The sequence below is a fragment of the Aplidium turbinatum genome, chromosome 2 (genome assembly GCF_918807975.1).
Source record: "Aplidium turbinatum chromosome 2, kaAplTurb1.1, whole genome shotgun sequence".
NCBI classification, from domain to species: Eukaryota; Metazoa; Chordata; class Ascidiacea; order Aplousobranchia; family Polyclinidae; genus Aplidium; species Aplidium turbinatum.
The window spans coordinates 48119509-48240018 of record NC_137473.1 but is presented as its reverse complement, the minus strand read 5'-3'; the positions used below and the strand labels follow the sequence as shown (position 1 = coordinate 48240018).

At 38.4% G+C, this 120510-nt stretch overlaps 5 protein-coding genes across 10 annotated transcripts in view; 2 read left to right on the top strand and 3 right to left on the bottom strand.

Moving 5' to 3' along the window:
• Nucleotides 1-33810: 33810 nt before the first annotated feature.
• LOC145764694 (uncharacterized) lies at nucleotides 33811-63229 on the bottom strand. 3 transcript variants are annotated; one of them, XM_082576344.1, is made up of 13 exons: nucleotides 63147-63229; nucleotides 59761-59880; nucleotides 51088-51166; nucleotides 49530-49637; nucleotides 48250-48346; nucleotides 47874-47961; nucleotides 46627-46751; nucleotides 45717-45867; nucleotides 44339-44490; nucleotides 43680-43787; nucleotides 38957-39057; nucleotides 36344-36611; nucleotides 33811-36151 (listed from the first exon to the last, which is right to left on the bottom strand). In XM_082576344.1, the coding sequence occupies exons 1-13, from the start codon at nucleotides 63148-63150 to the stop codon at nucleotides 35105-35107; spliced, it is 2448 nt and encodes an 815-aa protein (XP_082432470.1). In that variant the 5' UTR covers nucleotides 63151-63229; the 3' UTR covers nucleotides 33811-35104. The 3 variants fall into 3 exon arrangements, with proteins under 3 accessions (XP_082432470.1, XP_082432471.1, XP_082432472.1); XM_082576345.1 differs by having other exon boundaries at nucleotides 44339-44484; XM_082576346.1 differs by lacking the exon at nucleotides 49530-49637.
• A 6379-nt stretch (nucleotides 63230-69608) lies between these two features.
• LOC145764493 (Golgi reassembly-stacking protein 2-like) lies at nucleotides 69609-80605 on the bottom strand. 3 transcript variants are annotated; one of them, XM_082576109.1, is made up of 12 exons: nucleotides 80544-80605; nucleotides 79567-79619; nucleotides 76282-76362; nucleotides 75923-76012; nucleotides 75009-75122; nucleotides 74653-74739; nucleotides 74103-74233; nucleotides 72927-73083; nucleotides 72329-72542; nucleotides 72107-72193; nucleotides 71762-71920; nucleotides 69609-71291 (listed from the first exon to the last, which is right to left on the bottom strand). In XM_082576109.1, exons 3-12 carry the CDS (start codon nucleotides 76300-76302, stop codon nucleotides 71185-71187), a joined length of 1167 nt encoding a protein of 388 aa, XP_082432235.1. In that variant the 5' UTR covers nucleotides 76303-76362; nucleotides 79567-79619; nucleotides 80544-80605; the 3' UTR covers nucleotides 69609-71184. The 3 variants fall into 3 exon arrangements, with proteins under 3 accessions (XP_082432235.1, XP_082432233.1, XP_082432234.1); XM_082576107.1 differs by lacking the exon at nucleotides 80544-80605 and having other exon boundaries at nucleotides 79567-79703; XM_082576108.1 differs by lacking the exon at nucleotides 80544-80605 and having other exon boundaries at nucleotides 74103-74230; nucleotides 79567-79703.
• Nucleotides 80606-84159: 3554 nt separating this feature from the next.
• On the top strand, nucleotides 84160-93481 carry LOC145764356 (uncharacterized). The gene is made up of 4 exons (XM_082575972.1): nucleotides 84160-84366; nucleotides 84566-85240; nucleotides 92122-92334; nucleotides 93407-93481. The coding sequence occupies exons 1-4, from the start codon at nucleotides 84160-84162 to the stop codon at nucleotides 93479-93481; spliced, it is 1170 nt and encodes a 389-aa protein (XP_082432098.1).
• A 9642-nt stretch (nucleotides 93482-103123) lies between these two features.
• LOC145764355 (uncharacterized) lies at nucleotides 103124-104035 on the top strand. The gene has a single exon (XM_082575971.1). It carries the CDS (start codon nucleotides 103124-103126, stop codon nucleotides 104033-104035), a length of 912 nt encoding a protein of 303 aa, XP_082432097.1.
• Nucleotides 104036-118286: 14251 nt separating this feature from the next.
• The window catches only part of LOC145765232 (protein FRA10AC1 homolog), an 8578-nt gene continuing 6354 nt past the window's right edge, over nucleotides 118287-120510 (bottom strand). Inside the window, exons 7-9 of one of the 2 annotated variants that reach the window (XM_082577017.1) lie at nucleotides 120364-120449; nucleotides 119785-119903; nucleotides 118287-118730 (exon numbers count right to left, since the gene is read on the bottom strand). In XM_082577017.1, coding sequence (XP_082433143.1) covers nucleotides 118653-118730; nucleotides 119785-119903; nucleotides 120364-120449 — 283 coding nt within the window. In that variant the 3' untranslated portion in view covers nucleotides 118287-118652. Of the gene's footprint in view, nucleotides 118736-119784; nucleotides 119904-120363; nucleotides 120450-120510 lie in introns of both variants that reach the window. The other variant, XM_082577018.1, reaches the window with a different exon arrangement.

Sequence of the window (120510 nt, the reverse complement as noted above, 5' to 3'; positions counted from 1 at the left end):
CTACAATGCCTACAATCATGAGATATGCTATTTTAACGTAACTCTAATGAAACATATTTTCGTACGCCACCGGAAAGGTCGACCAAATGAGTTAACGCTCTTGCAGATCTAATCATTTGCGCAATTACAGACTTACATTTTGTGACCTGTCGCAGGCCTATGCTTGCTTCTGGCCTGTAGAAGTAAGTTACGTAACCTAATGCAAGTTTTTTTCAAACCTCTCCCACTAAGAAAGTTTTCTTCGTACAATACTGGCTTCCAACCTCTAAATTTCCAAACTGATTATACATGAATGAAGCAAGACTTCATGTCAGTTACAGATAGCACAATGCATGCATCTTTTGCAAATATGCGCATCAAGGACCATATTAAATGCTTGCTTTCAGCTTGTAAATCGTCAAAACGGGAAATAATATGCAAATATGATTAAGCAGTCTCTCTTGCAATAAAACTTTTCAAAGGGCTTTTGCAATAATTAAACCCCAGACGATGAAGCGCTCATTAATAATATTGACTCCATCAACTCGCATTGAATGTCCACTGTCCAGGTGACCACACTTTAGTTTCTTCCGTCTTTGGGATCAGTACTCGCTTGTTTGGTTGTCTCACAAGAATGGGCTTATTTGGTTGGTTGGTTGGTTTTGAATCTTTATCCTCGGACTGACAAAGCCTTGATTGGTTATTCCTGGTAGTTTCGCATACTTGTAGAGGCTCTTGACGCAGGGCTGGTTACCGAGATTGACAGAGTGAAATTTCCGATTGCTGAAGTGTTGTTGCCCGGGAATTATTTCATCCATTAGGTGCCGCTGAATGGAGAGCTGTACTTGCTCAAGCGCACACCCCGAAAGTTGAACTGTTAACTGTTAGTTTGCTGTTAACGCTTTAGTTAGTGGCTAAACAAAAGTTACAAAACACTTCTTATTTGTTTGTTATTGTAAATGGACACAATTATTATTGGTGAAAGTCATCGTCTAGTTTTTGCAGGCTAATAGCCTACGGTTTTAAAGTTATGCGCTACTCTTCCTCGAGGCGATTGGTGGAAGTGCATGGTCTATCCAACATAATGCACATTTTTAAACTTCTTTTTGAACTGTATATATAAGGTTAGTTAAGCTTGGGCTCTGTAGTCTGCTTTATACATACACATTTAGAAGAAGTCTTTAGGGTAGCCTACAACTTTTTGTTAGCTAAACTAAGGAAACATTTGCTCTTTTTTCATATAATTAAGTCTCAATTTCAAGGTAGATTTTGTCTTCAAGGCAGAATATTTTCTACAGCTACTTTGGACACTAGACAGGTTACTGACTGATCACCCAATTTTTTCAGCTTGCATCAATTCAAAATTAATGAACTACGGGTCTACGGTACTTTTTTTAGACAATCTTGGATAGGTTCCATTGAAATGTTATTATAAATCAACCAAACTCAGGCACAAGTAGGCTCTTCTTTGCTTTGAGCCACACTGCACCCAGCAACTTCTAAAACATGCGCGAGCAGGCCAATTGTGACCATTTTTCTTGTGACAACTCTTTTGAGTACCGTACACAGCAGAAATAGCATTCATTGAAACGACATTACGGCTTTTTATAAAACTTTGACACACAATAAGCACACCAAACTAAGGAATTTAAGCCTATCGTTCACTCTCTCAAATCTTTTACCCATTCTTTGAAGACAAATGAGATGTCCATATCTTACCGTGGCGTCACTTTCAAACACGTGAGAAATATTTATTAAAATTTACAATATCAGTAATAATTTTCCTTTATTCATTGAGAATTTAGTTTCCTACACAATGTACAAATTTCTAGTCTACAGATTCACGATAGTAAAACCTAACCGTGTCATAATTCTTTAAATAACCCTGAAGCTATACAGCCACGTTCCAGACAACTAGACAACGCTTACATAATTTAATTTTCTATTTTCTCATCAATAAGTAATTTCCTCCCATATCCTAATTTTAAAAACTAAATTCTTATCCAGTTTTCTTTCACAAAACATATGTGTTAATCACCTAAGTAATGGTTTACCGGTACACAAAACACAGGCCTACATAGGCTACAAAGGTAAACTGTAGGCTCGCATGGGTGGTCTGAGCTGCTTCATGCACGAGCCACATAAGCCCTATCGTACAAAGTAGTTTTATAATAGCCGCAACACAAGCAAAAATCAACAACTAGAATTTACTCATAGTGAAGTGTAGGCTATGGAAAAACATAATATTAATATTGCTTGGTGACACTGCGAGGCTCTACCTACGCTGCAAAATGTTTGAAATTAGGTTGATATGATATCATAGCAGCTTGGAGCAGTTGGTGTTTTGACTTTACAAATTTGTGCTGAAAATAGAAATCAGCCGGATATCCGTTTACTTTAGGTTGTGGTATTGTGGAAGTGATATCTTGTTAATATAGTGAGGCCTGTGTTCACTGAGGTAATGAGATATCACTGTATATATTAAATGTTTTAGAATTATTGTAACTGGGAGATCCCATGGTTTTTTTTCTATTTGTACTTTCGCGCCCTTGCAAATCTTAAAGTCTACCTTGACATGGTAGTGGTGAAAGCTTTCAGACATGGATCTTATTTAATTGTACATTTCTGACTTTAATCATCAAGTAGTTAATTATAAAATAGTGACCTGGTGTAGCAAGAATTGACTGCGATAGACACGTGTTCCGCCCACGAAGCTGGGCTCTCTTTTTTTCTCGCACTACGCTCAGAGTTCAAGATGGATAGGGGAGACCGGGGCTAAAAAGTAACAGGGGTAAGTTGTAACACTATCATTTTCTCCCCAACTAAACAGAAAAATATATTTCTCTATTGCGCCATCTATCAAGTGCATTGTAGCTAAGTTACAGAGAAATCCTCGTTTCAATATCTTTCCGTACAGTTGAGTTATAACGAAAAGCATTTTTTGCCTACTGAAAGTAAAATTTTAGAAAAATAAACTTGTAGTTACTACGACAAGAAAAAGTAAGTTAGAGGGCTGGTCTTTTTTTTTGATATAACCATTTACTTAGGTATTAAAAAAATTAAAGTTGACCAAAAATATGTGGCATTTTATTGGTGAAATTTCGAACAGTTTATGGCTAACTGCTATTGGGGCAAAATGTAACAAGAGCTGTGTTATGTTCGTTGGCAGTAAATGAACTAGATTACTTGGCAACTGTTACAATTATGCGTAATTATATAGCAAAGGCAACAAGCTTTAATAAACACAAAGTTCAGTTGTATTTCAACAAACTTGGTGAAGTTTTGAATCGTTACAAATTTAAAGCCTCTGACATTTGGATGAGACAGGGGTCACAACTGTGCAAAAGCCCCGCAAAGTTGTGGCTCGAAAAGGCAGCAGACAAGTTGGTGCTATTATTTCAAGGGAAAGGGGAGAATTGGTGACTGTTTGTCAAGCAGTTAATGCCACCGGCAATAATGTGCCGCCAATATTGATTTTTCCTAGAAAAATGTGTAGGGACTGGTTTATTCGTGGGGGACCACTTGGCTGCATTGGTGTAGCAAATGGTTCACGATGGATGCAGGAAGCTCAATTCTTGGAGTTTATGCATCACTTTATTAAGCATGTGCGACCCAGTAAAGAAGCCCCTGTTTTGCTACTGTTAGACAACTATTCTTCACATTTGTCTATTTCTGTACTGAACTTAGCCAAAGAAAATGGGATTGTGTTTCTGTCTTTTCCTCCGCACACTACCCATAAACTCCAGCCTCTGGATGTTTCAGTTTATGGGCCTCTTAAGAAATATCTTGCTAGTGCACAGGATAATTGGATGAAAAATCTTCTTGGTGAAGTAATGTCAATTTATCATCTGCCAGCCATTCTTAATGAAGCTCTACCAAGAGCCAACACCCCAATCAATATCATGAATGGGTTTAAGAAAACTGGCATTATGCCTTTTAATCCAAATATCTTTGAAGATCATGAGTTTGCTCCTGCTTCTGTTACTGATAGAGATGACCCTATCCATGGCAATGCTGCCCCTGCTCTACCTATCATCAGAGATGAAAATACTTCCACTGAGATAACAAGTCATGAACAATCCTGTATCACTCCAAGTAAGGATGTTTCTACTGATCAACCTTCAGTTGCAACACCTTCTACTTCTCTTCGTTCAAGTGAAACACCAAGTCCTTCTGTTTCTTTCAGTGCTGGTTCAGCAGTGTTTTCTCCTATCCAAGTAATGGGAGGATTGCCTAAGGCTGCACCTAGAAAAGTTGGGGCAAAGAAACGCAAAACTAAGCTGTCTGCAATCTTGACAGACACACCAGAAAAAGAGAAGCTTGAAGAAGAGCAACATGCTTCCAAATCCAAGCACACAAAGAAGCGAAAGCTTACTTTTGAAAAGAAAAAGAAACAAGGCTGCTCGAAGAAAACCGAATGGTATTGTTTGGTGTGCTCCGAAGCGTATTCGAACAGTAGACCGGGAGAAAACTGGGTCAGGTGCGAAAAGTGCCATGGTTGGTCGCATTCTTAATGTACCGAGGGATTGCCAAAGTATTATTGTCATCTTTGTGAGGAGTAAAGGAAAAATGTGAATTTTTGAAATGCCTATTATATTGTGTGCAGTTTTGCTTCAGTGTGTACCTTCTGGTGAACATTTTCTGACCTTGAGGAGTGAATAAACCTTTCTTGAGCAAAAGTGAATGTTCAGTAAAGTGTTTGCTATTTATTAGCAGCAAAAATATTCTGTTACAACTTGCCCTTGTCTGTGTTGCAACTTGCCCCAGATCCGGGGCAAGTTGTAACGCCCGATTGAAGTTTTTCTAGGCCAATTTTCTCAAAATCCTTAATACATATTACAGGGCTTTAGGTGGAATAATATGCGTAAATAGTCTACCTATACAACTAATCTCCAAAAAATTCGCTCAGACTTGTTTTTACAGACATATAATAAATAATTCAAAAAATGTTACAACTAGCCCCGGTCTCCCCTAACACTAGACCTTGCAGGCTTACAACTTTCCATACAAAATGGATTTGTTACCTGACTTATTATTAATTGCCTTAATTGTTTAACCACTGCTTTTCTCAGTCAATTGAATCGTTACCTTTGTGGAAAGAAAACAACTAACTAACTGTCGCCAAGGATATGCACAGTTGAGAAGGAGCGATCTTCCTGGCGTCAGCACTACCTGACTACTCACTATAAAACAGCGAGCATTGTGTTGATTGACAAATTGACTGACAAAAACATCGGTTAAGAATTTTGATGTGGCATGAATTAGTGGTGAGATACTGACATAGCCATACGAGCCAGGTGGCAGGGGGGGAAGCTGCCCCTCTTGTTGTTCAAAACGTCGCGAATTCAGGCAAAATCTTGCAATTATTAGGGCAAAAATTGCTATATGAAAAGCTTCAAAAGTGCATGAATTAAGAAAAACTACAAATTAATATCTTTTACCTATCAAACTAAGTACAGCCTCTCATTTGCACAAGAAATATGCCGCTAAATTTTCATTTGGTACACCCGTATTGATGTATTGTATGGTGATCAAACTGTAGTACGAAATGCATCCAACTGCATCATGCCAATTGGGCAGCCACCAAAATATGTCTCTAATACTTTTGTGAATCTTCCCAAATCAAAACACAAAAATTTGCTATATAAGTTAGCTAATTTTATTAATTTTCACAAACGCATCGTGTTGATTTGGGCAGCTGAAAACATGACATTATATGATTAGTCTGTTTATGCAAAAACAAATTCATTAATTTTTCCCATTTACATAACTGTATAGTTTAGATTTGGGCAACATTGGGATGATGGAGAATTTTGTGAGTTAAAAAAATATGAAATTATCTGATCATAGCCTATTTATAAAACTGCCCAAATTGGCATGATGCAGTTGCCTCGGCATCAAAATTTACAAAGTCTTTAATTTTTTTCATAGGCCTAATATCCATAAATGCATCATCTTGATTTTGGCAACTACAAAATATGAATTTATATAAATCTGGTGAATACTTTTATAAAACAATTCGGGTGGAGAGGTTACAGTACCTTTTCAACCATAAACGGACATAGCTAAGCAACACCACAACATTTAACGAAAAAGTGTTATACTGTACCTGTTAAATGTAGGCTACCGGTAATGTTAATGTTGTGGTGTTGCTTAGCTTTGTTGGGTTACTTTTATAAAACTACCCAAATTAAAATGATGCAGTTGCGCCCCAAATCAAATATTTAGTTTGTTTATGCAACTGTGTCATGTTAATTTCACCAACATTTAAAATGCTACTGCTGAAGTATATAATACTCCTAAATGTTACTCCTACCTACTATGCCAAAGTGCAGAAGCATCGAGCAATGCACAAGCAAGGTATATTCAAAGATGAATTCAGTTGTTCTATCTTGATTACTTGAGTAAGAAATTCTAGCTAGCTGGTGATCTTGTTATGTTAGCTTTTCACTGTTATCATGCACCGTATACATTATATTTTGGCAATTTCTATAAAAGCGTGCAGATTTGGGCAAATTTACGTTCTGCCCCCTCAAAATGGTTTGGTCTCGTACGGCTATGGATACTGATGAACCCAGCCTCACGGGCGAAACACGTGTGTATCGCTGAATTCTTGCTACACTCAACTGCCGAGAAACACAAGTTCTTGGAAAAATTCTTGATGGCTAGACAGAGTGTGGACTATGGAGGCTACACCGGTATGGTTGGCGAAACACAATGCTCGCTGTTCTATAGTGAGTAATCAGGTAGTGCTCACGCCAGGAAGATCGCTGCTTCGCAACTACTGCAGAGTAGTTGAGGTGCTTTGCCCAGCTATGTTAAACTATATTACCAGTTTCCAAACTGAGGTAACATGTACTTGCACCAATGAAAATTGTATATTTGTATGCATGTTAAGTTTATTATCTTATTATCATTTTTTAATATGAAAAAGAATACAACACTTTAAGTTCGGGTATTTTGCTTCCGGGACGTGAACTTCTGAGACTTTTTTTTTAGGTTCCGGTATTTTACTTCTGGGACTTATTTCCAACACCAGGGCCGTGTGAGTACCTTCTCGCCCCCCCTGCGAAACCCACTAGTTGGTGCTGGGCCCTTATGTGTTTAGTGACGGTGCTTTAAATGTTACCCAATCATGAGCTGTGTAATCGGATCACAAACATCAGAATTTGACATCACAACAATGCAATGCAAGTACATTGTTGTACAATTCTGTTTAACTGCAAAAAAAGTAATAGAAGAGCTTTGTTTGTCACGAGCTCGCCAAAATTTTTTCGAGTAAGAGGTAGCAAATTACGGAGATGTGCATGGCATTGGGATGATGGAGAATTTTGTGAGTTTTAAGTTTAATAGATAGGCTAAATTTAGTTCTTCTTTAGTTCTTTACCATGGTCATACATTCGATTACGAGTAGACCACAGTAGGCTACTTGGACAATGAGTTGGATTTTGATTGGTTACTCGCCTCAGTGGTTACTCGCCTGGCTCAAGATTACGCGGCGCAAGTTCGACTCTCGGGGTGTGCGCTTGAGCAACGCACTTTCAGGACTGCTCTCCGTTCAGCGGCACCTAGTGAATGGAATAATTCCCCGGCAACAACACTTCAACAATCGGAAAATTTCACTCTGCCAATCTCGGTAACCGGCCTTATGTCAAGAGCCTCTACAAGTAGCCTATGCGAAACTACCAGGAATAACCTATCAAGGCTTTGTCAGTCCGAGGATAAAGATTCAAAAACCAACCAACCAACTTCAATAACAGCCATTAAAGGCAAAAGATGTGATAGATGGATCTAGAAAAGCAACAATTCTGAATATTGTGAAGAAGAGAGCGTTCTTTCTGGCAATTAGTAGCCTACTCACTACTCACTAGCAATTGCGATTCGCTAACCATAACGGTATAGCTTCCACACTAGACATTTAGACCATCCAATGAACTATATGTTTCTAGGCAGCCGATTGTAGCAAGAATTGACAGCTTTAGACGCTGTGTTTCGGCCATGATGCTGAGTTCGATACTGTGGCATAGACGCAGCCATGGGGGAGGGGGCGAAAGGGGCCATGGTCCCCCAAAATTTTCAAAGTTTAGATTCCGAAGTTAAACCCTTTGTTCAAAATATAATATAATTTGTATAAATTTTTATCGTTTTCCAAGACATCTGGTTATTAACACCCCCAGGACTTGTTTTAGACATACAGAAAGACACCAATAAATTTTGCAAATCGTAAATCGCGCAAAGTTTATGCGATTTGCGCTTCTTTTAACTAATCTGTGGAAGCAATTTCAGAATCGCTTACTCTGTTGGGTTTTTGTGTAGCTGAGTTTTTTGTGTTCTCTGATTTTAGCCGCAGTTTTTGCCCGTTTGTGTGTAACAGCTACCTTTAATTAGTTATTAGCTGTTTATCTGCAAATAAATTTTATACAAATATTACCCTGAAAATGTTTCCAGAAAGCGCTATAATCCATTATTTGCAATTAATTTTGCAAAAAAAAAAACACCAGTTTTATTGCTTCCCTTGCTTAACCCACCAGGATACGCCACTGCACAACAAGTGGCGATGTCTTAAATCAAACACTTTTCCGTTCTCTTTGATTCATCAAATATTTGGCTCCCCCCCAATTTTTTTTTCTGGCTACGCCACTGTACTGTGATGTTGGAGATGTAAAAAAACGTTTTTTTTTATTTTAAAAAGAAAGTTAAAGGATCTGTGTTTTTCTTTTTACGAATAAATCGAGTTGATTTACAGTGTCCCATTGATGGGCAAGACCTGCTGTCCCATTGTAAGATGCCATCCACAAATGCAAAAAAATCAGCTAATTTCCTAAAGACTACCTCACTGACAACAACGTTTTGTCCTAAAAACTGCCAGACAATTAGACTATGCTACCATGTTTTTTCAACCTGCTTCGCCAAGTATGTACAAAAATATCTTCAAGACAAGTGACCTATCTTTTTTTACTTTGGGAATCAAAAAACACACTTTCTTTTACAAATCAGCCATGCATGCAAATTGAAGGATCCCACTGTTGATGCAAGCTGTGTAGACTACATGGCGAGTTGAAATTCGTCATATAGGGGAGACTGGGGTAAAGTGTGCAATGGGTAAGATGAGCAGCCCCTGTTTTTGGAAAAACGAGTCGGCGGAATTTTTTTTTTTATTCTGGACATATCACTCATAATGCCACTTCATTTAATGTATTTGTTATGTCCACTGCGAATTGCATTTTACAATGGCACGCAATTATATTGTTTATGTCAAAAATTCGAAATTTTTATTTTTTTGCCAAAAACTGAATAACTTTATTGTTACACTATGTAAATCAAATCTGTTTTTTTGTATTGGTAGGTATAAAGTGTGAGGATATTCAATAAAACGTTCAGGTTGGTTAGTCTTGTAGTTTTTTAAATATTTGTAATTTTGTCACAAAAATCAGGATGGGGTAAAATGTGCAATGCTAGTTGAAGTAACTTGGAGCAGTTGCTCAACTTACCCCAAAAGAAATAGCCTTAGCTTATTTAATGTTTGAACTGTTAAATTTGTGTCTTTTTAGGTTCGTATTGGATAAAAAAATAGTGTTGTGTTGTAAAGCATAATGCCTCCCAATTATACAAACAAACTGACAGAGGATGCTTCAACTTAATCGAATTGCTCAACTTACCCCAGGTCATTGCTCAATTTACCCCATACAGGTTATGCCGGGGTAAGTTGAGCAACACGCGAATAAGTATCAACATAAAAAAATATAAAAATCGCAAGGTGATAAAACTCAATCTAAAATGTAGCTGATTCACTAGTGCTTTAAGTTAATTCTATTAAAACTTTTCAAAACAAACCGTTGTTTTGTAAAAGCGACTTAAGCAAAAAGGTGCTCATCTTACCCCACCTTCCCCTACGTTGTGCTCGCTTGATCAACCAAGCGTGAAAGACTAAGTGTCCTATTGTAGAATGGTCCCAATGATGGAGGTTCTCCTTTACCTCTTTGTCAGGTCAGAACATTCTTTGCACCCCCAAAAAAATTCTGATTGAATTTTTCAGATATACATTACTAAATTAAATTGCTTTTATAGCTCAATTAAACGTTAAATCGGTATTTCACACAAAAATGCAAAAAATCTAATAATAAATTAAATAAAAACAGAGAGAGACTGTTCACCAGGCATTTGGTAATAAAATTAATTTGCGTTCTTCTGGTGACTATTTACTAGGTTACCTCGTGATGTTAAAGATGATAACTAGCTTTTTTTTCCGACGTTTCGTCAGTCCTGTTTTAGCCACCTTGATAAAGTCAGTCGTGCTGACTGACAAAACGTCAGAAAAAAAAGCTAGTTATCATCTTTAACATCACGAGGTAACCTAGTAAATAGTCACCAGAAGAACGCAAATTAATTTTATTAATAAATTAAATGTCAGTTATTTTGTTTGTCACTTCTCAGTGAGATATTTGTTGCTGCTTCATTGACAAATTCACTCAAACAATGGTTCGATTTTAGTCAAGGCAACACGTAAATCATCTTCCAGTTGCAAACGATTTCTGTTGAAGGCTACTTATTCTTGATATACATCATGGTCGTGTTCCAGACGGTTGTTCGCCTGGTCAAACGTCATATAAAAACCGTTCAAGTCTACTGAATATTACGTCATGGAAATTCCTAAAACATGAGCCAAAATTGCGCCATCGTTTGTAAGACCTGTGTCAAACCTGTTGAAACCTGTTTAAACATGAAATGTTGCGTCGCGCGAACTGCTCACGTGCCTTTGAGTTATCACAAATTTTTCTGATTCATTCTCGAAGTTGTTTGTTGGAAGTCGGTCGCACATTTAACTGGTTTATTTGGTGCTTGCTAGCTGGACAAATTCTCCGTGTTTTATCCAAGTAATCTGTATCGTAGTGACAGTTTTTTAGAGGTGTAAGGCATTGCATCTCGATTTCGATAGCCGCGGGCTAATTTTACAGGAATACACTTTAAGAATAGACGTTTCAAGAAGTGTTTCTTTCTCGGTCGATACATACAGACGAACGGATTCGAGAATCTTATGTTACAATTTTCCCACGAAGAGATTATGGTTTACCGCTGTGACCATAAAAAATAAAAGACGAGTTCTTGTCAGTTGGTAGGTCAAGAAGCACTAGAAGCAAAAAAAAATAAATAAATAAAAGAAGATTTTTGTTAGCTGGTAGGCCAAGAAGCACTTGAAGGCATAAAAATAAACGACGTGTTTGTTGTCAGCTAGTGCAGAAGAACTACTTAGAAGTACAAGAAATAATAAAAGAAGATTTGTTGGTTGGTAGTCTACACTCTTACAGAAGCAAAGAAAAGTAAAGACATTTCTTCTCAGTTTGGTACAGAAGAAAAATAACTTTGACATTCATTGGCAAGAAAGAAGATTAAAAGACAGTCCATCTGTGCTTGTAGATTCAAGTGGAAGAATCCAAGCAAGTTTTGTGGACTTTAGGACTTCATACCCGTACAGCTACGGTATCGTGCATTTAAATTCTATTTTGTATTTTTACGGTCTTTGCAGTTAAGTTTTTTATAACTACTGTAGCCTAATAATTTTGTGTGTTTGTGTAACTTAATTTTTTTAATTGTTAATTTAGCCCCAACATTTAATATGTCTACACTCGGTGGCGACAAGGACTCGACCGCCGTAGAATCGACTGAGTTTAAGCCTGATGATGTTCTTTGCGGTCGGGCAGGCCATTCTGGGGAGGGACCCAGTAACGATGAGGATAAGTCAGTTCGAGAGGCCCGGCATCTTAGAAGGGATATTTTGACTGAAATTGGGGAACTTTCTGTAGCCCTAGGTTCTTTGAGTGATAAGCAGGAACTGTTAATTTTTAGATCTAAGTTATCTACTTTAGAAGAGGAATTACGGCATTTCCATGCTCTTTTGACTAAAATCTTTAACTCTGCAATCTTGGCAGAACTTCGTGATAGGGTAGATCCCGAATTTAAGTCGTTAAAAAATAACTTTGAACAAAAAGAAAGTGAGTTCTCAGATATGTTGGATGCTGACATACATCCTGAGGATAGCGCCTCAAATGTAAGCACTAGGATGTCTAGGACTTCGTCACGGATAGTTGCACAAATTAACCTACAGCTAAGACGAGAGGAGCTCCAGATCCAAGCTGAGGCCGAAGCAAGAGCTGCTGAGGCCATCGCGAGAGCTGAGGCCATACGAGCTGAGGCTGCCGTGAGAGCTGCTGAGGCTGTACGAGCAGAGGCCGCCGCGAGAGCTGAGGCCGAAGCGAGAGCAGCTGAGGCCGCCGCGAGAGCCGAAGCTAGAGCTGCTGAGTTCGCACTCAAAGACGCTCAGTTGAGGGCTGAACAACGTAAAGAGGTAGTTTTAGCTGAATATCGATCAGAGGCGGGCTCCCGGCGTAGCTCTAAGAAGAGCTCTTCTAGGCATTCCAGAAATGAACATCAATCGCAGTTTAATTTACATAACCTTTTCCAAACGCCCGTTCAACCTGTGAGTGGACCAGGGCAATCCACACGTTTTCCAGCTGTTTCAGGAGGTCTCGGGGCCGCGGCCCGCGGCTAAGGGTCTTCCGAATGCTGTAGAGCCAAGGTCTGCGAATTACAACCGAACTCCTCCCCCAGAGCGTACAGGTCACGGGGCCGCCATTAGTAGTAATGCTTTGCCCCCTTCACAGTTTTCTGCGCCGCTAGGTTTTGATCGCCCAGCTACACGTAATTTGGGTGGTTGTGAGAGGCGTATCGCGTCTCCTGATTTTAACGTGTGTGAGGATCGTGATCGTGCTGTGCATGTGACTGAGCCCACTCAGCCCCTTAAGGGATATAGCTTGTCTTCTCCCGCTAAATCGAGTTCTCAGCAGCAGGATTGCTTTTTTGAATACCAAAATAGTAGGACGTTTTTCGATAAGGCGGCCTTGATTGGTTACGATGGTAATAATATGCCATTTATCTTCTTTAAAAATCGTGTTACGGCTTTAATGGCAGCTTCGCCCTTTAAGGGGACTTGTTTGACTTTGTTACAAGCAGCTTGTGTTAGAACAGCTGCGCAAACGATTGCTAATTTGGTTTCTGACACCCCTGGCTTGTCAGAGGAAGACAGGATAGAAATGTCGTTAGCTCGCTTGTCCCAGCGTTTTGGGGTTCGTGAAGGTCTTTTCGCAGAACCAGAAATTAGAAAGTATCGCTATGGTAGCAAATTGACTTCTATCTCTTCCAGTGATTTGAAAGAGTTTAAAGATGAATTGTCGCAGTGTTTGCTTTACGCGCAAGCTTATGGTCAGCGTGACAAATTAGAAGGACGTTTTGTTTTGGATTTGGCTAAGCGACTCCCGTTTGACGCTAAGCAGCGTTATCTTGACTTTTTAGGTGATCAGTATGGTGGCACTGATGAGCCTACTTTTCAGAGTTTGTTTGAATTTGTAGTACGGGAGGAAACGCGTAAGTCGACTGATTTTAGCATTATGCTAATGGGCGATTCTGGTGAGTCGCAGCAATTTAAAAAGTTTGGCAAAGGAAAATTGCCTTCATGTCCGGTTAGGCAGACGTCCGTAAAACCCCATGATGATGTGATGTCAGGGAGTTCGCAGTACTCGACTGTTGTTGGCGCACCGCGCGGTGGTGAGGCTAGACGTAAAGACCTGCCGGCATGCATTTGTTGTTCGTCACGTGGTCAAGTTGAATATCATTTTTTGTCTAATTGTAAAGAATTTTTGCGCTTGACACCTAAAGATCGGAGAGATGTCATTGTGAAAGCTGGCAAATGCTTGAATTGTTTACGCCAGCATATGGTTAGGGATTGCGTTCATGCAAATAACTGTCGTAAGTGTGGGCCTAACAACGATAGGAAACACTATTTTCTTCTGCATGATTTTTATGTGACGTCACATGATTCTCTGGATTCTGTTGGGAAAGATGATGCTCGTGCCAGAGTTCCTGTGCGTAATGTTAAGATTGGAAATGTTAAAGCAGCTTTTAACCGCGTTACTGCTGCTCGTGTTTTGAATCCAATGACTGGCAAATCGAAGTTGGTGTATTGTCAGCATGATCCTGGTTCGCAGTTGACGTTTGTTTCGAGTGATTTAGTGTGTGAACTTGATCTTAAACCGTACGATAAAGCGTCGTTTAAAATGGATACCCTGGCTGGTCAGAAAGCTACTTGTGCTGACCTTGTCAAACTCAACATCCAGTCGTTAGAGACAGATGAACTGTTTTGTGATATAACTTCGGTGGTCAACCCAGCTTGGGCTGACGATGTTAAAACTTTACCGCATAAACAAGATTTAAATTGTTTCCGTCATTTTCATGACGTGAATATGTTTCATTTGAATGATTGTAGTACTGTAGATGTACTGATTGGCAACGACAACGCTTATTTGATGTGTGCAAAAAAAGAGCGTGTTGGTGAAAATCGTAGTGAACCACATGCTTTGCTCACTCCTCTCGGTTGGTTGGCTTGTGGTGGTAAGTCACCCTTAGATGAAAGCGTTGCTAAAGTGTGCAGAGTGCAGACGTCTTCAGAGTCGGATGTCATCTCTGGCTTTCAGCGTAAAATTGAGTCTCGTGATATGGAAATAGCAGGCCTGAATAAAGTCATTCAAGATTTGACCTTGCAAAATGAAACCTGTGAATTGTCTCGCAATGACAATTTGGCTAGCGAACTTGTTGAACCGAATATTGAGTTGAAAGATGGTCGATTTGAGATACCTGTTCCGTTGAAGGAAGATATTGATCTACCTAACAACTTTGTGTTGGCGTCAGATAGAGTTGCTGCTTTAAGGAAGAAGGCTTTAAAACAACCTGAACTTCGTGATTTCCTTACTGACACCATGGAAGATCTTAAATCAAATGGCTATATTGAGCGTACTGGTGAAGCAGGAAATGTCAAGGGATTTGAATGGTATTTACCATACTTTGTTACGTCACAATTAAAAAAGCGCATTGTTTACGATGGCAAGTCTGAATTTCGAGGAACTTGTGTTAATGGTGTAATGTTTTCGGGTCCTGACTTGTTAAACCCTCTGATAGATGTCTTGGCTAGATTTCGGCTTGGCAGATTTGGTCTCATGGCTGATGTGACTAAATGCTTCTTTCAAATAAAGTTACCTGAGTCGCAAAGGGATTTGTTTCGTATATTGTGGTTTGAAGATGATGACCTTGAAAATGGTAGGATGGTACCATTTCGTTTTTGTGTACACCCTTGGGGAATAAAGAGTAGCCCGTATATCGCTTGCTTGGCTATAAAGAAAATGATCGAGCAGAATCCCAGCAGTGCTGGTGAATTGACTCTCTGCAATATTGCAAATAATATGTACATGGATGATTTTATATTTTCGGCTGATAGCTTAGAGGAAGCTCAGCAAATCACTCATGAATCAATTGCTTTGTTTGATAGCCGTGGGTTTAAACTTGGTAAGTGGAGTGCTAACAAGGAGGCTATGATTGTCTTGTCAAATTTGGATAATGAGATGCTTTCACCTTTGATTCGTGACATTGACTTTCAGACTGAAAATTTGACTTTGCCATCAGCGAAGACATTGGGTTGTGTGTGGCAAACCGAGTCTGACGAGATGCGTATCGCATGTTCCTTAAAGCCCTTAGCTAAACACACGCGCCGAAGTATGCTCAGTCAGCTTGGACAAAATTTTGATCCGCTAGGCTTTGGAGCGCCATTTTTTCTAAAAGCACGCCTTATACTTCAGCAATTGGCGATAGACAAGTTTGATTGGGACACCGAGGTCCCTGATAGCTTTGTTAAAGAGTGGGAGTCGTGGCTTCGCTCTTTGGACCTGCTTAAGGATTTTTTGTTACCGAGATGGTATTTTGCAAACTCTGGCAGTGCCGTTCGGATCGTGAACGAACGCCCTTTGGTACCTTTGAGTGACGACCCTAGGGATTTTACTGTCATCACCCCTGCCTCACTTTTGACCCCATACTTAGACCCATACTGTGCTGTTGGGCAACCACATGATCGTGACCAATTAAGAAGGGATTATCGGTTCAATTTGTCACTTTCTCAGCAGTTTTGGAGTAAATGGATCGATTTTTACTTGCCAGGTCTTCAGGGCCGAAAAAAATGGCTAAAAATGGCCGAGAATTTGGAGCCTGGTCAACTTGTAGTGGTAGGTTCTCTCCAGGACATTGGTAAACGTGGGAAGTATCAACTTGGGAGGGTGCATGAGGTAGTTCCACAAATTAGGAAAGGGAAGCCTGTGGTTCGTAGAGCTAAAGTTGCCGTCTGCAACTATGATGAGAGTACGGGGAAAGTGAAAGTAGACTATGTGTTGAGGGATATTTCGTGCCTCGCCCCCGTAAAGAACACCTAAGTGTTAGGGTTTGAGCCTGGTTTTGTCTGCGGTGGCCGACACTTGTCTGAGCCCAGAACAGTCGGTTATTATCGCAACCATTGTATATAGCGTCATTTTTTGCGTGTACCTAATACCTATGGTACCAATTTCATGTATCGTCGTGTTTGTTCTTATTGCTGTTCATTCTTTGCATGCCCTTTGTATTTGCGTATTAACTTAAACGTGAGTGATTCAAACAATTTGTGTATCATGTGTTTTTATTCATTGGCTCACAATTGTCGTCAATTCTTTTTTAGTTATGCCATGTCAGACTGTCATAACTAGGGGCCGCAATGTTCCAGACGGTTGTTCGCCTGGTCAAACGTCATATAAAAACCGTTCAAGTCTACTGAATATTACGTCATGGAAATTCCTAAAACATGAGCCAAAATTGCGCCATCGTTCGTAAGACCTGTGTCAAACCTGTTGAAACCTGTTTAAACATGAAATGTTGCGTCGCGCGAACTGCTCACGTGCCTTTGAGTTATCACAAATTTTTCTGATTCATTCTCGAAGTTGTTTGTTGGAAGTCGGTCGCACATTTAACTGGTTTATTTGGTGCTTGCTAGCTGGACAAATTCTCCGTCTTTTATCCAAGTAATCTGTATCGTAGTGACAGTTTTTTAGAGGTGTAAGGCATTGCATCTCGATTTCGATAGCCGCGGGTTAATTTTACAGGAATACACTTTAAGAATAGACGTTTCAAGAAGTGTTTCTTTCTCGGTCGATACATACAGACGAACGGATTCGGGAATCTTATGTTACAATTTTCCCACGAAGAGATTATGGTTTACCGCTGTGACCAGGTCGAAAAGCCACTTTCACAGTAATAACTTGTTGAGCAGAGAACACTGTCATGGCTTACATAGCAAGACTTGGAAAGGCTTTCATAACGACACACCAAAAATCTTCTAACTTTGGTTTGTCAAATAGCAGTTTTAATTTTTGACAGCTTTTTATTTCGATGATGTTCTTCTTCAAACTATCATCATCCGACATTTTTGTTAAATCAAAAAGAAATAGATTTATAATCCGATGCTGGAAATAATTCAAATCAACAGCAGAAAAGTAACCATCGAAAGAATGAACCAGCATCTTTAAATGGGAAATAATTTTTCATTTTTGACATTTTGCACCAAAGAGTTATTTGTAATTTTATCAAGAGAAGGAAAATCAGCAAGGTTTACATTTTCAATTCTTCGAGACCACAGGGCAGTTTTAGCTTGAAATATTGATTTTTTTTCACAAGCTGTAACCACATTTACCTGTTGACCTTGAAGTGACAGGATTAGCTCGTTCAGGAGATGCATGACATCAGCAATATAACTAAGCCACGCTTTGAACGAATTCATCACTTTCAAGTGAGGCAGCCAGATTAGAATTTCGATGTAAATACAACTTGATTGTTTCTCGAAGTTCAAAAAATCCTGACATCACTCGACCTCGAGATATCCACCTTACTTCAGTGTGGTAGTCTACAGCAGAATGTCGTGGTGATTTCCGATTTTGGCACAAAAAGGTTGAAAATTTCTGTGACTCGTGTCACTGTGAAATCTGTTTGAAAAGCTGCTTTGTGGCCCAAGGATCTTCGTACCCCTTGATGTTAAATCTCGTACCCCCAAGGGGTACGAGTACCCAGGTTGGGAACCCCTGGTTTAAGACCTTACAACACACGAAAGGAATACATCTGTTTCAACATTTATAAAGCATATACATAGTTACCAAGCTATCAGTTAAAAAACATGTTTAAACAAGCTATTGGCAATAGCTTGCATTAGTAAATTACCACAAACAAGGTAATGTGTGTTCTGAATACTGCCATCTTGTTTTTGCCAAAATTTCGTCAACCCATTGAGTGTGTACAAGAATAACCAGTAGCCTACCGGTATTTTAACATCGCAGGTTACCTTCCATAAAGGGCACTTCCATAAAAGGAAAAAGAAATTAACTCATCTACATTTTGTCATGTATTAAATTGCATTAAATCAATGTTTGTCAGGTCTACTGCCACAAACATGCCTGAGAATGAAGAAGAAAGTGAAACAACGTACGACTATGCAAAAAACATATGCTGCCAAGCAGGGGCGCCGGAACGATTTTTGACTGGGGGGGCAAGATTACGAAAAAAGGGCACTTTTGTTTACTAAAAGGCCAATTTTTTTTCAAGTTTTAAGATAAGACATAGCGATAATGCTAATCTATCAGCTCACTATGTATTGAGTAATGATAGCCTACAAGTGTCTGGTATACAAAGAAGGGCATCATGCTATTTTATAATGATGTAACCTACTGTCAAGCCTTAAAGCAGCCTGCGGCCATGGCCGCAAAGTAGTGCTTGAATGAACCGTCGGTGCTACCTCCTCAATCGGCCAAGTTTGGCCGCCGGTCTCTCCTAGCCAATTATTTAATTTCGCAATACAATGATCGTGGATTAACTGTCGAAAACATGCAGTATCAAAGAGAGACGCAAAGTTAGATCAGCGCGTCATAATCGCCACTGTTGCATTGTGTGGGGAATATTTGTTATTGATGGAATATCCATCTGCGATCGCCAGCGCTGTAAGTCTTGTTTGTAATTTCCGACGTTTATTTTAACAAAGTCTTAATCCGAATTGCTAATTTACATCGGCTGGCAATATTGTCGTTTTTATGTCGATTCGATGTTGTCGGACATTGAACCGTTGTTGAAAAGGAGAACAAAGTTAGTTGACATCAATGGGAAAACATTTTTTGATCATATTTTGCAAAAATTATGCTTCTTTTAGTAATGTACATCATTGAAATAGCTAAAACCTCAATTGCTAAGGCAACAGGATCAGATGTCAGTAGATGTAACAGAAAAAATATTTCGCACTTGCTAGTGCATCGTCAGTTCTGATAAAGGGCAGTTAAAGCCTACAAGTAATGTTTTAATCATTGAAATACTTATTTTATTACCTTGCCGTCATCGTCAACACATGTCGAACGTTGTTTTTCGTTGCTAAAAAGAATTCTAGGGGAGTTGCAAACTTTTATAAAATCAGCCACATTGGAGACACTCGTGCGAGTGTCGTTTGAATAGTACTGGATTACAATCCCGATAAAGCAGTTATTGCGTGGTGCAGCGATTCTATTGTAGGAGGTCGCCCAGGCCCAGACTTCAACAACGCTAAGTGATCATTTTAGCATTGTTGCAAGTTTAATTCTATTTACTTGTGCTATCGTTATTTTGTATTTTGGCCTCCAAACACGCAGATTTGGCCGCTGAGAAGGAGCTCCCGTTAGGCCACGATGGCTGTCGAAAAAAAAACGAGTTTTAAGGCCTGTACTGTGTTGCAAAATTTTGTGCCGTAAATATTATTTTGAGGCAAAAATGAAAGATTATAATTAGGCTAAAGGCGAATAGCAGAAATTGTTATATTGCAAAATGTGCAGTAGCTTACATGACTTTAAAAGGGCACCATTGCCCCCCCTGCCCCTCCATCTGCAGAAAATTTGAGGGCAGGGGGGCATTTGCCTCCCTGCCCCCCCGCTTCCGGCGCCCCTGCTGCCAAGCACAAAACTTAGGAATTTCAGCACACCAATAAAACCATTTTTACTAGTTAAATGTTTTTCAAGAGCACTATAATGAAACTAAGCTGCAAATTGTAAAAGATTTGCAACTTTTTCAGAAAAATCAGAAAATAAACAATAAAAACAAAAAACGCGTGTTTTTTGGCTCAAGTTTAAAAAAAAAAAAAAAACGCTTCGTTTTTTTTTTGCATTTACAACTCTAGGTGTGATACTTACGAGCCCAACCTCATGGTTGAAACACGGTGTCTATCGTTGTCAATTTTTGCTAAAATCGGTTGCGGGAAATAATTTCGGATATTTATGACTTCAAAAACTAACCTGTTTTAGGATAAATATTTTTGGAAAGTCTGGTTAGTGCTTTTAGATGAAGACAGTTTGTTTTTCGAAACATTGGCTGAACATGAGTTTAGGTTATTTACATTTAGGGTTATTTATTTTTTGATCAGGTTTAGCTGCCAGCTGCCTGTTTTTTTTTGTTGCATACATTTAAACATAGTATAATCTGTTCTCTATTGCCACACTCATTCAGGAACCTGTTTGCTAAGAAAAATCTTTTCAAGGATCTAACTTGGCGTGGTATGCAATTAGTGTTCTGCATCAAAAATTGCAAACTAATATTTATAAATAACAATGATTAACTAACTTTTTGCTTCTTCTTGCTTGCTTCTAAATAGGCTACACAAAATAGTAGTTACCTAACTCGAAAGTTTTTCATTTAAGACAACAAAACAAACACTTTAATTAGTAATTTTTTAAGACAAAGATCTTATACTATACTAAAGTTGGCTATCTACAGTAATTTAAAACGAACAGCATTCAAAATCCTTTTCACTTCAGTAGGTTTCAATACCACAGTCATTGAAATGAAACTCAAGTAACGTACGTTACATCACTTCTAATCAGTTAAGAAATAGCCTAAGGGATTTTTCACAGAACAATAGCCTTCCAAGTATTATTGAACTGTATGGTTGTTCATTTTCTTTCAACGATATCAAATAACTGTCCGCCCCGTTAGCTCAGTGGTTACGCGTCCGGCTCAAGAACACGTGGGGCAAGTTCGACTTTCGGGGTGTGCGCTTAATAAGCAATGCACGTTATAAGAACTGCTCTCCATTCAGCGGCACCTAGTGGATGGAATAATTCCCCGGCAACAACACTTCAACAATCGGACAACTTCACTCTGCCAATTTTGGTAATCGGCCCTGCGTCAAGAGCCTCTGCAAGCATGCGAAACAATCAGGAGTAACCAATCAAGGCTTTACCATTCCGAGGATAAAGATTCAAAACCAAACCAACGACCATAATTGTTCAACACAGGAACGTAGCCATGGGGGGCTTGGGGAGAGGGGGGAAACCGCCTCTACAATTTTCATCTTGCCCCTCCCCCCCCTCAAAACAAGTTTTCAATATTTACAATCTTTTAATGACATTGCATTACTGTATATGTTCAATAGTGTTTTTTTTTAACAAACTCTTTATTTCAAGCATAAAATGTTTCCCCCCTCCCCGACAGCTGTTTTTGCTCTCCAGCAAAACAAAACAAAATACTCACAAAGCAAAACAAACGCAACGAGGAAAGATCCCTAAAAATGCACATAAAAGGCTTCCAAATTTGGTGTTTTTAATCTTGTTGGGACACGCGACATTATAACAGTCTAGCTTGCCGCCTGCTTTAGCTTTGCCGTGAATTAGAAGTATATGGGCCTAATACTGTTCTAGACTACTATCAGGCTAAGGCTCGAAGAAGTATTGCACTTAACCAGCAAATAACATACCGGTACATATAGGCTGTTGTTGAGTTATATGACCACAGCGTAGTGGCAATAATGTATCACGCAAAGTCAAAACTGTTCACCTAACTCTCTTTTCATTTAACATGGATATTCCGCGGAAAATCAGTCAAAAATCAGTGTCTTAACTTTACAGAATTAAAATAAAAAAGTTTAAACTACAAAAAACCACCTTATGTTATACAGCACGCATAGTCGTATAGGCTATTATTCAACCAGAAATAAGTAGTGTTTACTAGTTTTAAAAAGCAAACCACCTCCAGCGTTAGTCAGCCGCTGATTCAACGTCCGTAGTCAGGTACTATTTCTGACTGTTTTCAGTCTAAACTAAAGTACAATAGGTCTAATAGTTAAATGACTCTTTTGGCTTTTCTAACAAAGCATCACTGGTGATAACCACCGGCTCCAAAGCCGCTGTATCTGGTCCAGATCTGGTCAGATCCGTACCCGATCGGATAAAGTTCTAGACCAGATTAAGCAGTGCCGGTCTTTGGGATGTGCAAACCGTGCGATCGCACAGGGCCCGCAAATTAGGGGGCCCGCAATTTACTCAGAAAATGCAGTAATTTTGTCATTTTCAAAGGAAAAATTCAACAAGTGAATTCAGAAAAGGAATTCGCAACAAGAAAACATAGAGACTCAACGAATTCAACCTATTTCGTCGCCTGAATATTTCGTACCCTGAAAAAATCGAGAAAAAAAAACGACATAGCCGAAATCGCTGATCGGAGTTGCCGCAAACATTTCAAAATTTCTCGATCTTTTCAGGGGACGAAATAAGTCGAAATTTAATTTTGTTACACGATTTCAGGGGACGAAATAGGTTGCATCCAGACTCAACATACTGCAGAGACATAGCTTTATTTCCGAAAAATGCCAAAGAAAGCATGATCTTATCCTTTTGCTATGCCACCGGACAGCACCATTTCACAATAATATTCATACCTAAATTTTTGTTGAACATGCTCTCAGAATGTCCCAAATTCAAAGTAATTTTTCAAAATTTTCTGGGGGAGACCCCCCAGACCCCCCGCCGCTGGTTCTCGTCTTTGGCGATCACACCGCCACCGCCGCCCCTCCCCTTTCAAAGTACCTAGTTACGCCACTGAACTGGATTATTGTCATTGGGGCCCGTAAAAGCATATTCCGCACAGGGCCCGAAAAACCCTAAGACCGGCACTGAGATTAATTAACTGTTTTTCGGACTGTACTGTAGGTTGTTTCTACTATTTCCTTCCGTTTTCGAGAGGAATAAAACCTACACCCAGTTAACAAAAGCTGCAGCGCTTGCATCGTTTCAACGTCCAGCGATGTCAAAGATATACCTTGCCTCGCACATTAACTTTTATTTTAATTCGTTATCAACAAAAAGTAGAGTTAGGCTGCAAATATTGAGAAAAAACAATTAGGCCATTGCATATCTGAACACTTTTCCATACCATCAACAAGAAATAGTCTAAAACTTCAATTTTCTAGCAGCCATTATTGGGCATTGGAATATTTTTCAATCAAGTTGGCTCTTTCTTTACGTCTTGCTTCAGGTTAAGGCTGACTTGTGTATACCAACCAAGGCCTATGAAAGGTGGGTACGGAGGGTACGGCGTACCCTTGAGGGCCCAGGCCTGTGTTTGTTGGGGGCCCGAAATTGTGGTTTTATAGTTTACGCGCAAAAATGTTTGGTTAAAACCATCCTAAACTAAACGACTGATTTCAAGCATAAAAGTTGTTATTCTTTAGTGCTAGGGGGCCCGTAATCTAGCAAAATAGCCCAGAAAGGTAATCGAGTGCTTTGCGAGCAAATTAGGGGCCCAAAGTGGTAATTTAATGCTTTAGGTGCAAAAATGTTCTGTTAAAAGCACCCTAAAATAAATCAAAAAAATTTAGTTATTCTCCTGTCCTGGGGGGAAGGGCATAGTGTAGCAAAAGCTGGTTTGAGAAAAACCCGGGCAAAAAGCCCGGGTGTTTTTTTTTTGTTTTTTTAAATTATTTGACAAAGGTAGTTTCACGCTTATTTCACTTCAAAATGAATTTCGGAGTTAGAGCAGGAGCCCGAAAATACTTTCGGAGCAGTACCGGAACGGAGTAAAAAAAAGTGATTTCTCTCGTTCACCTCTGCTAGTGCTGGGCATGTGGTGAATGCAAAAGTTAATGAAGAAAAGTTAGGATTAGTCAGATGGTTAATTGGTTAACTTGGTTATGTTTTAACAAGATGTTGTGTTTGAGCCTTGGTAGAGAGCTTGGCTTGTACCAGATGCATATAACACTCAGTAACGTTAACGGATTTAACATTAAACACACAAAAAAAAAAACATGAAAAAAACTACTAAATCCAACGTTTTCGACACTACATAGCGTCCTCATGAATAATAATTATAGGCTACATCAAGGATACATCTAAGAGAAATAAAAAAATGAATTTAAAATTTTACATTAAAGATGTAGGCCTACAAGTGACACCTCTCAACAGCACCATCAACAACTGACACACGAATTCAATGCAAGATACACAAATTGGCGAGGGACAGATCACATGATATGCGCAACACAAAATAATAGTTTTATTGCAGCCTGACACTATTATTGCGCACAGATGTCCAATTCTGCAGTAAAATGTTGTGTGGTGTGCAATACGCCAAAGCAAACATCACACTTTTTGCCCAAGACAAAGGGGGCCCGGAGTGAGAGGGGGACCCAGAATGACTCTTCGTACCCCTACTGAAAATTTTTCTCAGAGGCCCTGATACCAGCCTGCGTAACAGAACGTGTCAAGAAAACACTGACAGTGACTGAGAGTGGTAGCATGCAGGGCCGGATTAACCATTAGGCTAATAAGGCTATAGCCTTAGGCCCTGGAAAAATTCGGCCCTCAATTTTTGAAAGGCTGATAGTGATAAAGATCCAGTACCAGTACAGTGCAGCTTTTGCTTAAAAACGAATGACTGAGTTGAGTCAATTCATACGAAGAGCCCATTTCCAAAACCACGTAGGCACCACTTTTACCGAAATTGAATTTAGAGCAGGGCTTTTCAACCTGGGTCGCCGGTCGCGAGCTGTTTTTGAGAGGTTCGAGAGGCGCTTGAAATTTCAGTGTATTGTTTACAATTCTATTTTGCCAGAAAAGATTAAAAACTGTGTTTTTTTCGCAATCGCCCATTCCTCTACTTAAAGTTATTATATCGTTTAAGCCAGGGATTCCCAACCTTTTTAAGATCTCGTACCATTTGGACGCTCTGAACTGCCAAGCGTACCACTTCTTGCAGAACAACTTGTTTGATCGAATCATATGTTATTCAGAAGAATAATATTGGCGTATTAAAGTAACACTAAAGCACCACAACTAAATTTAATGAGATGTTTGTTTACTGTCCACCAATTGGTCGATGCGCGGTGTAAATTTGCTAACAGCGCAACGAAAGTCATTTCCGGGCGCACTTAGTCGGTTTTTATTTTTTTACTTGATGTTCATCATGACTGAAAATCCCTGTTCACATTCCCACGTGGAAGGGAAAATCAGTAGCTGTGGAACAGCATGGGAAGCTAGCGTTGAATATGAAGAGGCCATAGGCTACTGAGCCAGAAGTTTATTGGAGAACATTCCTTGTAACCGTCTTTGAACATTCTATTCCGATCTATTTTTAGTTTACAACCAGCATTATTCAAGGCTATTCAAGGGATCAAGGCCCACTGTCCCGCAGCGTTGTACGGCTTTTCAAAGCAACTGTGCCCCTTGTTGGCAAGTGACATGGTAACAGAATAGACCCTAGGCCCCAGACGCTCACACGACGACGACGATGACAATTGACATGACCTGTATTTTGAAGATCGTAATGTCACGAAACAACATGAGTAGTTACGTAACCATAAGAATAGGCTTCGATAATTTTTTTTGTAAACAAAACCAGATAAACAAAATATAAAGTTGTGAAAAAAACGAAAGCTACCCGCGTACCACAGGTTAAGAACCCCTGGTTTAAACTTTCAGATGTTGCAATAGACTATAGGAAAAAGACTTTAACTATAGGAAAGTGTTCGATATTTTTCACCAAGTTCTTGTACGTTGTTTTGTGCAGACTAAAGTTAACCAGTAACAACGCTATGGTAAAAAGAGCAAAATTATGTAGAATCTTATGTAAAATATACATTTCTCAGCATCGTTTTCAATGGCATTGAACAAAATTAGTGTCGGCTATTTTGTTTGAAAGTTCTTTCAGCAACAAGAGCACGCATTGACAAACTTAATAGTTAAAAATATGCAGCACCAACCATCTCACTGAAATTGATTTAAACAAATCCACAAAAGATTGCAATAAATTCAACCAGTGAAAGTGCGAAAGCGTAGATTATTCTCATTATTTTTTCTTCTATTATCTAGCAAAGATTGATAGAAAATGGAAATAACAATCGGAGGAAATGTAATAAAAGCCCAGTGTTGTACGTTGACGCCGTCAGTTTGACGGCGTCATTTGACGGCGTCAACTTTTAGTTGACGCTGAGGCTAGCGCCGTCAATTTATTTTTCAGTTGACGGAAGTGATAGCGCCGTCAACTATTTTGCCGATTTTAAGCGTCAAGCGCTAAGCGTCATTTTTTGTTTTCATGGAAAATCTCGTTTCACAATAAGAGTTTCACAATGTATTCTGGCCAGCGCGACTCATCCGAATTACCAGTTTTTGCGTTGGTTGGAATGGCTCCCTGGAATACAAGCGGAAGAAGTTCGCCAAATGGTGATCACCCATGTATTGAGAACGAGGGATCAGAGACTGAAAGCGAAAAACCCATGAATGGCATCGCGGACGTTGAATATACTTTATTTCAAGAGCTCTATGCCCCTGAAAAGAGCGATGTTGGTGCAGTGGACCTCGTTAAAAGATTTATACATGCTAAACTATCACAGCACGCTTGGAACAGTGATACCTTTCCGACTAAACGTTTTCAACTTGTTTTTGAAATACACCACACCAATACCAACCAGCGCTGCTGTGGAACGCATGTTTTCACTTGGAAAGGACAATATGCGCAGGGGCGCCGGAAGCGGGGGGAGCAGGGGAGCGGATGCCCCCTGCCCTCAAATTTCTGTGGATGGGGAGGGAAGAGGGGGCAATGGTGCCCTTTTAAGGTCATATAAGCTACTGCACACTTTGCAATATAACAATTTATGCTATTCGCTTTTAGCCTAATTATAATGTTCTATTTTTGCCTCAAAATCATATTCACGACACAAAATTCTCCATCACAGTAAGTTATATTACATCATTATAAAATAGCACGATGCCCTTCCGTGCCATTGTTCTTTGTATAGCGGACGCTTGTATCATTATTCGATAATGAGCTGATGGATGAGCATTATCGCTATATCTTATCTTAAAACTTAAAAAAAATGGCCTTTCAGCAACAAAAGTGCCCTTTTTTCATACTCCTGCCCCTCCAGTCAAAAATCGCTCCGGCGCCCCTGAATATGCGTCCCAAACGCAGCAAATTGTCAGACAAACGTTTTGAAATGCTTGTTTTTCTGCAAGGAAATAACTAAATATATAGGCTGAGCAGCTAATTACAATACAGTGTCAAAACATAATACCGTACCTGCTCTTTATTTATAGCTATTGTTAGCCTGAACTTGGTTGAAATATTTCCGTTTTATGAGACGCTGGCAAAAAATAGCGCTACAAATTAGCGCTGACGCTGACGCCGTCAATTTCTTAAGAGCTTACGCAGTCCTTTACGCCGTAAACTTTTTAGGCAATTCGCGCTGACGCTGACGCCGACGCCGTCAAATTATTTCAATGACGCGTACAACACTGTAAAAGCCATGATAACAACCCAAAAAATGTTTTTTCATTTCAGAAGTTTACGTAGGAACAGCAAAACTAAACATAACTAGATGTCGGCTTGAATCAAATTTGGTTAAATTTAGCATTAAATATGCTTTTGTAGAATACTTTTACGCGAGACTACATTGATTGCTCTGAGGGGGTCGCGGTGGAAAAAAGGTTGAAAACCCCTGGTTTGGAGTGTCATTAGGTAACGTATCACCACAGGTAGCCTACCTACTATCCATTTCTTTCTTTCCAAAATCTTTTCCATCTGCTTCAAACTTGACAATAAAAATTATGTTTGTTTTCAAAACCAATTATGCGCTATCATTAGCCATTTTTCTGTTATGTTTATGTTATTTTGCATTAAATAATTTCAATTTTTCATGTATGTATTTTTATTACTTTTTGTAGTTTTGTTTTGTAGTTTGGTTTGCAAAAATAGGCCCTTCTCTAGTAAACAGCCTAAGGCCCACAGTACCCTTAATCCGGCTCTGGTAGCATGTCACGTTTTTTTGTTTTTTAAATGTCAAAAACAATATGGCGTGAATCGTGATCATGAAGCACTCCTAAGCAGTGTTGGGTGCGATAACTCATTTTTCAGTTAAGCGATAACGATAATCGATAAACAAAAAATGCCTAAAGCGATAACGATAAACGATAAATCAAAAAAAAGTTAAGCGATAACGTTAAACGATAAATTATCGCCGATAATGTACTGTTGTACGAACATAATGTACTGTAAAGGGACAAAAATTTTTGTAAGTTATGCATGAATAGAATCGCAACAGCGGCAGTAGGTATCGAATCTTCAACCTCTTGATCCAGAATCAAACCACTGATGTAACCGTCGTGCTTATAATTATACCTTCAAATACCAGTTGGATGCTTTTACCAATTGAGTTACACTGCCGCTTACGTGCAGTAGGCAAAATAATTAAATCAAATGAAAATACCATAAAAAATTCCAAACTTTGTATTTTGCTTTCTACGGAAAATTTATCTGTTTACAGCAAAGTCAGCAATTTAAAAAATTCCAAAAAACGCAAAATGCTTGAAAATTTATCAGTAATCTTAAGCGTTATTGGTAGTAAAAATGTGCATAGGCCTACTGTGAAATCCATCAAGCTTGTCAAATTATTCGTGTTTGTTCAAGAACAATAACATAATTATCGTAATTTACTGATAATTTCAGATAAATTTTTCTGTTTTCTTTGTGAACACCATCATTAAAGCAATGGCAGAACGCTGAGTTGTTGAGATAAGAATTACAATATAGGCACTGTATTATTAGTGGGAATAAAAATATTTGATTCAGCGTTGGCTATGTCGCATAGGTAAATCGTCGTCGTATCCAGGCTTACGCCCGGTGGTTGAAGATTTAGATTAAGTGGACGGGAAGGCAAGGAAGCCAATCTTCATGTCCACCTTCAGGCATGCCTTTAAGTGTCTTGCGAAAGACAGTGTTCTGCCTTTTCGATTGCCGTTCCAGCGCTCTCACCACTCGGCTATGCAGCATAGGTAAATGAGAAAGGTTATACTGTAGGTATTAAGCATAATTTTACCACGCAACTCGATGCGCCTATTGTCATGCAAAAACTACTACAAGATGCAAAAAGTGTGATGTCGGTCTGCATGTCAAATGCTTCAAGCAATATCATATTCTGCAATGACTTGTTTCAGTGATGGTGGCGCGAAAGACCATGTTTCCGATGTAAAAGCGGCCTCGTATTGCGACACTTTCATAAACCACTTGCCAATTTCTTTCGCTTCGCTTCAAAGGAATCTGTATCGCCTGTGCGCTTACATTTTAATTGTAAAATTCACTCGCGATTGTCGATTGCAGCAAAACAACAAGAGACTTGTTGCATGCATTTCATTGCATTGCAATTTACAACTCTAAAAATTATTGTGTTGTCAGGGCCGTCGCTGCAGGGGGCGTGCCCCTCCCATGACAACGACCTGTGCACACACACTTCAGGCAATGAAGAAGAACTGTTTTTAATTTTAGTTTCATGAACTAGGTGACTAGTAAAAATATTACTTTTCATGTTCTTTTCACTTGTGTGTTGATCCGAAATAAAATTTATCGGCGATTAATTATCGGCGATAATCAAATATTGCCTTTGGCGATAACGATAAACGATAACTGAAAAACAATTAAGCGATAACGATAAGCGATAAAAATTTATCGCCGATAATTATCGCCGATAAAATATCGCCGATAATGCCCATCACTGCTCCTAAGATTGTCTTTTTAAACTCTATTATTCTATTTTAATTTGAATAATTTGAAAGCTTAAGCATGGACTCGAACTTCTTATCGTTTTGACTACAACAGTTATAAACGAGGAAGATATTTGCAAAGATGTTCTCATGTATTTGGAAGCAATAAAACATTTAAGTCTATGCTAAACTATTGCTAAAATTGTGGTAGCCTACCGTACTCTGACAATTTCGACAATAATGTAATCACACCTTTCTGGTTTTGATAATCTGTATTCTGATCTTTCATGCTCCGTTCAGATAGGCCCAACAATGTTTCCTCGATTAATGCTTTATGGGAAACTGCCAACTGGAGACAAGAAAAATACCCCCCTGGAAGACCAAATTGCGATGTAAAGAGCAACTAAAAGTCTTCCAAGCTAACCTTTCCAAACTAACCAAGCTAACCATGTCTGGAATCGTGAGAACAACTTTTCAGCGACAGGCCAATCTGGAGAAAGAAAACTAAGGATGGTACGGCTCCACAAAATGCAAAAATATAAAAGTCAAATAAACCACGTCCCCCACTTCCCATAGCCTACAACGAGACTTTTGCTCATTTCTATTCGACAGACTGGGCCTTAAAAATCGACATCATCACCCAACTTGATAACAAAACCAATGATGGAACACGAACTGGAGCTGATAATGCAAAACTCCGGTGATATTGTATTGTAGCCAGGGTCTTGTTAACCTTTCCATGTAGGCTACTCCCTGGTCGGAGAGGCCCACAGCTGATTAGGGGCCCACTCATTTTAGTTTGCTCAATTTTTTTGACTGTTTAAAAAATAAAATATCAGCTACAGAAGCTTGATAAACAAAAGCTTAAATCATGCAAGGCCGTATTTACTGCTTTCCAAATCCCGACTGGGGGCCTACCTCTGCCTAGAGGCCCACTTATATTTAGTTTGTGCAGCGTTTTTCGGCTATCTATTTTTTCTCCATTTTTGTAAAATTATTTCGCTGGTTTCGCTGGCTTCGCTGGCTTCGCTGGCTTCGCTGGCTTCGCTGGCTTCGCTGGCTTCGCTGGCTTCGCTGGCTTCGCTGGCTTCGCTGGCTTCGCTGGCTTCGCTGGCTTCGCTGGCTTCGCTGGCTTCGCTGGCTTCGCTGGCTTCGCTGGCTTCGCTGGCTCAACCACATTTTGTTCACCTTGGCGATATTGGGCATGCATAGACGCCAGACGGGGAATGAAGGAGTGAAACGTTTTTTTATATCTAACAAAAAAAATTATAATAATGCAATATTCCGAAGTAATCACTGCTCATTCAAATAACCTAGTTAATTAATCATGAAATTGATAAACTTTAAAGTTAATCGAGATAAGTTATAAAGTGAAAATGTTGTCGCTGAAGGTGGAGACTCCTCAAATAAATTTAAAAATTCTAGTCTGCTGAAAGGTTACACCACACTAAGTTATACAAACTTTCAGGAAATAAATTGTTGAAATCCTTCTGTGTTCGTGAACGAAATCTTTTGAAATGGTGGGCTAATTTAAATTTTAAACCAAAATTTCTACCCAAATCCAATTTTAATTTGATTAACTTGGTTACATATAAAGTGTGCATCTTGATAAAACAAAACATATTGCTCCTAAAAATGCCTGAAGTGACCAAAACAAGATTATATTTGTTAAAATTGTCTGGAGGCAAGCCCTCTACACCCCGGGAAGCTGATCGTGAGCTACATGTCTACAACAACGGAAAACCTCTGTCCTTCTGCCCCGAGCCAAGGTATCTTGGGGTGACACTAGACAGATCGCTCACATACCGCCACCATTTGGTGTCACTGCGCAAGAAACTGACATCCCGCGCTGCATTACTGAAGCGCCTGGCAGGCTCTAGCTGGGGGGCGAGGGCTGACACTTTGCGAATAGCAGCCTTAGCCCTTGTCTACTCTTCTGCAGAGTACTGTGCACCTGTCTGGTGCCGCAGTGCTCACTGCCACAACATCGACACTGCCATAAACAGCGCCCTGCGCACAGTGACCGGATGCCTGCGTCCCACACCATTGGACAATCTCCCCATTCTCGCTGGCATCCAACCTGCTGAGCTTCGTCGCAAAGAAGCCACTCTGTCCCTCGGTCGACGGGCACTGGAGCCTAACCATCTTCTCCACCACAAGATCTCTGCCTTCCCAAACGGGCACCCCCGCCGACTGAAATCAAGACACCCATTCGTGCCAGCCGCTCGGCTTCTGATCAACGAAGCTGATGAACAAGACATCTCTGCGGCTACTTGGGCGGACCATAAATGGAGTTCTGAATGGAGGTCAAGCACCACCAGACTCCATTCATTCATCCCCGACGCCGACACGCGCCCCATCGGCCTGACACTACAGAGACAGGCATGGGTGCGCCTCAACCGTCTCCGTACGGGCGTCTTGCTTTTCCGCTCAACCATGCATCAATGGGGAATGGCTTCTTCCTCCTCCTGTGAATGTGGTGCCGAGGAACAGACCGCAGACCACATCATCAATGACTGTACCATCTTCAAGCCACCTAACGGAGTGGAAAGTCTGCGCGTCATGGATGATGAAACTAAAGACTGGCTGCTCTCTAGCAGCCTTCCAGTGTAGTCCGGGAACATCGTGAATCTGGGGTGGTAAAAGGATAGACCCTCGGCCCCAGAAGCTCAGACGACGACGACGATTGCATTCTGTTGAAAATTTCAGTTGAAGTCTAAAGTAAGTTACAAAAGATTAGGTCTACCTAACAATAATGTCGACTGCTTGTGCTGTACTTTTATGCTTATAGATATTAACAGCAAACGCAACACTCGATAATCAACACGACACCGTCACAAAAGATGAGAGCTTCATCAACACCATCAGGACATCATCATCTTTTCTGTCAGCTCATCCATTCCACTCGATGATGCTGAGCTTGCTGGCCGTAATGCCCTCGGTGTTCAGCTGCAGTACGGTGGGTCGTCGGTACTTTTCGACAGGAGGAGCTGCCTCGAACTGAGAAGGGCGTTTCCCTATCCACCCTGCGCTGAACCCGGGCCTGGTTTGCTCGGGTGACAAGCTTCGCATATCTCTTTTCTGTCTTGAAGATGTGGTACTGACCACGAGAAGGTGTTTGTTCTTCCCCCAGCTGAGTGGCTGATGATTTCATGCCCTCCAATCTAGCCTGGAAAGATCTGCTCATACACCGATGATAATCCATTCCACCACCCACCAGGACAAGAAACAATAATATAAACTGGATCTCGAACCTCAGTAGTCGTAGGCTGCTGTGTGATGTGCACTAGTGCAGTCTGACCATAAAAAGAGCTTAATACCTTGCTCTCCTGGACCGAATCGAAACGGGGTTTTGCCTGAGGATGGGTTTCTTCTATGTCCGGTTTTCTTTATCCTATTATTATTATGATGACTGCTCATCCACATCAATATTGGAACTGGCAAATGCAATCCACAACACTTTTCATTAGGCTGTCATTTATTACTACATGTGTGCTTCTCTTTGTTTTATTTTTTACTGTTTGTTTTTTGGGTTTTGTGGCCGTGCTAACTAGTAACTACAGACATATAGACCAAACTAGTACAATCGGTTCTTGTTACCTCTTGCTGATTGGATGAGCTTTCTTTTAGAAAAAAAATTTTCTTTAAAAAAAAATTTTCCAAAAAAAAAAGGGATTTTTAAGCAAATGCGGACTGTTAACAGCAGTCTGTAAAATTTGACAAATCAGGCTGCACCTCTAGTAACCATGGCTGAACGTTACAGCCGAGACAAGCTACAAAAAAAGATAACAAAACTGTTTAGTGGGTAAATCGACACAGCATCACAGTTAGGGCCGTTGATATGATATCTTGGGCCCGAGACCAATGAGATTTTTAGGCCCCAAATCAATAAATTTTGTAAAAAAAACGCAGTGCATCCAAAGAATATGCGACGGTAATTTTATGATCCGGGGCCCCTTAAAAAAGTTCCGGGTCCAAAAGTACTCTCTGTCAACGCTACTGATCACTGTGATAAAATGTGAGAATTAAAAATGGAGTTCGTTGAACTCTTTCGCAAGCAAGCGTGTTTTTTTTTCTTCCCTCACACTCCAAAGTCAATGACGCTGAAAGCAATGTCAATCACACAAAATACTGTAATATGCTCTCTAGTCCATTTCAAGGACGGCAGAAATGTTCTGGTTCGCTTTATATTTTTAAACAAAAGAAAAGCGAATTCGCACAAAATGAATATTGACAACTTGGGACGATAGAAATATTTCTTCAACTCGCGAAATTCGTCGTTTTTGCAAAGATTCAACGTCAACAGACGAAAATGAACACAAAAAGGATACATTTTGCAAATTGGAACAATTGTGCTTTTTTTTTAAAGTTGGTCGCGCCGCGTACTCGAAGTTTGAAACTGAAGCAAGAATCCAGAAGGCAAATCAGCTCTTTTTATTCTGACGTTAAATCAGTGTAAAAAAAACAGCTGATTCGCCGTTAGGGAAGTTGGCCCTGTGGTGCAGGCAAACAAAAAAAAATTACATGTATGACAAAGGATAGGAATGAAAAAGTTGTAGATCTTAGAATTTGCAAACGATAAAATCGACTAGCATGCATTGCCCTTTTCGATTCACCATTTGGTCAGAAATGTAAATGCATAAAGACAAAGCAAGTTGCACTTAGTAAATTTGTCGTTGGGTCACCTGTAAGCAAAATTTTTAAGGCACATGAAAGCATTCAAGCCGATGAACGTTCTTTTTGCATTAAAAGGCACAAATTTTACATGTTTTAGAAATTTTAAAACAGTATTTTAGCCGTTGACAACAAAAAGGCACAACTAGTGGCACTGGGTCGTGAAATAAAGTTGAATAAAAATGAGAAAATACTTTGTTATAAATACAACAAAAACTGCCTAAAAATACGCAGAAGGGAAAGGCATGAAGTACTGATTTACACAATGCACGCGACGGTGTTTCGCTGTGGAACGGGAATCAAAATACCAGCAAGCAAAATTAAAATTGATTTAATGTCCACTGCCGTTAAACTAATATAAAAAAGTCAATTTTGATCACTGGTATTGTGGACCATACCAATACCATGAACAAAGTACTTAGTGTGGTAGATGGCGTTTTCTCACTCGTAAAAGTGTCGCTTTTTACACCTTTCCAAGGCCTGGTGAAGTCAAAACGAAGTGAGCTGTGGCTACTTCAGTTGATCGTTTTGTCCTGGGAGAAAAGTTGATGGAAACGATTATATCGACCTAAAGAGCAATGACTGATGTACATTTGGGACGGAATATGGCACACCTTCAATGGCTCACACAGCGGGGATTTCGCTTCGTTAAGACCGAAAGACCGAAAGAAAATGGAAGACGCCATACACGAGTTTCATATCATTGCACTTTTCCTGCGACAGTGTAACTTCGTCCTTTGAGAACCATATTAACCATAACATTGACCGCAATGTGCATTAGACAAAGGCAGAGACTTAGCAGTGTGATGGGAATTTGAAGTCGCTAATGGCGACCTTTGGCGAGACAGTTTTTTCCGATGTTCGGCTTCAATAATTTTATCTCGGCTTGTGCTATTATTATTGTTGTTTTCGTTGGAAGCAGCATTGGTTTGAGACATACCATCATGATTATTAACGATAGAGCGATTGGCTGAAGAACAAACAGGACCTCTGCTTGTTGATACAGATTCTGTGACAATGGGTGGGTGATCAGGACGGTGGAGTATCACTTTGGAAACGTCAGCAAGCTTGAACGTGGTTTCATCGGAAGACGAATTGAAAAAGCTCTCGCTCAAATTGGAATTTAAAGACGCAGCGTGTTCCTGTGCGACCTCACTGGACTTGGGAGTTTGCACACACGACACTGGGCTGTCACCTTTTTGAAATGTTTTTTCTTTTAATGGCTGCGGTTGTGGATTTCGCCGATTGCTATCGAAAAGATCGTCTGTGCTTTTGTAATACAAAAAACACCCGGGTCGCCGCTTTCGCACGGCAAAGCCGCCGTCATTGCGACGAACTAACGAGGACGACCGGTACAGTTCGTCCAAGCTGTCTCCAGACACCGCGCACCGATTGGCGAACTCCTTTCTACGGCGTCGCAAGTCTGACATCACGAGGCGAAATTTACCCGTTGTGGTATGGCCACTGCCAGCGCTTTCCAACCTACTTGCCGATCCATCTTCAGTCACTGGAATAACGAAACGAGCATTTGGCGATCCACCAGCGCCCTGTTTCTTGGTTTCGTATCGCAATGGAATGTACTGTGATGGTAGGGCACCAAAAGAATTCGATCGAATTTGAGAAAGAGGTCGTTTGCAGGTCTCCTTGCTTCCATTGTTGTTGTTATAGTTTGTCGTGGGAGGAGAATTCGATTTGGAAGCTTCCTTTGAGAGATACGTTTCGCCCAATGGCACATCGAAAACATAACGTGTACTAGAAGGGAGGACGGTGACCGAATTTTTATAACAGAATTTTGCCTGAAAAAGAAAAAAACATGTAAGAAAAAACACGCCAATTAATCAGAAAGACAGTTAAGCTTAATTAATAATTATAGAACTGCACAGCACATGCAGCGAAGTCTAAACTTTATACACGCGGTCCATTTAACGACATCTAGTAACGTTGAAGCGATGTAACAATAACGCGGGTGCGGCTAAAAAATGAACTACCTCAATAGACTGAACAACTGTGTGCGGTTCAATTTTCTGGCACGTGTCTTCAGCGACGGTTGTTTCGAAGTTAGATACTGAAGCCATGTTGCCGGTGTCTTCTTCATCAAACCCGCTCGACGATTCGTTGTCATCACTGCCGCGATTCGAAGCTGAACTTGCGGGAGAATTCGGGTCAGAATGCCGAAGTTGTTGCGGATCGTCATCGGGAAGGGAAACAACTCCACACCGCCGCTGTTTGGAGAAGTCGTATGAATCTTCGTTGCAGCTAAAAACAGACGTTTCAGTTAGAACCGATATGCAAGGCAACAGGTAAGCTAGCACAACCAGGTTTTACTCCAAAGATGTTATAAATAGATACTAAGGGCAACGAAACAGCAAGCTTTCCAACATGTCAGTTCAGTAAGCAGATTGAAGCTCATCAGCTCACATAAAGTAGCTAGCTTTACATGCAAAGAAATTTGTTAAGTGGGCGCACGCACGAGTCAAGACCACAATGACAAATACATTTTCGAGGCAGCAAATCAGGTGCCGCTTCGTGGATGACTACTTTCGATCACGTGACAACCAAAGCGACGTCACAACAAGGAAATCTGTGAGAACAATTTCATGCAAATCACAGCAAAGCTGGTTGATTGCCACCGGAGCTGTGTCTATAGCTTTGAATGGATTCTTTTACAGAAACATTTCCCTGATCAAAACAGCGTGGTGAAGTGAACATCACTTAAGTGCTGGTTTATTTCAAACTTAGCGTTGCCTGGTGAAAGTTTCCATATCCCTGGCAGGTTCTTTCAAGCATATCTTATTTTACATTTAGCTGTTAAAAGAACTTATTTTTAAACTGGCATTAAAACGTTTATTTTCAAATCGCATCGAGAGATAACTCAACACTCCGCCAAGCAGTTGAAAAGAGACAGATATCTCAATTTGCGTCATTGGCCAAGATATATTTACACATTCAAATCACGGCGAAATTGTTTGAATGTTAGATACCAACAAATACACATCCAACACATTAGACTAACAATTTGCGGATTTTGCAGCTGTGCTACCCAAATAACTATTCACGTGCGTTTTAAACTTAACAAAGATCCCGCATTTTCACGTTATCAGCGTTCTAAAAAAAATTGCGCATTGTTTACAGGCACAGCAGCTGGTTGAAAAGTCTCGGATGAAACAGGTCCGCCTTGGTGACTAGCTTCAACTTACGAAATCAAGCGTACTGACTCATGGAGTAGATGACGTGGGAATACGTATTACACGGAAGCCATTAGCAATTTATAACAAAGCATTTGTCGTGATTTGGTCCCACACTTATGCAGGACATTGCTTTTCGGGATTAAAAACTAAAGTTAGTTTCTTATTGTCTGTTCAGGTCTCTAGGCATTGTTGAGGCCGATTAAACATAAAGGGGTCAATCAATTAGGGTCCCAAACGAAAAAATCCACCATTTCGACATTGATTCAACGTCTGCAGACGTTGAACTAATGTAACAATGATGGATTCTGTTGTTTGGGATTCAACAATGATTATAAACAGTAAATAGAATAAGTCATATTCCATAACTTAGATCAGTGGTTCCCAACCGGGGTGCCAATTACAATGCTCAAGGGTGCCGCGAGATAATTGAGATATTGCAATACTGCGGCCAATTCTTTATTTTAACTTTAACCCGTTAAGTGCGGAATTTATTTATTTCTAACCGACTTTCAGTGCGTAGTAAGTTACGCGTCTCGCAGTTATTCCCGGCTCCTTTCTGGAGGGTCACTTAGTGGGGAAGTCGCTGGCGGTATGCCTTTGTTTTCTCGCCCAGGAAAAACAGCGTGAAGGAGATGTTAATTCGTTGCTGTTCTTTCCACAAAAACGTTTGAAACGCATGATTATTACCAGGTTTCATGATTTTATTTTGCGAAGAAATCGAGAAATCTAGTTTTACTGGACTCTCGTATTGTTTTGAATCTTAAAGAAGAATTCGTAACGATGGAAATTTTAAGCTTATGCACAAGCAGATGCCTCTCGACGACTTCTGCATAAAAATTTAAAATCAATATCCTTGCGTTGGAAAGAAAGCTATTGTGCTTTTGCTGCAGTTTTCCACGTCATAGCCTACCTATGTGAAAGTGGATTTTCCGTAACGAACTAAAAAACGAGAACGGCTGCTTATAGTCGAGGAAGAAATGCGAGTGGCTTTATCAAATGTGCCCCCAGATATTAAGGGACTTTGTGCAAGAAGTCAAGCCCAAATTTCACACTGACTTTTGAATAACAACATTTATTTACGCGCGCTATACTGTACAACTCATTCTGTGTTATTTCATACAGTTATTTGAAATACAGAAACCTCATAGAATTGATCTAGTTTTGCCAGGGTGCCGCAAACTATTTATCTCTTTGATAGGGTGCCGCAAGGTCAAAAACGTTGGAAACCACTGACTTAGATATTAAATTGAAAAACTTGTCACCGTCTCTTCAACATGTTTATTCAAATGGAAACAATAATTCTATTTGAATAAGGCACAAAGAGCACGAAACTTTGTCCAGATGAAATACGCAAGTCATGAACTTGTCTGATTTTATTTACTGTTTGTTTAAAAGCTATAGTTTAGAATTCACCTGTTTATCTCCTCCATTTCAAACGACTCCAACTGATGGGACATGAGGAGAGCGTTCTTTGCTGGCTTGTTGAGGGAAACCGCATCCAATCTTAATTCCTCCTGTGTAAGTACAGTTTATCTTTTAAGTTTATTCTTCAGTTCACAATGCAGTCAGGGATATAATATATATCTAAAAAAATGCTTACAAGTAATTGTCATGGTCAATAATTAATTAACATTTCGATGAGTCAACAACAACAATGTGCCAGTCAGTAACATTTCAGCTGACTGTGCACACAGAGCGGAGCATAACGAAATACCAATGGAACATAAAAAATCAACGGATATTTGCAACATTGTCTTTGCTACAAAGTAAAAATGAGACTTTATCTAAAGTAGAAAGAGGTTTCCCCAACGTAACTGTTAAATACTTTTAAGCTTTGTAAATAGTAGGGACCGTAACGAGGGCACTTAGCAAGTTATTTTTCTTTTCCAGCAACATGAACATATCAATGCAATTCGTAGCGCTGTTTCAAGCTGGTAGTACAACGCTGATGATTATACAGTCTATCTCTGTAGGTATCATAGCTGATACAGCCCTCGATGTACAATGATGTTCCAGTTTGATCGATCTCGTGCGTCTTGCCAAATTTTAGTAGGGTTTTTGATGTGGTTGAAAATTGTGCAAAAATGTGAATAATAATAAAGGTCGTGGTGAAAATAGCCAATTTAAGACTGCAACAGAAACGCTTTCAGGGAAATTCAACTTGAGATGACAGGTCACTTCAGTTTTTCGGATAGAAAAATTCTACATTTTTGTCATGTTTTGACGTTTAGCGTATAGTATTCTTGATAGCAAATTAACGGTACCACTTGCGGAAGCTTGTGCCTGTATTGAGCAAAGTAGAGCTTCACTAATGGAATGACAAAAACAAACTCTTGATAAGCAACGCAAAAAATGCTTTGTCATGGCCTTTGTCATTTAGAGTAATAGTATCTTGTGGTAAATACAGAGAGCTTATAACACAAAATCTATCGGGTCTTTCGTAATTCATTGATGGACTTGCAGCGAAACTGGTTCAGTTTCGCAGACACTTTAGCCCAATTTGTATAAATCATGATTTTTAACTAGTCCAAATCCTCTATGAAAAGTATGAATGTACCATCACTACCAACCTTCATGGAAAGCAGCATTTTTAATCCGCAGCACCACGATGTGCGCTATTTTCATGTAAACTCGCAGTCTACAACATTTTTGTATACAGTGTCTTACTTCTTGAAAAAGTAAAGTGACTAAAATTTAATGTCAATCAGTCCACCGAGGTTTGAACTATTCAATATTTAAGCAAGTCATTGAAGTTGGTGAAGTGGTGGGTCATGAAAAAGCTTTCACGGCCATTGTTTTTACCTAGTTCAACGTTTTTTTTTTTGTTTTTTTTTTAAAGATAAATTGCCTGAACAAGTGTACACAGCACATTCTTAATTTTTGCTGGAAGCTAGTACAGCAGTACACTGTTGCTGGACAAGCTAGCTACAAACGTTGAATCAATAATGAAGAGGTCAAATGTGCTGGATGGGGTTTCATAGCACAATAGAGAACAACGACAATATAAGTAAACGTAATGCATTTCACAAAATACAGATAAATCTGATTATAGATAGATCATGTTTTAAGCTTGTCAACATTATTATGTGTACAGTATAACCAGATCATGGGAGTCTTCAGATTCTTGACACTTAACTGCTACAAATCGGCTGCCGAGCAACATATTGACAACGAATCGTTACGAATTCACAAAGCTTATGCGATAAATCGTTTTTGTGATTATCCCGCATTATTGGTGTGTCCATCTTGGTTATACATGTGACAATAACCATGTTTGAAAGCTACCCTTAAGTTCATTTCGTTGTTACTAAAAAAAATCGCCAATTAGGAGATTTGAGCACTTTTTCTATTTTAGTTTAAACTGTGCACGATCTGGAACTCAGTGACGTATTCTTTTCTCCCAGATAGCAAAACTGCTCATTTTACAATAATTCAACGTCTACTTAATGCAAAAAAAAAAAAAACTTTTTCCCCAGCTGGGCTAGGCAAAGTTCGCAAGGTAACAAATGATTAACCAGACTAAGCGCGTAGAGAAATCCAACGTATGACATTTAGCCAACAAGAGGTATACCAAATCATCATAAGAGAAAAAAGCGTTCACGAATGAAAGGCTCAGCTACCCAGCAAAAATATCCAACAGATTACTCTCACTAGTCACACACAAAAAACTCATTCTTTCAAGGCAAATAAAACAACTAATTAAGGGGAGACTGTGTTTCCAACCACAATCCTTGTTTTTGCAACACGTTGATAGATTGACAGCAATCTCAAGTGCGATGGCTTGACAATAAGTTCATGTTTTGAATTAGCAGATTTGGCATCTGTGGAATAACAGGAAAGCTGACATCGTTTCCTGACACACGCCTTTGTTCAGCAACACATACAGCAGCAGGGCCTTCTTGTTCGATCAACAGCGGCGTTATTTACAGCAATAAATCAAATTTCAAGAGTTTCTCCCCGTGAACAAACTGGGTGATATTAAATTTCAACAAGAAAATATCGATAAACGTAAAACCGCTGTTAAAATTGCTTACTGCTTGAGCCTTCCTATAAAAGTCCAATATAAATTCAATACCTGCCAAGATAAGGGTACGCTAACTTTAACTTGTCAATGTTCATAGATTAATGCATCAGTGAGGTGGTTTTCACAAGATGAGTTACAACATAGATAAACTTGAGGATGTCTACATGATTGTTATTTTTCGTCATCCCAGGATCGGCAATTTTTTCAGGGCCATTCGACAGCAGCTAATGTTTGGGTTTAACATTCAAGAGATGCAGTTGCAGAATGCGGACGTTCTACTCCGCTTTGTGGGCGGAAGATAGTTATCGTTGATAAAAGCTGTCGTACTAACACTATGCTATATAACAACAAATATTGATTCACGGGCACCCTCTTGACAACTATGATACAGTACAATCATGTGTGAGCAAAGCTATTCAATGGTTGAATTCGTAAGCCAAGTTTGAATCATTAGTAGTGGTTTTTACGTACCACGCAATAAGCTAATATGCTGTAGACCTCGCGCAATAAAGATGAGTGCACAACGTATTTATACATGTACGTTTACCAAAAGTTCTGTTTCATATAATTTTCTTCATGTTCTCGTTTAATTTTCTCCGCGTTCAGAAAAACGGATTTCCAATATACAGAAACCAGCTGTCGTTAGGGTTTTGCACTTGATTTTGCACCCGAGGCAGAACTGATCAAACCACACCGGGCAGTCCCCAGCAATAATATGAAACGCTGGTTCAACATCTCTCACCAGACGTAAGCAAACAGAGCGACGACATCACAAGACGTATATCAAGCCTGGCATCGGCGAATGACAAATTAAAATAGGTCACGTGATCACGAGTGGCTGAAATGACCAAAACGAGAGTGTGAGGAAGGCGAACACGAAAAGCAAAGAAGTGAACAGATGCTATAAATAGAAAGCAGATATAAGAGGGAACATGTCGCTTTGCACAGTCTCACATGTGTACTGAGTTGACACGTAACGAGATAATAGAATAAAATGGATTTTATTAAGATTTGGTGACCTGCACCATAAATGTAAAAAAGAATACTTGGGGTGATTTCAAGGCTTTACATTCCTTTCAAGCAAAACAAGGCGTCATAAAACTCACAATTCGCTAACCTGCACAATGTGCTACCACGCATCGGCATGGAAACGCAAAAACAAACGTTTGAAACGCAGAATAAAGCAACAGATTTATCTGTTGTTCAAACGCATTGTCATTTAAACAAGAAATCGATATGCCGTCTCTCTTGCTTTCATTGAATTTGAAAAAGAATGCAAACCGATTGTTTAGAACAAAGCCCCTAAAAAGCAACGACTGAAACTCATTAATGGGAATTCTAGAAATGACGCAATGCTTATAGGTACCATATGCTGTCGTTAACACCGGAAGAGGTGATGGTGCTGATAAGAAACATTCTCTACTTGAGCATAATATAGCTTCGTAAAATTGCAAAAAAAAACGATTAGAGACTGAAAATATTGTAACCTAAAAAGTCCAGCAAAGCAAGCCAATGACAGCTCGATCCAGCAAGCCTCATTGTGAACAATTTGTTACTTTTTAAAAGTTGGTAAAATGTCTGCGAATGCAGTGGTATTGCACTGAAGATTTTTGTAACCTTACTTCGACTAGGTTGAACATGAACACATAAGACGATCGAAATCAGTTGAACTTACTTATGAACCAAAAAATGCTTTCTCAACGAGTAGATCAGCAATCAAACATCTATACCAAATCTTACTGAGAACTCATAAAACACACATAACATTGTCTTCGATACACAGTTTCTTTTAAAAGTTTTGCACCATCAGTGAGGAGAAAACTAAAGCAACTTTTAAAACACAGCAATAAGCATGTTTGCTCGTCTTAAAACATCTTATAATTTCTTTTTATCGTACATTCAACGTGGATTTTACTGCAAGATGCAGAGAGAAACGTGTTATCGCTGTACATTACGCTATCGATGGCTGCACAATTCCGCTTTATCACTGAAAACGGGTCTGGAGACGTTTCGTAAGGAGAATAAGGGTAGAGATAATTTATAAACCATCATTGGAGCGTTTGGAAACGTAAAAACAAAGTAAAATGCAAGTTTTATCCAAGTAGATAGTACCTTCAGTCTTCTGTTAAGGTCTTTTGACAACTGCTCCATGTTAGAATGAGTGGAAAAGATTCCAACTTGATGGTGTTGCATAGCAGCAGTTTGAGAATCAAAGTCAACCTGGCAGGAAATTTTACATTAAAATGACGTCTATTTGTGTTGTTATAACGACAGTACAGTACTTTTCCAGAGTACTGCTTAGAACCCAGACAGCATATCAGTCGTTTTTTATATTGATTCAACGTCTGCACACGTCCAATCAATATTAAAAAAACGACTGATTTGTTGTGTGGAAACTGACCAAAGTGACCATACATAGTAAACTTTTTACAAGGTATGAACAGTTGAATACAACTTCACTTTAGTGGCATATATTAAAGGAATCATTAGGCTATTAATGAATGTATATTGAAGTGACAGTTAGGTTTAATGTAGGAAATTACAATTTACATTTTCGTTTAAACATCTTATGTCAGTATACGTTTTCAATAAATTAGATAGAATTCCACTCATAAAAACATGGCAACCGAACGCAAGTAATAACTGACCGAGTGAGAATTGTTTATCGAACGGCGAACGCTTCCGGGAACAAATCGATAGCTATCGAAACTGTAACATATTTGCCAAACCATCACGATAGAACCACAATGAGAGCAACATGGTGTGCTTACCTGGGTTGTGTGTTGTTCACTGCTTAAAGCCTGGATTTCAGAAGGTGATTGGGCAACACTGTTTACACGTTCCATAGAACTCTCCCGAATAGGGGAGTATGGTCCCGTTTCAGGCCCATGCCTGTTGTTTACAGTGAGACTGTCGCCTGTAACTAACGTTGCATTATTGTAAAAATGCAACAATTTGTTATCAAAGCATCAAATCTAAGCCAAAGCCTCCTTGGAAATCAGAGCGAAATCTGAACTATGTGCCGAGACAGCAAAATGACGGATTTTGCTGTCTGGGATGTATAATGTTGTCGACACATAACGTTTCAAAACATTATTATGTGGTTAAAACAATAGTCTCTTCCAACACAATATGTAATTGAACATGACTCTTAAATCACTTCAAAGTTTTCTAAGAATTCGAGTGAAATGTCAATAAAGTAAAGTAAATAAAACAACCACAGTAAATCAAATCAAAAACATGTAGACTTCAAGAAATCAGTCAAGCAATATGGCAAACCTAGAAAAGATGAGTCGCATTTCGACGCATTAAAAGGTGAGTACTCACTGGTATAGTCTTAGACTCTTTGGAACAGTCTTAGACTGTAAAGCGATTACAATAAAACTACATATTTGAAAACGTTCGCCTTAACTCAAATTTCGTTTCGGTTTCGTTTGGAAAAAATATTTTCAATGAAGAATCCCGTGTCGTTTTATTTCGAAATACAATCAACTTCGTTTGAGTGTGAGTCCAATTCATATGAAAGTGAAGTCCACAGCGTTCGCGAAACCCAGAAACTAGGACTTGGTGTTGTCAACCAAAAAGCGCCACAGTCGCTTTAATAAAAAAAAATGCATGCGGGCTTGAATTTGCCATGTGCCTGTCTGACCATCAGTTATCACGTCTTAGATATTTTCCTTGACTAAACTACTACCCAAACTACAAATCACAAAGCATATTGAAAAAAGTTCAATTATGCAAATCTCCAAACCGAGAGCTGGAAACGTTAAGATAGGATAAATTGCAGCCAATTAAAATAACTTGTACATGGTTGGACCAAAGTTATTGCTGCGGTTTAAAGCAACCGTACAGTTATTGGAATTGTGCTCATTAAAGGTGAAAAATGAAATACACTGAAGAAGATTAACGTGTATTTCGTTTCTTTTTAATTGTTAATTGTTTAACGAAGGCAATACCAAGTCTATGCACAAATAGCCTACTTGCAGGTAGAAGAATGTAACTCACTGCAGCTTTCTCTGTACCCTCTACTATACTTGGAGCATTCTCAGAAAGCAAGTCGGTCATTTTTTACACTGATTCAACGTCTCCAGAAATTGAATTAACGTAAAAAAGGGATGATTTTGTAAACAAGTGACAAAAGATTGCTACCTTCGACGTTTTCTTCTTCTTTAAGATTAGGAAGAAGAAGTTCAAATGATGACTGTCTCGACTTGGAGAACCTCCGCCACAATTTGTTAGTTCGAGGCAGTACTGGACGTTTAATGGAAGCCAGAGCTGATTGGTCAGATATAAGCATTTGCTAAAAAAAAAGAGAAGAGATGTTATTGTGATTCGAGTTACCTTTTTGCATTTCGAATCAAGGACACATTGTTCATACATTGACCAAGCGGTGATATTTTTTCATCAAGCCTTGTGGTTGAAGATTTAGATTAAGTGGACGGGAAGGCAAGAAAACCAATCTTCATCTTTAGACATTTAGACAAGTGCCCTGTCAAAGACACAGCCGCATGTTCTTGAGCGGTGTCGAACCAGCGCCCTTTCGAGTGTCGCACCAGGGCTCTCACCACTCGGCCATACAACCGACAAACGGTAACTACTCAATGTTATTATTGTTATTATTATCTCAATGTTAAAACAATGTTATTATTGCCCTTGCCAATTTCGTGACGACAGATCTAATGCAGTGAGTGATTAGCAGCGTGAGGCAGAGCGGAAAAAGCACCTGAACGAGGTTTGAAAAGATCTCGGTTCGATTCTAACCAAGAGCACACAGCCGTGCCATTACAAGGCACATAATGGCACACTTGAACGGAGCGCAAAGATTATCCCAACCAAATAATCAAAATATTCAACCAGCAGACGTAGCCTAGTAACGATATAAATCAGCAGATCTCTAGACAAAACTGGTACTCAAACTTCTATTCGGAAAGTGTAAAACTATTTATCCAAGCGTATTTCAGCTTATATAAAATACGCAAAAGTTGCGTGATAAGAATGGTTAATAAAAAAAGTAAGGTATACTCCGCGTTGTATGCATAAAATCGTGACAATAGCTTACCTTGCCTCTGTCACTATGACCAGATGGGTTGACTGATTGCTCGTTGTGGTGAAGAGCAAGCCACTCCTTAGCTTTGCTAATACTCTCGTTAACATGCGGTTCACCAGCCTGGGAGTTAGTTTCCTCTGTGAATTTAGAATGTGACTTGATGAGATATGACGCTGGATTGAGTCTGACTTTTTAACTAGGCGATCTCAAATGTATATTTACAACTGCCAAAGATGGTTTTATAAAAAGACGTTCTGCATCCATTCTACCAGATACCTGCAAGCAGCTTCGTTTGGTGAAGGCAAATTTCAGTATAACAAGTACTCGTATGTTCAATTGATAAAGTCTGGTAGCAAGACTGAGTTAACCCAATTGCAAACATAATTCTGGACTCAGTAGTAACCAAACCAGCCAATTTCAGATGAAATTGTAAGAGAAATGCTGTAGGATTTTTCTAAGTCAGTGATTGGACACATTTCTCCCTTGTATGCATATTATCACACATTTATACAAATGTCTTTACAGCTCGTGCTATGTGCGAACACGACTAAGAGTTTTATTTACTGGAACTGATCGTAGTCTATATTTGCTCACTTCTACAAGCTGATACAAAATAGGAGCATATGCTGACCTGCACATAAGTTAATTTATAAACAATTAATACTACAAAAAGTGCTAAATGCTAAGCAAAAAAGCGAAGCAGAGCAAACTACATCAAATATAGTTACTACTTTTTATAACCTCTACAGCCTGTTTCACCCTAAAAAGGGGATCATCAGAAGGTCCTGAAAAATATGCAGAAGCAATAAATCTGTGATACCTGATAAGATATTAAATATTATAACCTTACTTTAATCTGAAAAAATCCTCAGAATTACAAAGGGCTACATCGGTTACCATAAAAGTCTCAATTAAGACGTCCAAATGGAAACCAAGTAGATGGATAACAACATTTGAGACATCTCTTTGTAATTTTGAGAATTTTTTTGCAGATTAAATTACAGGTATAATGTGTAATATCTTTTTAGGTATCACCGATTTATAGCTTTTGCATATTATTCAGGGCCTTCTGATGATCCCGCTTTTACGGTGGAACAGGCTGTAGAGGTTTTAGAAAGTATATAATCACTATATTTGATGTAAGTTAATTTACACATTACTTATTGACAGTACTTCTGTACATTACCTGCGTCCGCAGACGTTGAAGCAATGTATGAAAGGACTGGTTTCTGTCAGAGTAGCGACTCCCTTGCACTTACCATTTCGCTGATTTGGCGAAGAACTTTCCAACAATCTATTGTTGTCTTCTTCCTTTACCAGTGGTGATGGTTTAAATCGTGACAAAATCTAAAACACAGATACAAATAATAAGCTTTGTCGGCATTGTATCAATCCAAAGCCAAACATAGATTAAATAAACAAAAATAAACAAATAAATACACGAATCAAGACCAATTGCCTTCACAAGCCTAAGTAAGTGATAGCAACTCACGCGAGTTTTATTCGCACTTTTCCAAAGAAATTCAGCGTTGCTCTTACACGCAGTTAAAAACAGAAAAAAAAATTTAAAAGTAAAGTTGTAACACTGTTAGTCAAATCGCGGTAATTTTCAACAGAAAAGGTTTTGAAGCTTGCCTCTCTCTTTTTGTGGTCGTCCGTGGAACTGGCAAAGCCAAGACAAGCCAACACTTCACCGGGATCACATTCTCTTGCTTGTAACAGCTCAACCACACTAAAAACACAAATATTTTAACATATTGTGATATTAAAGTCAATGCTTGTGCTATTGTTATTTGTTAAATTGTTATTAACGTCACATCTACTCCGTAAAGCGCCCATGCTAGCGTGAAATGATGCATAGCTGATGATAGCCCATGCAAAAAATGTACAATTATGAGTGCACATCAACTTATATAACGCGCAATGAGATCAGACTCCATTCCTGAGACCAGATTCCATTTGTTCATCTCCGATGCCGACACTCGGCCTGACACTACAAAGACAAGCGTGGGTGCGCATCAACCGTCTCCGTACGGGCGTGGGGCTTTTCCGCTCAACCATGCACCAATGAGGAATGGCTTCTTTCTCTACTTGTGAATGTGGTGCTGAGGAACAGACCGCAGACCACATCATCAACGATTGCACCATATTCAAGCCACCTAATGGTGTGGAAGGTCTGCGTGTCTTGAATGATGAAATGAAAGATTGTCCGCTCTCTAGTAGCCTTCCAGTTTAGTCCGGGAACATCGTTCAATGTGGGGTTGTAAAAGGATAGACCCTCGGCCCCAGAGGCTCACACGACGCAACGAGATCAGAAAGTATTAATTAATTTCCTAAGAAAGAATAACACCTTTCAATAAAATAACTAAAAAATAACTGCACCCATGGCCACCTAAAGATACGGCCTGATTTGTCACATTTTGCAGAAATTTTCAGGTTTTTCTAACTTTGGGCGAACGTTTAAATAAATTTTTCTAAAAATTAGATTTTTACGCTTTCTTTATTCTTTTCCCCAGATGACATAATAGGTTTTAACATCCTCACATGTTGAAAAACAAAGAAAATTTGATTTTGTAAATTTTAGTCAGACTGTTAATTTTCAATAACAGTCTGATTTTGTGTTTTTCAATTTACTTTTTCTCATTTGCTATTGCTTCCCCAAGGCAACAAAAAAGTTTTTTGTCATTAGGAAACCGCAAAAAGTAAAAACATCTCAAAAAATTTCAGTCAAGCACTAGCAGTAGCTGTAACCAAAATCTGCAAAATGTGACAAATCAGGCCGCATCTCCAGGTGGCCATGCTGCACCAAACCACTAATCTGTACTTTTCCGTTTTAAAAAAAGGAAACTAAAAGCTGCATGTGTGAGAACAGAACAGTATACGGAGCTAAGAGAATAACAAACGAAAACACTCACTTAGTTATGGATGAAAAGGCTTTGAATGTATTGTTGGACTCGCCCGACGAGTATAGCTCTTTCATAGCAATGAGACTGCACTGGCTAGAGCCCCGCCTTGAACAGCAACTGAAATTATTTGGTAGTCGGATATGAATTTTTTGATTGACTTATAAACTACCGATACCTCATCAATCCACACACACAAACAATACAAGCTGGCAGCTTCACCAGCACACATTGACCAGTTGACCACCTCACCACAAGCATGCAATTAAGTGACAAAATATCTTTAAATTTTATCAACGTCCGATCCTTCAGCAAAAATATGGCATATTTTCCCAGCAAACAAACCAGTCCCTTTTACATTAAATCTTACATTCATTGATTCACCGTCTGCATAAGTTGAATCAAAAGATTTAACGTCTGCATACGTTGAATCAATGCAACAACAGGGTGGTTTGCTGACTGAGAAAGCTTACTTCAAATGGTGTTGGACATGTTAGTGTTAGTGTCAGCGTTCTTAAGCAGAATGAACAAGAAATAATTTTTGCGGGTGAAATTTCAAACTACCAAATATGTTAATCCACGGAGAACTTATGACAACCGATACACTGCTACTACGTGACAATCATAAGCAATAATGTCGCCGTCAAAAGTAGTAGCTAATTTCATGTGGCTTGTTTTAATTTAATGGTCAGAATTTTGAAGGAATAATTCTTGGAATGTCAAAACTACAAAAGCATTTAGATATATATACAATGGAAGAACAATGTCACAGCATGAATCTGTGGAGTTAAAAATTGTGCATGGTACATTAAGCTCATTGCGCTTTAGTTCAGATTTATGGCATAACAATTTGCAATTCTTCAGAATTTAACATTCTACTGATGTAGAAGACAATAAGCAGTGCAATTTGCATGCACAGAAATTTAATTGGCAACTCAGCAAGTGGGCAGTCTACAAAGTTGTTGCATTTGAAATAACTAAATGTTAAAACAAGGGCGCTGCACAATGCACTTGTAGGTTGCAGAATGAACATGTTTTAAACTGGGCTCCAATAAACACTTTGTTGGTATGAAAAATCTGGCTCATTGTTTAATGAAAACTCTGCAAAGTTAATGATTGACACTTTTGATTCAACATGCCATGACATAATCCCTAGATACCACATAAACAACATTTCTTCAATAAAGAAAATTAGCATTTCTTCAACAAATGGATAATTTAATTAACAGTACCGGTACTATGTTAAAGCATCATAATTAAAGGCTATGGTTACATTGGTTACCCGACCGGGCTTTCAAGGTATTATTCTACAGTGTACACAAATACCAATCGGTTTACTGGCACACAATACGTCTTTACAATTTATGTGCATTGCGAAATCATGCTGGTGATTTGGTGAACAGCTCATATTTGAATGAGCAACGCTGTGGTTTGATCAACCTTTTACTCTGCCTTTTGCAGACTCTTCCTTAAATTAGCACATTCTGACAAAATTAAAATGATCAACGAACAACCTATACCCTGGGTCCCTGACGGCACGCAAATTGATTGCAAGGTAAATCAAACTTACTCTTCTGAGCTGAAGGCTTGTGGGAATGACCGTTGAAGTGGTTCCTCTGTTCTGCTGAATCCGAAATCAAACGAATTGGCTGGAAAACACAATGTTTCAACTTAAAGTTAAATATTGTACCAACATTAGACTACACTTGTTCATTCGTTTTCTGTTTTACCTCCCGTTGTTAACGCACTGTAGCTCATCAGCTGAAATGAATTCAACTGCAATGAGCAAGCACCTAACGCCCTGAAACCACATGGAAGACATGAACAAATAAAGCATAAGCAGATCACAAAAGAGTTATGCGTATAAAATAAGAAAAAGTTGATCCTTTCCAGCCACACAGTCGTTTCCACTGAATACACAAAAGTGGCATTTATATTGAGGGAGTGATAACTTTAACACAATAGCATTAATTTTCATTAATGGTCACGATTAGTGGTAAGCACAGTATTGAGTCTGTTTGTAGGCCAGTATTTTATTGTTGAAAATCAGTACGTGTGGATTGTGGAATGAGCTATGTGGCACATTGTTCGTATGAGTGGAATATTAGCTAGCGTAATGGCGTTTGTACCACTTAACAAATCTAAGTCTGTGAAAACAAGAAAATGTATCTAGAGAGGTTTGGTAAACAAGAGTTTCACAACTGATGCATGGTCAGAAATACCATGAAAATATATGTACATGCAATTGCTAAACAATATTTCTTTAAAAGAAAAACGAATTTAAGCTTTAAAAATATGCATTTTCGCAAATTGCACATGGTAAAAAAATTCCATACAAAATGATATGCTTTTCAACCTATTGAAACCACACCTATGACACAACAACGTTACCTCGAGATGTAGTCACGTCAGCGCATGACTAGGCAGCTCAAGTAAATGCCAAAATAGTCATGTAAGTTTTGCTTCACAGAGCCAAGCAAAAACTGTAAGCCACTACAGATGTCAAACAGCAAAATCTGTTTGACAGTGTCTACAGATGTTGAGTCAATGTAAAAATGACGGATTTTGCTATTTCTGGGATGTTAGTGTGTCATTATAACTCACAAGAAAAACTCAAAATTCCACAGAAAACAAGTCTTTACAGTAATGATCATCAACCTAATATATCAACAGCTAAAGTTTTGAAAGTCTTAGACTTAGAATATTAATATCGCAATCGATTCTTGCTACACTCGAATGCTCCAAGAAACAGGACTGCCAATAGCCTAATATGACGAGCTACCAACTTCTAATAATACTAGGTGCAAAAATGGAAATAAATGGGTGGTAGATTGAACTTATCACCTTCCAAGATGTATAGCCTAGCAAACAGCGTCAATAGATTACTGTACTCACTAGATATATATATGTTTAAAAAAAGTAGAGAATAAATGCAATTATTACGTCACCAATTCCCCATGCCTACAAAACCAGCCTGTTATCACACATCATGTTACCCAACTCCCATTGATCTCTCACAGTGGTGCCACTCCTAGTGTTTTTCCACTAGATCTAGTGTTTTTGGGTTGCATCTAGTGTTCTAGTGTTTTTTTTGCTTTCTAGTGTTTTTTTAGCGATTTAGCGCTATGTTGGTGTGCATAAGTTTGGACAGTGTTCAAAGTAGCCCCACCTATTTTTTGTGTAGCTGCATCAATGTGTTTGTAGTGCTTTTCAAAGTGGATAGCGAGTTTTTTGTCTGGTTACACCCAATGATGACTAAATTTGAGATATGTAGCATAAAAAATACAGACAAATGACTGTGAAAAGTGTTCAAAATAGACCAGGGGTTCTTAAACTTTTTTTAATGCAAACCCCTTAAAAAAAAATTTGGGTTTGAGTGGAACCCCTTTGTGGCCTAGTCCGAGAAACTTTTTTGATTAGCATGAATTGGACATAACGCAATAAAATTAAAATGAATTGGTAACAAAATTTATGTTTTGTAAAATTTGAGAAATAGCCAATGCAGATTGTTTTTTAATATCTTCGATTTAATTTCATTAATGTGAAGGATGCTGCTGTTTGTTTTCAACAAGAACATGAAATTGTGACTTCGTCTTTGATAGGGCAACACGCATGCCATCCTTTGCATCCAACCGGTTTTAACTCTTTGTTTTGATAGTTACCAAGGATGAAAATCCTGACTCACAGTCACATAAATATGTTGTCGCAAAAGGGATTAAAGCAGCCATGGCTTTCTTTACCAAAAGAGGATATGCTTGCGTCAACGATCTCCAAAAATCGCCAATACTTTTCGAATTGAAGGACATTCTTAATGATTCCATTGCTCTTAGTTCAATGAACTCATCTTTTGCAAGGTCCTCATCACTGATAGATTCCAGTTCAACGAGGAAAGGGTAACGTATACTATCCATGCTGTATTTTTAACATCCTCTGCGGCTAAGCAGGGTTGTCGGTATTTTACCCGACCCAAAAAAACCCAAAGCATCATATTTGTACAATTTGTGTTAGAAAATCGAAAAATGAGCAAAAACACTACAAGGCACTTAAAACAAACTTCAAATTAGGGCTTAAAGATGTGATTTTGAAGTAAATTTCCAAGGATAAAGTGAAAACGCAGTGGATATTTCTGTACAGTACACAAAAATCAAGTAATGCCACTTTACAGTACACTAAAACTCATTTATGCAAGAAGGCGTCATAGCTAAACAGCCCTAGTGCATTATTTTATTAAGTTATGCCAGCATGTACTGTGAGTGAGTACTTCAATGGTAAAAAGCAGTTTTGAGGTGAAATAAGCATGAATCTACCTTTTCTGCATGTTTTTTTTTAAAAAACCCAATAAAACCCAAAAAAACCCGGGTTTTTCTCAACCCTGTGGCTAAGCAGTAACCTCTGAAAGAGTTTTGCAATGCTTCCAAATGTCTGCACATGTCTGTGTGCAGAGAAGATGGTAGAGCATTACAAACTGAAATTCCATTTTGAAGTCACAATTCTTCCAACTTTGAGAAATTAGAATAGTTGTTAGTCTCCAATCTCCTTTTGCACAGAGATAACTTGTCCTGAAAAGCTTTAAGTTTTTTAGAAGCGTCCATAGTTGTATCGGCAGGGCCTTAAATAGAACGATTTACTTCATTCATATGAGTAAAAACATCTGCCAAGTAAGCTAACCCTTGAATAAACTCTTCACTGTTAAACTGCTTTTAGAGTTCAATATTTTTGTCTCTTAGAAAAAAAGAAAAAGCGCTTCAAAACTTGTCCCCTTGACAGCCATCTAACTTCTGTATGATAGTGGAGAACTTCATGTTCCGCTCCTATTTCTTGACATAACCTCTTGAATATTTGATGGTTCAAAGCACGAGCTTTGATGAAGTTAACGATTTTCACACTACCAGACAAAATTTCTTTCAAATTTGTTGGGAGAGTTTTCGATGCTAATGCATGGCGATGTAAAAAGTAATGAGTGACGATGACCTGAGGAAATTCATCAGCGATGTTTGAACTTAATCTCTTTTCTTTTGAAAAATTTATTCCATTTACGGAATTATACACTAAGATTTCCATTGGGCCTTCATGGACCCCCTAAAACTAGTCCGCGGACCCCAGTTTAAGAACCCCTGAAATAAACTAAAGTAGGTAGCGTAGCCTACCATATGGTAGGCTAGGCTTACATTTCATGAGTGTGGAGTTATTAGACTACACTACCTCAGAGATTGTGAGTAATATTGCGTTTTTGACAATATATTTGCAAAGGCAAAATTTGGGGGAAATTTGGGAAAAATTTGTTTGCCCCCCTAAAATGTTTTACTCTCCTTCCTATAGCTATGACTTCACGGCTCTCACTTTCAAGGAAATTCAGTTATATTTTGAAATTTTAAGGACTTTTTACACTCACTAACGCCATTAGCTGTCATTTTTGTACATTGTGCATGTAAATGATCGTGTACTTATGATACTAGTGTTTTTTTTGTGAATCTAGTGTTTGTGAATCTTGGCATGTCAGAAGGCAGTAAATTCAGTTTGACAAGCGATGATCAAGCAAATCCAAAGTGAGCATGTACATTTCATTTGCTGACTTGGCAGTAGCTGAAATGTAATTGCTGAAATGAAACACTTGTTGAGTCGTCGCATGCCGAGTGGTCTGATGACCCTCTGAAAAAAGTAAATATTTTTTTCTACGAAAGATTTGAAGTTGTGCTATAAACATAAAATTGATAAATTTTAATCCAAACAATGCAGAACCATTCTACTTTCATGCAATGTTCCTAAAAAGACCAAAAAAAACAAGAGAACGAGTGTACATAATTTGAAGGCCATTATAAGAGAAGACCATAGATCATGGCAGAATACCTGGCAGATACAGCGTTGCTAGCTGAGCAATTTAATTAATGGACAATGCTTGTGCAACGTCATGACAGACAAGAAACCAAACTGATTAACTACTTTCATGGCTCCAACTGACATGGGCAACCATAACTGCCACACGTAATTTATAGAGAAAAGGTAGGCTTTAAATGGTAATTTGTATCTTCTTGGAATCTTGTGCTGCCAGGAAACCATAGTCAAACCAGAATTCATTTTCTTGGCTCAGTAACGACACGAGTGCCAACGTGGACACAAAAAATATCTAACCAGAAATTTGATGCAAATGTTATAAATATGAGGAAAGTGAAGGTTTTGACTGATCAATGATCATACTTTCCACTCAATTTGTTGGTCTTGCTTATTCGATGGTTTCTCAGACTTCAGGTGAGATATATCATTTTAAATATTTGAGAGTTTCTTGTTGAAACAAAGCGGACATTGTGCACATTAAAGATTGTTGCATTTTGTCAAAATTTTGAAGATACGGTGGGAAAGATGAGATCATAAAAATAAAACAGTTTTAACCCATGAAACTGATATTTAATGACATTAATTGTAGAAAAGTGGTTGTTTAGCAGTTCTTGATCATGTAGCCAAGAACTGAACAGAATAAAACTATCATGTTTGAAAAACAACCATTTGCAATCATCATTTATTGGCTTGGATTCTACCAAGTTTTATTTCTTCCTACACCAAACCCAAAGTTTGTTACTTCTGAGCACTTTATAGGTTGTCGTATGCTGAATTTTCATTCTACTATGAAGCTTAAGCAAAGTTTATTGCCAAAACCACTTGTTAGCTAAATAACTGTAACTACTATACTAACTAATGAGTGATGAAAAACAACATGTTTGCGTTTGCTGCCTTGAAATTTTTCACTGGCATAAAATTTCAATTCTTATTCAAAATACATTTTCACATATGATACATTTAAAAACTACACAATTTGCCTAAAAGATGAAACTTATAACCTAATAATACATATAATGCCATGTCACTGTAAAACTAATAATAACAGTCAGTATGCCAACTTCACACAAAGACTTCCTGCATAAGGCAAGGGATATTTTCTACAAAGAAAAAATTGACAAAGAAACAAAAGACGTATATACAGTAATGCAAAGTACTGGTACCGGTACTTGATTTCTGTCATCCCTACACACTTATACAACACGCTATTGGGTCATTCCATGCCAAACGTCCTGAAATTTTGAAACTTCCCAGTTTGACCCTCTCCGAATTTGCTGAAAATCGAACAAAAGGTTGTATAACATGATTGAGCTAAAAATTGAAAATTTTAACTCAAAATCTATTGTACTTTTCAAATGATGACATTTTTTAAATGGGTAACCCCGTGCGTTGATGAGCACTCAGTCATTTTCGGCCATTTTTAAAGAAGCATATATCTCTCATTACAAATTTAATCTACTTCATTTCTGGCAAAATAAGACACTTGTAGGTATATTACATTAATCCAATTTCAAAATTATATTGCCTCAAAGCATTTTGAAAATATGGGGGCCCAAAGTGTCCCGATTTTGATGCGAAAACAAATTTTGGACCATATTAAAAAAGCTGTAGCTTCCATACAAAACATAGCATTGCTCTCAAATTTATCCTGGAGGCTCCCCTCCTACTGGACTACAACTACATTGAATTTGGAAGGAAACACCGCTTTCATTAAAAAGTTATTTCACTACATTGAATTTGGAAGGAAACACCGCTTTCATTAAAAAGTTATTTCACATCAAAATATGTACCAGCAGCAAATTTTGCTAAAATACGCCATCTTGTGGTGAAAAAATGACCCCGTCAGACACAGTTTTAAAAAAAAAATTTTTTTTCATCTCAAAGAGATTTTCATAAGGAACTCATCTTCTGAGTTTCAACTTTGTTCCGCAACTATTAAGGGGTGAGATGCAGTGATGTTTAACCCCTCTTAATATCCATTTCAAGCAATGAGAAAAACATCAACATTAACTTTTAAGTTAGCCAATTGCACTTGTTGTATCGTAAATGACATAAACAACTACAGCACATTGTACAAAGGAAGCAAAGCACATTCAACCTAAAATGACTGGTTGCCTTATAGGCTACTGGAATTTGACTTTCTTGTAAATGTAAAACTTGTAAATGTTTTTGCATGTAAATTTTCCTCCCTGTTTGGGTCTCCACAACTTTTAATCTAAAGCACTTACAAAGCTGAAATTTGGTATTCTGATTAAGAAGCAGCCCTAGTTTTCATATCTACCATCAAAATTGCCAATTTCAAATTAGTTTTAGAGATAGAATGTTTCAAAAACTGAAATTTTTTACATTTGAAATTTTTTTAGCAATTTTTGATGTCCGCTATCTCCCAAACCAATAGTCACAGAACTACCATTTTGCATATCATTAATCTATACTAGTTGGTAATTAACTCCCATGAAACTGACACCAAACAAATGTGAAATTATTGAAGTTTGGAGGGTGCAAAGATGGAGCACGAGCAAAAAAACTCAAAATGCGCCATCTTGTGGTTAATATTTGACCCTGTGGACAGTCATTCAGAAAGTTGAAACTTTCAGGACAAAATCTTCTTTGTCTAAGCTATAGACAGTTCAAGTTTCAAATATCTAACCTAACTCCTTCAATAGTAAATGCAGCTGTGAAATCATGAGCTTGACCATCGCATGTAAAAGTCTCGGGGGGGGGGTAGGGTGGCTCTTATTTGGCAAAAATGAAAAATTTGCCGAGGACACCCTTTTAAATGGTGAGGATGTCTTATGGTTGAGGTAGGTTGTCGAGCGATTTTTGAGATATGCCGATGGTATTTTGGGGGAGGGCACAGAACTTTAGGGGGGGTCAATAGGGCCATCCCTAAATCAATTTCAAATTCAAAACTTTTGCAGGAGTCATTTTTTCTGACAACCTCACCATTTAAATGGGTGCCCTCAGTAAAATTTTTATTTTTTTGCAAAAAATAAGAAAACAGTGTTTGACGGGGTTATTTTTTCACCACAAGATGGCGTATTTTAGCAAAATTTGCTGCTGGTCCATATTTTGACGTGAAATAACTTTGTAATGAAAGCGGTGTTTCCTTCCAAATTCAATGTAGTTGTAGTCCAGTAGGAGGGGAGCCTCCAGGATAAATTTGAGAGCAATGCTATGTTTTGTATGGAAGCTACAGCTTTTTTAATATGGTCCAAAATTTGTCTTCGCATCAAAATCGGGACACTTTGGGCCCCCATATTTTCAAAATGCTTTGAGGCAATATAATTTTGAAACTGGATTAATGTAATATACCTACAAGTGTCTCATTTTGCCAGAAATGAAGTAGATTAAATTTGCAATGAGAGATACATGCATGTTTAAAAATGGCCAAAAATGACTGAGCGCTCCTCAGCGCAAGGGGGTACCCATTTAAAAAATGTCATAATTTGAAAAGTACAATAGATTTTGAGCTACAATTTTCAATTTTTAGCTCAATCATGTTATGCAACCTTTTGTCCGATTTTCAGCAAATTCGGAGAGGGTCAAACTGGAGGGTCCAGGACGTTTGGCATGGAATGACCCTATTGGCCAACAAGCTAAAGAACTATCTTTAAGAACTGCGTTCATTAAGCAGCTGGGTTTGAAAAAAAATTTGAAAGTATGCTTAGTTATTTAGACTCCGATCAAACAAAAATATAAGATACCACCGAGTTTCACCCTTGTTTGGGATCATCAGTGGTGCATATTAATGAATCCATGTCCATGTGACACGTGGATATGCACTATTGATAATCACAAGCAAGAGTGAAATCCAAGTATGGCATCTTCCATCTTCACTTAATCAGGATCTTAATGACTTCACAAATCCTCCCATCCCCTTCATAGAGTCTCTAGTAATTAGTATACTGGTACTAAGAAAATAAAGTGCATTCCAACTCTTTCAGAACTGTTTTTTACATTTTCCAAAATAGAAAAATGTCTTCCTTTATGCTTTTAAACATCCACAAGTACTTAGTAGTTTGCAGAACCAAATTAAACAGTATTGCTTCATGCATATCATCAGAAGCTGATATGATACCTCAATCTTTATATGGTACTGCTATTTTGCATTCATCAAATGCTTGCACAACAATCTAACCTCTTAGTGTAATTAATTTAGGATCGATTTCGCTATAGTAATAGCATCTTCAGATAGCACATGTAAAAAAGAAAATTTGAAAAATATGTAAAACAAAAAAGTAAAGCAAACTCCGATATTATCAACAAGCATAAAAATTTTGTTTTGAATAGATGGTTACATAAAATTAAAAACAAAAAGCTGCGAGCCTAAATCTTAAACTGGTGTTCCGTACGTTATACTTTTTAAAAGTACCAAGACTATTAAATAAATTTCCTTATATGTTAGTACCTTCTGCACCAAGATGTAGCTCATCTGCATCTTCGCTCACACTAACTGTAGTAGCAAGAGAGGAAGTGCAACTAGTGCTGTCATCACGATACAATTCTTCTTCCAATTGACTTAATTCATCTGTTGGCAAAACAAACATTATATGCATTTTGGTAATGACTGAACAATGTGAACATCCATGGCTGGAGTAAATTTAGTAGATTTCAATTCTAAAACTGTTTGTAGAACAATTATGAAAAGTTCAAGCATGATCAAGCAAAACACTTTTGATTCCGTACAATACTTTAAAGTCAGACTATCTTCAAGGAAACAGTTTTAAAATATTGTAAGCTGCACAAATTAATTAATCTTCTTAAAGTTTCCAAGCAATAACAAACAATTGACATGAATAACAACACTTTTACACAGAACTAATAAAGAATAAGCTCCTAAAAAGAAATAAAAACATTTCTTCACTTAACCATATTTTCTCAGAACCAGTGGCGCCGCCGGACCTTCAACAATGGGGGGGCAAAATATTGACAGTGCAAGACAGTAGCGTAGTCAAAAATTTTGAAAGGGGGGGTGTTGACAGCCGGCGGGTGAAACCCGATGGCGTGTTTGCCGAAGGCGACACTTAGCGGCGGGGGGTCTGGGGGCCTCTCCTAGAAAATTTTGAAAAATTACTTTCAGTTTGGTGCATTCTGAGAGCATTTTCAACAAAATTGTGGGTATGAACATTTCTGTAAAATGGTGATGTCCGGTGGGATAGCAAAAGGATAAGATCATGTTTTCTTCGGCATTTTTCGGAAATAAAGCTAAAGCTAAGTCTTTTCTATGTTTTCTTGTTGCTAATTCCAGACTGAGATATTTGAATATTGGCAAAACTCGCTCTTTTAATGCAGTTTCGTTTAAAATTAGGCAAACTTTGTCTTAGAGACATAGGTTGATTACTTTTTTTGCGAGTTATTACAGTTTTATTATTTATCAATTTTCTCCTTGGTTGATTCAAAAAGCGATCTTATTCCGGTAAGTCACTAACTTTTATGATCTGAAGTCAACCCAAAGTTTAGAAAATGTAACGTCATAGAGGTCATACATCTTGATGAGTGTCAAACAAAAAGCTTTGAGACAATGAAGTTACTTTAGGCTATTTCTGATATATTCAAGTTTTGTATAACGAATAGCTGTTTAGATGTTAATCTAGATCGAACAAGCGATCTCAGCAGTTGCAGATGGCTTGCATCCTTGCACAGTTTGACGAGAAATTTCATCATAGGCTGAAGCTTTTCTTGCAAACAATGTATTAACATCCGTAAATTCAATTTGAAAGGTTAAAACCCCCGATCCCCCCCCACCCTTGGCTACGCCACTGGTGCAAGACAGTGGTACATTATTTAATTTCTCTTGTTTTCTACCAGGGCTGGAAAAAATGTTTAGCTTCCCGGGAATCTGTTTTTTAGAGAAAAAATTTCCCGCGGCTTACAATCACGATAATGAGAACCTTATATTTTACTGATCTCCGGAGCTGACGTAAACCTTAAAAGTCATGTCGACATATTCTTGATGCTCCCCTTATCGAAAAATGTTCTTTGTAATACCGCTTTGAAGGAGGATTACGACTATGAACAAAAGAATAAATTTTAAACTTCATTTTGAATTGAAAATACATGACGTAATGTCTTCCAACCTTAGTTATATATTTTTTCATTACGTAACGTCTTGTAGAAATAAATTGAAAATCAGTATGATCACTCAAAATGAAAGCAATGGGAATACGAATCCTCACTAAACCAATCAATCAATGGTTTTGTTGCACCGAAGATGACAACCTTATATTTTACTGATCTCCGGAACTGACGTAAACCTTAAGGCATAGATCTGTTGACTCAATGCAAACCCTTTGAAGGTTGGGGGGGCTGTCAATTCAACTTTTTTGTATCAACAGTTGTATCTCTAAAACCACTGAGGCTGCGACTACGAGATTTCTTGACTTTTCCTAACTTTTATTCAGTATATTCACCTCTATTGAGCTGAAATTTTGAGCGAATAAAGGTTATAAATTGAAAGATGTAAGGCATTTCTCAGCACATCCTCTGAAATATTTCATATTCTATTGTGAAACATTTTCCCACCAGCTGGATGAAAGTAATTAATTTGGCCCATGTCTCGTTAATCCTAACTGTTTCACAGCGTGAAGGGCATTGGCTGTATGTAAAATAATGCAAAAAAAATTAATCACAACGTTACAATGCACGTTATTCATTACTCTACCCAAAAAATAATGTGTAAACTCACGCTACAAATTACACTCATAAGTGACCTCAACACTTCAACGTATATGAGCAGTTCTAAAATTTACATAGTTTTAATTTTCGGATTTGCTCAGGGTGAATCATTTTACAAAGTGAATCCCAAATTTTGAAACCGTGCCAACATAACAGAGATATCACTCCTAAAGCATAAGAAGAATCGACAGCCCCCCTCCCCCCAAACTGAGCAAGACTCCAGGAGCCCAACCTTCTAAGGGTTAAAAGTCATGTCGACTTATTCTTGATGCCCCCCTTATCGAAAACTGTTCTTTGTTGTACCGCTTTGAAGGTGGATTACGACTATGAACAAAAGAATAAATTTTAAACTTCAATTTTTATTGAAAATACATGACGTCATGTCTTCCAACCTTATCACATTTTTTCATTACGTAATATTTACCACCACCAAACCACTTTTGACGATCGAATTTGTTAATTTATTATTCGGTAAAATGTTTAGATGATGTCACGTCATTACGCCGATTTAGGATATCATTTCATTCATGACGTCGTATGGATGAAAAACTTTTACAAGTTTTATACTCTGCTGAGATTAAAGAAGAAACATAAATGATAAATATTGGAGAAATTGAGTCTCCTTTACAACTTAAGAATCGAACAACTCAAAACTGCTGAAACAAAACGTTTTGTTTAAGTGAAAGAATCACCGCAAGCAACCAATGCCAAAATGCGCGCAGAAGAAGTCATGGGAGTGTTTTTTTTTTTTTTGGGAGTGAGGTATCAAAAATTTAAATGGGAGTGTGAGTGTAAAAAAAAAAAATGGGAGTGTAAGGTATCAAAAATTTAACAGGTTGTTATTTTTATACATCAATGTGACGTTAGTTAAAACTTTAAAAAGTCTATATCTTTGCTTCAGTAGAAAATCTTTTTATCTACTGTACAATTTAGTCATCAAGGTTTTTCATACTTTTTTTTAAAGAGAGTGTTTTTTTTAAAGAGAGCTGCCCCGCCTGCCCCTTCCCCCCCCCTGCCGGCGCCACTGCTCAGAACTGATCAGTTTTTAATTAAAACTAGAAAGCAGGCAAAGCAGTATTCCATAGATGAAGTGAAACAACTTTTTGCTGAAATTCTTACCCATTCATTTCATATAAGTTCTTCTTTCACAACACTTGTTATTGAAAGCTATGGTATCACAGTATTATACTTCCATAAAAATATAGGCGTACACTTGAATGTAAAGCTCTATGCAAGTTCTATTTTAATATACCAATTCTAAATGCAACTGTTGAAAAAAATGTAAAAATCAATTCAGTTCAAAACACTAAAATTGCAAAAAAAGCAGGTAGACTGTTGATCATTTGATTTTAGGCTGCTCATGGACTGCACCGCCCTGGTGATTTTAACAGTTTACCAATGCAGCAATTTATTTAAAAACAGGCTAAAAGACAATGAGCTCCAAGTGCAAAAATGCTACATGAAGCTATTAGTACATTAGTCTCTATTAGTAAAGATTATTACTTCAATTTTGATAAAAAATGATGAAAGTGTTTACAGCTGCCTAATCTTAGACAAAACTTAAGAAAACTTGAGAAGCTGCTATTAGCAATAGTGCCAAACATACATGACTGTTGATAACTTTGTGCCATGACAGCCATCAAGGCTAAGCAACAGAGCTAGCATGCATAGTGTTATTGTAGGCTAATGAAAAGAGTAGTTTGATTTATGGTAGCAGTCAGACCTCATCAGAGGCAACAATAACGTTAAACGACGATTCGCATTTTCCAAAAAAAAAACATATTTCCGTACTAATGCATCAAATATAACTATGTTACACATGACTTGATGTTCACAAACAGAGAGAGAGAGAGAGAGAGAGAAAACCTTTTATTTTGTCTGTTGCGACAATAGTACGGTACAATTATACACAATACGAATCAAATAGTACCATAGCTATCTAAATACCACAACAGCCAGGAAGCAGCGAAAGACTATATCAGTCATCACTAGATTATTTGGGCGAATTGTGAATAATTCTAAATGCGTTATTGGAGGCATTGAGGCACAATACGAATGGAAGAGAACATTTTTTTAGCTTCACTGAAGCACTTACAAAATTTTGATTTTATTTGTTGGCAGAACAATAGATTGATCGGCTGATCGCACCTGTCGATTTATATCCTTTATATCACTCCTACATATATATACACCCAGATATTTGACGCTATCTACAAATTTGATCTGGCTTCCATTTAACCGTACAATTGGATTCAAATCTAACTTTAGATGATTGGTTGGAAAATGCATAGCAAACGACTTTTTAGAGTTAAAATGATGTCATTACTAAGTGCATTAGGCCTATAATCTTTACACACACGGTCACATGCAAGATAATTAATAATAGTATGACTATGGTTTTATATATTGTCACTCTATAACAGCTAAGGTTTTTTAGCAACAGGGCTTATTTTTTAAAATTTCATATCAGGTTTATATAATATGATGTTACCACATTATTCTCACTGCATTTTGCAAGAAAGAACACAATCGATACCGTTTTGAAGTCTTCAGTTTGACCCAATCTGGATCTTAAATCTACCTGAGCCGAAGGCGATAACCACTCGGCCACTGAGCTGCTAACTTACTTCTGAACTAGCCAAAAGCCAACACAACTTTTCCGAAAATTCGAGAGCTAGCCTAAAATCACAAACAAGACACCCTAAACTAGCATCCTGAACTCTTCACAAATAATTCATCAGCCTTGACTGCCCTGAGGCTGTTTATTAAGTGTAATGATGCGTGAAGTTTTTTCCATTGATTATTTTGAGCCAGGTGGAGTGGGGCTATCATCATCATCATTTTATTTTTCGTCATTAACGCGTCCGGGACAAAAAAAATACTACTAACTACCAGTGATGTACGCGCATGCAAAAAATATTGACGCCGTCAGCGTAAACGCAAACGTTCGAAAAACCATACGCCGTATGCGTCAACTTGACTTGTAAAAATAGTTGGCGGCGTCAGCGCATACAGTCAGTCAGTCAGTTTATTTATTTGTCACAAACACAAACATGAAAAGAATACAAAATATGCAATAATCTGCTGTGTGTCATATGACGAGGAGACTGCGAAAAGACCAAGCGGTCATCTAGTCAGCAGCCACCTCAAGCTAGGTGATGTAGGTCTAAATAACATACGCAAACAATCATACAAAAAAATCAAGCATTTGCTGATATAGATACACATGTTTTTATTAGGCAAAAAAAAAGAAAACTAAAAAACTAAGCAGGTTTACTACCGTGCTAGGCTACTGCATGAATTAATTGTGGAGTTTAAGAGATATCAATTGACAATTTTAATCAGTAAAAAATCAATAGTAACGTATACCAAAGAGGTGAGCATTGAGCAAATAGAATAATGTAATTATATATAGACAAAACAGTTATTATTTATACAGTGTCGTTTAAATCAAGAAGGTAGCGTTTAAATTTTCTTTAAGAAGTCGGAGAAAGACCTTTGAGACCTGGAACCTCATGCCATACTTTAGGACCCCTGATTAACATCTGCTTTTTACCCAATTCAGTACGCACCCTTGATACAAAATAGTTACTACTGGATGATTGGCGAGTATTGTGTGAGTGGAATTCCGATAGTCTGCAGAAGATATCACATTCTGTTTCTGGTAATAAATTTAAATGGACTCTGTGCATGTTTTTTGCTATCTCTAGTTTGCAGTGATGTACGCGCATGCAAAAAATATTGACGCCGTCAGCGTTAACGCAAACGTTCGAAAAACCATACGCCGTATGTGTCAACGCAACTTGTAAAAAAGTTGGCGGCGTCAGCGTCAGCGCATGCACTAGCGTAAACTCATTTTGTTTGCTAGGTGCCAAACATTCACACGGTATAAACCACTCGAAACAAACAAGTTTATTTTGACTTTTCACAAAGAAACACAAGCATCTGCAAGTGTTCATCTGACATTTTGTTGCATTTTGGTTCCAGTATGTCTTTGCCCATTGAAAACATTCTTTCAACTGCAGCGCTGGAAGGTATTAGCATGTTGTAGCGAAAAAAATACATTAAAAAGTATGCGTTGACGCTATGCGCTAAAAAACTGCGAAAACTTTACGGCGTAACCTCAAGCGCAAACTATCCAAAAAAATGTGGCCGCAAGTGTTAGCGTAAACAAAAAGTCTATGCCGCAAGTTTGCGGCGTAGAATTTGCGGCGTATACGTACATCTCTGCTAGTTTGTAAATTTCTTGTATATTTAACAGCTGTAGTTTATGAAAAAGTTGCAATGTGTGAGCTGTATAGTTGCTGAATGTCATGATTCTAACAACTCTTTTATGTAGCTTAAATAAGTGATCCAGTGCACTGTCACAGGCTCCACCCCAGCTGGATATGCAGTATTGAAGATGAGAATATATAAGACTGTAATACACAGTTTTCAGAGTGTTAGTATCCACATAATTTCTGAGTTGAAGAATGGCCCAGGAGCCTCTAGCAAGTTTTTTACAAACATTTTGAATGTGACATTTCCAGTTGAGGGAGTCATCAATTAATACACCAAGATATTTAATACACTTTTTTCTTTGCAATTCATTTCCGTTTATCGTAACGTGCATCTTTACATTAAGTTTTGTCAGGGTTGGAAGTCGTTAGTCAAAAAGCAATGACTATTTCACTATTCGATGGCGCCCAAAAAAGCAATGACTTTCCGCTATCGATACTTAAAAAAAAGCAATGAATAACGATTACTAAAAATAATTTAAAAAAAATAACAAGCAACCCACAAACTTAAAAAAATACGCAAACTTGAAAAAAAAAACAAGCTCAAACTTGCCGGAAGACCGCAAGGTTGGCAACACTGTTAACGACTCTCACTGGCATGGTTTTTCTGAACTGTATTGCCGCAAAATTTTTCTTAATCCGTTAAACTTCGAAAAACGGAAGGGGACTAGATCGGATTGTAATCCGAAAACTAAATCTCGTAAATTCGTTTTGACGAAGAAGTAAGTGAACAACAAAAAATGATTCAGCAGTTCTCCTAAATATCGATTAGTGAAAAACGAATAATGATTTCGTTGCTTGCATAAAAAAGCAGTGAATAACGGGCATTCGATATTTATTTTTGAAAGGAATGGGTATAAGCATTCGATATTCAGAAAGCAACGAATAACGCTATCGAATAGTGACAACTAGTCGTTACTTCCAACCCTGGCTTTTGTTTAGTTAGTATCATGTACTCAGTTTTGTTGTAGCCATACACTAGCCTAAACTCATTTTGTTTGCTAGGTGCCAAACATTCACACGGTATAAACCACTCGAAACAAACAAGTTTTATTTTGAATTTCTACGAAGAAACACAAGCATCTGAAAGTGTTCATCTGACATTTTGCTGCATTTTGGTTCCAATATGTCTTTGCCGATTGAAAACATTCTTTCAACTGCAGCGCTGGAAGGTATTGGCGTGTTGTAGCAAAAAAAATACATTAAAAAGTATGCGTTGACGCTATGCGCTAAAAAACTGCGAAAACTTTACGGCGTAGCCTCAAGCGCAAACTATCCAAAAAATGTGGCCGCAAGCGTTAGCGTAAACAAAAAGTCTACGCCGCAGGTCTGCGGCGTAGAATTTGCGGCGTGTACGCACATCTCTGCTAACTACAATAGTCGATATAGACCAGCTACCAGCACGTTAATGAACGGAAAAAGGTGGCAAAACCTTGAAAGGTTTAAAACATACCTAAATAGAAAATCATGTTGGCTAGTAAGCTATGTCTGTAGTTAAAGTGCCTCTGACAAGAAAATGAATTCGCTAAATTTACCTAAGATACCAAAGAGATGACACTAACAAACTTCCCTGACCAGCAAGTCGTAAAAAACATCAACAGGCTACTAAGTTACACGCTTGCAAACTTTCGTTCACTTTCGGCGAATCTGGCAATCATTCAATTGCGAAAATAAAAACGGCAACCTCGCTGTGACGTCACCATGGGTGGGAAGGATGCATTCTTTCTCTGTGGTGAGTTGATAAGGTATGGTACGACTGCTCCAAAACGGCAATGTGTGGGGCTCTATTGGTCTAAAGCATGTGCAAAATGAGAACTACCGAAATGAAAAAGTCAACTTATTATTACTATCAGGTTTAGATCAAATAGATTGAGTTTATTTTTATCAAACAGCATCTCAATTCAATTGAAATTGCAGTTTTTCTAAACTCTTGTAGGGCTACAATTTGGATAATTTTTTATTTGTCTTAATCTGGCTATAGCCATTTGCAGTGTAACAGCAGTATCTCACAGACAGTACCCTTAATTTATGGTTGAGGTAATGCCTGGAAATTGCTGTTTATGTGACAGAGTCAGTGACAAAGACGTGTGCTATCTTTTCATGCTTTCAAACAAAACAAGGTGCTGAGAAGAAAATAGTCAAAGTTTTCTTCAAGTGTTCGAAAGTGGGATGGACCATACAAAACTAGTCGTATATGTTCTCTTCATTTGAATGGAGATGATTTTGTTAACACCACCAACCCGATTTGGATCTTCTCAGCAATGAGTGGCGTGCTGGGAACTGTAGGTGGTGCGTTTGCCACAAGTGCGAGTCTATGTCCCAGCCCAATGATTGTCTATGTTGCCATGAAGTGCCACAGACGAAAGCACTTTTGAAGAAAGACGCATCTAGCTGTGTTACCAATTTGACCGATTTTGAGGCACACTTACATCCTGCAGTTCTGAGGACTTTTTTTTATGAGGAGCAGGAAGAACTGGAGAAAAAGCAATAAACCGAAAGGAGAAAACGGAGACCTATCGAAAGAGTAAGGATGCTACATTAGGCTAAAAATACTCTAAACGCTAAAGAATGCACACTAAACAAAGTGATTTTATTTCCTTGCAGGCAGTATCGGTAATTAGTCGCTTACAGGCATGTATTGGAGTGGATACTACAAGGTGGTGCTCTCGGAAGCAACATTCGGATTGTGCTGCCGTCATGCATTGTTTGGCGAATCCGAAACAACTTTAAAGTCCAGATGGCCGTTGCACCGGATTTCAATGGCCAACTGAAGGCACATTATGAGAGAGAGAACTTTTATTTACTGTATTTATGAATAGTGATGAATGATGATGAATTAAATATGAATGATGATTCGTACGATTTCTTCATTTTTCACTTCAAGTATATTTTAGGTTTTGTAGGAACGTATCCAGTACAGTTTTATTAAACTGCAAAAAACAAAAACAAAAATAATAATTTATTGCGTCACATTAACGGAACAATAGATAAGAAATTTCTCGCAATGAGCCACGTTACGTTTTAGCATAAAATGGCAAAACTGTCGGGAAAATCCGGATAAAGCGATAGAGAAAGCGCAACTTTTGTCCGGAATAGGCGAAGATCCGGATAAAATAATCCGGATAATCCGAAGCTGTTTCTCAAGAAAAAGATTACAAATCATTTGTACTTCCAGGTTTATCCGGATTAGGCGAAGACCCGGATTAACCGAATCCGGATTAACCGAGTTCTACTGTAGTTATTATTTTCAGACTGTTTACTTCTTTCAATTTTGATAACACTCCAATAAATCCATTGGTTATGACTCTGTAAACGTCCAACTGGTTTATTTGACATCATCTTATGATTGCAAAACAAAGTTGTCAAAATAAGACAGCACCGGTGAAAACAGAAATCACAAAATTGGAATCAAGTTTTGACTTACTGGAAAAACTACTAACATGGGCAAAAAATAACTAAAGTCTTCACTGAATAATATCAACACATAAAGTCACACGTCGAAAATACGAAAAGTTTGCACAACCTTGAGCTTGATCTGTGAAAAAAATTCCTCGTCACCAAACATATATTTTAGTCATGCAGGTACAATGGTACATAGTCAATTACGTAATCTCCAAGTCACGTCACGCAGCTAATCAAGATCAGTTTTCTAAAATCGACAAAATGTAACTATGACATTATGACAATCGTCAACAGAAAGTGGGACTTAGTGTTTCTGTTTCAAAAACAAGCTCCGTCCTAGTAACATTACACCAGAACAGATACTTACCTGAACAGATTGATAGACTTACTAGATAACTAGAAGTTTAAAAAATACAATATTAAATGACTTATTAATTATTATTTATGAGACATTAATCGATCAAACCGGAGTGTTTCTGCTTCCTTGAAAGTTCTTCATCAAAACGGAAAAAAAATTCATAAATTCCTCTCAAAAGACCGAAATAACGCAGTCGTATTTTTGTCGCATCCAGGCTTTAGGATATAGACGGACGGAAAGGCAAGAAAGCCAATCTTTATGTCCACCTCCGTGTATGCCATTCAGGGGAATGTCGGAAACACAGCAGCATGCTCTTGAGCGGTGTCGAACCAACGCCCCTTCGAGCGTCGTGACACGATTCACCACTCGCTAGGCAGCCGAGTAATAACGCAGTGACGTTGGTTGGAACTTCATCGACAAGGAAGGGGTATGCACATTGCTTTGAAAAAAAAAGGATCTATGTCTCTTGGTGTCACAGTTATGAAAACTGTATACCGATGCAGGGATAAATTTTGCATATAATCTCTATCTTTTATATAGCAGTTAAGCGTCGGTGGTTTTACAGTTGGACACTTTATATTAAATGTAAAACTTAACGAAAAACCATTCTCAAAATATACAATAAACTTTCTATCTTGTACATTTTGATGCTATATGATGGAAATTTGTACAGGTTATCTTACAGTTTGCATTGCTCAACGTTGAAAAGACACATTTTGAAACTGAATCTTAGTTGTTATTCTTTTAGAGATCCAGCAGCTCAGAAAAAGAATAATTAAAAAATTTATCTACGTCTATTACATTACATTTACAATATTTTTGAAGCGTAAAAATAAATGTGGGTATGATGATATTTCAAGCAAGAAAGCAATTTCCCGCAAGTTTTTTTTTTACAAACCTTTAATATCAACGTTAAGATGATCATAAACTATCTTAGATCTCAATAGATTTGAAATTGTTTCAAAAGCTTTTTAAATTACATTATCACTACCGTCAATCATGTCACTGTGCAGCGGTTCCAAACAAAAATCAACAATAATATAATAAGTCCTTGCATGCATCTTCCCAAGACAAGAAAACCATACGTTAAATACCAGTTGGAGATTGAATATGAGCTTTTCTAATTGGTGCTAGTAGTCTGGGCAGACATTGAGCCTTTAGCCGGCAACGCAGATACTAGAGCAGCAGCATTTTCAGTTGAGCCTGATGAGATCTGAGGGATTGCTCCTGCAAGGACAAAACAAGAATGAAAGAAACACTACGAAATCATGTGAACAGTCATTTGGATGATATTGTCATTATTCATTAGCTGTACTCAGGGGTGGCTCGTCCTAATAGGCTAAAAAGGCTGCTGCATGAAAGAAATACCTTGAAATTATGCCCTACATACAAGACACATCTACTATATCCAAAGTATACGCGTTGGTTTCTTCATTTCCATGCCCTTCATACGTAAATTTAACGACATAAGTTTGAAACAAAACATTCTGAGCCGGTCTGAGCATTAGCATAAAAAAATTAAAAAACAAATGACCGGAACGTTGACAACGACGAAAGTTTAAATAGAAAAATATTAATTGGCCGGATTTGCTTCGTAGTGAACAGCAAGCCTTTGAGAATTGGTCTCTCACAACAAATTTTGTTGAAAAGTAACACGCTTTATAGTCCATATCAATCACATATTTCGAATATCAAACCTGTGAGAAGGTTGGCAGGCAAGTTTGTGTTAGCCGTGGATGGTACGATAGGTGGGAGGCTGGCAGCAAGGCTGTCCAGCGAGGGTAGCGGGGGAATTCCTTCTGGTAGAGACAAAGGAGGCAGATTCAGCCCCTGCAGGGATGGCAACGGGGCGATGCCTGTCGTTTAAAGAGATACTTTTTCAAAAGTTACCACATTTCACACCTTTTTTGATGAAGTGAACATGCAGCAGACTTAAGTGTAAAAACAAGACCAAATCAATTCTACTTTAAGTGATTATCAACATTATAGATTAATGTTAAAGTAGTTGTACATAGTTGTACAATGTACATGCAAATTCCTACCTTGGGGAAGAGTTATCGGGGGAATATTGGTGGGAAGAGTGGCCGGCATTGTGAAATTAACCAGCGGAGGCATTCCAGGAACAGTAACTAAATCAAAGTTAAACAATAATTGTAGTTGGATAAACATTTAATAAAGGGAGAAACATTATGTAACTGAAGCATTTTTAAACACAGAGTTTACAAGTTAAGCTAGCTAGTCCGGTATTTGACGCTATAGCTTACCTGGCATTGTATTTCCTACACTAATCGGAGGGACAGAACTTAACGTGGTCAGAGGAACAGTGTAGGGATTGCTGAGCGTTGTTGGCAGAGTTGGCACAGTGACACCAACGTTGCCAGGCAACAAGTTAGAACTGGTTGCAGCTGGTGGCGCTGCAGTTTGTTGGGCTGGTTGAAGATTTGGTTGCAAAGAAGCTGCAGATGTTTGCAGAGTAACCTGACGACAAATAAAAATACTCAAAGAAAAAAAGCAGAAAGTATCACACTACACTGATGACAACAAGTTTAATGCTGAGCTTTCGCCACACAAGTGTGACTTTGTCAGTAAATATCTTGAATTCAAACAGAAAAAAGGTCAAGCTTGAAAAACAATTACAGACTAAGCGAAGAGGGTGGTTGTTAATTATCATAATTAAACGAATTTTAAGAAACTAGTCCTCAAAACTCAAGATTGCTTTATGAATAAAAGTAATATTAAGCATGCGTTTTATCACAATGTTGAGGTTTTACTTTCCACATTTCTAAAACTATTATAACCTCTACTATTACTATTAGCTAAAAAAGCCGATCACTAACTGTGGCACGATGTAAGAGATCTCACCTCTGCAAAACCATCACTTGGAGCGGGCTTGTTCATACTGATCACAGCATCACCTGCTGATGGGGGCACTTCGTGCTTCACAGACAAGTTTTTACCCTCAGAAAAGGAAACAGTCGGTATCCGATGCAGATACCCATATCCAATTCCACATCCCAGACTTAAAAACACAGTTAGGTTTTATTTAAGAATGAGAACAACTTTGTCGTAAGTACTCTTTATATGAATAAGATTTGATACTTCAGTGACATTGCAATCATCTATCTTCAGATTAGATATGCTTCAACTAAAGTAATCGTTAGTTTCACATGCACCTGTTCACAGAAGTTTACATTTGAAAGCTTATACCTGAACTGAAGCCATTCAGGCTAAAGCAAGAGTAGGGGGGTGCACGAGATCCTGTCGCGGAACAACCAACTGCGACCGACATGTCGCCAGGACATTTCACTACAGGGTACATCTCACCACTATACGACTTGACGCTAATTCCTTACTAATTAATTTTGACCGACAAAACTAGCCTGAGCAACTAACATCAATGTTGATGTACGTTTGATAACATACCATATTTACTCGATTGTAAATCATGCTGAATAAACTTTTTATTTCTCATCATTAGTGCGGTTTACATTTGGAGGAGGCTTTTATTTTTGCTCAATAGGAAATATTTTTTAAACATCAGCAATCAACCGGTATTGGAGTTGGAAGTTTTGATATTACTCTGTTGCTGTTTTCAAAAATACATGAACAGGTGTCCAAGATTCGAGTTAAATAAGCCAAGGGCATGCTATGATAAGAAAGCGTTAATTGGATTAGTAAGGAATTAGCGTCAAGTGGCGAGATGTACTCGGTGGTGAAATGTCCTGGCGACAGGTTTGCCGTGGTCAGTTGTCCACGACAGGATGTCCTGATCCCAGAGTAGGGGTGTCAAAAGAAATAAATGGACTTAAATTAATGTCGAACAAATGAAACCAATCTACTTCACTATCGTTGATCTAAAACTGATGAAATATTTAAAGTTATGCACATTCAACGACAACATGTACTCTTGTTCTGCTGTAGGCTACTACAATCCGCAAAGAAAAATCTCAATAAAATATGTAAAGTAAAATCTGTAAATTCGAAATTATTGACAATGAAATTCTACACCAAAGCAAAAAAGTTTTTAAAAAATCCCACCTCCCTTCGCCGCCCCAAGCACTGTTTGGAGTTATTACAACCTCTCTTGATGCATCAGTGTCGCTGTTGTATACAAATAACTTCAACTGCCTCCCATCATGAGATTCAATAAGTGTGAACAAATCGTCCTGCTGATAAAGAAAATGCATGAAGAAAAACTGTATGAGGTTAGATTTTTCGTCGATTTTTGTTCTGATGACAAATGTCCTCACTATTGCAGTGATACCAGTACCACAGAATTAGATGAAAACCACCAAGTTTATAACTTGTAAAAATATATTACCAACTAGTGTGAATGACAATCCTGCTGGCTGTCTACTACATACATAACTAGCACTTATCCCAGCTTGTAAATCAGTCTCCTTTAAAATTTATCAAACATGTGCAATTGTGCAGTTGTGCACTGTGCAGATGTACAAGAGGACTGATTGCGGGCTGTGGTACACACACACTATACAGTCAAGTGGAAAACCTTTGACTTCTTGTTGTTACAACTCGGTTAAGATTTTAATGCTATATGTAAATTGACAAAAACAAAAATTAAACTTACTTCACTGAGCAGTGAATCGGCACCTATTATGTAATCGCTAAAAGAACGCAAGCCTGCCAAGTAAGCTGGAGAGTTTGGTTCAACATCCTGAAATGAACAAAAGCAATTAAGATTCTTGTATTGAAGTGCTAAACAAAGTTTATTTACTTCAATTGATACTGTTGGAAGTGTTAATTACACTGCACATAGTATCCACAAACTGCATACAATTTATACAAAATGTATTGTTGCTGATAAATCTGAACATAAAAATTAGTTTAGATGTGTTTTAAGGTAGCCACAAAAATACACTTACTGTATATATATCTAATTTTCATAATTCTACAGCTATATATATGATTAAAACAAACACTTACCAACACATGCCAAACATTTTCATTGGCTCCTTCAAAAGAACAGAATCGAATTGAGACGCCCAAAAGTCCCTGGCCACCCCAGATACTGCTTGGGGTAATGGTTACCTCACGTAGCTGGTCATAACAAAAACAAAATTGACAAACTGAACTATGAAATATGCCATGACAAATATCATTGTAACTGATGCAATAGTAAACATATAATACAAAAATTTGCAGTTGATTTGCTATTTTTTGTATTCATGGCCAATGGCCATGTGATAGTATTCACAGCATAAATATGTGACTACTGTGAAGATATTTACACACTAACTACAAGGCTTTGCAAGGCTACAAGACTTAACCTTGCACAATATATCAAGTTAATTTCTGCCTTTAATAAATGAAAAAAATGCTACCTTAAGCAAACACCATTGAATATTAAGAATATTTACAAGTTGTACTGACCAACCACAATTTATAATAAATAGCCCCGAGCCCCAGACAGCTTATTAAATTTGACTTGACCTGATCTAAATTATTTTGAATTTATAAGTGTCTGTGGCAAAATTTTCTGCCATAAAACTCTGGCTTGATCATATCCAATTATCCATAAAGTTGATTTGTTAAGTAGAACAAATTGAAAGACTGGAAACGGTTTTATATATATATAATATATAAATGTATTACAAGCTAACACCAACCACCTCATAAAATCGATACATATACAGTAGAATTCGCCTTTAGTGACACCTGAAGGGGCCACGGAAAAAGTGTCACCATAACCGAAGTGTCACTATAGCCGAATTCTACTCAACTGTTGCGTATGCAAACAGGACTTTGCAACAAGTGTTACTATAGGCGAAGTGTCACTATAGCCAAAGTCACTATAGGCAAATTCTACTGTACAATAATTAATTCAAGTAAAAAAGTACCTGCAAAGTCTTACTGCTATATATGAACATTTTTATTGGCTTTTCAACATTCGCTCTCAGTAGATCTTTCAAACGATCGTCATCTTTATTCTAAAATAAAATGTTTTGCAACAAGTTTATTGACCAAGGATTTATTGCTCAAATAACAAATTTAAATAACAATGAAATTAATGATGAATCATTCTTCAATTCTACACAATAATAATACATAATTTGGGGCATGTAGGTTTTCAGTCGCTCGAGATTTTATGGGAAATACCGGAGAAACGTTTGCGGCTTAAGTCCTACAAAAGCCCATAATTTGCTGTGACTTTTATATCCATGATTACTAGCAGGATTCCATATTTCAAAAGTTTTACCAATCTAGTGTTGCCAATCATCACAATAAAATCAAAGAAAGGTTCCAAGCCAGCCTTGAATCCAGGAGAGTTTTCTTGGACCTGAAAATTCAAGCACAATAGTTATATACAACTTGCTCTATTCCACTAGCATATTCAGTAAAAGAGTTATATAAATGGATTTTGCTCCTAGTCAATGTGTAAATTAAAGACATATGATAAATAAAAAAACATTTAATACATGTTTAAAAAAGGTACTGTATAGTAGGGTGGTCCTTAAAAATCATTTTTTTGAAATTTACTGCTCCTAACCCTTAAAAAGTTTCGTCCTTACAAAAAATGAGGTCTTGCAAACTTTTTTTAAATTTCAAGATAATTTAGAGGGTGCACAAGACCCCTCAAGTTCTGCATCCTGCTAAATATGCAAAATTTGGATATCTCGAAAACCGCTTGAGCTAGAGATGTGCTTTTGGTGTCTAAAGATGCAGAAGACAAGGTTTTCTATATGCTTTCTGAACATTGAATATGCCTACCGGTATCTTAAGTAGAAAAGCAGTTATTTTGAAAAAACTACTTTTTAGGGGTTTTGCGTATAAGATTCTTAGTTAAACAATAGTGTAGACCAAAAACCACAATTCTACAATTTACCTTTCTAACCTGTTAAATTGTGATGTTACAAGTAAACAAATAACACTGTTTAAAGTGACCAGAAATCCAGCGACCTGCGCAGCAGATACACAATGTTCATAATCTTTAACAACCTGTAAGTACTGTTTTCATGTCCCTAAGTCCAGCTGAGTTCTGAGCTAATGTAAAACTTCATGAAATTCATGTAAAACTTAAAGCTGAGTTCCGAGCTAATGTTCCTGTGGTTGTCAACTGGGATGGAAAGCTTTTCAGAGACTTAACAACCAAACAGCATGTCCACCGCTTGCCGATTATTGTAACTGGTACCGGTAATGAGGTTTCTCAGCTGCTGCAAGTAGCAAAATTGCCAAACGGAACGGGATTAAAACAAGCAAAAGCTGCTGTAGAAGCTCTCAATGAATGGGGCCTAAAAGAACAAGTGATTGCATTATCATTTGACACTACTGCTTCCAACACAGGGCGAAAGCTTGGCTCATGTGTCCTCATTGAACAAGAGTTGCAAAAAGACCTATTATATCTAGCATGCCGCCATCATATTCATGAGCTGCTAGTACAAACAGCTTTTACCACAATCATGGGAAGCACTGCTTCACCAGATGTTCTAGTATTTAAAAGATTTCAAACACGCTGGGAGTTTATGAACAAGACGAGGTTCACCACAATAGCTGAAAACAAAGAAATAGCTGATACAGTCGTCGATGTGGATCTAATAGCTTGGGCTGAAAAAATTTTGAAGGAAAGAAAAGATTTACGTGATGATAACAGAGAATTTATAGAGCTCTCATTAATTTTTATGGGAGCTACTCCTCCGAGGGGTGTTCATTTTATGACTCCTGGCCCAATGCATAAAGAAATGTTGAAGATTTTGTACTCATTAAAAGTTTGGATGTTTTATGACCAGTTTAAACTTACAGAAAGAGAAAGGAGTGGGCTCTTGCAGATGTGTATTTTTGGTACAAAATTGTACCTTAAGGCATGGATAGAATCTCCCGCTGCAGCCCCGAATAACGATCTAAATCTTTTGAAGTCTCTTAAAGCATATTCCAGCATTAACACTGCAGTGTCAAATGCTGTATTATCCACGTTTTCCTCCCACCTGTGGTATTTGTCTGAAGAACTAGCTGCCATTGCCTTTTTTGATCGTTCTGTATCGGCCCAAACCAAAGACTCATGGTTGAAGCAATACAAGAGCGGGAAGAAACTGAGGATGCCCCTTAACAACTGACAATCAATTCTGCAATGACTGATCGACTGGATTGTCTGACCAGGTCACTAAGGGGTCATTGTCACTGATCAAAAAACTGGACATATCAACTGAGTTTATGGAACAGGATCTAGAAACCTAGTCAATCTGTGATGCCTACTGTGAGGCATCAAAGGAAGTAGACACTCTAACTGTCACAGATGACCACAATGAGAGGTGTAGCTCTCATAGAGGAATATAACCGCATCCTCACTCACAATGAAGAACAGGTTCAGTATCTGATGCAGGTGGTTGCAGTTGCAGACCTTCGGAAACGATTTCCAAACTGCAATAAAGCCACTTTAGCTGACAAGCATGTGTTTTGTGTTGGCAAACAATTAACAATGCGGACAGAAAAACTATGTGATTTTTACACCAAAGCCCAATAATTTGTCATAATGCTAAGCTTGTGCTTTGTATAGTTTATTGCTCATTGTTTTCCTATTTTTGATTACAAGAAGTGCTTTTGTAGCCTTTTTCAAAAACAAATTACCGAATCTCAGAAATTAAGCGCATTTTCTCGTAAGGACCACCTTACCCTACCCTGTTATTTGTGTAAGGACCACCCTATTACCCTACAACACATGTTTGCAATGTTCTATTTGTTTACTTGTAACATCACAATTTAACAGGTTAGAAAGGCAAATTGTAGAATTGTGTTTTTCGGTCTGCACTATTGTTTAACTAAGAATCTTATACGCAAAACCCTTAAAAGTAGTTTTTTCAAAATAACTGCTTTTCTACTCAAAATAGGCATATTCAATGTTCAGAAAGCATATAGAAAAACTTGTCTTCTGCATCTTTAGACACCAAAAGCACATCTCTAGCTCAAGCGGTTTTCGAGATATCAAAATTTTGCATTTTTAGCAGGATGCAGAACTTGAGGGGTCTTGTGCACCCTCTAAATTATCTTTAAATTTAAAACAATTTTGCAAGACCTCATTTTTTGTAAGGACGAAACTTTTAAAGGGTTACAAGGAGTAAATTTCAAAAAAATGATTTTTAAGGACCACCCTACTGCAGGCGCGGATTTATGGGGGGGGCCCGGGCCCCCTCCGAACCTTTGTGAAAAATAGTATGTTTCCGCATCAAATGGTTTAATATGCTTTTAAACAGCTGATATTAGTCCCTCGGCATCACAATTGATGAAAATGGTTGTTTTAATGTCTATTTTCTAGCATATCGTATATGTCGTAGTATCATTGTTCATATCTGTTTAGCTTTTACTTTCTTTTTAATTGATTTTCAAACTTTTTGGCCCCCCCCCGAAAAAAACTCTTAGATTCGCGCCTGCCCTACTGTATAGTGTATATAAAATGTTTTGTAAAATTGTTGATGTTTTGTCCCTTTTAATTATATACCACATATTTTAATTATACACAGAAAACTCAAACTTATCTTTACAACGAACATACCCGTAATACATGATATCCTTCTGAACCTCCGCCAGGTATTTCCACACTGTTTCCTGCACCCATTTTAAGCCAGATATTAAATGCACTAAAATAGGTTAAGAACAAAAGTTCTAATTTGCAGTTTTACCGTGTAAGCTGCAAACAAACAGCCAAAAAATAGTAACATATTTTAATATTATTGGAGCTTCATACCATTTGTCTTCATAATAGTTCCATGGGCAACAAGGGTAAATTACTGCGTTGCACAACGAGCCAAAACAACTAGCCTAGTATCCAAACATCACATGCAAAAAATAGCCTGTGCTGACAATGCCCAGAATGATAAATTGTTTCCTTAAGCAGTAGACCTAAATGTTTAATGAAAAGACTTGAAAAGCAAAACCCCAAACAAAAATTTCATGTCATGGTTTCAAATCAGAGAAGGGAAATATGCCTTGGCCCATAACAGAAATATTAACATTGTTCAAAACAGATGATGTATGAGGGAACCCACACTTGCACCAAGCAGCTTTAACTAATAATAATAATAATAATAATAATGTCATGGTTTTATTTATTGTCGCTCTACAACAGCTAAGGTCTTTTAGCGACAGGGCTCATATTTAATTTTATATCTGGTTTTACGATGTTATCACATTATTACCCGATTTATTCTCACTGCGTTACACAAGAAAGAACACAATCGGTACCGTTTTTAAAGTCTTCGGTTTGACCCGACCTGGAATCGATCTCAGATCTACCAGCACCAGAGCCGAAGGCGAAACCACTCGGCCACTGAGCTGGTTGTAGCTTTAACTAACAGTGTATGTGAAGACCAATAGGTAACCTCACCTTCACAATTAAAAACGAGCTGCCCAGGCCAGTTGTTTATGTGTAGCCTAGCCTACTGCATTCTGCTTACCGAAAAAGCATACAATCTACCTATTCAGGGCTAATCATCAACAAGCTTACAACGATAATTAATTTTCAGAAATTACCTTGCAATTTCTAATAAGTGAACTGCAACTTTGACATCTTCTTACTAAAACCTACATATTCCAGTATCCAGGCATCTTTTTATATTGCAACGCTTGGCAGCCTCCACGTCACTTGTCAAATTTGTATTTCTTATTTACACATTTATTGGATCAACACCCAACGCTGAATATATTTATGAGGACCTTGTTCAATCATTTTATTTTTCGTCATTTATCACGTCCGGGGCGAAAAAGAGGGAAAAGAAAGAAAAACCTTGATAGGTTTAAAACGTGCTTGAATAGTAGCCTATCATAAATCATGTAGTAGGCCCTATTATGTCTATAGTTAGCACGGCCGCAAAACTCCAAAAATAAAAAGGAAAAAATAAAACAAAAAGAAGCACACATGTAGGAATAAGTGACAGCCTAATTTATTACAGTTTTTCTCAATTTTTAAATCATTGCAGTTCAGTTTTATTTCCGACCACCAAAGCAAAATACAATATCACTTTGGCTACATTGCAGGGGTCTGAAAAAAAGTAAAAGTGACAAAACGAGAACATAAAACCCTACCGAGAAAAAAATTATTTGCTTAATTCAAGGACTTTGGCACGATTAAAACACTTAGTAGAGTTGAGCGGATCAATCGCTATTGAACATAATCACTGGCAGTGGCAAAAGCTGCGGGTGGAAACATAGGCGTGCCAGGGGGGCGAAAGGGGCCATGGCCCTCCCCCCAAATTTTCAAAGTTTAGATTCCAAAGTTGATCCCTTTGTTGAAAATATAATAAAATTTGTAGAAACTTACATAGTTTTCCATAAGATCTGGCTATTAACACCCCCAAGGACTTGTTTTAGACACACAGAAAGACACCAATAAATTTTGCAAATCGTAAATTGCGCAAAATTTAGGCTACGCGATTTACGTTTCTTTTAACTAATTTGTGGAAGCAATTTCAGAATAGCTTACTCTGTTGGGTTTTTGTGTAGTTATTGAGTTTTTGTGTAGCTGAGTTTTTGGTGTTCTCAAAGTTTAGCCGTAGTTTTTGCCTGTTCGTGTGTAAGAGCTGCCTTCAATAAGTTAATAGCTTTTTATCTGCTAATAAATTTCATACAAATATTACCCTAAAAGTGTTTCCAGAATGCGCTATAATCCATTATTTGAGGGTAATTTTGTAAAAATTTTCCGGGGGGGCATGCCCCCGGACCCCCCTAGAAAACGCGTGCCTTTGGCACGCTCTAATCCCCCATCAGCTTTATTGCTTCTCTTGCTCAACCCACCGGGATACGCCACTGCACATCACATGGCAATGGCTCAAATCAAACACTTTGTCGTTCTCTTCAATTCATCAAATATTTGCCCCCCCCCCCCAAACTTTTTTTCTGGCTACGCCGCTGGGTGGAATGGTTACTGGTTATTGAGTGGTAAACGATCCATCAACCACTCCTGCTCACAACAAGTGAGTTCCCCAAAGAACGCAAATATTATAAGAGAAAAACATTTTGCACAAATTAAGTTGAAAACAATGGATATTCATCCCGCCAGAGCAACGCATGGCCTACTAAGGACTTCTTTGGTAGCCACTTTAACAAGTCGAAATTCTGCCATTGAAATTGATCAGAATGAAACCGCCAACCAATCATAAGCTACGGTTTAAGTGAAGTAAAAAACGGCGAAAAGAAGATCATACAAAGCAAATTAAGTGATGGATTTTTTTGTCAGCCGGTTGGCTTAGGGGTTAAGGTTCGGGCTAGAAAGTAGTCATTTCATTGACGCGTGTTCGATTCTCACCATTGCTGTTGCTCTTTTTCTTCTGTAATTACCAAATAAAGTTCAAAACAAGCATTAACTCTCTGGATGAGTGCTAGAAGGGTCACAATTGGACGGTAGCCTCTTATAACACGTTCTGATTGGTTGGCGGTTGCATTGTAGTCAATTTCAGTGGCAGAATTTCGACTTGTTAAAGTGGCTAACGACTTCTTTCCATTCAGCGGCACTTAATGGATAGAATAGTTCCCCAGCAACAACACTTCAACAATCGGAAACGTCACTCTGTCAATCTTGGTGACCGGCCCTGCGTCAAAAACCTCTACATACAAGTATGCGAAACTACCAGGAATAATCTATAAAGGCTTTGTCAGTCTTCAGATAAAGATTCAGCTTGATATCTTCAAGACATAAGTACTTTCCTGGGTATAATTGGATTTCCGCAAGATGATGATGTTGTTTTTGCTAGTTTGTTTTATTTGTTTTTGTCATTGTTTTCATGTCGTCAAGTTATGGCCTATCTATTTTGTGATTCGTGCAAGGCATGGTGCGCTGCGCTTGAAATGGCTTTGCCCGTGGTAGGATTTCTTTGTGGGGTTTTCTTTGCCTGCCTTGCTCTTATTTGCTATGAGCTAAACGCATCAAGACGTGTTCCCCTTACGACCATCAGCACTCTTGATAACGCACCATGGCCGATCTTCATAGCAACTGTCCATACAAATCTTAAATATATCAGATAAAGCTATGTGGGCTAATAAAGCTATAGGCTAGCCTAAATTTATGTTTTTTATTTTATTTTTTTGTAACATTTTATTTTTTTATTTTCCCTTTACATCTTAAATTTTTCTGAAGGTTGTGACCGTGCCAAATTTTTTTTCAACTCAATAACTTACTTTGGTCACAAGCACGTTTTAACGTTCGCGTTTTGTCGCTTCTACCTTTTTCTCGACCTTTGCTATGTTGACGTGTATTGTTTTTGATATGATGGTCAGAAATAAAAACAACTGAACTGAGCCAAAACCCTACACTCATACATCTGTGTGATTCATAGGCTATCCTTAGACAAGCAGGCCTCGGCTAAAAATGATTTCAAGGGCTCCTTTTACCCTCTCTCCTGGTCATAGCATTTTTTCACAAATTGGGACTAGGTGGGCAAATTTTTAAAAAAAGGCACTTTTACCGCGAGAGTTATGTTAAAAAGGGTACTTTTCACGCATAAATGATGGGAAAAGGGGTATTTTTTCCCGAGCGTAAAACATTTAGGCTAAGCTTAAAAATGTAGATTTCTCAGGCAAATTGTGGGTAAAAAGGCATATTATAGCTTGACTAAACTTTTGAGACCCATAGACTAATTGATTCCTATATTCCTATTTCACAATGTCAACTCAAAGTCAGGGACCGTCTACAAGCTGGCTAAGCAAATGCGACGTGACAATCAAGACGTTAGTGGTGATAAACCCATCAAAAATGGTGCTGGTGAATTCTCCCTCGACGAGGAAGGAAGGAAGGTCGCTTGGAAACAATACTATGAACGACTTCTCAATGTAGAGTTCCCCTGGAGCCCGGATAATCTCTCAGATGAACCATCAGTCGAGGGCCCTAGTGTACCAATCACCACCGAGATGATCGAAAAAGCCATCAGTAAGATGCGCATGGGCAAAGCTCCTGGTCCTTCAGGAATAATAGCAGAGATGCTAAAGCTAACAGGCGAAGCTGCAGTTGCTCTTATACGAGATTGTTGAAGCTATTGTTAGCGAGGGTCGTATACCAGCAGATTGAGAAGAAAGTTACATCGTCAACATCTATAAAGGTAAAAAGGGTGCCCTTGATAGGGGTAATTACAGAGGCTTGAAGCTGCTTGACCAGACCATGAAAATACTTGAGAGAGTGACAGAACAATTGATTAGGCAACAAGTGCAGATTGATGAAATACAATTCGGCTTCATGCCAGGTCGAGGTACAACTGACGCCATCTTCATCATCCGTCAATTTCAAGAAAAACACCTTGCCGTAAACAAGACTCTCTATATGGCCTTTGTAGACCTAGAAAAAGCCTTTGATCGAGTGCCAAGAAAGGTGATTTGATGGGCCATGCGAAAGCTGAGTGTTGAGGAATGGCTAGTACGGAGTACATGTACGGATAGTACAATCAATGTACCTGAATGCTAGGAGCTATGTGCGTGTTGGGGATGGGCACAGTAACATTTTCAAAGTAGGCGTAGGTGTGCATCAGGGTTCTGTATTGAGCCCACTGCTCTTTATCATTGTCTTGGAGGCCCTGCCACTCGAACTGCGCACAGGCTGCCCTTGGGAGCTGTTGTACGCTGATGACCTTGCCATTATCGACACCTCATTGGAGTCACTAGTTGACAGAATCGCCGCCTGGAAGAAGGGAATGGAAGCAAAGGGCCTAAGAGCGAACATGCGTAAGACCAAAATAATGATCTTTGGCATCAACCAGAACTCCCTAAGAAGATCAGGAAAGCACCCTTGTTCGGTATGCCTAAATGGAACCGGTAGCAACTCTATCTTCTGCACTAAGTGCTCACACTGGGTCCACAAAAAGTGTAGTAGAATTAAAGGGTCACTCAGACCGGGCCCACACTACTCATCCCCACGCTGTCAGGGCACAGCAAGACCAATAGATGGCAGGCCGGTAAGCGAAGTTGAGGTTGAAGGTGGCACACTTGACGTGGTAGCTGACTTTTGCTACCTTGGTGATACCATGTCTTCTGGAGAGGGGTGTGAGCATGCGGCTATAACTCGGTGCAAGTCAGCCTGGAAAAAGTTTAGAGAACTCCTCCCTATCCTCACAAGCAAGCAACTTCCTGCTGCAACCAGAAGACAAGTTTACTCCAGTTGTGTGAGGAGTGTCATGCTCTATGGCTCTGAAACGTGGGCTACTTTATCAAGCATCGTCAAGCGCCTACAACGTAATAAAAGAGCGATGGTAAGATGGACCTGCCCAGTCAAACCTGAAGACAACATCCATTTTGAGACTCTGCTATCAAAGCTCAAATTAAAAGACATCAGTGAAGTCCTCCAATTAGGCAGACTGAGATGGTTTGGTCACGTTGAGCGCAGCTCAAGCTGGATCTCACAGGTCAGATGTGTCAACATCGCAGCACAGCGGTGTCAAGATAGACTAAAACTTTCTTGGGAAGAACTTATAAAACGTGACCTTGTAGCCCTGAACATGGACTCTGCCATCCCAATAAATCGCGAGGTGTGGAGGGGAAGTCTTCGTTCTCGACAAACAGACAGGCCACGCCCTCGACATGAGGATTAATTCATGGCCTGTATAATCAAAATTGGTTGATGATGATGATAGTTCATCCCCGCCCACAATATTTTATAAATAATAATGTAATAAAATTTAATCTAGCAACATTTAGTTGCAGAGGTCTCTGTACTAAAGTAAAAAGAAACAACTATGGTAATAGCCTATATGAAACACGACTGCTAAGATATTATATCATAATGAGTTGAATCATCAAACTTCATTAATTCAGACATTTAGTTTAGAATCTCACACAACATTTGAGGTACCCTACTCACATCACAAATTGATAACACAAGCCAACGCACTTTTTGTGTCAGCATAGTAAATGTCATTCTAGGGTATATTTTGGGTGCTGAATTCAAAAATCACATCAGATTTTTTGCATCACATCAGGATTTTATGATATCTGGATGCTGTTTTGGTAAAAATGGGCAAAATCGACTCCTGATCTGTATTGGTAGACTATGGCGTTTCATGGAATTTGAACTCTTTTTTGTCAACAAGGTCTGTGATAAAGTCTAAATTCATCACGATAAAGTCTAAAGTCTACACAAGAGATACAAACATAATATTAATGAAAACATTGAGGTATTCCAAGACCTATTTTATTCTTTTTATTTTTAGTTTTATTGAAGTGTGGTAACTTGAACCTAATTCTTCAAAGTTTATCTGCTAACACTAAACGTTCAACGTCATTTTTTTTTACAAGAGTAGGCTACATTGTTACTTTTTTCGTGTTGAGAAGTAGGTTTGATGGCTGTGCAAATCCCCAATACATATTTTAAACCTTTTGGTTTTGCCATCTTTTCCTTTTGTTGGTGCTACAGTTGTGTGTTTGTAATGTCATTTGTTATTATGTTTGCGCCAGCAAAGAAAAATAAAATTGAAGAAATTGAATAGAATAGAGTAATAGACACTTAAAAATAGGTTCAATTCTACAGAAAATTCACATGCACATTTGGGAAACGTTACTCTGGACAAACTTTCGCTTGCATGATTTTTGTGAATGTTGTGAGTGGATTTAAGATTTCCATTGATCTATCGTCTTAGGTTTTCCACACAAGCTTTACATGCAGCATGTGTGGAGCCCATGATTTGTCCTGATCACCCAGGCGAATTTTAAAGTATGTAAGATATGCTTGTTTTACAAAACTTGTTATGGTTTGCCTTTGGTTAGGAACAGTAGCCTATAACTGCTACATATGTAACAAAGAACATCAGGGTCATTTTCACACTTTTTTGAAGATGTCATTCTGCTACTTATTCACACCACAAACAGAATTAACACCTTGCTAATATGAAAAAATCTGAATACATGAAAGTTCAAATAAGAATGAGTCATAGACAAGTTTCACATGCGCTTAAATCTCCATGTTCAGCGAAAAAGATAAAACCGATGTTATTTATCAAAAAGTAGAATGGTACTAAGCATTCAGGCGAAAGTGAATGTAACCCTGCCGGTAAGGGGTGGTTTATGGACAGTTCTCAGAAGGTACATAAGTTGGATGGTCTACCATAGACAGATGGTCCACTAGCCAGATGGTCTAGGTGACTCGTTTGACCAGTGGACCATCTAGCTAGGGGGGCTTCTAACTAGTGTACCTTCTGAAGGTAGGTCGGTCACTCCAATGGTCATGGTGTCATCATACATCTCCAAATGTTACAAAATAAAATCATTTCCATAAATGTGACAAATTTTGAAACACTTTTGGCTCATAAGGTCTTTATAAAACGGTAACAGTAAGAGAAAATTCGGCCAAAAAGCCAATATTATGAGAAAAAGTATCATGCAAACATCTCAAAAACCTGATGTGATGGATAAAATCTGATGTGATTTTTGAAATCAGCAGCCTCAATATACCCCAAATCACATCTTACATTGCAGACACAAAATTTTTTATCTTTTTTGTTGGCCTGTGTAATTAATCTGCTTGAATAGAACATTAAGGATATTATGAGTAAGGTCAAAGGTAGGCTCATAAGTTCTAAATGTTTGTTCAAGCTTTCCATTTAGCTGTTCATTCTTTAACTTGGATCTAACTTAAACAAAACATAAGTCTTAAAAATTGCCCACCTAGTTTCAAACTAGGGGGGCAAAGAAAGGGCTAGGAGGGCAAGCAAAAGGACTAGGTGGGCAATTGCCCATCTAGTTTATATGTGAAAAGATGCTATGCTCCTGGTGCTGGGCAGGATAGGCTACGGATCAGGGATCCACAAACGTAGTCTACCGGAGCTAGGCTATTGTCAAAAAATTGCTAAGCACTTTGAAAAGTTTTTTTTTATCAATCAAATTTAAAAAAATGACTTAAAAAATGAACAAGCATCACTGGATTTGATGGATTGTTGGAGATTGATAGAAGTTCTTTGCAAGCTTAACCCTGCTGGCCCGGCCGCAAAATTCTTTTCCCACGTACTTTTTGTTACTTCGCATAGAGTTTGTATTAATAGCCTACAGTGTGAATGCAAACATTTTTAGTTGGTGTGTTTGGTTCAGTGGTTTCATCTTGAGCCTTATGTTCGTGAGGACGACGGCGTGAGGACGACGACGTGAGGAGGACGACAGAAGTCAATTTTTTTCTTTAAATTAATTTTTGCGGTGCAAGCTTTTCAAAAAAAGTAAGGTTAGGCTTAATTCTTGATCAATTCGGAAAATCTTACTTTTAGAGTGACCAGAATCAATTTCTTTTCACAACTTTTTTAAACTTGACTAGACTAGGTGTGTTTTCAGGCACGTTATTTTTCAAGTTCAATGATTAGATTTAGACCTGGAGGGCGAAAATTGGCTGCTGAAGCTGAATTTGAAAACCACGCGAAAAAATGAATCGGAAAAAACAGTTACACGCGCCTCGCGGTAACCAGTAGGCTAATGGCTGCACTTACAGAAATATGCAAATGAGACAAAAAATTCCTGGGAAAAAAAATTCGCGGCCCGGCCACCAAGTTTAACAGAACGAAGCTTTCTCTTATTGTTTGTGATTCAGAAATGATTTCTTCATAGACACTAGACAGGCTATTAACAGGTTTCTGCCACAATAAAAACCATTGCTGAAAAATGACCCACACTGATCATAGTTGGTGCAAAATACCATGTCATATTTTTAGGCAACTTGGAGAAATATAAATAAAGCGTCCAGTTGGTTACATTCAGCTTGTTAGAAGAGCGGTTCGATTCTTGAAAGATAAACCTAGTCAACGTGTAGGCGATTCCGCAGTTGTCATTTTTATGTCCGTGGTGGAAAAAGCCGGTTTAGGTTACAAACTCAGACTTCTGGGGGTTATTGTTCCACCAAACTAGCCTATTATTTGAAGAAAAGCAAGTGTATTTCCTCTTTGCTTCAGATATGCACACTTGCACAGTTTTGCACACATTCATATGGAATTACATAATAATAATAATGTTAGTTTTTATATAGCGCTGTATCCATCGCAGAATGCGTTGCTCCTCAGCGCTTTACAAAGCAGACAGTGTCAATGCAGCCGTATAAAGGCGCAACTGAGTACATTATTACCCGAATCCACTCCATTGCTCAGTGCCAAGCAGAAATTAGATTCAGTACCATTTTTAAAAAGTCTTTGGTATGACCCAACAAGGTATCGAACCCATGCCTACCGATTCAGAGGCGGGCGCACTAACCACTAAGCCACCGAGCCACATGAGGAAAAATGAGTACGACATGCAGGAAGTGGGTGCACGGAAGATGTGCAAAGATGAAGAGAGTGACATGCAGATTCGGAGATGGATTTGGATGTGAAAGATGCAAGAAGATTGAAGAAGGAATGGTTGGTCCTGTTGAAAAGCTGAATGACGAAGTTGAATCAGTGAATGCCTTTTGCTATCTAGGAGATAGATTGAACGCCAGTGGTGGTTGTGAAGTGACAGTGAATGCAAGAGTAACGTTTGGTTGGGTGAAATTCAGAGAGTGTCGAGAGTTGTCATGTGGTAGAGGATTTCTGTTCAAAATGAGAAGAAGAATTTATACTAGTTGTGTGAGATTTGCAATGCTGTACGGAAGTGAGACATGGTGCGGGAAAACGAATGGGCGATTTCAAGAAGAACTGAGAGAGCGATGGTGAGAGCAATGTGTGGTGTGAAGCCAGTGTGAAGCTGATGGATAAAAGGAATTCTGAAAAACTACTGAACTTGCTTGGATTGAATGAGAATGTTGATAAGTTGGTGAAAGCGAATGAAGTGAGATGGTATGGGCATGTTTTGAGAAGGGATGAGGATAATGTTTTAAGAGCGCTGGAGTTACAAGTGGAGGGTTGTAGAAAACAAGGAAGACCCAAGAAAACGTGGAAAATGCAAGTTGAGGAGGAAAGCAAAAAGGTGGGCTTGACAAGAGAGGACGCGTTAGACAGATTAATGTGGAGGCAGGGTATGAAGGCGATTGCAACACTTGGAGGTTGTTACGGACAATCGTTTCCCAAACCAAACGTCACATAAAACTGTTAAGGTCTACTTAATCTGGCGTCTTACGTCATGGAATATTTCTAAAAAATGCGCAGAGATTTCATCATTCTTTTGCAACACCTGTGAACTATTTCATCATATTAAATCTTGAATTACGAAATGTTGCATTAGCCAAATTTACCTCGTGCTGGAATGAATTACGTCACAGATGCAAGTTGTGTGGTTTGAAATATCCCAAGTCAGTTTCGCCATTTTTGAATTGTCGCTGGAAAGGTTGGTCGAATATTAAAACTGTTTTGCTTGTACTTACCAACTGGACGAAATTTCCGTCTTTTATCCCAGAAATCTGTATTGTGATGACAAGTTTTCTACTGCGTAGTGCATACGCGTTTGATTAATTTTTAACAGCCTGTGTTGCTGAGTTTTTCTTGAAATACAATTCGTGAAGAGGCTTCAGAAGTGTGTTTCCCTGGTTGTTATCGCATACAGACGAAAGGATTCGGGAATTTTATGTTAAAACTTTCCCACGGAGATATTATGGTATTCCGCTGTGATCAGAGGTGAATCCGGCCACCCTCGGAAACGGGGACATCACCAGATTAAAACTGGACTACCGTACTACAACTAGTCAGTTTTATTGTAATAATAGACTACCGCAAAGACTAAGCAACTGAGAACGGAGCGTATTGAGACGTTGTTGCTAACTCTCAAGTTTTTAAACAGTCTTCGTCGTGAATCCTGCTAAGATATTTTAGGATGCATGGATTGCCACTAAGTTTGGCTCATGCGTACCAAATTGCGTATATCTGGTTTAACTCTTGCCTTATCTGCATGGCTGCGCAGAGCGACGATGCAGGCTACGCCACATACGTAGTTTCAGTTTCAAATGTTTCGTTTATTCATAACAAAAAACAACAAATTGATGACGAGATTTTAAAATAACAATATTCATGTAACAGTGAGCCGGGCTAAAAAAAAGTAAGGGTATTAGTTATTATCGAGCTGATCAAAAAATGAATAGAATAGAGTATTGGACCAATAAACCCAGCTGACCTTACAAGGAAAGTAATTTCATCACCATAAAAAATCACAATAAACAACAATATCACTTTGCAAACACGTCTTGTGAATCAACTCACACAATAGTAAAACTACCAACAAGCTTGATTGCTAATCAGATTACAAGGACATCGCCTAGTTCTTACCCAGACAGCAAAATCTGTGACTTTTGCATTGATTCAACGTTTGCAGATGTTGGATCAATGTAAAAATAGCGGATTTTGCTGTCTGGGAACGTTTCAAATATGTGAACCTTTCACGGAACTGTACGGCGTACGCTGCAGTAATTACCGTTGGAAACAGCGATCTTGTATTGTGTATTTATCGCCACCTAGTGTGCTGAACTGTATTTGGCAACCCTGGTTTCTCGAACATGTTCTCTGCCATGAGCATAGACATCATATAACAACTAGACTGCGCATCGTCATCTCTCTTCAGGTGATGGGGGGCCCGCCCCGCCCCCCAGAAATTTTGTGAGGAATTGTTGAAATTGTATGTTTTCGCATCAAATGGTTTGATATGCTTCTAAACAGCTGATATTAGTCCCACGGCGGATTCAACTTATTTCTGGGGGGGGGGGGGTAATTTTTTGTTATTATTATGATTGAAATTATCCATGGATCAGACTCCGTTATTTTCTTTCATACAAGTTTAAATAGGGGAGATGTAGGATCAATGATCCACCGTCGTATATTGCCCCTACAAAAAATAGGAAAAGTTTTACACTTTTTGTGACAAGATTTGTGATTTGTCCAAACTTGGAAATCTAACGTTTCATTCTGATTACAAAAAGACAGATGATGTTTCATGTTTTTGGTTGGTTAAAGTAAATTTCAGAACCTCAATGTGTAGTGTGTAGATCCATAACCTAGAAAGTAATGTGATAATCTATTTTATCTCAAGTTATAGGCAATTTAGTGTTTTAGCTGTGCGTCAAGTAATCTGAATTGAAAAGATAAGCATGTTAGATTTTTTACATCATTAACTAAAATGGCCGCATGTGGGAAGTATGGTCCACGTGTTGTTGATCCCCTAACATTACTATTGGTGTTTTTCAAAGTAACATGCCTACATTTAGGCAAAAAAGGGACTGAAGGGAAACTTCACTAGTGAAGACATCACTTCAGCTGCAACAGCAGTTATTCACCATAAAATTGGTTTACGAGAAGCTGCCAGAAGATACAACCTCAGTCACACCACACTTAGACGGTACATAACAAGGGCAATGCAATCTTTCTCACAACATACTGAGCAAATAGTGCTAGCAAAGCTTAACATGAATGCAAGACAAGTAAGTATAAGATGTTTCTATACAAAAGACTTTTTGACACTTGTTAAAAATAGGCGGTCAGGAGAAGCGGTGAATAAAAGCACTTACGTCACGTAACGCGGGTCTGCGTCAGTGATTCAAAGCCTCTACAAATATGCGAAACGGCCAGGATTAAGCTCTGCAAAAAGCTTTCCCAGTCTAAGGATAAAGATTCAATTAATCTAAAAAATTAACAAGAACCGACTTTTTCATATTTATAAGTCATTATAGCTTTGGTAGAGAGGTACTTTTTAAAAACCATAGACAGACAATCGATAACAACTTAATAACATTGAATTGCATAATTCAAAATTAATACAGAAATGAAATAGATACATAATTTCGAACGTTTTCGGCAAAACTTTCTGCCCTCTTCAGGAAAATATCTTAATTCATCTAAACAAAACAGTTATTCGTGAAATGTTAATAATAAATGACTGAAATTCAATAAAACTGCACTGACCTGCGTACAAGCAACAACTGACGAACAAACACAAAAGGTGGTAGCAATCTGTCATAATTATGCGGGAGTGTGGTCATGAGACGAGATAGTGAGCGGACAACATAACATAAAATAAACGTAAGCTAATACAAATTCAACAAATAAAGCAGCACAACCCCAGGCTCAACAAACAATTATTCGCTGGAGGGGCATCTTTTTTGTTGAATTTGTATTAGCTTACGTTTATTTTATGTTATGTTGTCCGCTCACTATCTCGTCTCATGACCACACTCCCGCATAATTATGACAGATTGCTACCACCTTTTGTGTTTGTTCGTCAGTTGTTGCTTGTACGCAGGTCAGTGCAGTTTTATTGAATTTCAGTCATTTATTATTAACATTTCACGAATAACTGTTTTGTTTAGATGAATTAAGATATTTTCCTGAAGAGGGCAGAAAGTTTTGCCGAAAACGTTCGAAATTATGTATCTATTTCATTTCTGTATTAATTTTGAATTATGCAATTCAATGTTATTAAGTTGTTATCGATTGTCTGTCTATAAGTCATTATGTATTTAAGATGTTTATTTGTGTGTGGTGTTTGCATTTCAGATATTTTCCAATGATGAAGAAAATGCTTTATGTAACTACATTCTGAAAGCATCGAAGATGTTCCCTATGAACTGACGGCATATGAATTTGCTACAGAGAAAAATCTTTGCATCTCTTCAGGTTGGTCAAAAAATAAAATGGCTGGTGAAGATTGGCTCAAAAGGTTTAGAAACAGGCATAAGGACATTTCATTTTGTCAGCCTGAAGCAACTAGCTTGGCTCGAACTTCTGCATTCAACAAAAATAATGTTAAAGCTTTTTTTTATAAATTTAGAAACGGCGCTGAAAACCAGTTCTACTGCTACAATTCCACCTAGTAACATACATAATCTGGACAAAACTGGCATATCAACTGCACAGAAACCACGGGAAATCTTCGCCCAAGCTGGATTAAAGCAGGTGGGAAGAATAACATCAGCAGAACGTGAAGACAACATAACAATGTGTGCATGTTGAAAAGGAGTGATCTTCCTGACGTCAGCACTACCTGACTACTCACTATAAAACAGCGAGCATTGTGTTCGTTGTTGAGATTTACAGTACTTTCTTCTCAAATAGAATACTAAGCCTTGTTTTTAATAAGACAAAACGACTCACCTTTAAACTGACAGTCCTTCCAGCCAGCAGCATCACAAAAGTACACACCGCTTCTGGACTATAGGAAGTTGGAAGTGAAACTACTGAAGGGCGTTCCTACATTGTAGATGCTTTGGTAGGTACTTGCTCTTGTCCTATTGACATATGTGGAAAATTATGCAAGCATCAGTCCAGTGTAATTTTCATGAACAACTGACTCCAAATCATGTGTATAAAGGCACGCCTGAAGAAAAGAGACGGTACGTGTATATTGCCCTTAGTGATACACATAGCATCAGTTCGAGTTTTTTCGAAAGCTCAATGCTGTGTGGTGGTGAGAATTCTTTGGAAAAAAGTAGTGAAGCTGTTTCTGAAGGTAGTTCGACTGCAATTCAAGCCGAACACTCTTCTGGGCAGGAACTTGCATTCGAAGGAAATGATGCAATACGTTGGCCAACGTGCGTGGATGCCAGTGTCGTGAATGAGGAAAGTCTTGAGCAATATCTCGACGTCCACAGGGAGCCCCAAGAGGTGCTGCTCCACTTGGAAAAGGATGAAAGCCTTCAGGTCTTGCATGTCCACCTTCCAAAGGTCCTAGAAATCTAGCATTTAACATTAGGAAAAACCAGCCAAATGCCACCGGACATTAATTTTTATGCTTTCTATCAAACCAGGCAACAATGAGCGACTGGCAATCGTGACTCCCCCCTTTTCAGGGATAAAACGGGTGTTTGTGACCGCAGAGAACCTGGAGCCAGCTTATGTAGTGTACATGACGTTCTACTGTATATATACGCCCCCTAACACCACATTATCTGCATCTTATAAGGAACTGACTGCACCAGTTCGTTAAAAAAAACTGAACTGAGTGCACCAGTTCCAAGACATTGAAACATTACAATGTGCTTTTTGCGTTCGGAGGTTCTCGTGGGTTTCGTTTCGAGTTGTTATTCATAATTGGAAATAGAACGAAACCAAGACAGAACTACTAGGAGGCTATACTTTCAAACCTTAAATGGATTTGAAATTCACACGTAGGCTGTAAGCTACATTGCATAAGTTGACGACCATTGCAGCATTAGGCCTTCGCCCATTCTGGAAACTTGTAAGAAAAACTACTTTTACGTTTCAGCAACAAACAACACTTCAAACTTACTGCAAAAGTCAGGACTAACATGGGTTTTAAAACAAAGTGTTGATGGGCAGCCAAATAATAAGCCTAATTTTAAGTGCTTCACACTTCGTCCACGGTTGCCAGGTATTCTTCAAATTCTCAGATATATTGCAATAAGATTTAGTTTTATACTTGCAAGTTCAAATTAGGCCAAGAATTCCAAAATTATGATCCAGCAATAACAAAATAGTAGCATAGTTCTAAACAAAAACCATGCCAATCGAAGCAAAAGTTGTTGTTTTGGGCTACGTTTACATGACGTTTCATTTCGCCCGACAGGAAAATTTTTCGTGTCGGTAAGTCCGCCAGACGCGTAGTCCGTTCACATGCAATGACCGAAATGAGATTCGAGCCGGTCTGGATTTCATTGCGGTCATTTCAACAGAAATGAAACCGAAATGAAGTCGTTGCGGGTATGTAAACGCACCCGCAATGAGATCCTAGCAACGAGATTAGATCTGGTGGTTTGAGTGTAGTTAATGAACTGGTAGAGTATTTATTGGTAGTGTTGTGTGTAAAGGCATAATACAGAATGTTTGTTGTGTGTTAGTGAATAGCCTACTTGGCATTTCAATGTTTTAAGATTTGCGAACTAAATATATTTAACTGTTGGTATTTGTGAACATTAGGCTACCTTGCTGACTGACAGACATATGAACTTTATTTATATCTTGTATTTGCTTATTTTGATAATTTGTGCAGCCTAAATGAAAAAGCACAATCATTTAATAAGACATGTCTCCAAAGTTGTGTGTAATCTTTTGTGCATGTTGGACATCTTTTGGAATTCTGGTACTGTACATCTTTTGGAATTGCATGTGTGGAACCTATGTTTTGTTTATAGAAAAGTAGTGAAATTGGTAATCACTCATTTTAAAGTAAGTATTACTATTTCAATATACGGGATTGATTTACCATGCAGCACTCCAGTACACCACCGAGAAATGAAAGAACATGCAATACGTAAGTATGTGCTGAACATGTTTCATGTTACATCATTTCAGTTTGAATCATTTGTATAGGTGTTGCGACCGTGGCAAATTGCCCATTTTACTATCTTATTTCGGTTCCAAGCATGTCACAAAGTTACCGTATTGTCGCTTCAACGTTTTTCTGGACCTCTGCGAAGTTGGCATATATGGTTTTTTTATTGTGATGGTCAGAAATAAAATCAACTGAACTACTGCCTCGGAAAAATTACTTGTATGCACATTGAAGGTTAATTTTATCAATGATTTTTCTAGAGGTACATTTATGTTAGTTACCGTAATTTCTTCTTTTTCGCTAGTTACTGCATGCAAAAGCTTTATTGACTTATCATGTAAACTTTGGCTATTATTACTGCAGATATTTCACTGATGCATGGTTGGATGTACAATTTAAGTTTTTTTTTTCTTGGTTGTTATTGTTCACACAAGCATTATTCACTAATTGCCTCTTGACTTTGTCTACAGCAACCATGAAAACGCACCCAAACGACGAAGGGTGGAATATCCAACTGAAGATGATCAACAAATCATAACCATCAGCCTCAGCGAACCTGAAGGAATTCAATTCAAGAAAACACCAGAGAAGCGGTGGAAGTGGGACAGTGAAAAGGTTCAGGTTTTATTGGAGAACTTGCAGACATACAAAAATGATATGGACATGAGTGGCCTTGACTTTCAATCAGATTTGGTGCAGTGCTACTCCAAGGTGAGGGAAATGATGGCAGAGTCTTACCCAGTAGAAGATTTTGAACCTTGTTGTACTGCAACAGTAGAAGATACAGAAAACATGACACCGCAAGAGTTTCATGCACACAGGAAAACTTCTCAAAAAATAGAAAAATTGAAAAAGATGGCTACAACCGCATAAAAAGCAAGGTTAAAGAACTCAGATCGGGATACAAGACTGCAATTGACAAAGGATCCCGGTCTGGTTCTGGACGTCTCATAGTTGAGAACTTTGACAGCTTAAAAGCGATATGGGGTGGGTCACCTTCCGTGGCTTCATTAAGTTTTGGAGAATGTGGCCTCAATATTTCCAACACCCAGATTCTTGGTGACGATCGTGCTGAGCAATTGGAGGCTAGTGTAAGCTTGGAGCAGCAAGACAAGGATAGTATACGAAGCAAGCTTACAAAGAAGTTGTCTACACATCAACGCGATGTGCTTCAAATGAAGCTGACTCAAGAAGAACTTCATCTAAAAAGAGAGGCCATCAACGCGATGAAAGAAAACGCCCAAGCTACTCGTGATGCCATTTGTTCTATGTCGCAGTCGATGGCAACCATTGCAGAGAGCCTGAAAGAAGGGTTTACAGCAATTGCTAATGGCATTGTGCAATCCCAACAAATGAATAAAAATTTGTAAATCACTAGGTCTACCATGCAATACCGGTACTTGAAAAAAATACTTTTTCTGCTGCATAGCCATTTCTTAGAAGCCAATTGCATGAGGAACATAATGGAAAAGTGGTTTGGATTTAAAATTAATCATTAATTGTTGAGTAGTTTTTGGGAAAATTGAATTGCATTTTTGTTTATTTGTATGCCTCCCGGGGCAGTTTGTCTGTTTGTATCTTAAGGGATTATCTTTTGTGCCTGGAATGTGAGACCTATTTTTGGTAAATTTGGAGTGCTGATTTGAAAAATGTGATCAGTTTTTTCAGTGATCAGTTATCCCAAAGTAGGGATAAAACTTCCAATCTAAGGGCAAATTCCATGAAACTGAGAGGACTGACTCCCAATTGAAGCAACCGGCATTTCAGTATAGCAGCGTGAGGCAAAAATCACTCATGCGTAGAGGTTGCAGTTATTTCTCCCGAAATGAAAAACAACCGCAATTAAATTCCATGTAAACAAAAAGTTTTTCCCGCCGCTTTTAGATTTCGTATCGGTCGTTTTCGTTTTGCCACTCATGTAAACGCAGCCTTGGATTTGTTTGAAAGTATATTCTTCAAAAAGAGTTCTGTTTCGTTTCATTTCGACCTAAAGAGCTGCATTCGAAAAACTCGTACACAATAATTATAATTGACTTATTTTGCTTTCACATCATACAACTGCATAGCATTATCTGCAACTCCACAATAATACCTTGCGTAAATTATGCACCTGGCAACTCTACTTCAAGCTCAAACATCACTCTTTCTCGGAGAAATTTTCTCCTCCTGGGAGAAGTTTGAATCGCTTGCTGGTTTCTGATTGGTCAATTTTGCTTATGGTGCCGTCCAACAGTAGGTTTTACAAATACGCTACCGGTGTGGCCTCCACACTAGCCATAAAGACTTTTCCCAAAAACACGTGTTTCTCGGCAGTCGAGTGTAGCAAGAACAGCGATAGACACGTTTCAATTGACTAACAAAAGCAGCGGTTGAGAACTATGTGGCAAAAACTAGTGGTGCGGTATTGATGAGCCCAGCGTCATGGGCGAAACACGTGTCTATCACTGAGTTCTTGACACTCGACTGCCGAGAAACACACGTTTTTGGGAAAAGTCTTGATGGCTAGTGTGGAGGCTACACCGGTATGGTTAGCGAAACACGATGCTCGCTGTTTTATAGTGAGTAGTCACGTAGTGCTGACGCCAAGAAGATCCCTCCTTCTCAACTGTGCATATCCTTGGCGACAGTTAGTTTAGTTGTTTTCTTTCCACAATGGTAAGAATACAATTTACTAGCAAAAGCAGCGGTTGAGAACTATGTGGCAAGAACTAGTGGTGAGGTACAGATGAGTCCAAAAAAAAAAGTCCATAGTACGTATCAATCAATTGACGAATCCATGACCAAATTCAAAGGGAGATCTTTATTGAAACAATACAAAGGAACTGAGAAAGTTGAAGGAACACTTGGTGAAAGAGTCGTACAAAAAATTGTTGAATCTGTTCGTAGTGAGGTTGTTCTAATTTTTGACAGATTTTTTACATCTACTCATTTATTGGATTTAATTGGATATCCTGCAGTTGGAACATATAACAAAACCAGAAGAAATGTTGCAAAATTGAATGCAAAGTTTACTCAAAACGGTGAAAGTAAAATGGCTATCTGTGAAGCTATCTTTTGTGTATTCAGTGGAAAGATACCAAAGACGTTTTGCTCATGTCCAACTGTCATGAGCCAGAAGAAACGGTGTGTTCCGGCGGGTCAATTGCCCTCTTGATTATAATTGTGATGAATTTTGTAAACGTTGAATTTGCGTTGTTCCTGTGTTCTATCTGACGTGGCTTGCCTGACTACCAAGACTTTTCATCTCTGATTGTCGCTTTTTGCCGCGTGCTGTTGTTTCTGGAGACCATTTGCCTTTGTGTTGGGTTTCAGTATCGGTAAAGCAAGCTAGAGATATGCCATGCCAACTCTGCGCTATGTTTGAAATTCGGATTTAAGTGTAATCATTATTAAGAATTATAAGTGTGTACAAAAATTCAAATTTTTATCCCGACTCAATAAATCAATCCAGACTCAATGAATAAATCAAAAAAATACAAGAACTGATTGCAAGTATGGTTGAGGCAGGAAGAGGGATTGTAGGAAAGCAATGAGCGCCTACTCTTGTAACCACGGTGATCACTAGAAAGCAAAAAGATGGATCAAAGCAAGAAATTCCATGTCCTGTTCCCATTTCCTTCTACAATAAATATATGGGAGGAGTCGATCATGCTGACCAGATGATTAGCCTCTATGACTTGGATAGAGACAGCAAATGGTGGCGAAAAGTATTTTTCCGTCTGCTGCTAACTTCTGCGTTCAATTCATACATAATTTTCTGGGAGATAAATCACAAAAAAATTCCTATATTCAGTATTTTGTGAATCTTGCAGAAAGCATGATTGATTTGGGAAGAAACAAGCTTGGAAAAAGAAAGAAAACGAAAGGAATTGAAAGGCTTTCAGCATCTTTCAAGAAAATGGACGCCGTTGGTGTTGGAGAACATCTTCCACTGAAGCACAAAACCTAAAGAAGTTGCATTAAATGCAATACAAGAAAAATTGAAAAGAGAACCAATTATTTGTGTCAGAAGTGCAGTGCTCCTTTGTGCACGGACTGCTTTGCAGCGTATCATAGCTGAACTATGCATGCACCAGCTTGATGTGACAATTCTTTGAGCATTTCTTGTTCGAAATTGGCATGTTTTACTCGCAGACAATTCTTGAACAAACTTATTTTTGTGTTACACATTATAACAATTTTTAATTGTACAATACCAATGGGACAAAATTATCCCGAGAATGAATACTGTTGGGACACACATGTCCCACTTCAAAAACAGTGTAAAAAAATGGGGAATTAACAAAATCCACATAAAACGCTAATACGACATCTATTTGACTTGTTTTCAATAAAAAATAAACTTCTAAGTGCATTGTTTGAAATCGGTATTGAAAGGGTTAAATGAGTTTGATGTTGCATAAGCCTGTGATAATATAGACTGTCCTTTGGTGTACATATTTTACAAACATTGCTCATTTGAGTTGTTCTTTTGAAGTTACAGTACCTTTGTTTTTTGTATCACAAACCCTTCGTGATTATTAATACTGCAGCTTGTACGGTATTGTGCATTATGTGCTATGTGGAACTTTTAGTTGTTAGTGTTATGTTGTGATAATTTCATTATTATAAGCAAAAAATTGTGCATTTGAGTTGTTTGCTAAAGTGGTTGTGTAAGAAACGATTTTTTGCAATCCCTTATTAATTTCAAGGTTTTTGTTTATTTGTCACGGCTCAGTGACCCTACCGCATGAGTTTTAATCTCTGATTTTCATTTATCGAGGTCGTTCTTTTTGCGTTCTGACTAGAGCAGTGGTTTTCAACCAGGGTTCCGCGGAACCCTAAGGTTCCGCCAGGAAGTCTAGGGGTTCCACAAGTTTCCATTCAAATCCGAGAGCCAATTTTAATATTATATGCATATTGTTTAAATATAATCAAATATTGATTAGGGTTGCCACTATTAATAAATTTGCTACACTTTAACACGTTCGCTGCGATCCAGAATTTTCGTTGTTTTCTGGTGGTGCGATTACCTTTAACTTTCTGCTTTTCCGCCAAATTTCGTCGACATGTTTTGTACATGAATATATCTGAACATGAGTATTTTAATTTAATTTTATTAATCAAACGATGTTTTTTGCATAAGGCAATTAAATTATTGAACAGGGGTTCCTTGAGCTTTTGGAATGTTTCATTGGGTTCCGTTCCACCAAAAAGGTTGTAAACCACTGGACTAGAGTGATGGACGGTCACATTTTCTAAAATTTTATTCCGATGATGATTGACTATTTGTTCGTGGATTGCAAGTAAGTGGTTCGTATGTACATGAATAAAGTTTTAGTCAGCTTGGGTCAGTTTGTGATAGTTTGCGAATTTGAAGCCTTACCGTGGAGCCTTTCTTGTCGAGCAAAAAGCACAGATGTTGGATGCAAGGTCAGTTTATGATCTTGCAGAATTCGGTTGTTGCATCAGTTTAGAAAAATTTATCTGTTGCCATTTTTGGTCAGGCTTTGTGTTTAAATTAGGTCTTACTCTGTGTGAGTTAGCTTAATCTGTAAATTTACTTGTGTCCTGGGGTAGCCTTTTAAGGTCTACCAAGGATTGCTTTGCTAGGTCTGCGTTTGCGTGCCATCTAGCTTGTAAGCTTTGTTTCAACTGTAAATCTACTTGTGTCCTAGGGTAGCCTTTTAAGGTCTGCTAAGAATTGCTTTGCTAGGTCTGTGCTTGCGTGTCAGCTAACTTGTAAGCTTTGTTTCAACTGTAAATTTACTTTTGTCCTGGAGTAGCTTTTTTGAGTCTACCAAGGTTTGCTTTGCTAGGTCTGTGCTTGCGTGCCAGCTTGCTTTGTTTCAACTGTAAATTTACTTTTGTCCTGGGGTAGCCTTTTTAGGTCTACCAAGAATTGCTTTGCTAGGCCTGTGCTTGCGTGTCAGCTAACTTGTAAGCTTTGTTTCAACTGTAAATTTACTTTTGTCCTGGGGTAGCCTCTTTACGTCTGCCAAGAATTGCTGTGCTAGGTCTGCGCTTATACGCCAGCTAGCTCGTAAACTTAACTTTAATTGCTTTTAATTAATTGTACTTAAATTTGTGTCCTGCGGCATTCTTTTCAGGTCTGTCAAGGATATAGTTTAACTGGTAAGATTCCTTTGTCTTTTGTGTTAATCCCTTGGTGCGAGGTACCAATGTTGTAGACACTCAACCATTGTGATTTTTGTCACCTTTGATTTAAAATTTAAGGATTAGTTTTGTTTAATCTTTGCTTCCTCGATTGGTTAATTTTTTTGTACTGTCTTGGTTTGATGTTTGAGCAGCCACATAGGGTTGCAATTTTCTTGTTAAAGGTTTGAAGAGCCAATATATCAAGGTAGTCTTTATCAAACCTCAACTCAGATTACCAAAACCAGAACCAAGGTAAGTAAAATTTTTTGTAATTTTGAGCTTTTGTTACCTTGTTAATTATGACTAAGAGAAAAGACAGTCAGGGTTCGGAAAAAGGTCGAAAGGTTCTATAGAACCTCGCAATGAGGTAACTGATGTTGTTGAGCCTAGGTCTTCTAGGAGATAAAGATAGTGGGAGCCCGGTGGCCGGTACTCCATTCTTCTTAGCCCACTACTACTGAAATATCTTACACATTGGATGTAGACAATATGCAACTAGAGTTGAGCTCAATTATTAGAGAAGTCAACTCCCTCGTTCCAGAGAGTGCGTGTTACTGTTGCCGACGAGGAGTAAATGTGCATTTCTTTTGGAAAAAGTTTACACATGCAAATAGCTATTTTACTGGCTGATATTGTAAGTGGTCCTCTTCTCAAAAACAAGTTAAACAATATCGAAAGGGGGCTTTACAGATCAATGGAAAGGTGTGACTCGCTTGTCCCGAGGTGCAGTCAGAGCTTTTGTTCAATACCCCCTGTGCATGCGGATGGTTTGTCAGGTGGTGCTGTTCACTTCAGTGGCGTGACTGCTGAGGAAGTGGAGCAAAGGCCAGTCAAGATAAGCCCTCATGCTCCACCTTTCAAGTGCAGATGACGAGTTTCACTTAATATCTAATGACACCAGTGTTTTATGCTCTATTCCACAGGAAGATGTAGTGTCAGCTGTCGACATCAGTCATTGCAGCCTCTCGGTTCAGAAGACATTGGGAGTTTATTGGGATGCCTCTACTGATCGTCTGAGGGTACAGGTTATTGTCACAGAAAAGGAATTCAATCAACGAGGTCTTCTTTTGATGGTAAGCCAGGTCTTCGACCCAATGGGCATTCGGTGCCCGTTTGTTTTACCTGCGTGCGGGTTGCTTAAAGAAGCCTGTCGTCAGAAGTTGGGACGCAGATCTTCTATAGGTCCCAGGGTTAGGAATAAATCGTTAAGCGATCTTCCTGAACTTGAAAACGTGTCACTCTCGAGGAGCTTAACTCTTTCAGATAAAATCGTTTCCTCTGTTGAACTCCATACATTTTCTGACACCTCACTGAGTGGATATGGTGCATGCTGTTATGTTTTGATTCGTTACTCCGATAATTGTGTTACATGCAACTTTGTTATGGGAAAATCACGAGCAGTTCCTTTAAAACTCACTGGTGTACCAAGACTAGAACTTGTAGCTGCTGAAACAGCAGTCAAAATGAGCGCGTTTGTGGCACGCGAATTGAAGTGGGAAATTTCAAGATCTTTGTTGTGGACTGATGCTACCGTCGTTTTGCGTTATATCCACAACAGATCGTCCAGATTTCACACTTTTGTAGCCAATCGTTGGCACGTCATTTATTGTTTGTCGTCTACTGAACAGTGGCGTTTTGTTCCCACATCTTTAAATCCGGCCGACCTCAGTTCTCTAGGTGTGTGGCCTGAACAAATCGATGCTGCCAAGTTGTGGCTACAAAGTCCAGACTTTCTCTATGAGCACGAGACTAATTAGCCTAAGCAACCCGATTTCTTACGATATTTGTCTAAAGACACCCTTGAAGGGAAAGATATCAAACTTTGCAACACCCATTTAGCGACTGTCGCAGAAGATTCGTTGCAACATTAGTTTCGCCGTTTTTCGAACTTTCATGATTACGTTTGCCCAAAGGACATGTACAGTGATAATGGTGGCAATTTTGTGGCGGCAGAACATGAACTCAAACAAAGAATAAAGAACCTACAACAGAAGAAGGTTTGCGACAAACTTCTTCGAAACGAGACTAAATAATATTTTTTCTTTTGGTACAAAAACTGATGCGATCGATGATTGGAAATGCTACGCTTGACAAATTTGACCTTCTGACCTTGGTGGCGGAGATCGAAAGGATACTGAATAACCGCTCCATTACCCCACTTCCATTATCACAAAACGACTTGCAAGCTCCTACTCCAAGCATGCTACTCACGGGCTCTATATACTCATTATACTATCACGGGCTCATGACACTACAATACATTTTGTACAATAATACGGTATTTAACTACTTGAGTTCTGCATACGTCAAAATTTGTCAAAAAAAGTTTTTTAATGTCAAAAGTTTCAAATTTTAAATCAAAAATTCTCATATTTTGGGTAAAAAAATAATCGCCCTATTGATCAGCAAAACCACTCAAAATGAGTTACTAAGTATAATTGGTGAAGAAATCCAAGAAAAAATTGTTGCCACGGTGAAAGAAAATGTTTTTTTTTCAACGTGTTGATGGATGAAACCCAAGACGTTTGTTGTAAAGAGCAAGCAACAATTCTAACTCAGTATGTGGAGGAAGGTGGCACAATTGCGGAAGAGTTTGTTGGCTTCAGCCATGCAGTTGATTTAACTAGACAAGGCCTTGCGTTGCTCCTAATAAACTATTTGAAATGGTTAGGACTTGATATTTCGAAGCTCAGAGGCTAGGGGTATGACGGTGCTGCAGCTATGATGGGTAAAATGAGAGGTTGTGCAAAAATTATTTTAAACGAAAACCCTCTTGCCTTTCCAGCTCATTGCTTCAGCCACAGGTTAAACCTAGGCTAGTACTGTCCAAATCTTGCAAATTTCCTCCAATTCGCAACATGTCTTTGATCTTAACGAAAGTGTAGGATTACATCAAATCTTCTAACACAAGATTAAGTGGCAATACATTGTAGATCTGCAGAGACTGTAAGAAGAAGAGGATTTGAGACTCGCAAACAAGCTCACGTTAACACATATACAATATTGGCGGCAAAAAATGAAGGTAAACTTAGCATCACAAGTGCTAAGCAGTAGGGTTGCCGATGCTTTGCATACTGCACAGAACATTTACGTCTGAAGCAATTTCGAGGAAGTGAGGTTATCAAAAAGTTCATTTGCATTGTTGATACTTTATTGGACATGCTGAACTCCGCCATCCTATATGTAGCAAAAGGTTCTAAATCGCCTTTGCACAAAGGAAACAAAAACATCTGGATTCCATTTTTTAATGAGTGTTACAATTACATCTTGCAACTGAAGTGTGCAGATGGTACTCCGCTGTGCAATTCTCGTCGAAAAGCAGGTTTCTCAATTTGTATTGAAGCAGTGAAAGGCATGTTTGCAGATTTGGTTGAGGACACCGAGCTACCCTTAAGATATCTATTGACTTATAAGTTTAGCCAGGACCACTTGGAACTTTTTTTTGGTGCAGTTGGATCAGCAGGTGGTTGCAACAACAATCCAACGTGCCAGCAATTCACTGTTGCTTGCAAGCGACTCCTAGTGAGAAGTCATATTAAAAGTGGAAAAGAAAATTGTGTCAGTCAAGAGGATACTGACATTATGTATTGCTTGACCGACACATGCAATACAAACCAGGGAGAACTTTCTTTAACCACAACATCTTTGGTGAAAAATTACGATCTGCAGAAAAAGACACCTGCTCAAATGGATCATGATTATGCTGACATTCCAAACATTTCCGTTTTGTTAGTTTACAAAAAAGCTGCAAATTTATACATTGCAGGTTATGCTGGCAAAATGTGCGCAAAGCTAACATTATGTGCAAGGTACCGCTTTAAACTGAGTCGACACGCTTTACCTGTTCAACCCAGCTTCTTATTGTTTAAAGATAGAGGTGGTCTTTTTAAACCTTCTTTCAGTGTTGCATATATTTGTGAAGAAACTAAATTATGCATCAAACGGTTACTAACTACCACTGCTGGAAAGTTACCTCTTCGTCCAATCATTGTGGAAGCTATTGCGGTAACTGTGCTTGAAAATATAAATCATTCAAAGATATTTACTGATTTCACGGATCATGTGTTTGAATGCACAGTTACCAATATAATCATATTTTTACACTAGTCAAAACTGTGTACAAACGTTATTTAAAAATTAGGTTTTACCACATTGGTAAGGAAACCTGTCAAGCAAATACAAGATAAATTGGTTCGTAAAACGCTTAACAAAACAGTACTTTTTAAACACCAATAAACCACTTCCTTTCGACATCAGCATTGATGAATATTTCATTTGTTTTGATTTTGTTGGGCTATATGCTATTGCGTATCATTCGCTTCTAAGGCTTGATGTAATAAACTGTTCGTTCATATTACTATAATAATCATCAGCTCAGCTCTAACGCCAAACTGAATAAGAGCTCTGCTAAAACTTTTGGAAATGATGGATTCAGTGTATCATACATGCATGCTCTCGGATTGCAACATTTTTTCTTTGTATTATAGACTGTATGTAATTCTGTGCAATTTAACACATGCTTATATTGCTTATATTCATTTCATAGATGAATAAAACCTCTATTACACCAAACTTCTAAATTTATAGTTAAGATTTAGTTTTCTGCAGAAGTGCAATCAGCTTAGAAATGTTATGGTTTGGCTATAACAGCGCAGCTTTCACGCGAATTTGAGACACTAACAATGGTGGGCGCCCTTTTTTCAATTTCTTCAATCGAGATGCGAGAAGCGCAGTCCAGTCGTTATACGATGTCTATGACCATGAGTTTTAGTTGTCTTTTCGATCATCGGGGTTGAATGCGTAGTCTGGTCAATATTTTTTCGTAAATTGTTTTGTGCAGATTCGATCTGAATGGAACGATTGTAGATTCTCGGCTGGTGCAGTGTTAAGAAGCGGAATTGGTAGTAGCCTACTAGTTGCTGTGCCCCTGTAGATTCTCTGGCCGGCATGTGGCTTTATTTTGGGTTTCTCTAGCACCGAACGATCAGCGAGACTCACCACACTAAGAGGATATCCGGTAGGTAGCCTATTGGATATTTCTTACATTCATTCAAATAAGGTAAGTGTTTATTTACTATTTGTCACTATTTATCAGTTAGTGAACGTTTATCTGTGTAGCCTAGCTCTGTATGAGCTAGCTATATTTACGGAGACAATATTGGCAACCTGTCAAATTTATTGTGTTGAGCAACAAGGTAAATGCTCAATCATTGAATTCTTCACTATTTATCGGTTAGTTACCTTGATTCTTTTATTTGTTGTGAGCTAACTTTGTGAGTTAGCTATAGTTTTGGGGACAGTTGAAGCCTGTCAAGAGTACTTAGTTAAGCTATATTGTACCAGATAACTGCTATTTTACTAACTATTAATAAGCTATAGCCTAATTAAGTTATGACTGATAAGGTGGTTAATGGATCTACACCTGAGGCTCAATTGGGTAGTGATGCTTGAATCGTTATCCAAGAGGGTAGTGATTTGTCATCTGTCGAATCACGAATTGAGTCTGTTGAATCAAGTCATGGCAGTGATTCAGCAGTGGTAATTAAACCTTTAAAAAGAAAACTATATCAAGTGCAGGTGAAGGTCGCTGCACTTAAAAGAAAATTAATTAGTTTGCAGTCCGAGCCCAACACTTAATAGCAGCATTAGAAAGATAAGTTGATGATTACTGGGAAGATATTTCAGTGCTGCATGTTGAAATCTTGGAATCAGGAATCGGCAACAACAGAAAACTTGGAACTGAAGGCCAAACAGATTGAAGATTTAATTTGTAAATTAAAAGAGAGTTGTTTGCCTGCTGTAAAAAATCCCAGTGTTAAAGACAGGTCTTCAGGTTCTTTGCTTCAATTTGCGGATAATCATGTTGTACCTAGTCCGATACTAACTAGGTTTTTTTTTTCGGAGTATAGAAAAAACCTATGCTGCAAGGCCTACGGTGGTGGAAGAGGTGGTCCAAGGGAATGGCAGTGTATGTCATCCACTGGCATATCGTGAACCTACCTCGGCTCCACCTGCTCCTAGGTTGGTGTTAGATAAATTTGATGGGGATGTTATAAAGTTCTGGGATTTCAAAAAGAGATTCAGGAGCCATGTCGAGGAAGTGTACCCTTATTTTGAGGACCACATGGCGTTTTTAGAGAACATGTGCGACGTGCGTAGTGAAAGCTCATGAAGTTATAGCTGGCCTGAGTTGTCTAATAAGCAGTGAGGGGGCCTACATCAAAGCCTGGGGGCGATTTTAATGACTGAAATGATGTGGCTAACCAGTGTACTCTTTCTCAGGAGGATAAGCAGGCACTTGGGACTTTAGCGAGGACGGCAAAGAAGGTCGATGGCCATTATTCCGTTGGCTTATTGTGGAAAGAAGATTACTCTCATTTGTCTGACAGTAGGAAATTCGCTGAAAGGAGGCTATATTATCTGCAAAAATATTTCCTTTCAAATCCTGAGTTATTGGAAAAATACGCAAGCAAAATGTCTGAATATGTGACTAAATATGCTGAGCCTGTTCCTAATGAGCAGCCAGCAAATGGTAGCTTAAAACCTTTTTCATTCTTCATCATTGCACCTCTGAATCAGTAAAATTCAGAGTGACTGCAGTGCTTGCAGCATTGGTAAGTCGTTGAATGACGAATAGCTGCATGATCCTGACCTCTGGGTCGGTTTCGACAGCACCCTACAGCAATTATTGGTGATATTAAAAGGCATGTTTACTCAGGTTTTAGTGCAAGAAGAAGATAGAGATGCACTGCGGTTCTTGTGGTTTGAGAAGGGTGATGTGAGTCGGGATCCTGCTGAATATCACATGAAGACCCACGTGTTCGGCGCCAAAATTGTCACCTTGCTGTGCAACATTTGCTCTGAGGAGGAAAGAGATGAGCAGATTGAGCACTCCTTCTGGGGCTGATGCGGCAACTACAGACACGGTAAAAAGTAATATTTATGTAGATGATTGGTGCATGTCTTGCACAACAGAGAATGAAGCAGTTAATTTAGTCACAAAGTCTCGCCACTTATTGGAAACTGGTGATTGTCATTTCATATAACAAAATTTATGTCCAACAGTTTGAAGGTCCTGTCAAATATCCCTGAAGGTTACCTGGCAGACGATGTCGATTTTAGTGCAGGCAAGCTTCCGGTAACTGGGGGATGACTGGGATGTTGCCATAGACCAAATTCATGTTCGAGTGGGGATTACTCAAAGATGTGTTACTCGGTGGGGCATCCTCTCAAAGATAAATTAAACATATGATCCATTGGGGATTATACAACCCTTTTTGCTTACGGCTAAAATAATTCTTGGAAAACCCTGCTTTGCCAAATTGGGGTGGGATGAAGAGATAACTCTTCCTGATTTAAAGTTGAGTTGGGAAAAATGGTTGAATTTATTGCCCGAGACTGAAAACTTACAGCTTGATCATTGTATTTTGTGTGCTGGCAAGCAATTGGTTAAAATCAAATAGCACAATTTTTCTGATCCCAGCTCAGTTGGTTATGGTGTTTGCTCGTATGCAAGATGTATGCATACAGATGGCACAGTACAGTATCGTTTTGTGATGGGAAAGTCAGGTGGAAAAGCCAATTGTCAAAAAAGCCTTATTAAAGTAAATTTAAGTCGATCGGAATTTCAGAAAGCTCTTATATCTGTAGATGAAACTGTCACAAAGGAGACATTACTTACCCAATCACAAACTTGAAGGGAAAGTTAGAAAACAATACCAACCTTTGTTATAAATGCGAAAAAAAATAATGGCAATTTCTCAAACGTATTCACAACACAAGAGTTCGATGTAGCTGTAAAAAGTAACAAAAATCAAGCAAATCTGCTAGACTTGATGGAAATGCTAATGAAGCTTGGAAAGGATGCTCTGCAATGGCTTGCTTGAACTCTGACGGATATTATCTAGATTGGAAAGTACTTGAAAAAGAAGAAATCACTGCTCTAGTGAAACCAGAAAAGCACAAATTGACAGCTAGCTATCGTCCAATCTCTGTCAAGCTGTTAAACAAAAACGTAAAACACATACGTTTACGTGAGCAGTCTGAAATACCAGACTCGCTATTTGGTCGTCACATGTATAGTCCCGTAAGGAAGTCTAAGCCATTACTGCCTAAGTGCCTAATGCCTATCCGACGTCACAACTTTGGAGTTTTCAACATTAAGTCAAAATGTCTTTCCCTCTCACCTAATGTTGATATATTTGAACAGCACAAAGGAGCTGGAACAAACTGATCAAGTGCAGTAAGTTTTTAGAGTTAAGTCGTTATAAACCCTTTGCGATGTTGAAAAGGGAAAGCTTGTGTTTTGGATGCCTTTCAAAATCGCACGTAGCTGCCGATTGCAAGTCAAAGAAAAGATGTAGCCTACTGTGGAAGGATGCACGTGAATCCATCACAAGTTGCTGCATAAACATGACGGCGGTCAATAAACCACAATATGCGCAAACGTATGCCATAGCAAACGATGAAAGGTCTTGGGGGAAAGCCTTTGCTCTTCACTGTTCCAGTGACAGTTAGCTGCAACGACAGGTAAGTCACCACGAAAGAGCGTAGGAGTGATAAATACTCATTTAGTATGATTAATTCTGGTGTTTTTGTCTCTACATAATACATACACAGACGAAAATTTGAGAACACTGTTGGTAGAAGTTGAAGCGAATGTAACTGTCGGCATTTGACTCCAATCATCTTTGCAAAGAATAAGGATAGATTTTATCACACGATTTAATGACACCTGTCAGAAGATACTTCATTTTCTAGATTTTATCACTAATAATTTGACTCTGACTGAGACCACAAAAAGTGACGCAAACTGGTCTAATCGGAAAAGATGGGTTAAGGAGTATTTGCCAACAATTGCCCATCGTCAGGGGTGCAAAAAGAGACAAAATCTGGTAGAAAATGACATCATCTTGTAGGTGGATCAATCTATTCAGAGATGGCAATGGCTTCTAGGGCATGTGATACAAGTACATCCAGACAATAATGGAGTAGTTTGGTCGGTTTTAATAAAGACTAAAAACAACGAAACAAAATGTTCAATCACCAAATACTGTTTAATTATACGTGCTGATGAACAACTGCCTACCCATCCTAGCAGGCATCCAACCCGCTGAGCTACGCCGTAAAGGAGCCACGATTCTCTCGCTCGCCGCGCTTTGGACCCGGACCATCTCCTCCATGCAACATTCAAGAGACCACAACCTATAAAGCAGCGGCTGAAATCAAGACGCCCCTTTGTGCCTGCCGCACAACAACTCCTTAAGAACGCAGAAGAACTTGGTTTAAGTGCGGCACACTGGACAAACCACATGTGGAACACGGAGTGGCAAAATCACACCTCCACGCTCCGTGACTTCATACCCGACGCCGATCCCCGTCCACCAGGGATGTCCCTCGCAAGGCTTGCGTGGGTCAGGCTTAACCGCCTGCGAACTGGCGTCGGCCGCTTTCGTTCGGACATGCACAAGTGGGGCCTGGCTCCTTCATCAGAATGCAGGTGTGGTGCCACGGAACAGACCGCAGACCATGTCATCCACCAGTGCCTAACCCACCGGCCTCCACACGGTGCGCATGGTCTGAAAATCCTGGACGACGAGACTGCTGAGTGGCTGAAGATTTGAAGATTTCCTGCCCTTCAATCTAGCCTGGAAAGATCGCTCATACGCCATCAACAACTTAGAGGCCAATCTGATATTTTGCTAGCGTAAATTGGCTTAAGAAAGATTCGTTTTCACTTCAATTCCAACCTAATTTACTTTAATCAACTGTGAAACGAAAACGTCTGTATCGTTCTGAGTTCTAATGGGCTAAGTGAACAAGACAAAAAATGCGTTCGTCGTTTTTACGTCTCGAATTCTGAAAAAATTGATTGGCTTACAGAAACTGATCAAAAAAATTGTTTAGTCTGATGGACCTGTCTTTTATTCTCTGAAGATCGGTACAAGCCTTATATAAAAGAAGGTATCCGGAGTCTTCCAGCTCAGTCATTCCAACGAACGGATGTGTTGTATTTTGTGCGCTAACAAGATGCCATCTGGCAAATAAAATTAAACTTCTTTTAGCAAAGAAGACCGAAAAGAACTCAAGGAGATAAACAATACAGTAAAATAAAGAAATTCAAATCATAAAAAAGAAACTAATCCGAAGCAAAAGTCATCTAAAATAACTGAACAAGGAAAATTTAAAACTAAAACGAGCCTTAAATCTGAACATTGCTAAGACCGATGAATTGAAACAATACGGCACACGCGAAAACATACGCATCCATGGAGTACCTGAAACTAATCCTGACAGTGACGATGGAGAAGAAACCATATTAAAAGTTGTTAAATCACTACACGCCAGTTTGAATAACTTGGTGCCCACTACAGACACCCGGGATCTAAAGTGTCCCTCAAGGGTCCATATTATTTAGGACCACTTCCCATTTTATTATACATAAATGATATATCAAACTGTGTTTCTTGTGTTCCTAAATTATTTGCTGATGACACTTGTCATTAAAGCCGATAATTTATTGAATCTTTAAAGTTTAATTAACCTTAAACTGGAAGGAATCAAACGTTGGGTCACTGCCGTGGCCTACGAAAATATTTTCGTAGGCCACGGTCACTGCCAATTCACTCATAATTGCTTCTATGTCTAACTTTTTAATAGTTACACCTAAGACCAACCAAATATCAACTAATGTTGATTGTTGAAGTATTTTACGGCAACACCCAACCAAAAAACGTTGACACCGGTAAATACCTTAGTATTTTCATTAACAAAAACTTTTCTTTCCTTCCTCATATTGCTGCTCTATCTTCCAAACTCTCCAAATCTGTTGGTATACTCTCTAAATTGAAACATTGTTTATCAACCAAAGCTATGCTTGAGCTGTACTATTCTCTCACGCATCCTTACCTAATATACGGACTGACAATTTGGGGGTCGTCATTCAAAACACATCCTGGAAGTTTGGTGTTTTGAAAAATAAGGCAGTCAATGCTGTTGGGAAAGGCAAACGGACTGACCAATGACCGTGTCACACTTTTCTATAAACAACTGGATATTCTGAAGTTAAAATATCTGTACAACTTTGAAATTGCTAAATTTATGTACCAGCTTAGTTTTAATTCATTACACGGCACTTCCCAAAACTACTTTAAAAAATGCAACGAAATTCACAACTTGACTACTCGAACTCGACCAACTTAAAATACTATTATTATCGATACATAACCACTAAGCTACTACGCCACTACTCTATAAAATACTCTGGCGCAAAATTTGGAATAATATACCAATTGAAAGATTTATTTGTATGAACGACGTGAGTGAAGATAAGTCAGCCAGTAAAGTGTCTTCTCTGATATAAAACAACACCAAAGATTTTGCAGACTATGGTAACAAACTTGTCTCACAAACTTATGATGGTGCAGCTGTGATATCATCTTCTCTTAACGGAGTAAGCCTATAGGCAAAAGTCAAATCTGTTTACCCTACTGCTTTGTTTATTCACTGCTACGCACATGTATTAAATTTGGCATTGTCTCAAAGGGTCCGAGCAATTCCTTCTTGCAAAGTGTTTTTCGCTTCTCTGAATGGTTTGGCTAGGTAGGTAGATGGTGCACAAAAACGAATAAGTGCCCAAATTTAGCCTCTATCAAAAGCATTGTCTTTTCTTTCATAATTGTTTACAAAGGAAGAAGAGGAAGCGTTGACCAATTATGCAGTTCTGTCATCTCAAATGTTTCATGGAATAACTTGGAATAACAATTAAAGGAGCTGGCATATTCGTTTGCGAAAAAAAAGGAAAAGGTTCTTCCACGTAGCTGGGACAAAAAACAAAGCAGCTGAAAAAGATTGGCTCAAAGCAGTGGTTCTCGCGCAGGGTAAAAAATTGGGTTGCGCTATGGTGATCCAATTCTGCCAAACAAACTTTTTTCATATTCTTTTTCAAGTATTTTCAATTCCATTATGACTAAATTATTGCATCATAAGCATTTTATGTGGCTTCATCTCAGTAACCTGGAGTATTGCATCATACATGGTTTTCTAAGAGTTTGATGGCAGCCAGCATAAGTGGGAGGCAGACAGTGCAACAACGATAATAGCTAGAAGTAAGAATGCAGTTAATTCTTCTACGTTTATGAACAGAGATAATTCAGTATAAGCTATCGGCGGTGACTGTAACATTTTGCAGGATTTTTGATATAATCACAAGGTAGACTTACCACAGCTTTACAAGGAGTGGATTACTTAAACGACATCTTCACCACAGTGAACGATCTTAACACATCAATGCAAGGCAGAAATCAAAATGTTATACCTACCTTCAAAGAAAAGCTGCAACTCAGGAAGAAGAAACTGGAGCGTGGACGAACAGCAGCGTTTCCGTCCATGAACGAGTAGGCTATCTGGAGGAATGGAATCAAATTGAAATTAGCAATTTGATGTCATGAAACCCATCTTATTGGAGCATTTACAAAACCTTATCACAAAGTTCGATCGCTACATCCCGGTTATAAATCTGGCATCTCAGGTGTGGGTCAGAAATCCGTTTAGATAAAGGTTGACGACGATCAGAGAATATTGCAGGACTACAGGAAGAGCTTGTCGAACTGCATCACGATCAGTTCTATCGACAACATTTTTCAACAGAGTCACTTGGAGAATTCTGGACTTCGGTTAAAAATGAAAAGTCAATAATTGATGACGAAACAATGACTTTTCTGCTTCCGTTTGCAACCACGTATCTGTGCGAGCCAGGATTTTCGGCACTGACGATTACTAAAAGCAAGGCTTGCAATCGCCTCGATCCCTGTGACGATCTGTGCATTGCGCTCACTAAAATAGAGCCGTGCATTGAAGATAGTATGAAGGAAAAACTTCAGTTTCATCAATAACACTAAAATAAATCAATCATTTGTTTATAATAGATCATTGGTTTATAGTACTGTGTATTACAAGTGGTTGTCTGTGTCTTTTTCTATGTCATGTAGGAAAAAATACATTTTTTTATGTTTGAGGCTTGGGTCGTGAGGTGTTCATAAAACTCAGACTTGGGTCGCGCTCAAAAAAGTTTGAAAACCACTGGCTTAAAGGCTTTCGTCGCCGAGTAGATTGCATCCACCTGCGACAACCGGAAGCTACCAGCATTGTTCGGGCAATGAGTTTCAACCAAGAAACCGTGAGACTGTTAAGAAACCTGTACCAATCAAGAGGAAGTATTGCACCCCAAAATATATGGAATTTGGATGAGACTGATATCTCAATGGTGCAGAAGCCAAGGCAAGTTCTCGCATCAATAGGCATGAAGCAAGTAGGGCGCATAACATCTGCTGAAAGAGGTGAAACCGTAACAATGTGTGAATGTGTCAATGCACTTGGGAATGCCTTGCCACCAGCATTTATTTTCCCGAGGGTGAACTACACGGTGCGTATGATTGAAGGAGCACCAAACCAAAGTTTGTATCCAGCAAATCGTTCAGGCTGGATGAATCATGACCTGTTCATAAAAGTGTTCACACTTTATCAGATGTATGAACGTTTCTAAAAACAATCCATGACTGCTCTTCATGGACAACCACAGCAGCCATGTGTCTCTGCAAGTCATTGACTTGGCGAGGGAAAATGGTTTGTCTATAACCACATTTCCTCTCCATTGCACCGCAGCCACAAGCTCCAACCATTAGATGTCTGAGTGCACAGCTCTTTAAACGATTTTATGCAGCATTTTGTGATTCATTTATGACAGCAAACTCGAACTCTCAGGAAAAATTTATGCTGTCTGGCTTGTCTGCAAAATGCCTGGGAAGGCATATTTAAAATCCTTTAGCATGAAAAATATTATTTTGGGATTTACGAAAACTGGAATATGTCATTCACTCGCAACGTTTTCGCTGAAGATGATTTCTTTGTTTCGAATGTGACGAACATTCCTTTGGAGAGTGACGAAGAGGCTGAATTTGATTTACCGGTAACTCATGCGTCACTGGTGAATGAAGAAAATGTCAACCTTGGGGCCAGCTCATCCGGTCGGTCTCAAGCAAATGTGGGGGCTTCAACATCATCAGCGTTCAACCATTCTTCTGATTCAGGCCTTCTGCAAATAAATCCTTTGCCAAAAGTGGCTTTAGGCACAAAGAGATCTGGGAGGAATAAAGTCCGATTGTCAATGCTCACCTCTACATTTCGCCAAATGACGACTTTGCCAAACCAGAGTGATGAAATTATTGAAGCTGGTTGCAATGCGTTAATGCAAGTGTGATGTTAATTCCAGTGGAGGAAGATGTAAGAGGTTTTGCTGGCCTGTTGCTGAATGGTCCCGATGGCGATGAGGATGGAAATTTTGAGATTTCTTTTTTGAAGAGGAGCGTCAAAAATTAAAAATGCTTTGGTGTTTCCTGATATTGAGGACCTAGCGTCTGTAAAGCGCTCAGAAATTGTGTGCATTCCTGACAAACCTACATAAGTAACAGCTACAAAAACGCTTTCTGGAGTTAAGAAGATTCATCCCACCATGACATTTAATGACGCATTGTGACTTTGTTTGGAACACTTTTCTGATGCTAAAGTTGAAATTTTAGTATTGTTTTCATTGTAATTTTTGTGAAAAATCAAAAACAAAACTTACAACCTGAAAGTAATGTGTGGTTTTTGACTGGATTGTGAGGGTGGGTTAAAGGTCCCACATGTGTGGGATCAATGAACCACTTTTTTATTCTTTTCTAATTTCAGTTTTGGAGGATAAAATTTCGTGATATTCGTTTGGATTTTGGCATGTAGGCAGATGGGTTTGCTGACAACTTTTTTGTCGATTTTAGTGATTCTGCGAGTCAAACTTTGAAAACCTGTGGCCGAAGTGTGCAAAACGGGTCATTGGTCCCACATCTCCCCTACCAAGCTTCTTGTCAATATTGTCGATAAAGAAATTTGTGACTTGAAGTGAGGAATAATCGTTTCGGAGAGGTGTAAATGAAATATAAATTCATTTATATTAATCTCTTAACATAGTATTTATTCATGATTTATGACAGTTTTAGATCAACATTGAGCTTTCAAAACCCTTTATGATTTAAGAGACTGATGATGTTATACTTTGTGATTACATTCAAGCCATAACCGAAAGCGGTGGCCTATTTGAACTTCTGTAGACCCGTTTTTAGTATTCTTTTTGTGAATTATTGCGGGAAGGAATTGAGAATACTTGAGGATTTCCAAGAAAGAATAAAAGAAGAAAATGTTGAAGACCATTGTAACGAAAACTTGGGTAATAAAGTTCAGGGGCAAGTATCTCACTAATGTTTGATTGAATAAATAATCTGTCTTGAAATATGTTCTGTTGTTTTTAAATTTATTTTATAGTTTTTTCCTTGCATAAAAAATTTAATGGACCACAGAATTTTGGTGCAACGGAAACGGCAAGGATAGAAATAGGTTGAGAACTACTGGCCTAGCTTGTTCATATCAATTTCTTGTTTGAATAGAAAACCGCTATTTCTTTAAACAATCGGTCTGCTGATGTTGGGCAGAGAGAAGACGTGCATTAACACGAAGTGACCTTGGAAGTTACAGTTAAATTGTCGGACGCAGCTAGGTGTATCCCGATTGTAATAAGCACTAAGACAAGCTGAGCTGTACACAGTTGTAAGATATGACGTACACATGTTCTGTTTCTCAATGTTTACTTGAGTAGAAAACTATTCAAAAGTTTTGTATAAACTCTGCAAAAATAAACTTGATTCTCAGGATATTTATACAGCCAATAAATATTGACCTTAGCTGTTTGAGTGTATTCTTTGACAATTTTGTGTAATTTTGATATAAGCAGAAGAAAAAAAAAAAAAGAAAAAAAATTGCATGATAGGTCCCCTTCTAGTCTACACAGAGAACGGATGTGTGTTTCATTTCCTTTTGGAATTTAAAGGTGATTGTTCGAAAAATGTTAAACCGACCCAAGCAGCCTACTCATTTCCTGCAAATAAAACGGCAACTCATACCAATTACGTTGATTTAAAATAAAATATTGTTCTATTAAAACTAGTGATCTTCCCAGCAAGTAGTCCGTTGGAGGTCATAGCGCTTAGCCTCTTCACAATTAGTTTCCGCGTTCTTCAAATGCTAAGACGCGCATTGCATAAGCTGCAAAAATATTTTTCAAATGTTGAATAACTTGTCCTTTCCGAAAGGCGGTCTGATTCTCATGAGAGTTAAAACTATTCAGAGTTGAAATCGGAGCTGGAGGTCTGAATCAACAATTAAAAAAGCTGCAGTAAAGTACCCACAACACAGTGCGGCATCCAGTTATGCAGTTTGCCTGGTTACGATTCCCCAATGATGTGTCTCAGGACTTGCTGGATAGCGACTTTTCAGGGTCTTTCTTGTTCATCTAATTCTAGTAGAATGATGACGTTGTGTGCAAATGTCACAAAAACAAACCTTCAAAGTAATCATCAAATTCTTCTTCCCTGTAAAAACAATACCATTGTCAATGGCATGGTAACAACAGGAAGAACTTCTTATGAATAAAGCTAAAGATTGCTTGAAAAAGCAAAAAAAAAAATCAGCGCATTAAGTCGTATACAGGATTATGATAGGTAGGTGAAGCTTTTAACTAAGTGGCAGGCAAAGCGTCTTCATGTTCACCTTTTCAGGTCACTGATTGTTTTGACAAGGACGCAGCTGCGTACTCTCAATATGTATCGAAACGACGCTCTTCTGAGCAACAAGTAGTGGCTCTTACAACCCGGCGACACAGCGGACAGTGCTAACAGTTTTTTTTGTGATCTGCTTTTCAAGTTTAAATTCAATGACTTTTAAACTTGAGAAATAAAACAAAGTAACTTCAGCGGGTTTAACATGATGTATTACATACACAAATATAACATAATTAAAAATAAACTCTAACGTTTTCGACACGTACGTGTGTCCTTATCAGGAATTACATATCTGCAATATACATAAAATGAAAATTGTAAGGTAAATTTGACTTTGCACTATAATTGAAACTCCAGACTGAAAAGCACAAACTGAACGAGTGACACAGGAATGATTACAAGTAAAATATACGGTAGAAAACAGATCACATGAGGTGTAAACTACAGGCATTTGACAAACAATTAGAACACACACAAGAGGAACGATGCGCCACAGGCGAATAGCTGCCGGTTGAGAGGCGGATTATTACGTTTGATTCTTAAGGCTTCCATGATCTTCGTCTATAGTGCAAACTGCAAAGTCAAATTTACCTTACAATTTTCATTTTATGTATATTGCAGATATGTAATTCCTGATGAGGACACACGTACATGTCGAAAACGTTAGAGTTTATTTTTAATTATGTTATATTTGTGTATGTAATACATCATGTTAAACCCGCTGAAGTTACTTTGTTTTATTTCTCTATGGTTCAACAAAGCAAACTATCTACCAAAGTTTTAAACTTGACTTGTCAAAATAGATAAAATTGTACTATAAAATTAAATAATTCATGTTGTCGTCTGACTACAACATCTACTAACCTCGATTTTTCATTCTCAACCTGTGCAGGTTGGCTCCACACTTTATGCTCTTCGTCATCAGCAGAATTTTCGAGTTTCTTGGAAGAGCTAGGTGAGGATTCATTATCGCTGGAATCTATTGAAGCACATAATCCGTTATGAAATACACGTGCCATCATTTCAATTGTGATGTCGTGAAATAACTCCTTCCAGAAGAAATACTAACTTAAGTTTTAAATTTGCCAATGTCTGACAGGTTTAAGTTGCCAGTGACAAACCTGGTGCGATTGGTCAAAATAACATCTCAATTATAAGATTATATCCAGTAAGGCAATTGCTAGCCGAGTGAGCGTGGACATCGCATGACAATACATACCCATAACCAGCTCAAAGCTGAAGCTATTCAAATTTATACTGCTGCTGGAGTTGAAAAAAAAAATGATTGAATTGAAGTCTGGCCAGAGCCGGAGTTGGTTCCATCACTACAATCACATCTTGGAAGAATTACAATGAATATATAGTTATTTTTTAACTGTCCCAAGGATAAAAGCAAAAAATAAATAAAATCAAATAATTCGAAATTGAATGCACCATACCTGATGTTCTTTTCTTTTTGTGCTTATGTTTTATTTTGCGTTTAGTTTTGCTGTGAGTGCCTGGATATTTTGTCACATCTTTTTTCCTGCAAAAATAACATGTGTTATCACTATCCAAAACTAAGAATGGTCAGCTTTATTTTAACA

Bases quoted from the DNA above. Each gene is read 5' to 3' on its own strand.
- LOC145764694 (XM_082576344.1), bottom strand. The intron at 39,058-43,679 runs GTACTATCTACT...GTACTTACACAG, and splicing joins ACCTTAACAGAAGACTGAAG to GAGGAATTAAGATTGGATGC. The intron at 36,612-38,956 runs GTGAATTCTAAA...GTCTGTTTTTAG, and splicing joins GAAATGGAGGAGATAAACAG to CTGCAACGAAGATTCATACG.
- LOC145764493 (XM_082576107.1), bottom strand. From the start codon at position 79,629: ATGGGTGCAGGAAACAGTGTGGAAATACCTGGCGGAGGTTCAGAAGGA. The intron at 75,123-75,922 runs GTACTTTTTTAC...TGTTATGACCAG, and splicing joins ATAGCAGTAAGACTTTGCAG to CTACGTGAGGTAACCATTAC. The intron at 71,921-72,106 runs GTAGGAATTTGC...TTTAAACGACAG, and splicing joins CCCGATAACTCTTCCCCAAG to GCATCGCCCCGTTGCCATCC.
- LOC145764356 (XM_082575972.1), top strand. From the start codon at position 84,160: ATGAAAATACTTGAGAGAGTGACAGAACAATTGATTAGGCAACAAGTG. The intron at 84,367-84,565 runs GTGATTTGATGG...ATTGTCTTGGAG, and splicing joins TTGATCGAGTGCCAAGAAAG to GCCCTGCCACTCGAACTGCG. The intron at 85,241-92,121 runs GTAAGATGGACC...GCCTACATTTAG, and splicing joins AACGTAATAAAAGAGCGATG to GCAAAAAAGGGACTGAAGGG.
- LOC145764355 (XM_082575971.1), top strand. From the start codon at position 103,124: ATGCTCCACCTTTCAAGTGCAGATGACGAGTTTCACTTAATATCTAAT.